General features: G+C 41.0%; 2 protein-coding genes across 2 annotated transcripts; one reads left to right on the top strand and one right to left on the bottom strand.

The window, feature by feature from the left end:
• Nucleotides 1–26323: 26323 nt before the first annotated feature.
• LTK (leukocyte receptor tyrosine kinase) lies at nt 26324–76831 on the top strand. The gene is made up of 29 exons (XM_053980688.1): nt 26324–26339; nt 26454–26567; nt 30483–30638; nt 31275–31497; nt 38312–38451; nt 40217–40354; nt 41210–41362; nt 42261–42361; nt 43962–44128; nt 49179–49273; nt 54016–54117; nt 55679–55856; nt 56375–56525; nt 58675–58806; nt 59344–59500; nt 60371–60553; nt 61078–61176; nt 61680–61832; nt 62568–62678; nt 63307–63493; nt 64200–64290; nt 65542–65606; nt 67574–67703; nt 68924–69021; nt 71324–71416; nt 72033–72134; nt 74084–74218; nt 74563–74653; nt 75522–76831. Exons 1-29 carry the CDS (start codon nt 26324–26326, stop codon nt 76293–76295), a joined length of 4335 nt encoding a protein of 1444 aa, XP_053836663.1. The 3' UTR covers nt 76296–76831.
• A 7509-nt stretch (nt 76832–84340) lies between these two features.
• ITPKA (inositol-trisphosphate 3-kinase A) lies at nt 84341–121152 on the bottom strand. Its single transcript, XM_053979508.1, has 7 exons — nt 120649–121152; nt 97169–97265; nt 94799–95012; nt 93041–93245; nt 87934–88035; nt 86784–86855; nt 84341–85897 (listed from the first exon to the last, which is right to left on the bottom strand). Exons 1-7 carry the CDS (start codon nt 121150–121152, stop codon nt 85694–85696), a joined length of 1398 nt encoding a protein of 465 aa, XP_053835483.1. The 3' UTR covers nt 84341–85693.
• Nucleotides 121153–123597: the final 2445 nt, after the last annotated feature.

Consider the following 123597-nt stretch of genomic DNA (forward strand, 5'->3'; position numbering starts at 1 on the left):
GGATCTCAATGTCTTTCTTGTAGTGAGATGCTTCAGTGTGCTTCCAAAAGAATGTATTATCTACTATTGACTGTGCAGTTCCCTCAGAGTGCATATGTTGTGCTCTGTCACACCTTCTCATTACTGTAAATAAAGTGAGGTTCATACTCTGCTTGCAAAGAAGCAGTAGCTTTTATTGCAATAGCAGGTTGTTGTGGCAACAGGGATTCTTGGAAGTTCTTGGGACACTTCTGGTATTTACATTGTCATTTACAACTTCCTGACCCAGAGATGTTGAGGGGAACCAGAGATGTTTTTCAGGAGAAGCTGGTACAGAAAGGATGTTTTTAAATGTGTGATTCTGTGAGAAATCTGGAAGAAGTTCTGTTGACCACTCTCTCCTCTGTTGGGATGATATCTAGTTGAGTACTGAGTGGGCAATGAGAACACTTGACAAACATACACAGAAAAAAAGAGTACTACTCAAATATGTATTTGGACTTTTTCTATGGATGATAATCTGCCAATTACAGCTACAATTTCAGGCTGTTTAGAACAGAAAAGGTAAAATGATATGCTTGATGAGTAGTCCACACATGGTCTAAATGCACCGAAACTGACAGGTGTGCTGCATTTGGTGGGCATGACAAGTCAAGAAACCCATCCTTGATCTGGTAGTGCCTTTCTGGATATCAGAAGAGTGTGCACTGCAAAAATGTAGGAATTGTGTGGAATTAAAGAGCCTTTCAGGCAGCGTCTGTGTTAACTGTTATAAACTACATGCCGCTGTGAGTAAAGGACTTAGGACTTTTATTAAGCACTTCATGTTGATATAGTGCACTGGAGGCAGATTAGCTTTAGGATTTGTGATTCAGGCTTTTAATGAGGATGAACAGAGAAGAAAACTGCACAAACTCTTGACCTCATGTTGTTTGTTTTCCTCATTGTGCTGGCTGGTGTCCTGGGAGCAAAGAACGAAGGCTGTCTGCTGTTTGTATGTTGTTCATTTGAGGACTGAAGAACAGAAATCTCATTTTTCTCCCTTGTGTGGTCAGGTCTGGACTGACCCTTTGCCAGTGAAGAAACTATAGCCCTAGGCCAGCAGCAGTCAGACATTGATCTTTAGGGACACTCTACTGGAATATGTAATATCCTTCATAATTCTCTGATAAAAGCCTGGCTAAAGCTGAAAGGAGCTGATAATCTCCTACCATTTCCTCTCCCATCACCTCCAGAGACTGAGTGCTCTTCTTGTGATTCCAAAAGAACTTAGTACATCACAAGGTAAGTGGTGGTGAAAGAGGTCTGGCCTCCAGCAGCCGCAGTGTTTCATGGATTCACTCTAACAGAATATAGTTTTATTTTCTCTTGCACAAACCTAAGAGCTTGATATGAGATATCCAGAGAATTCAATATTTACGTGTTCTGTTTGTATCTCGTGGGTTTTATGTGCTTGTTTCTCATGCAAATAAGCACCTTCCAGATATATCCAGAAATGCATCCAATTATGTTTCCTTACTGCCTGTAAATTAAATAGCTCAGGACTGTCCCCAGTCATTTTCTTTGAGACATTACTTTTTTCATTACTGTTTAATCAAATTACCTATGGTTTGAAAGGAAGTTAGAAATTTTTCCAAGAATCTTCATTTCTTTGCAGACACCCATTCTGGTTTCTCTTGTTTTGCTCTTCTTGCACTGATTGCTCATTGGGGTGGTGGGTTTTTTTGTGACATTCTCATCTCCATCATGAAGCTTGAGATAGACTAAAACTTCTTTGAAAGGAATGAATGACAGAGACCCCTTTGTCTCAGATCAGATTGGTGCTGGTGTGGACTATGACCTATCAGCCGTTTGGATTTTCTACTACTCATTCCCTTCCATGAAGCCATCTGAATGTAAGAACTGGAGGATATTTTCAAAGCAGTTCATGGGTGTTAAAAGTATCAGAATAGGCACAATATCGTTGGCTGTGCCACCCTTTTGAATAATTCATAAAGTTGTCAAACCCTTATGCTCACCCTTGCAGTAATGAGAGACAGTAATCTGAGGCCCTCTTCGTTGGCAGTGTAGGCATTCCCAACTTCACTGTTTCTGTTTTGGGACTGATTCTGAAGGGATCATTTAAAGCAAAGGAGGAGCTCATTATATTCAAGGACTTTGTGTCAGAAGTAAAATAAAAGCCTTTATAGGAAATATCCCCACTTAGCTGCATTCCAGTCAGAAGTGTGATATTGTAGCCCAAAGATTTCATCTCTAAACCACCCTTCACTCTCTAAATCACACCTTACTCTCTTGGAACCCAAAAATGAAATAAAATGAAATGTAAAGATAAGGATCCTTTCAGTCCTAGTTATTCTTTAGAAAACAACTGTCTGTCTTCTGTTTTATATGTTCTGAGAGCAGTGGAAACATCTGACTTATCATGGCCACTGCCTTCTACATTTCTTTACTAGGGGAAAACAAATGATAAAACTGAAACACAGGTGATTGCTTTTCTGTTTGCAAAGTCAGTTTTCTACCAAGAAACAGTGGTGCAATCCATGCATCTTGGTTGTTTTGTTTTAGGCCATGAGGAAAAGCTGTCTTATTTTTTCAACACACGGGTGATTTTTTTGGATCAAAAAATAAAGTTCAGGTCTTGGCACAAATTACAGAAGTGTGTTTAAAAGTAAGGAAACAGTTTGCCAAAAAACAATAAGGTAGTCATCCCTGACTTTCAGTCCTTTCAGGAAGTTCCAAATTCCAGGTCTGTCCACCCACTTGAATTCTGTTACACAAAGTTCATTGCTCACAGCAGTAATTCCAACTGCAGTTTAAAAAAAGATTCTGCACCTCTTTCATTGTACTGGCTGTGAGTGAAGATAGTCATACAGGAGACGGTAAATGCTTTGAATGGTGTGAATGAGCTTAGTCCTAATATTTTCCATAAGAGAACTGCGCAGATCTTAGGAGACTGCCCAGACTCACCTTCCTCAGGCTTGGCTCTCATGCTACTCTGAAGCAGTGGACAATGAAACCATCACTCTTTTTTATGTTCAGCATACCATCAGGACTCCATGCTTATTAAACTGTCTCACCATTAAGAAGACTGTTTATATTGGTGCTGAGACTCACGTTAACACCCCAGCCCTGTCTGCACAGATTGATTTCCTGATGACTACTCCAAGTCATACCTTTTTTTCTCCAAGTCTCTGCTAATTCACAGTTTTTCTTTCCAACAGAGGTTTCACCAACCTCATATATGCAACACCCTAAAAAATAGCTTTCTAGCCATGCCACTATGGCCTGCCAGGCCTCCCATTGACAAAGGACATCTAATCCATTTCTGTACTTCTTGTCCTGTTGCTGTTGAGGAGGGCCTTCTTGGTCTCTGATGTCTTTCTTGATGTATTCGTCCTTCCTTTCCTTTACCTTCTTAGCTTTTTGACCTCCTTGGACTGGAACTGGTGTCTGCCTGCCCCAACATGTCACTGTCCTCAGCTTTTCCTGCACTGCTGAGTCTGAGGTTACCTGTGACTTGGTGTTCCTGTAGTTGCCGCCTTGTGCTGCTGATTTCTGTAGCTGTGCATGGGCCTGCTCCTCTGCATTCAGTGCACTTGTTTCCGAGGCCACAGCAGCGTGACCTCGGGCAGCTTGTGTACCCTGGCACTTCCCTTTGTTACACTCTGCTCACTCATCTTTTTCCCCTCAGAGCTGTAGCACACCATGACCATGTGGAGCTGTCTAAATATTTGGGTGCGCTAATTTCTGCTCTCTACTTCTGAAAGCGTATATTGTGATGATACAAAACTGCCAACTAGTAGTTCATCCTCAGATCTCTTTTTGCCTTACAGTCATTGCTTTCTGGTATTTTTAGTTATTTGTTGCCTTTCAAGTATCTTTTTCTAGCTCTCCCTTGCAGTTAAGTCTGTGGCACTTAAGACTAATGTGACATGGTCTATAATTTATCCATGGTGCTTTTTTTCATTACTTATGCTAGACTATGCAAAATATCCCTCAAATTTCTTAATTATAATTCATGCAAACATGTGCACTTCTGGAGAATGGCTGAAATAGCAGGCTATGGTGCTAAGATAATTTATGTCATTAAAAGTAAAAAATATTCATTCTTACTTTGCCAAATATTGAGTTGGGATTTAAAAAATTGTGAACTGTCCCCTTGTTTGACAGGTATATTATTTACATGTCTTGCATAGTTTCATTTGCAACTCTAATTAAATACAAGCTTTTATGTTCAAATAAAATTGGAAAATTAGTAATTCTTATTGAACTTCAAACAGCTCCTCTCACTCTTCTTTCATCGTGTCTTTACACCCTTCTTCTGAATTCACATATTCTGGTTTAGTCATAGCCTAATTTCAGAAATCAATAGACGTCTGATGCATGTAGTCTTTATTCTGACTCTATTCTGATTTTCAGCTTATCCACATGTGCTTAACATTTGCTTCTTTATGTCTCTTTATTAATTGTCATAACTGGGTCTCATGGTACAGGTTTGTCTCCTCCTTGACATGATTTCTGTCCACATATCTGCATTCAATAAGCAGGAATGTCCTCGGCATTAGGTGGTTAGGGGTCAGTGCAGATTAAGTGGAAACACTTTTCACTGCAGTTACCCTAGTCACAGTTGAGTGGACATTATGAGAGCTCTTTTTCTTCCACATTTGCTAATTCCTTTGCTGGGGACTGTGCCAGTGCTGATAAAACTCTGCATTTTCCCTTGTCTGCATGTAGAAATCTTTTTTTAACTTCAAATTACTCCCTAGAGACTCCCATTTCTTTGTAAACCATTCTTTTTATGCTATGTGACTGCTGGACAGGGTCTGGTCCTTCATCTGTATCTTTCATCTTCAGGATTATTCTTCAAAGTTACTAGTTGATGCCGAAGTTCTTCATAGTATAATATAAACATCCTCTCCCTTTTTGACGTCCTGACTCTTTTTGTGGGGGAGGAGAATGCATGGAGTAAAAGAATAGGATGTGACCCTGAAGAACTTAAAGGAGACGCCAAAGGATGAGCAGGATTAAAAGTTCTTCTGCCCTCTTCTTACAGATGGTAGTCTGGGCACTAGTAGAAAAAACCTCAGGTAAGAACGAGTGTTGAGGAATTTAATCTGGGGTCTTGATCATGAAGAATGCAAAGGATATTGACAGAAGATTCAGTTTTTAGTCTTGTACTTTCCTGCAACCTAGTTTAGCCACCAAGGGGCTGTTTCAGACATCAGTCTTTTACTGTCATGTCAGAGGTTCTTAACACGTGTGAAGAAGTGCGCGGTGAATGTGTGACAAATCCATTTACTGCATGGCACTGACAATAGAGGCCCTTTGGGCCAAGCTGAGCCATTCAGAAGTGAGTAAGCTAGTCTTCTCTGTGAACTAGCTTAGAGTTAACACCCAAGTACTGGATGCCTGAAGTTATAAATCCCACTCATATATTTGTTGGACAATTTATGGTAAGACATAGTTTAATCTCTTACCAGTATTCTTGTGCATCCTACCTTTTAACAACTTATGCCTATGAAAACTAAGTTTTGGCATGGAGCAGTTGGAGCCTCTCCCTCTGGAAAGGAATTTGGCAGATACTGAGAGGAGGCTTGTGGCAGTGCTTCCATATTTTCCTGGCGGTATTGCAGAGAAATTATAGAGGATGGAATCTTCCATGCTGCTCCATATAGCTGCTGCCAGGGTGCTGATGGTAGGCATACTGGTAGATTAAGTTTAGCAAAAAAATCCTGTATTCATAGTCTCATATAAAAATATAATTTGAGAAATATGGTGCTTTCTGATGAAGGAAAACCACAAGACTACAAGCTCTTATACAGCTGCATAAATCAGATATGTTAAATGGAAAGTTAAGCTGAAAGTTGAAATACTTGTGTTGTAAGGGAAAAGTAGAATGAAGCAAGTTACTGGGGAAAATATATTGGGCACCAGTAGGAAATTAGTTGTTTGTAAGGTTATATGAGCAGCATTTCCCTGGTATTAGAATCAATTGCACACCTATTAGGAACCTGTGTCTGGCACAGATTGTAAACACGAGTACATAAATGTCAGTGATCAGATCAAATTGTTTCTAATATGATGACAAAGAATTCCCTTATAAAAATAGGAAACAGAAAATGCAAAGTCTGTATGCTTCTGAAACCCACTGTCCATGAACAGAGGTTGAAGATCCCTATCAAAGGACATCAGTTTATTATTTGTTTCTATTACATGAAAAGCTTCTGAATATCATTGTGAAAGGCAGAAGCTTGCTACCTTAACACTTCCTGGTCTATTCCTTGGAGATCTAACATGTTCTTTAATATCTGTACCAGAGAGTGGATCATAAAGAATGCAATACCAACAAGTGAACTAATAAATGCTGTTAAAAAGAAAAATCATGATGTAATCAAGAATGTGTTTTCATATAGGTTTAGCCCAAAAAAATCTCAGAAGTAATTTCTTCACCTTATTTTGGAAAGCTGGTGGAGTATGTCCCTGAAATTACCAACTGCAGGTGTGGTTTTAAATTGGTGGGTTTGTTGCAAATTTAGGGAATGGGAAGACCACAAAGAGTCTAGGATCTGTAGGAAATGTTCATGTGGACAACACCATTATAGTCTCCAAAGATTAAGGTGGGTTTAAAACAAATTTTTATTCCATGAAACATTGTGTTTTTATCTGTATTTCTATTGTTGATCAGCAAACACAATACAATATTCCCATCATTTTGTTCAAGTTTGTGATCAGGATCTGGCATATCATTTGGCTCTCCTTTTACCCTTTTTTAAATGTTTAAATGTTCCCTTTCTTTGCATACTGAGGTACTTTCAGGATTTCGAGACTTTCTAAAATGAGCGTTACGGCAGAAGCACCACCAGCCAGTTTGTTAAGAACTTTTGAGTTCAAGCTCTGGATTTTTAAGCTGTTTATGCCTGAGGAAGTAGTGCTCTTACATTCTTATATGGAATTTATGCACTGTGCATTTTTTATCCCCTTGTAAATACAGAATCTCCTGTTAATGGAACAATTTGCCTTTTCAGCATGATTATTGGGAATTTTATGATTTCTGTTTAGTAAATATTCATGCCTTTACTTCCTCTTGTGCTCTGTGCTACCTAATACTAAGCCAAGTGCATTCAAATCTCCCAGATCTGAGGCACCAGTGATGTTACATAGTGTGTCGCTGATTCATCTTTTCTCTAATATAACCTTTCCTTCCTATGCAGGTTTATAATCTCACAGCAGCTTCCCTAATATCTCAAGGGTTCTGGAAAGATGTGTACCCCGGAGCTAATTACAGAGATAGATACACCAGTTGCTGGTTCACTGGATATCTGTTAATAATTTGATACTTCTAACCTTGTTGAATGACCTCAGATTATCTTTCTCCACTGCATTAGAGAACATGTATTCACTTCCTTTATTTCTGTACTGTAGTTATTATATTGCTCATCTATATCCTTGTGGTTATCTGATATATATCACTGTCATATGAGAATAAAAGCATTAACCATGACTTCTTAAAATCAGTCAAGGAAGTTTTATGCGTGCATCAGCAAAGGGAATAGAGAAAATGTTAGTAGGTTTGTCAGATAGCACTTACAGCTGTTGTATATGTGATCACACAGATATTGGAGTTGTGTCAGTCACTAAGGTGCATAAAACACCATGTCTCTGATCACTACAAACTGTGCCACACAGAAATGAATGTTAATTTTTGACTGGGAAGAATGATGGGAAGTGGATGAATGTTGAATTCTGTGCTGCAACATGCCACGAAAAAAGCTTGGAAGTGACCAGGAATGGTTAGACAGCATCTGCTAGACTTTGTGGCAGAAATATTGCAAAAATACACAGTTTACATGGAAGTAGGTGAATCAGCAGTAACACCTTAAATGGAAAAGACAACAATACAGAACACGTTAACATCTAAGCATATTCAATTTTAGGTTACCACAATCAAAATTATATAAAAAGAAGTTCTGGTAGTACAACAGGGCTTTGATGTGCCCGATGAAAGAATAAATTAAGCAAGGTTTTAAATTATTTTTCACAAAACCTGTGGAATTGGGGTAATTTTGAAATGAATGGAAAGCATTGAGTGGAACATAGAGTATTAACTGCTGACTTCATGAGAATAGATTCATTAACATTGAGGGTAGCAAAATAGAATTGTGACCAAACTGAGGAAAGAAAACTTTAGAGACTAAGTGATACGTGTTTGTTTATGGGTAGAAATCACTGAATACTTAAAGCCTGTGTTACAGATACTGTAACAGCATCTATGTTTCAGGAAACAAACATAATGTACAAAAGTACTTGCTGAGAATAGAGATCACAGGCTGTCTTAGGAGCATGCTTGGAAACAGACAAGCTGTTACATAATGCAAGGGTTAACATGAATTTAAATTTGAGTTTGATTAGGCTGATGTCTAGTTCCAGGAACATCACGTAATGAGGAGTGACCCATCCTGTCCTTCTCAACCCTTAGGCCCGCCTCTCCCTCCCAAAATAAACCTGTGTCTGAATGATGGGAACATGTTTAAAGAGTAGACTTGAAAAGAAGACTATTTCCAGCAGTACCCATTTCTGGAGAAAATGGCAGCATTAGGAAAACCAAATGATCTAATATATACATTTAAGAGAGTATTTTATGCAACTGGCCATACTTCCAATCATAAAAATGTACTGTGCATAACAGTATAAATTTGCTGAATATTTAATGACAGTATACAAATGATTGTATGAAAACATAATATAGCATACAGAGATTTCATGTCTTAGCTTCAGCATGCGAGTTACTACTGAGAAAAAGACAGAAACTTCTAAATTTCATCAGTGTCAGTTCTGTTGATGTTACAAGTAAATATCAAGGTTAAGAAATATGTAGCCAATTCAGGAAGCTACATTAAATTCCTAGCAGTGTTAATCCATGGCTTCTGTTAGTCTACTCAAAAGAAACAGGAAAGGTTTCCTTTTATTAGCTGTTACTCTAGTTTATTTGCAACTGAGTTGGAATAATTCCTATCCAAATGCATCTGGATAAACTCTAATTTACATAAATTAAATGACATACTGAAAAAGTTGAGAGCAAAATTTATTCTCTCTTAATTCAGAGGAGGCTTTCTCTACTTTCCTCATTTTCTCAGGTGCAGTAACAGGGTGGTGGTTAAGAGGTGTGTGAACATGCATATGAGATTCTGGGAAGGTTGTTTTATTTATTTTCAGAGCTGTTGGTAGGCTGTATGAATTTGGGTAAGGAATGAAAAGCAATGGTTCAGCTGTGAGTTATAGTGATGAACATTCTGGGATCCTTTTAAATCAAGTTCATGCTGTCTGTACTGTCCAACTGTTACTCCAAAGAAAGAGGAAAAGGACCATCCTTTACATAGTTTTCTGTTCACCCCAGCTGAATAATGCTTTTGTCACATTCATGGCACTCTTTTGACAGTGTCATTGGAGTTCTCTGTGGAGAGACAGGCCAAGCTTTGACAGGCAAGTGCCAAGGTACCATGGGTTTGTTTGTTTTAGATGGGTTTAAAACTATGGCTAATGTAGCCAAAAGCAGGCATCTTACAAGGAAATTAGATCACACCAGCTATTTCTAGCATGCAGCAGTCACTTAGCTGTCCCTGGATTTGATATAACAAGGTTCGTAAAACCCTTAGCAAGTGGAAGCCCATCCCAGTACTGATAATTTTAATTTATTTTTATTCTTCAAAGAAAACTTATGCTTATTGGGGAGAGGGGCTCTTCCTCATGATTTACCACTTGTATCAGCAGAAAAATATCTCCAGTTCACTTTTGGCTGGGAGGTTAAGATGCTTGTCCTTGGCTATATCAGTGAAACATTTCAGTCCTGAACCACTGAGATTCATCCAACCTAGTCTGTCCAGAGAGGATTCAATTCCGTCACTAACCCACAGCTGGCAGACATGCAATGAACTGCTTTTTAGAGGGACTGTTCCCTGCCCAGTGTGTGTACAGGGAGCCTCTAGACAGACCAGGTGATTTGGACACTTTTCTGTCTATAGAAAAGAAATCCCATTTTACTTCTAGGTTTTTTCATCACAAGCTGCTGTACTGTTTGGTACCAGTAACTGCAGTCACCTGCATCAAAACTTTCTAGATGGCAAATAAAAACCCTTCAAACCTAAGTCTCATTCTCCCTTTCTTTAACCTTGAAGGATAGAAACTTCCTTGTTCATTACCCTAGAGAAATATGTGGAGTGTCAGGATGGTTGAAGTGCTGGGAAACAATGCTGTTAATAGTTCCCTGCATGTAAATGAGAACTGGATAGGACCTTTGAAAACCCATGAAGAGCTGAAGAATTGTTATTCAGAGCTAGTTCTGTGAGCTAAGGCCTGTTTCAATAATGACTTCCATTAAATGTTCAGGGTTTTGTATACAACATCAGAAGTAAGACTAGAGGAGTAAGAGTCTGTGTACCAACAATGTGATACAAGAAGGAAGCTTGATGTTCTCTGATCTCTCTTAAAACTTGTTTAACAGTTTAAATTCATCCTGGAATGTTGTGCTCCACAGCAGCTACCCATGACCACTGTGCTAGAACACAACCAAGGTGCAGCTTCAGATCAAAGGAAAACAGCCATCGCTTTCAATCTCCTGGTGGAGGATTGATGAAAAGCAATTCTGTGTGTGTTAACTTTGTGATTTGATTTGATTTGTTGATGCATTCATTCGGCGATTTTAGAATTTGATTATCTAAGACACCACCATTAACCTATTTGATTTATTGATCCATATTCTTTGTGACATGGCTATAGTTAGATTTTAATTTAGAAAATTTAAACTAGTTTTGGCCTAGTAATATCTTGGTTTGTTCTTAATATTTCCTTACTAATTTTTAGAGAGAAAATCTCTGCAGAGTGCATAGATCTATGTTTTGTGTATTATTTGTTCTTTAAAACCCAGAAGCCTTCAGGGAAAAAATGTAATTTAGTTCTGGTGTTTGAAAGATATGGCTCTCTTTAAATTAAATCCTTTGTTCCCAGATATTGCACAATATTTCAAGCAGCAGGGAAGTAATACCCTGTAAGTTGCAGTTTGCTCATTATAAAATCCAAAATTAACTAATAGCAGGTAATTATCCACAATTCATATCCACAACTGTCAGTCACTCATTTCAGTAAATCTCTTAAATACTTCAGTTCATATGCATAAACCCCCATCCTTACTGTACTGTGAACTGAGTTAGCAGAAATATAATTAGCTAAAGAAAATAGCATCTAAAATCCCAGCATTTAGTTCCACTGAAATATCATAATGATGCTCAAAATGAATCATCAAATTCACTTATTTGGAGACCTGGTTGGAGGTCAAAAGCTTTTATATTTAACAGGCTTCTTCAGTGAAAGTCAATTAATCCTAAAATGGTTGTGAGTGAATGCAGTGTGCAAAGGAGCCAGAACAGGGAGAGAAAGCTACAAAAATGTCATCTGTGGGTGGGAATTGAGACTGGATTTCAGTGGAGAGGTGAAAGGCTCCTACAGATGAGGACTGGCTTTGTAGGGAGTGGGACTATGTTCTATGTCTATGAGGGCACCTTGACTGTCTGTTGCTTGAGAATTTGCAGAACATTGCAAAGTGTTGCTGTGTCACTAATGCTGAAGCAACCTTACAGCCTGCCTTCTTCATGGCTCTGTCTGGTTTGGTGCTCTCACCAGACTACATGGACTTATGTAATGGTGGTGTAGCCTGCCAAGGCAAGGAGTCCTCAAGTGTGTGACTTACTGTCAGCAGATTTACTTGAGCAGTCAAGCCTGCTGCAAAAAAAACCAGAGGACTACAGGACCCACTGAGTCCCTTGGGTTACTGAGTACAAAGTGCCACAGATTCAAACAGCCCTGTCATGAGAATTTAGATAAGAAAGGACCACAAAACATTCAACCTATGCCAGGAGTGCTGGAAATGCAAGAAAAAAAAGGACAAAGCTGGCTGAGATGCTAAACTCAAATCTGAGGCAATGGAGCAGAGATGCCTGATGGGTTTTCTGACTCAGGCCAAGTGTCAGAGCCAGAGATTAAATCTGATTTCATTTTCATGCGCCAATTGCAGCCTTCCACCTGAAAAAGATAGTTGCTTCATTAAATAGTGATTTGAATTGTGTCACAAAGACTGCTGTAGTATTCCAGCAGTGTCAAATTGGGTAACAGTACATGCTCTGATTGTGGGAGTAACAAAAAGTAATTATAATAGTACGAGTTCTTTTCACTAACTTGATTTTTCTAGACATCTGAAAACAATTTTGGGCAGCTTAAGTAAGAGTATCCCACAAGCTAAGATTCTTCCTGTTAAATGGAATATGCTGAAAGGAGATTACTTTGCTTAATTTCTAAAATGCTGGTTTAAAACTGCCCAAGCAAATTGTTCTATATGCCAGTTCTACCAGGAAGGAAACAAAGTACTAACTGTGCAGCATGCCTGCTGCCCTGGTTTTTAAGATAATAAAGAAATTAGGGTCATACTTCTTTGTTTCTCTGTAACTCAGTTATTAGACTGATTTCTAAAGAAAGAGCAGGCTTAGGATCTAATACCAATATTTTCCATGAATGTCTCTGCTAATGGCATAATACAATGAAAAAGATGTGCTTTTTTTGCTGATCCTCATCTTTTAAGCTGCAAGTTCAATTGGATGTTCACTGATCTGTCTCTTTCCTTCCCAGTGTCAAATAGCCATATTACAGGAAATGGCAGAAGCAGCATGGGCAGAAGAACATTTATTCAATCTTGGTTTATGTATTGAATGCAAAAGCCAGCAAGAAAACTGCCTAACTACATATTAGCCATCTGCCTTACTACATATTTTCATTGCTTTCTCTTTTGCAAAAGTGATAGGATCTCAGTCACTAGTATATGCAGACACACACACAAGCATATTTACATGTGTGCTCAGTGATACCTCTAGGTGAAGGCTAGGTAATGTGTGAACTGCAAGTAACAATACATACTCAGATACTGCCTTCTTGTGTGGAAGCCCACCATAATTACAGTGTGGTGTATTTTTCCCTCATCAGTGGGTTTAATAAAGAGTGGTGGGTGGGGCTTCTGAGACAAAGAATTCTGAGGAAGTCAGTATGGCAAAAAGCAGATGCTGCTGTTCAAAAAGATAGAGGTCTTGGACTCCTTTACGTGGTTCCCAAGGTCTAGCAGCCTTCGGCTGCCTGAAAATGAGAACCTGATGAGTGACTGCTTGTGAATGAGAATGCAGCTTTGCTACCATATAGCAGTCAGTTTTACTAGGTACACTTTGCCACTAACACTCCTGGTATATTCTGTAATTTCCAGCAGGTACCATATCTTCTGCTTGGTAAAACAGGATAGCACAGCTTGTGACAGCTGGACACTATTCACTTTGTTCACAATTCACTCCAGTGATGTATTCTTAAAACAATGGGCATTACCTGAGGCTCATTTCTCCAGGTTCTTAAAATCAAAACAAAACAACGCCAAACAAACAAAACAACCCACAAAAACAAAACAAAACCAACCCAACTCCCCCACCAAAAACGAAAAGACAAATTTTTTTTACATTTGAGTGCAATTCAGTTTTGTATGCCTCTTTTCTCATGTTAGTTTATTCTTCTTCTCTCCATGCAACTTTATTTGCAGTGCTATTTCTTCGTTCTTATTTATCTGAGAATATGAAGTTTGAGCTGGGAATTTGGCTTTCTCTACATTAGATAGAGCCTGATTCTAATTATCTGTGTTATCTCTGTGGAATGTATTATTGATTAGAGCTTCTACCTATGCCTAGACTGTTAATAATCCTTGGAAGAGCTGAGGATGGGACCCAGTTCTTCAGGTCTTAAGGGTTTCTCTTCCCATCCTGAATTTCATAACAGATGTTTCATACAGCTCTAAGAAACCACAGTCTCATATAGCTTAAAAAGAGGTGGCCAGCAGCCAACTTTCAAATAAACAACCTCTGCTCTTTCATTAAAAGAAAACATTATCATAATATTAAATTACATGTCAAATGGTGAAGGTATCTTTCCTTGTGTACAAGATATTATCCTTTGAAGTCACAGAGCCCAGAGTGATTTTCACATGAGGGTGACCAAATAGGAAAGAGGGAAAAAGTAAATAAAACAGTAACACTGGTTGCTTTTCACATTCCTTCCCTGGTTATAGAAACACATGTGTTTGGATAACAAGGTTCTTATTACCCACATCTTCTTCTTCCCCTGAATTTTAATGCCCTATATTCTTTATTTGTTATCTAGGATATGTTACCTTTCTGGTATGCTTCTCCATATTGACAAAAAAGGTTAACATTGCAGCTACACCTTGGTGAAATATTTTGAAGTCAGGTATTCTATCCAAACTCTAGTAGATGCTGTTGTGGGAACAAGTAGGAAGCTTGCCAATGAATCTAGCTGAGATAAAGGAGAAATTTTGTGAAAGAGCTGATGAAAGGCCAATTTTTATCCTGGTGCTAGGTAGCAAGCTTTTAGATGAAAGAGATTACTAACAGCTAATCCTACTGACTATTGATATTTTTCTTTATTTTCAAACAATGCAAACAAAACTTCTCACTCATAACACACAAGTACTTTGTAGATTACAGGACAGTGACCTGGCAAAGCAGTGTGAGAATCTGCCGCATTCTCCATATGCACTAATAACTGATTTGGACTTTGGTTTCACACAGTTTCTTGTCCCCTGACCCCTTCCAGCTCAGTTGGGGGTTATTTCTGGGGCTGACAAGTGTTTTTGTTGGCAGCTACTGATTGACAGTCTGGATCACGAAGTATCACAATGTATTTAGCATTCTAGATGCTACAGGAAAAATTAATCTGGTTGTCCTTGAGTTTATTTTGTCTTTTTTGGTGCTGAATGATCTCTTTAAAATTCTGAACTCCTGCTTTTAATCTGAATTGTACAGTTGCTACACTTTAAAATTTGCTATTGACTATGTCTTGAGAATTCTGATATTCACTTCTGCTAACTGGGGACTGAGTGACATTCTTACCAAAGTCTTGCTATTCTGGTTTCCCAGCATGTTAGTATTTTAACTGCCTCCCAGTTCATTTTTCTTTAGGGGAAAACACATGAAGTATAGGCATTAAAATCTGCATTCTCCTTGCTTTTGTGAGTCTGAATTGGTAAGTCATGAATGATACATTGCAATAACTATCATGTCGAAATACTTGTTATTTGTTCAACTAACCTTGGTACATTTGAGATTCTTGTTCAAATTAATTAACCAAAATGAGACTGTAGATATAACTATAGAAATCAAAATGCAGTTTACAGTGTTTTACTCTCTTAATAATGTGAAAATTCACTACAGAAAAAAAATTAATAGTAATAATAGGTACCATTTCTAAACAGATCTCTATTTGAATCAGACCAAAGACAACCAATAATGTCATGGTTCTAGCATGTCTCTCATTCTACACCCCATGGTCTGTACCTACTGCTGACTCCTCCTGTGGATGTTTTTTTTTTCATCAAGAGTATTTGTGTCATGTTATGATAAGAGTTTTGAGCCTCATCGTTACACTTTCATACTCAGATCAGTACTTTAAATCACACATCGTGCTTCTGATACCAGACTGTATTTCAAATATAGTAGCTGGAAGCTTTTCCTGTTGCAAGATTTTCTATGTCCTTTACGGAAGTTCTTCGTGTACCAGCACAACATCAGGTGTAACTATATGTGTCCTTATAGAATTGATAGTTTAACAGCAGTTTCCACAGTCTCCTGGGAAAAAAATCAAATATCTGGTACCTCTGTATCTCCTCCCTATTTGTTAATCACCCTGCTCAAGTTGTACGTGGATGGGTGGGTTGTTGGCTTCTTTTTGTTTTAAAGTTGCTTTTGGGGAGGGAGGGGGTTTCTTGGGTTTGATTAATTAATTTATTTAATGATTAATTGCAATACCTATGAGTTATATTTTTGCTAGGCTTATTTAGATCCTTCCTAATCACTTGCTCCTCCTTGTACTGAGATGAGCATCTCTGGGGCAGCCTCTGGAGTGATTAAATAAAGATGAGTAGAAGTAACTAATTAGCAGGCTCATTCAATCTTTGGTCTTTCTATAGGGGTGGTATAACTCTTCTTCTTCTTCCCTCTTTGTTTCTCATTAAAAGAAGCTGAGAGGAGAGACATTTTAAAAATAAGAGGTAAAGGCAACGATAACCTAGTCTTTTTAATAAAGCAGTCAGTCATTAATAAGGATGCTGAAAGAAAAGGAGATAGAGAAAGTTAAGTGTTATATGATTACTACTGATTCCATAGGGAGGATTTTGTAATTTAAAAGAGAAAATACAGTATGCCAAATAGCAGGAAAGTACCAAACAATATTCTTAAAGATTGCTGTAGTCAAATGAAATGCATACTTAGTATTTACAAATATCATCATAGGTATTAATCTGACTTTTTTTGGTTTTGCTTAAAAATGCCTTTTTTCAGCTTAAAACATATCATTTGATACTTTCCCAAAGGGGCTGCATTTGTCACTACCACATTTTGGAAACAACTGTGTATGTTGAGCTTGTTGGTTTATATATCATGTATCCTGTATTTAATTTAATATCTCAGTGTATTCTCATTGTTAAAAACAGTTGTAGTGAATCATTTTTCTTGTTTCACTGCTGGGCTGACTTGTCCAAATGAATTTGTGCATATGAATATTACATTTGTGTGCGAAAGCAGAGTGCACATCTGTGCATGACTTCTTCAAGGTAAAACAATTGAGAAGCACTTGGCATGCAGTTTCTGCATGGGGTCTTGAGTATTAACATGGGAACCAGCCAGGAGCATGCACGTTTTTAGGCATTTCTCTTCTGTTACCAGTACCCTCTCAGTATTGCAGACTTCACTGGTAGCCATGTGCTCTTCAGCAGTGAGTGGATTTTATTAAGTTTTAATGAAGCTAGGAGCTGATGTTGTTTCTGATACAAAATGGATTATCTGTTATGTACAAATTAGTTTCTGATCCTTCAATAATCTCCAAACAGATGAATCAGAAGTTGAATGTAGGGGAAAATCTTGTAGGTTTTATTGACCAAAACACCTGGAGAAGGAAATTAATGTTGGCTGTGCTAGTTCTTCCTTGTCCAGGTGAGCCAGGAGAGCTGATAAGACAACAATAACCAAGTCTTTGCACCACATTTTTACTTTGTTTTCCTAAAAGCACCTTCCTCAAGAGCTTGATCCCATCATCTGTATTATTACACACAGTGGCTCAGAGCATTAATACCAGGATGGGAATGGGGACCCTTCTCTTGAGTAGTGTCTGTTTGACAATGCTGTACCTTGTGAGCCTCTGTTCCTGTCTGGGAAGAGTTACCAGACAAGGGAGTGTATAAAAAAAATCTGCTTTTAATGATATATGGGCATCCTTGTAGCTGTCCTGCACTGCTGTGCAAGGGTTAAGTACTCAAAGGGGAATCCTTAGATGATGAAGAGTTGTTGACAGTCATCCTTGTGTCAAAAGTAGATCAAGGAAAAAGTGCAGGAAATGTGCCTTTGTGTTTGGATAACTGCTTTGTGGGCAAAGCAGCCCCTGAGCAATTCTTAAAGCAGTGCATACATTTCGAGCATTCCTAAGGTTCTTGCTAGTAAAACAAGGATGGAAAGGGACATTTAGTAACCTCAGAGATCAATGGGGCTCAAGGACAGATTAAAGTCACTTTTGTCCTCTCCACTTATGTTGTGTGAAATCAAGTAATTGAAAATAATTTTATTTTTACTAAAATTAATTCTGCAGGATCAATTTCATATTCATTGTAATAATTTAATCAAGACCTGGATCTGAAAATTATATTTCTTTCCCTTACTTACTAGCACACAATTCCTCTTTTTCTGTGAAATGTTGCAGTGCTGTTACATGGAAGGTGAAGGGTGGGGAGACAGAGCTCCTGCCACAGGCTATGAAGTGCAGAGGCATCCTGAAGCTGGCAGCTGAGTATCTCCTGAAGGATAGATGTCTAGCAATTAGGTATCCTGTTTCTCTCTCACCTAATTTTGCTGGTTGCTCTGGGCAACTTGCAGATTTTTTTTTTTTCATCTTAGCATACAAGGTTGTTAAAAACTAGATACTCTCTTTCGCAGGAAACTGATTTTAGAAATCTTTTTTAATTTCTAATGGTGATGAAGACTCAAAATCATAACATTTTTCACAAAAAAAATTGTTCCAAATCGATGCTTTGACTTTATCAAAAGTAGTCATTCAGTATTGCAAACAGTCTATTTTGAGAACATTATTTTCCTTTAGCTAGGTATTACATCATTTCACTGTATTAGTGTTAGCTCTAAACTCAGACCAGATTACAGAGTGAAGATGACATGTTTCAACCTTAACAAAATTATGTAATATTTTCCACTTGATTATTTGGAAGATAGTAGTATTTCCTATTAAGTAATGGAACTGTCATTTCCATACAAAAACATACCACGAGAAAATGGTCACTCAGCAGAGAGTGAGGTTTCAGGTAACTTTTTGAGGGATCACATCCCTTCTGCTTTTGTCTCTGCATCCACAAGCTTCCTATCTTCCTTCACCTTCCCTTGTGACTATGCCTATCACCCCTGCATGTGTGAATTCACACATACCTCCATCCATTTAAGCTGCAATTGAAAAACCCTGTAAGTGCTGTTCTAAAGGAATAAACCAATTCTATTTCTTCCTCTACATTTATGTGCAAGACCACATCAGTTTGGAAGTGCTGTTCCCTTGGAAGGAAAAAAGTATTTCAATCATGTACTCATGGTTCTTTGTAGCTGCTTGAAATTCTTCATTAAGAACTGGACACATTCCCCTCAATTTTATTCATTTCAGAGTAATACATCTAATGTAAGTCAGTTATCTAAGTTGCATTCCCTCTGGGAGGATGGGTCTTTGGCAATTTGCTGTAAAACAGGTGTCTTAGGGTGCAATTTCTTATCTCTTTTCTCAAATGACAAAGCCAGATTGAAAGGCTTGAGTCCTTCCTTTGTCCCCATCTTGTCGTCCTTCTGATTTTGGCAACAGCCAGTGTGGCCCGATGTGAGCAAGACTGAAAATATTGAAAGTTAATCTAAAACATTTAAGCAATGTGAAAGGAAAACTTTCCTTAAGAGTGGATAGTATTTTTATTGCAGAAAAATGAAAAAGTATTTTGAGGTTCGAAAAGGAAAGAAAGTTTCTTGAAGAATCAAAGAATTAAACTTTTTTGTTTCATTTAACACTTCTGATTTTTTTTCTTTTTACTTTTTTTCTTTTTCCCACTTCTGTTTTTGGTCAGTTTTCAAGAACCCAAGATGACCCATATTCCTTACAGGGAAAACACAGTTATGCATCTCTTAAATTAATTTTTTTTCCTCAGTAATGTGAGTGGAGGAGGAAGGGAGGAAAAGGTACCAGAGTTCAGGATGTGAAATTCTGCTGTCTCTGACACATGTGTGCTTTTACATGATGTCATCCCAGCAATGTCCAACTTTCAGACCCAAGTCTGTAGTCATACCAATGGAATCCTACCAAGTAGAACAGAAGTTGATTGCCAGTGAAGCTTTTGGTCATATGGACAAATCCCTCTTTTTCAGAACTGACATTGATACAACTTGTGATAACTGTCAGGAGCAAGTCTGTACACAGGTAGCAGGGGGGCAGTAGGTGCCTCTTCTACCACTCACCCCAGCCTGAACAGAGGAGAGAAAATAAGAAGTGGAGCAGTATGGAGTTCTTTCAAACACTGCATCTCAAACGGCCTTGGAAAGCCTTTGTGCTGTTGTGCAGCATATGATTGACTCTGGGTAGCCTAAAAAGAGGTGAGACACAGTGCAAAACCCAGCCCTCATTACCTGTGAGTAATGAACAGTTAGTGTTATAAAAATAGACATATGAGTATTGAGCAGCTTAGCTATAAAACGAGAAATCTTTCCAAGTTAATGTGGCAATATGTGCACACATAAGTATATGCATGTGTACAACACACAACCGGCAGGATGAAGTAGATGCTGTATTTTTGGATTTCAAGAAGTGGTTTTGGCATCCTGTTTCTCAGTAGTAATTAAAATAGTAATTCAGATGTATTTCAGTAGGTGTAGATGTACACTGAAAACTGAGTAAGAAATCATAAGTAGCAAGTTGCTATTCAAAGGCAATATGCCAAGATAGGAAAGTAGTATCAAGAGGAGGACCCAGAAATTTCACCTTGCATCCTATTCAATAGATTAGGTTTGTGAGAAAAATACAGATGGTATGGGCAAAACCTTTTCTGGGTGAGTTCTGTCTAGTAGCTGTGGCACAGGGGTGGAAAACTGCAATGTACTACGCTTAGTGCCAGAGCTTCACAAGTCTTTGCTTTTGAAGGGAGATGCAGTGATTTTGTTAGAAACAAGTATTTGATGCATGAAGGGATGAGGATGCACTCTACAAAGCGCTGGGGAGAATAAAAAGTGGTTGCACAAAATGATTCAGGAAACACCACTATCCAGGGAAGGAACTGGCCACTGAGTGACCGAATAAAGAAAGCGAGGAAATGTGAGACAAAGCAGCATTTTGTGTATCTAGGGGCAGCCAGGAAGCAGCTTGCTGTGAGCAGCAGGAGAGGGGACTGTAGGAATTTCGTACAACCATAAATGTCTAGTCATTCAGTATGTCACAGAAACTGCAGATGATCTTTGGCAATCCAAGTGAAAATTATAACAGGGACTTGCTGGTTGTGAAAATCCCTTTGGATTGATCCACTTGCCACCCCTCAAGGAAGATTCTTGTCAGCAGGTGGGCAAGGAGGTGGCATTCTGTCTCTTGGGATTGCAACATCTGAGAAGGTTCTCTGAAGTAAATACCTACCAAGACAGCTACCAAGTATAGTCCAAAGCATAAATGACTGTGTTTAGTTTTGCAAAATGTAACTAACTTTTAGAAATTTTGTAATGGTGCCAAAGAAGGATGAACAAGGTATGGTCTTAGATACCATTCATGTTCTGCATATAAAGCAGGAAGGAAGTTAAAAACCAACCAAACAAATAAAAGTTTTTAAGTATTCTTCTGCCAGATAAGTTGAATAAGACTCAGGTCAATGAAATGCACATCTATATTCTCCAGTGAGAAGAGACTCTGCAGTTTGACTGGCCTCCAGCTCACTGGAGAGGAAGCAAACTTCCAGACTTGTTAGGACAGACTTTTTCACATGGTGTTAAATTAGCAGCCAAGGGAAATGATAGAAAAGCAAGAAATAAAACTACTTGCTTAGCAGAGAGGCAAGATATTGAGAATAAAATTAAACAAGACCCCAAGGACTAAAAGAGGAGTTCTCCAACTGCTTGTGACTGCTTGATGAGGCTGGCTAGTAAGTAAGTGGCAGTGAAATGTAATTTATAAATTCTAAACCTACAGTGCTGATAAACTGGATTTTCTCAGACTAGGAGGAAGAATTCCTGTTATTCAAAGGACAGAAGTAACTTTGGAACAGCATTGTACGCCTAAAATGACACTGCCTCTTTCCCCAGCCATTGAACAAAATGAACTTGAAGGTCAAATAATACGTAAAATAAATGTCAGTGGGATTGCTGATGATTGCTATACACTGTCAAACCCAACTAAAGATCTGGATGAGATAATGACTAGCCTGTTGTGTGTAAGAGGAGGGAAAAAAGTCTTTTTTTTCCTTGTATGCGTACGTGTATGTGAAGCTGTCAACGAAAGTGGCATATTGGTGGTTTCATTCTGCTAGCATGGGAGCAGATTTGCAGATATTGAATAGATGACAGTATCAGAATGAAAATTCCCCTGTCACTTGTTAGGATAATATCTTGCATCCATTCTCAGCAGATAAAGAATTGAGTTCAGAACTAAACTCAGATGTTCAACAAGTGGAAGCGGTTGTGGCTTGAGTACGCCTTTCTTGGAAATAGAATAAAAATCTTAAGTGGTCTGATATGTACTTCAGCTGAGATACTCAAATAAACGGGCTTTTGTGCCTAAATAACTAATGGAAATAACTTTTGTGCCTAAATATCTGAAAGTGGCATATCTTGATAGTTCCAGAAGAGGTAAATCTCTCAGAATTTAAAACAGTGCCAAAGGAGCTCAGTTGAAAGTAAGTTCGTGGACAGAAAGATTCAGATAATAATTGAGTTGCTTGTTGAAAAAGCTAGAAAGCTACAAGCCTATAGCTGACAGGGGAGGCTATGCTGTTATAAAAAATAGGGAAAATACTACATTGTTTGCACTAAAAGTAAGTTGAAAAGTTGAAAGTTTAGTTATAGATGAAAAAAGGAAAAGAAATTAAGAAGAAATCAGCAGGAAGTCTAAGGAAAATTTCCAAGTGCACTAGTAGCAAAAATATTTTAGCAATTATATGGATCTGTCATAAATGTGTGTGGTAGGTTTGTCAATAACAGAGACAAAAAGAAAAATTATTCAGTAAATATTAGTATTCTAGGAAAAAAATAAAATAATAGTTTTTTCATTGTCACATAGAAATTATGCAATGGCTTTCTGAATAACCAAAAAATATTGTGAAAAACCTGTTATTAAAATGCCTACTTTGAAAAAAAAATAGTTGAGACAGCTTGTGTTCAAGAATTTTGAAAGAACTAGTTAAGGAACTTTGAAACACATCCGTGTGTTGATATTTTCAGTAAGTGTGTCAGGATACTGGCATAATTCTGCAGAACTGGAAGAAAGTTAATGCTGCATTAGTATTTTAAAAGAGTAGGTGGAGTAAGCTGGGTGACAATACTTAATTACATCTTCTCTAGTCCTGCAAAGTAGGACTACTTGATAATATGAAGATTGCTGCCTTAACATCAGTCTGAGTAAAAATACTAGAATATTATGTATAGGATCAAAGAGCTAAAAAGGGTTTATGATTACTTGTCAATCTAAAGAGTTTATTTGAAAAGACATCTTGTTGCAGTGTCAGTTTGTCAAATGAATTTACCAGTGTGACAAAAGTCCTGTAGGACATTCTACCTTCAGGCACGTTCTTAAATTGATAACTCACATGTGTACTTGAGTGCCTGGTGCAAATTGCTGTGTCACGTTTTGGTTTAAAACACAAGTATAAACTAGAATCATTGTCAATTAACTCCACCTAACAAGTAAGTTCTGGGTAATATTCTGGCTAAGTTCTGGGTTATATTCTATGTAGAAGTTTAGGAATAAGTCAAAAGACAACATTGAAACTGATGATTTGCTGATAACTTACAGATTAAGGTAGGGGAAAAAAAGGCAGAATTCAACTCACCAATGGAACTAAGTATCTCAAAGGGAACTAATGCAGTGGAGGGTGAGAATACACGTCCTGGAAGGAAATATGTCACAGAAACAATTAATGTCATGGTAGACAATCGACTAAAATAATTTATTTTGGCCAAAATGTGTGATGAGATTGGTTCATGGATTAACAGGGAGATCTCAGGAGAGAGAGAATGGCCATTCTGTATAGCATAAAATTAGTGTGCACTGATGTCTGCCTTTCTGCCTTTATCCCTGAAAAACTGGAGAGGGCTCTAGAAGACCCTGAAGTAGCATCTTGTAAGCCTTGGGAAAACTGTACTTTATAGTGTTGCTCCCTTTTGACCATTACTTGCAATCTGTCTCGACAGAGTACAAGAGTGATGAAGAAACCAAGGGACTTGGGGGTTAACCAACTAGTGAGCAAAGAATAAGAGAGTTTAATAGCAAGCAGCAGGAGATCCCAGTGATATTTTCAAAGAGCAAGGTTAATAACTTTAGGCTATAAATACTTATGAACAAGAGAGACTATTTAGTGAAAGTAGAAGTTTTAGGATCATTGAAAAATACTTGAACAGGTAGCAAACAAAGAGTCTTCTTCAGGTTTAGTGTGACTTCCTGACAGCTATTAGTCTGTACATTAGTTTATCTTCTCAGAGGAATAGTGAGAAATATTGAGTTGCTATTTTGATATTAGATGGAAAATACAACTAGAAAGTGCTCTAAAGGAAATTCCTGTTTTGTCAGAAAGATGTCTTTGCTGATCTAGAATTGATTTCCCATCAGGAGTTCTGTAAGTATTTTCTGTAATTTTCTTCTCTTCTGCAAGGTAACAGCGGGATGCAGGAGAAAAATCACCCCTGCAGGGATCTTATTGTTTTTTTTTTCTGTAAGATAGTGAAATAAATGGAATTACCTTCTCAGTACTGGAGGTTTCTTATTTTACTGAAAAAGAGATGGATTTGTTCTGTGCTGTTAAAAGATCCCATCTTTTGCCTGTGACAGTTGAATATGTTACACTGTTTCTTCATGATCACTTTGCGTTCCTTAATTACAGACTTTGCTTAAAATCACAAATCTCCTTCCTCTCCATCTTATATTTCTCTTCACTTAAACAATTTCCTTTTGCTGATCAAGATAGAGAAATCATGGATGTGAAAAGTAATTGTCATTATTATTTTTTTCATGCTGAAATTTATGTCATACAAAAATTACATGCAAATATGTGTGAGAGGACATGATGTGGGATTATCAGAAGCATCTTAGTGACTATGTATGCTAGATTTTTCAATTTAATTGAAGAAATTGAAAAAATGAGAAAGAAAAATAATTGAGAGGTAAAGAAAGAGCATAAGTTTGACTAGAGGCTGCTAAACTGCCACTGTGAGTCTTCTGCTCAGCCATAGCCAGAAATTCTTTGCTCTGATGAAATGAATGAATGGGGATCTATTTTTGTGGGTGCATATGAATGAATTCCTTGTCTATCACTGAGTCTAGGGTCTTCTGTCCAAGTATACCTTATCAGTGAACTTGGCTGTAATACCGCCCTTCCTTCCTCTCAGATATCCAGTTAGGTAAGTGGCATCTCCCCAGGACAGGTGAATATGGTTGTTACACACATTAGAATGAACTCTTGCAGTTTTTTGCCAAATTGAGTAGGGTGCTACCCTTGTTTTGTGTCTTATCTGTCTCAGCCATCACCAAAGGCAATGGAGGTATTTTCCACACTGAGGGAATAAATTCATGTTTCAAGTAGCTTAGAGCTCCGTTGCTGGTAATATGACACTGGACCTTGTGCTTGTTAATGAAAAACAAGAGGAACATCCCAAAGGTGTTTGTAGGGGAGGGGGGTGGGGTGTGACTGCGCCAAATATTTTGTTTTAGTTGTATCAGGAAAAATGTCTCTAGCAGAACTTCTGCTATGACTGTACTATGTTTGTGGGTCCCATGATACTCAGGCTATTTCCAAAGAATACAAGCAGCTTGGAGCGTGTGAGGAGACGAGTGGGTGGAACAGACTTTACAGAAAACCCTAAAGGAAGTAAACACTGAAACTATAGCAGTGCTGAGTGAAGATTGGGAGATAGAGAACTGAGCAATATCTCAAAAGACACAACATAAGTTGGGAGGAGCAGGCTTCAGTTGTCAAAAGCCCTTTACATAGCAGAATTTCTTTTAATATAATGAAATAGTTTTGTTTGCAATATATGATTGTTTGTTAGCATGGATTTTTCATAAGACAACACTTCCATAAGGCTGGCTAAACTCTGGTGACATAATTCCCATTTTTTTTTGAGGATTTCATCCTGTTGTTGAAGATACCTTGCTTATCAGGGCAGTGCCTGTGTCTTACATGCAGTGCAAAATCAACTTTTTCAATATTAATGTCCCTAAATATTTGGAAACAGAGGCAGGAAAAAAATATAGTGTTTGACAATTGATCTGTGGAGACCCCAAATCTGTCATCAGTACAGCATGTGTCTCCTGCAGCATAATGCTGTTCTGCTCTAAAATTACTCTTCCTTGGAACCCCTTGAATTACTGTCTTTAGTAACATAGTAAAAGATGAAGATGTTTCATGCTATGGAACATTTCACAGTATTTTACTCACTGTGTGATGCACTGTCATATATACTAACATTAAAACTGTTACAGCAATTCAAAATCAGACCAGGTATTGCTGAAAAATTATATGCAATCATGAGTGCATATGAAGATATGTTCAAATTTGAGGGGTTTTCCTTTCTATAGATACTGATGTAAGTTTTCATAGTATTATTGTTCAAATTACCTCTGCTGAAAAGATGTTATCAATGGCATGTCTGTACATCCTTGTCTCAACTGCAATTAATGTGAATACAATTCCTGTCCCCTCTGACATGATTTGACATTTTTATATTGCTGAACCCATAACCCAAATGGCCGAGGTTTGAAAGCAATTCATTTTGCATCTTGCTGCCTCTGAACACCTTTTGACAACAAATGTGTTTGCTTTTGCCAACTTTTTTATGACTTCTAGAAAAGACCAGGGACAATCTTAGATACAAAGTACTTCATGCTTAGTTCCGGACCTGTGTATTTTCACATGCACAGGTTAAATAAATAAAATAGCTGTTGTTGGTATGAATTGTTCTGGAGACATCAGGATGGTACTGCACCAATGCATCGCAACAAAGGTGAGAGTGATGTAGCAGGGCTTTGTTATATATATGCTCCTGCTTTGTGATATGGGAGCAGAGTTTTGTAAAGCAACATCAAACACATCCCTTCCTCTTTTTATTTTGTTATAGCTGTTGTCTTCTGCTCTGGATCACATGAAGAAAATTCTTCTTCACTAAATCCAACTCAGAAGCTCTCCCTGATAAAAAATAAGATGGTTTCATTGCATCAGCCTTCTACACCAGGTACCACAAGTCCTCTTCCTTACATCCTCCTTATTTCTCCTTCAGAATGTAGGTGTAAGAGGTGCTGGCAGCTACAAGCACCTCTTACCAGGAAGTTATGGCATTGTATTTCTGACTGGAACTAGAGCAATGACTCAGAAAGGCCAGTGTAAACTGGAGGGTGTTCCTTATTTCTGTATTAAACAAAACAAAACAAAAAAATCCCAGACCCAAAACATAGCAAGAAAACCAAACCACAAATAACCCCAAACAACCCTCCACAGAAGAAATTTACTGCCTCCCCCATCAATAAACAAAACAAAACAAAACAAAACAAAACAAAACAAAACAAAAAAATCCTCAACAGGAAGCAGGAAGAGGGAAAAGAAAGAAAAAGGAAGGAAAAATAAAATAATTTCCATCAGCACACTGAAATCCACCAGATTTGGGATTGGGAGTTCTTGAAATAAAAGCTAATTAGTGAAGCTGCTTTCACACTACTATAGAACAAACTATCTATTTTGATACTGAATGAAGCTTTTTTCCAAATGGACTTTTATTTTCAAGGCATTGTGAAAACCAAGTGAGCTATGAGGTTTATTAACTTGTGTTCACTGCCTCTTGTCCTGTCAGTGGACACTACTAAGAATGCCTAGCTTCCACTTTGTTCCCTGTCATCAAAGTGTTCATAGACATTGATAAAATCCCCCTGACTGTACTCTTCTACAGACCTAACAATCCCAGCTGTGCCAACCTCTCCTCTTATACAAGGTGCTCCAGCCCCTCAGTCAGGACCTGTGCTGGACTTGTTCCTGTAGGTCAGTATGTCTCTCGCATTAAGGAGCCCAGAGCTGAGCACAGTACTCCAGCTGTGGTATCACCAGTGCTGAATAGAGAGGAAGAATCACCTCTCTGATCTACTGGCAATGCTCTTCCTAATGCTGCCCAGAAAGCTGTTGGATGCCTCTGTTGCAAGGGTGCATTGCTTGCTCACAGAGATCTTGTTGCTCACCGCGCTCCCAAAACCCTTCTCTTCAGCTGCTTTCCAGCCAGTCAGCCCCCAGCACGTGCTGGTGCACGGGGTTATACCCCCGAGGTGCAGGACTTGGCTTTTCCTTCAAGGGGTTCCTATCTCAGCCTGTTGAGGCTGCTCTGCATGGCAGCCCAGCCCTGTGGTGTGTCAGCTGCTTCTCTCTTTTGTAACCTCTGTGAACTTGCTGAGGGTGCTCTCTGTCTCCTTGTTCAAGTTGTTAATGAAGATGCTAAACAATGAAGAAAGGCCCCTGGGTGTTAGAAAAGCCACGCATTCTTCCCAGGGAGTGGCAAGGTGACCTAGCCTTGCCAGAGGAATGTTCCTTACAGTAATATTTTCCAGAGGGTATCTAATTCTTTAAAGTCCTTTCTGACATACCCTGGACTGTCCCTGAGCTTTTTTTCAATCCAATCTTCTTTGGAGCATTTTTGTAATATCTTAAAATATGTTCTTTGCTGATTGTAATAATACAGATCTATTTCTCTATTATATGTTTTTTTTTTTTATTTTGTCATCTTCTTCCTTTTTGCTGACTTGTATTTGAGGTTCTCCAAGTTCATAAGCAAAGCTGGATATGAAACACCTGTAAGGTGATACATAGTAGTGTTAGAGGTTTCAGTTTTCACTGTTCTCTTTCACTGTAACCACAAATGTACCCAGTTCTCTTTCTCTGTGATTTGTGCTAAAAACCAGATTATTGTTGACCCAGCACAATGCAATGCATATAATCTCTTCCCAGAGAAAACAGTCTTTTTTTCTACTGGATGTCAAAAACTTTCCTGATCAGTTTCAGACTCTTGCAGGTATTCAGATTTCTTTGGCCTCAGGTTGTGGCAGACAGGCATTATAAAGCCCAGAGAGTTGGGAATTAGGTGCTTTTCAAGAGAAAAGTTGTGTTCACCTATCTCAGCTGTGAGCCACCTTGTCACGTGAGACACACTCAAAGGGCTAAGTCTACATTGGTACAGTCCTTGCCACTGCAAGCTGAGGTATTAGTAAGGTTTGATGAAATGATTTTGTCATAAACAATAGTTTTAAGTAACTGTCTACTTGAAAAAGGAAAATTTTCTTTCCTGGGCTTTCACTTTGGTCTCTTTCACTGTTATCCTCTTGTGAGAGAACTTGCTTTCTGGGTTTTACCACCAACTGAAAAAAAATTATCTGATAAAAATATTATTTCTACTAACAGTAACTCTGTAGGTACTGAGTTAACCTCTCAAACCTCAATAAATTTGAAACAGCACAGCAGGTTTGGGTCAGGATTCTGCTTTGTCTCACATATCTATGGAATTTCTGAGCTATTGAGATCCCTAAAGTTTTTTTTATTGGATCATCAAACCATAGCCCAGAACTGTGCACAGTCATTTTTCCTTAGATCCAACAGAGCCAGGAGAGTGGCTGGAGTCCTCATTCCAGTGCGCTGCTGGTATCTAGCATTGCACACACACACACATACACAATTTGCCAGTTCATCTACTTGTGGCTTCCATGTAAAAATGATGGGCTGAACACTGCCCAGGCCTTTCCTGAGCCGTATGCATTTGATGAAGGTGTTTGGATGGCTGGCCCAGGTGTCAGTTTGAGCAAGGCAGCAAACCCAGTATAAGCAGGCCAGAAAGAGTTGGGGACTGTCCAAAGCAAGGGAGGAGAAGTGTTTGGGTGGGAGACCACAGTCTATGCCAACCCAAAGTTATGTGCAGCTCTGTAACATCTGTGTTTATTCTTCCCCTGCTCACTGGATGTTGTTTTATAAAAATGAAGTTAGAATTAACTTCAATAATTAGGAGAAAGTTAGTCTGCTTTTGCTGTCACATTCAAAAGATGCTTCCTTTTCTCCTTTGTCTGAAAGTTTAGTTGAAATATAGGCAATCTTCTGGAGGATCTTATGTTTTTATTTTTGCCATACCATTTTTTGCCATATTTTTGTTTGATATAACACTTCCTTGTTATATCCCTGACCTTAATTCTGTCCTTCCCACCTGCCTGTTCTCCTCCACAGGAATAGGACTACAAAAGGGCTAACTTTGTGTCATTCATGTTTGCAAGGTTTGAATACCCTCTGAACATCAGGATCCTAAATATGAATGTTTAGTCTCTTAATATTTCTTACTTGGCTTGGGGACACTCCAGTTATTACTGTAATATTATTATTACTACTGAAAATAAAATATCATGCAAATTAATATCAGCTCTATTCAGCTCCACTCTGTGTGGGAGAGCTTTGTGCAGCTAACATCCCTTCAGGGAGTTTATATTAGATTGATGAGAGAACAGTGAATTACTTCTTGTCTGGTTTATAATATGCTGATTATGAAAAATTCTGGCCAAGATGATCTAGTGTTTTTAGTACTGTGAGCAAACTCTGGAGTTTGTTAAGAAGGTATTCTTATCTATCCTGCTAGAGGAAAGTAAAACTGTTACAAAAGACAAAAATAAAAAATTGTGTAAAGCTTGCATTGCTCATCTATTTTGCTTGAGACCCTCTCAAGTTCTTTCTATTGCTAGGAGAGGGTTGCCCTTAGAGTATCAGTTCTTTCTTTCTGCCAAAATGCTAAATCCATATAGTTTCAGTATCCTTGTTGATATTATTGGTATTATTCTCATTTGGGACTTTGAGCACTTGTGGTCTAGACCTTCAACTGATATAAGTTCATTGTTGATACCAGAGGGAGGAATTTGACTTACATTCTGCCAAGAATTTTCAGGTTATTTTTTAATTCTTACATGTTCCTTGACCTGCTCTGGGAGAGATTCTGTTGCTATAGCCCAAGACAAAATTTCCTTTTTCTCTTAAATTCTTCTATTTCTTGGGAGATATAGCCCCCATACACTGTACATTTGGTCACTCATGTGCCCCTTGAGCTGGGATAGGACTCACTGAAACCTTTGGTTCCTCACAACAGAAATCTCTTGTGTCATCGGCTCAAGCTGTTCATGGGTGACGTCCACAGACAGTTTTGGAAAACCAGACTGGGTGTTATCTTCCATTGGTGTCCTGGCATCCCAGGAGAGGCAGCAGATGCTCCTGGAAAACAGCTCCTCCAAGGGAGATGTTGAAGGTAGGCAGAGCTACAGGTCCCCTCGAATGGACGCCTGCTTTCACCCCGCTCTGGCTGCAGCAGGAGTCAGCAGGCTGATGCCTCAGGCCCATGTCACTATAAGTGCCACCATGTGCTGGTTCTGCTGCAGGGCTCCCAAAGGCACAGTCAGTGCCCAAGAGTCAATAAGAAATGACCATGTAATGCATGTGTGCTGCCTTGGTTGTGTATGGATGTATCCTCTAAACAGCTGGCCCCTTTATATACTCAGTTTCTATCTCCCCATTTTGGGATAAGCTGCTTTTACTTGCAGAGACTGCATCTTTCTTTGGAAATTCAATCCTATACAAGCCAGAGCTGGCTCCACTTGTCTGCTGTCTGACTGGCAAAGTCCTTGGCTTTTGTTCTGTTGGACATGTCTTCATGTCTTTTTTCGTTTCTTCTCTTCTCATTTCTTCTATAATTTCTTTATTTAAACCCTTAATTTTTACTTTATCCTCTCTTTTTTTTTTTTTTTTTTTTTTTTTTTTGTGCATAGCTCTTCCTTTATTCTCATGACTCTTTTCTTCAAACTCCTTCTCCATTTTCTTCTTATTATATCTCTTCCATCCATGCTGTGTGTCTCTTGTTTTCTTGTGGTTTCTTTTCTCTTCACAGGGTACATATTCCTCCTGAACACCAGTAGACTCCCAGATAGATGTGAGTTCAGCCTGCAAAGCCCCATCCTGCCTGGGAGCTTGGATTCTTGCGTGCTGGAGCTGGCCATATGTTCACAGGACGCTGTTCCTCTTCTCCAGAGATTCACAGTTGAAATCAGATATGCTGAGACAAACAAAAATACAGTAACTTCTCTGAGAGCTGGCCATGAGGAGAATGCCAGGTAAGACAATCAGTTTTCAACTGCTGAGCCTTTGAATTGCAAGGTAGAGTGGAGTTCCTCCAGGCTGCTGTTTATCAATGTCTTTTGCCTTCATTGCTGCTATTACAGCAGAAAATAAAGGTATGACTTTCAGGACTGAAGCACATAGCCTCCTGACAGGATGCCTGCAATAGACACAGGTTTTGTGTGTCCCCTTTGCAAAGAACACACTAGCTTAGATATTACTCTTCTTCCCTCACATTTAGAAGGGTGAAGAATTATTAATTTTTTCACTGATTCTAGGACTGCAGCTGTAAAATGCATTCAGTCCAAAAACTGCCTTGGTAACATGACTGGTATCTCTATGGATTCAGTGGGTCCTATCGATGCTAAATGGGTCCCAATTCTTATTTTGAGGTGGGGTTAATTTTACCTCTTTAATAATGTTCTCCCTTCTGGTAGGTTCAGGAGCATCCACTTCTGCTACATTTGTAGAGTTCAGGGAGGGAGAAAACTGAGGTAAGAAGAGGTGAAGGAAAACAAAAGAAGGTGTAACAACCCCAGATCTTGTCCTATATTCCCTTTGATTTTGCCAGCATTTTACTTCTTTATTCCTGTGTGTAGCAGAATGCAGTAAGGAAGAGAAATGGGTAAAGGGAACAAATCACAACAGGAAAAGAAAGAGAAAAGTCCATGTGTCTTCTAATTTTTCCATTTTCCATGTGCTTGTTTTTCCTTTGCTGCAGTCCAACTTGTAAGAACCTGGGTCAGACACATAACAGAGTTTTTTATTTCCATCACCTGACCTAAAAATCCCAGGGAGAACTTAAGCAATAGATCCCAGTTCTTGTTTTCTTTGAATTCTTTGGCAGTCTCCAGGCTGCCATGGAGATCTGTAGCAAAGAGTCCCTGTCGGCCAAAGATAGCAGAGTTTGACTAAAAAACCTTTTTTTTTTTTTTTTTTTAAGATCTCTCTCTCCCTCTTTCTCTCTCATTTTCAGCTATTGCTCAGTTCCTTCCTGACTATTTCTTCCCCATTTTCTTGCCAATTTCACTAGGAATCTGTTGCACTTTCTGGGATTAATTTCTAATATCCTTTTTTTACCTACTCTAAGCTGGCCTTGCTGCTTTTTGAATATTTGACAGGCCTCTGCAGCTGCAGCTCCATTCCACAATGTAAACTCATAAAATACCCTTACTGGTCAGACCAGGCTTTGCTGGTAATCACTGCAGCGTCTCTGGAACGAATCATAGATGTTGTTTAGCAGCTCATTTGAGCACTGCAAAACAATTCTATGTGAAGGCAAGATTATAATCTCTCTAAAAGTGATGGCATTTAGATTAATTAGAATGAAGTTAGCTTTATTTTAAGTTGGCACAGATACTGGTATTACTTTTTCTTACTGAATGAAATGAAGCACTGGTAAGCTCAGAGAATTTACTCTTAAGATTTTAAACAGGGGAGGAGACCAAGTCCTGTTTGAAATCAAGATAGAAATGAGGATAGAAAAGAGATAAAACAAAGTTAGGAACTATCAAATACCCTTCCTTTCCTCCCTCATTACAGGGGAACTTTAAAATCTTGGTACAATTAAAAAAACTTGACCATGCAGGCAGAACAGAATTTATTTCTAACACAGTGATTGACCTGTTTCTTGCTAGGCAGGTAGCCTGAAATGAGTATTCACTCCCTGATTAAGATTTTAACAACATGGGTTGTTAAGGAGAGACTACCCTGAAGTGTTCCCTCTTTACGGGGACTTTCTACAGGGAGTAGGAGTTCTACAAGCTTTTCTGTCTTGACCAAACACGGCTGCACAATTTAGAGCAGACCACGGGGGACAAGAAGCAGATGACCTTGAGACAGATGCCTATGTGTAATACCTCGTGTAACCACTGAAAATTGTCTTCAGATCAAAGTGGAAACTTGGACATAAAAAAAGGCTAGGTGGCACTTTTTTCAGATAATCAGACACTCCAGGAAATCCTGCTTGGGTCCCTCTCAATTCCATGACCAAGCTATACTTCATCATAAACTCCAGCTGCACCAGACTACTTCAGTGAACTCTCCTCTTTGTGGACCTAGAAGTATTCTCCTGATAGTGTTCTCTCCTTCAGGATTCATCAGCTCCTCAGTTCCCAAAAGCTTATATATATGTCATATGTAAAAAAAAAAGTTTCTCTCCTGCTCACCTCACCAACTAGTAGGACTTACCATTAAATTGGTACTATTGAAGCTGCCACTACTTTTTCACACAAAAGCCTTAATGAAAGAAAAAGAAACAGATGGACTTTTGGTACCATGTTCTCTGAACAAGCAGGGCAAAGTCACAAAGTTACGATGTTTATTTTTAAATACCACACCTATAGATCATGGTTGTTCTGAGATATTACCATTAGAAGGAGAACTGCTCAGGGATTGAGGTGTTTGAGATTCTATGTATTTACAAAAAATATATATAAAATTTCATTTCTCATTATGTCAGTAAAGCTCAAACATCAGGAGCCTGTAGCCTTGCTTGCAAGGCCAAGCCTTCTTTGTCTGGCACTTAACTCAGAAAACCGTTTTCACTTCCTCAGGATTATGGTTATGGTGCTTATTCAGGTCACATCTAATATATGTTTTTTACTTTACTTTTTTAAAATTTTTTATCTTATTTTTTTTTACTATTTTGCTTGTCCCGCCTTTTCATCTTTACCACAGAGACCCAGAATCAACCACAGTTGAAAATTCTTGAGTCCTATGTGGTTTTGAGTGTTTTCACATGCTTGTGTTTGTTGTGGACCGCAATTATTTCAGTGTTCTTAGCCAAAACTGTTTCAGTAAGAAGCTAGTTTCTTCCAACTCTATGTACTCACACTTCATTGAAAATAAAAAAGCATAATTTGGGGCAGGGATAATATTTTCACTTTCTGTAGTCAATAAGCCTAGCTGATTTTGTTCTGTTTTCATTCTGGAATGGACACATTACTCTCAGTAGATCAGAAAACAAAAAGTTCATGGCCATGTGCACACATGGGTTCTCAGTTAGCCAACCTCACAAAACTGTTTATTGCTTAGTTTTTTGTGTCTTCCCCCTTTTTTATGGAGGGGTGGTGGCAATAAAATGCTCCCCCATCTTCTGAGACACTTTAAAAAACTTGCCGTCTTTGACACTTCTATTAACGTGGTTGTTTTTATCCACAAAAGTTATTTAACTTCTCCTACTGTTCACAAGGGAGTAGCCTGGTAAGTGTTCTCAGATAATGTCTAAATGCATGCTGACAACAATGAGCAGAGCCATTTTGATTAAAAAATGTATCTAGAAAGGGTGAGGCTGTCCAGCTGCTATATAAGACTATGAATCTTGAACACTAAGCTGAGAGTATGATTCATTTAGTGCTTCTTGTGCCTCTCTTGAACTTGCATCCAAAATGATACTATGTCAAAGAATAACCCTCTAAGAGTTTGGTGAAGGCTGGAGTGGTAGACATGTGTTTTGTGCTCTCCATTTCCTTTTAAGTCCAGTGGTTAGCACTGGATGTATGTGAGGACTTGCAGATAACAGCTTCCTGTGTGTATAAAAGTAAAGTAAGACTTCTAATCTTTATGTTCACTGATTGAGTCTAGAAGCATCTAGCATACACAGCTTTGTGCAAAAACCCATGCAGTGGGACCCCCTAATTTAGAAAATATTTCAGTTTTCATGTTCTGCTTTATTGCATTTTTCAGTCCTAATGAAGAAATGGTTAATCTTTACATAAAATATTCCCTAAAATTAACAATCAGTTACCTTTGTTGGCTATGAAAATCACATCATAGAAAGGATTGGTAAGAAGAGGTTGGAAAGCATCTGTTCAGCAGAGGAGATAGAGAGGCTAATGAAAACCCAAAGTAAACCCTACAGAAGAAGATTTAGAATTAAAAGTTTTCAGGGTGAATCTTGAATTTTCTTGCCTTAAGCATTAGATAGCTTGCAGCACCAAACTTTCTATCCATGCAAATTTCTCAAAATTATGTCAGACCCTGATAATTCTTCCATGCATACAGATGAATTTTAACATCTCTTTTTAGAAGAAGAGTAATATTGCCTCGATACTTAAGATCTGGTTTGACATAAAATCAATAGTAAAGTTATTTCCAAGCTTGGTTTATCTGGAAGCCTGCTGCAATGATCCATCTTCTGCTGGATCAACACTGGGCTTCATTCCTGATTCCATTAAGAAAATTACATTGGCTCTGACTGGCTTCCGTTTCAATGGTGGGACCAAGCAAAGGCAGTGTAATTATTTACAGCATTAGAATTCTTGCTGCAGTTGGATCGAGGGGGCAAGGCTTTCTCTGAAGGGGAATACCTTGATGATGAAGAGACTTCATACAAAAAAACACTCTACGTGATGCAAAGCCATTTGTCATTTTTGCAGCCTTTGGATGCTAGACAGCTTTTTCTGCCATATTATAAATGGAGAAAAATTCAGTAGCAGAGGTATTTCAGTGCAGAACTGGGATGTTTCGTGGGACCTTAATGCTCTGGCTCACAAGAGCTGCCAATTCACAGAAGTAGTGGCTTAAGATGGTGGTCTTGTTCTTCCACCAGATACCACAGCTCTCCCAGCAGAGATGGCAGAATGGACAGTCTGTCTTCCTAAGTCATGGCATTTCAGAACTTGGTTTATTGACTTAGATGACTAGTAGTTTTACTTTGATGTACCAGTCTATCAACAGCAAGTTCCAAAGTGGCTGGCTCATAAAGCGTATAGGATTAAGGTGCAGCAGTTGAACTAGTCATTGTTTTCAGCTGTGGGGCTTTTCAGTTGCTACTGCTAAATGTACCAGCTGTGAATCAAAGGCTGTGTGCCACAGGTTCCTGCACTCAGTGTTGTGTTAACACTGGCAATACTGTGATGCCTCAGTTGTAGTGTGGGTTGTAACTTGGTGGAGGTACTAGAACTATGCCTAATAGCTAAATTAGAAAGATTTAAAGATTGTCCTTGCCCTTATTGGCTCATTGAACCAATTTGATTATGGCTCATTCATTCTTGTTGTCAACAGGATGCAATGGAGTGATGAACAAAGTTGTGTCATGTAGCAGAAGTGACTCAGTTCTGGGTCAGTGCTGGATGCTCTTGGATGTTGTCCCACAGTGTGGCGAGGGGATATATTTATAAGAATATTTATGAGATATATTTATAGGTGCTGGATATTCCTGAAGCTGCACTGTAATACAAATTGAAAGCAAAGCAGCTATTCTCCCATGCTGGGAAGTAGAGATGGTGCTGTTGCAATTCAGGGCTGTACCTTTCTGAAGATGAATTAAATTATAATGAACTATTGAATATATTATGATGGGACAAGAAATAGAGGAAATAGGGTCATCTTTGTAAGAAGAGCTCGGTTTCATATGAGTTCAGAATGTCTGTGGGTATTTATGTGTGTGTACAATTGTGAAAGTGAAAGGTGTGTGGATGCCATAGAAGGGATAGTAAAAAATTACACAAAGTTATGTAATTGATTTGTGGAGGGAAGACTGCAAGAGAGGGTGATAAAAAAATTAAAGTTGTTTGGATTTTTTGCAAGTTGCAAATACGGTTCTGTGATTTTTATATTGAGTCCAGAAGAGATGTGTTTGTAATCTGGGTGTTGCCTTCTAAGGTGTTCCTGGTGTAGAACAAAGGGTACATGACCACTTAATTGCAGCTAAAGGCATTTCCTAAATGAAAAAGTAATACTAGGGGCAGAGCTGATCAACATGTCTTAACACTGTGGCCTGGCCTTCTTATTACTCCACTGGCAACCGCTTAGGTCACTTGTCCAGAGTGGCCTCAGTAACATCAGGAGTGTGTAGAATGCAGGTTAAGTTATCTCTGTCTGATACTATTTTCAGAAAAGAGCTTAGAGCAAGGATTCCTTTCTCACTAGCCTTGCTCCAATCCATTTACAAAATAATAACACATATATTTAACTGTATTTTGCTGTCTTGTTAACATAAGATATAAGAACAGTTTATGGAAGCAAAAATAAAGTAGAAATATTATAAAGAATTTTGCTGTAGTTTTCAAATGATATCTGGATACCTTGACTTCCATCAGACTTAATTTGAGTGAGGTACTTCAAAAATTCCCTTTTGGTATCTTTCTCTAGCTTTTGATGTCTGACAACCATCTTTAAAATTAGGGTGAAGGGGACCATTTGTCTTTCTCCAAACTGCCACAATGCTGCACAATTGAGAAACCTTTGCAGTCTAGATTTGCAGGTTATGGCATTTGTTCTGTAGTGAAATGTAAATGGCACAAGTAATCTGCATTTCCTGGAACAGCACTTCTCTTCTATCCCTTGCTTTGCGGGTGCACTGTGGTTTGCTAAGATAAAGGATTTTATTCTTGACACAGCCAAGAAGCATTCAGGGTCAGACATTTACTTCCAGAACAGACAATGTCAGTGCTGGCTTGAGGAGTACCAGAGTGCAGGTGCTTGGTTAATCTGTACTTTCAAGAGCAAACAGAACACAATCATGTATGTGGAAAGCACATATTGGGGTAGTTTGTCCAAAATTGGTGATAATTTAAGACCTATTTAAGACTCATTGGGAATAGTTGGATCTCTTTGTCATTAACAATACGCTCTGCAGCAAAGATAACCTTACATGAGCTTGCTAGGCTGAACATCACTTGTTTTATATTAACACCCATTTGTTATCTTGCTATTTGTATTCATTGATCCATTTCCCACATGAATACAATTACTTCTCTTTGTAATCTCTTTGGATTTTTAAAAAGAGCAAGAATCTTTATGCTAGAGACTCCATGGAATCCAATGTGCTATGTGTATGTCTGATAACATTCTCTTGTCCTCTAGGATGAAATGGAAACACCTGGTGGCCCAGATTGGACGAATAGAAAGACCTTTCAAAATCACCCTGGTGTATTCAAACTGTGGAGCACAGGAGGTTGGAGTACTGGCAGTGGGCTCCTTGCAACTCAGGAACTGCTTTCATGGTATGCTGCAACACAGACAGGTTTGGAATAACCAAATGCATCCTCACCAAAATGGATGAAGGTGATGAGGTAGGATAGGACTTAGAAGAAAGATGAGTAACTCAGAATTATAGAACTAATTCTAGTGATCCTCTCTGCTTTCGAGCTTTGCTTTGTTTGATCTTTATACGGGAAAAAAAAAACCAAAAAAACAACTGGACTTATGCTGAATCCAACAACAAGGATGGGAAAAGTCTTTACCTAGATTATTTTAGCATTTAGTATTTTTCTCAAATAATCGAGGACAACAGTCTACCCTGTGTAACCAAAGCCTTTTCCATACTTGGGCTTTAGCTAACAAATCTATGAAGAAAAGAAAAATTTATCTGCCCCCGATGGGGTCTGTTTGTTACTGCTAGGCTGAGAATTTCTATCTTAAATGAAAATAATCAGAATCTAATTATTTTCTCTAAAGTACTGAGTGCTCAGCTAAGACCTCAGTTTTACCTGGAGCTTACAGTTTTGTTCTGACTGTCATGCAAATGATCCTCAGAGCTCAGAGGCAGTGCAGAACCATGCTAATATAATCTAGGCTTCTTGGAATTGCAGGAGTCTCTCAGTACAGGCAGTCTTCATGTTGAGGACATAATCATCTTCAGTTCCTAAATTTCATGACTTAATATAATGATATTTTTTCCATTTTGCAGACTCTGTAGAAATAACCTAGAATGTAATGTAAAAAGAAAACACTGTTGTGAGCATGTTTTTGATCACATTACAGATTTAATTCTAGTCATTATTCTTTTAATTTAACATGCTATATTTTAATGTAATTTTTTTTACAGTCCTAGAGTTTTGAGGGGATGCATACAGCCTGAAGCACTGTGCTGTCAGTCTCTAAATAACCTGGTGCATGTATCTGGCACAAAAAATATCATGAAAAAATATTATTTCAGAGTGTGTACCTGGATTGCTGCAGAGGTGTTCTTTTCTCTTTCTCCTGCAATTGGTTCCCTAACTTTTGTGTTTTTTTCAGAGTAGTAGTGATGCCAATGTAACTTCTGTGCTGAGCTCTGCTAAAGGGCAGCAGGTCCATAATACGCCTGGGCACATATGCATCCACAGGACAGGCTGAGTGCATTGAGAGCTATGCTTTTGGGAAATATCAGACTTAAAAATCATGTTCAGCCTGGCTGATGGGTACCTGTGAAGTCAGTCAAATACTCCCAGACTAGAGCTGACTAGACTAGTTAGGGTGCATGAATAAAATTTGCATATAGCAAGCCAGCTTGCTGTGGAAGCAGCTACCTCATGGGCTGGATGCCACAGCTGGAAGCTGGCACAGAAATGAGTCAGCAGCCCAAGTGCTGGTTAAACTTGAGCCTCAACAAAGCATAGCAATGTGTCTATCAGGGCTGGAGATAAGTGGGTGTCCCTGCCTCCAGGAGCAGGGTGCCATGCAGCGTGTCACAGCTGCCTGGCAAGTGCACAGTCATGTCTGCAGAACTGAGGAACACATCACAGTGGGAAACTGCAAGGCCCTTCATTAAAAAAACCCCAAAATGATCTAAAGATAGAACAAACACAGCAAAAGCAGTACATCAGAAAGAGAAGGGCAAGAAATTTGGTCCAAGAATCTCATTCTGGATAGAAATCTGCATGAAAATAGCAAAGATATATCATACAAAGGACAAGGTCCTACATGTGAGAATTAATACACATGAAGGGTCATACACATTCTGTCAACTCATCTCTGCATTTAGTTATCTTTTTTTTTCCCCATTAGATAAAGAAAATCAAGACCTTTTTGTATATGACAAAGGCTCAACCTTCCCCTGCTTTCATGGAGGGTGTGTCAGCCACCTAAAAATCTGTGAGTTCAGCAGTGATTGCCCTACCAAAGAAGAGGAAGGAGTGAGGTGTGGTGAGTATGTGGCATGACACTTCATGGGAACCTTCATTCTATTAGAAGAAATAATTTAGAATACAAAATAAGTTAAATTGATTCCATCTTTAGATTTATTCAGTATTTCACCTCCTGAATTAATTTGTCACATTTACATTAATTGGATACCAAGATTCTCTTTGAAAATTCAACCTATATAGAACAAAATGGATTTTTAAAAATTGATTTGGTTTCTTAAGTATTGCAGTAAGGAGCTCAATGACCTTCCCTTCACAGTTATTGCTACTTCAGAGAAAGGCAAAAACATTATTTACATGCCTGCAGCTGGGTGAGAATTCCCTTCTGGACCCAAGATTTAACCTTCCCTTCAGGGAAAGGTATTAATCATCAAGAGTCCTTCCAAGATCCCAGTTCAGGAGTTCATGCACATCAGGACAGAAAAATCCCCTAACAGTATATGTGGTGCTGAGAAGCAATTTTAGCTTTGTTCCAAGTACAGTGGTGATTTAAAATAATCTGTTGATTTGCCTTCCTTTAAATGGACACAAAACTTTGTGATGTCTGCAATTTCATATGTAGCAAGACCTTTACAAATATGTGGCAGTGATTTGCCATTCCTGAGATTATGGGGGCCGCAGTTTTGCCCAGTATTTAGAGTAGGACAGCACAAAGAAAGTCTCAAATGTTTCCAGAAGCAAAGTGTTGGCTTTCTAATGGTGACTCTGGAAATAAACAAATGAGACCTATTTTGACAGCGTAGCATAGGCTGGATAACTTGGACAACCCAAATGGATTTTCACTTTTGTTATTGTTTGTGTTCTTCCATAATCAAGTTGCTCCTATTTTCCTACTTTTTCATGTTTTCAATTGTAGACAGTCTCCCAGAGGGTTCACACTGCTCTTTTGAAGAAGGTCTGTGTGGCTGGACACTGAACGGAACTGCAGCATCTCCTTGGTCTATTCGGGGCTTTTCTGAAATGATTCAAGAGGACTCATTTGTAGGGTCTACTTTGCAAGCCACTGGTGGTAGGTTCTTCATTGTTCTCTCTCCCACTCTCTGTGCATGCATGCAAACAATAGCCTTGAACTTAAGTTTATTTAAATTGGTTTAAAAATTTTGGCATCATTGCCAAATGAACTTCAGCATCAGTATTATCTATAACAACTTGAAATGTAACAACTTCAAATTAACTTTGAACGTGACTCAAAACTTTATATTAAAGTTCTGCAAAAAAGTTAACAGAAAACTCTCAGATACAAGGATTCCCCTTCACCTTTAAAAAATTGTATAATGAATACTTCTTCCCTCCTCCTTCCTCTTATGAGCTGTGCAGTTGCAGAGTAGTTCAGCAGCAATATGATAACTGCTGCATCACGAGGCAAAAATTGCCCAACAGACCTGCAGAACTGTTAACTTGCTAAATAAGAAGGGGGAGGCCAGACCCTCACCTGTTCAGGCTGAAAGTCAGAAGTTTTAGCACACATGAGTCTTGCCTCAGAGTTCCCTGCCAAAATGAAGGGTTTCCATACAAGAGTCCTGTTTGTCTCTTGAGAGCTTATGTAAGCTCTCTCTGGAAAAAAAGACTGCAAATAAACTCTTCCAGCCCAGTATTTTACTCAGTAAGAGTCATTGATGTTAACAGTGTAGGAATTAGGTGTAGATTGGTGTGCACCTCTGTATGGGAAGATATTGAGTGGTATCTGAGGTTTATCCACTCACATTCCAATAAGGGATGTTGACTTTTGTACTGCTGAAATCTACCAGAGTGTTTACTATAACCTCACCAACAGACTTGCTCTCAAGCCCTGCTTACGCCTACATGTGCTTACATACCTGCACTAACATTAATGATGTTAAATTGTTTCAAGTGATTACACAAAACAGCGAGAGTTCATTTTGTCTTTTTCACTCTTGTGTTCACAGGACACTTCCTCTATGTGCGAGCAGACAGCACTCAGACAAGTGGAATGGCTAAGGCTTACAGTACCAGCTTGCCAGCCAGTCTTGCCACTGAAGACTACCAGGTGTGTCACTGTGTTTTAGCACCTTGGTGGAGTAAATCATCAGGCTGTAGGCACAATTGGTACAATTAGCCTGTTCTCCTGTCCCTCTGCACACTCTACACAACACTGGAAAGCAGAAGAGCTGGCTATAATGCCTAGCTGGCCACTTGTTCAGAACTGGAAAGGAGACGAGAGGTACATCCCCAGTAAGTGAAAGCAGAAGCCCCAATCAGTTACTCATTGTGGAAAACTCCCCAGCCTAGCTGTACCAGTTAGGAAGAGTTACTGAGAGGTAACTCAGAGAGGTGCCAACAGCTAAACTGTATGGGGCAGCCAGTGTTTGTAGAAAAGGGAGCTGGCTGGCTGGGCCATTGAGTCTTTGAGTATATCTGCTGCTGAGATTCTTCTTCATAAATTCTGCAGTACTTGGGCAGGAGTTAATAAACTTGATAGTTTCACTGAGAACAGGACTGTGAAGTTAGAATACATTAGATTTTCCAGAAATAGAGAAAAATGAATATAATAAACTTCTGATGACATTCTTCAGGAATTTCATAAGGTTAATGCAACCTGGCCTTGATAAATCACACAACTTGCCCTGCAGCTCTGAGAAGCTGGAATCAAAAATATTAAATAATATTATAGTCATAACACTTAGGAAAATTAAGCTGCAAGTTTGAGCTGGAGTCCAGTCTTGCTAGGGGAAAAAGAGAAAGCTTTGATGTCTCCTAATTAGAGCTGGGAAAATAAATACAGTGCAGGTGCCAGAAATGTAACTTTGGCATTTATATTTATTTATAAATCCAGGTAAAATATGCTGGGTACAACATAAACAACAAAATAATATGTGATTTGAGATAAGTTTACAAAACCAGGAGAGGAGAAGCAGTAGCTGTTGGTTATTGTGCAGAGGCCACAGGAGATCTGGATCCATTCTCTCCTCTGCTGGCAAGGATTTGAGGCCACATGGCAGGACCAAGGAACTTCTGTTGTTGCTCTTTGCAGAACCCATGTGTGCTCCCTTTCCTGCCAGTACTGGAGCTCTCTGTAACATTAAGGGCAGCTGAGTATTTGCAGCAGTGGTAGAAATAACAACTTTCTCTTGCTCTGTGGCAAACTGGAAGTGGTTGCTGCAAATAAAGTCCTGCTTCAAGACATTCTTTGGCCTGCTGATTTTGTTGTTCACTTGTCTTAGGGGTGCTACAATTCAGGTGGTGCCTAGGAGTTGGGGCAGGTAGATGGACTGAGGTTTCTTGCCTCTAGAGACAGTCCTTGTTTCAAAGGTATTTGGGGCAGGACAGCTCTCTCCTCAGAAAAGGCAATAACAAGAAAACCAGTCCTCTTACCCAGATGGTGTCAGAGGCTGTGGATATTGTCATCAGTGGTTGAAGAACAGCTGCCCAACAGGAGTGCCAGTTCAGGTCTTCCCTGAGAAAATTCTGTGCTAGTAATGGTGCTGAGTCAAATACAATCAGTGAGTGGGGCTTAGTGATTCCTGTCATTAAAGAGTTTGACCCTGACTTGGAGGTTTGGTGTCCCAAATTCCCAGGGAGGGGAGAAGTGACTACCTTTCCTTTTTGTCACATATCACCATTCTTTTCCTCTTCTTCCTCTGTTACAGATTCAATTTTCGGTGCATGTTTTCGGTAGCTACAATGGTACAGTCTCCTTCTTTCTCAGGGAAGAGATAAATGGAGCTCCAATCACCTTGCCAATGTGGGAAAGGGCAGGGAGCTGGAGTGACCACTGGTTTCTCATCACCTTACCAATGCCAGTGCTTCAGAACCGGTAAGAGCTCCACTCTCAGCAGCCAGGGTTATCCCTATAGATTTAGGAAATTGTTACTATCTTTATTGTGAAGTGTCACTTTCATTCCTGCCTTTTTTCAGGGCTGTTTTTAAGCAACTCTGCTTGCTCAGGAAGTATTCTGCCATAAGTGCATATCTTTGTGCACATGCATAGCTCAGCTCAACACAAGCCCACACCATGTGACTGCACTTCTGTGCAGCCTCAAACAGTACTTATGTTTTGGGAACAGCAAGCATCTGTACTAAAATCCTTTTAGCAATCTGAGCAAGCCAGTATACTCACAGGGGCAAAGTGCTCCCGGCAGGGAAACAGCTGCATTAGCATAGCTGCACTTCATACTCCCACTGTAAAAAACACTCATGTAAATCAAAGGGATGGTAATCCCACAGTTTAGCCAATAGAGCTGTCCAGTTTAGGATCTATATCAGTGCAGCCTGGGCAGCTGGAGATCCTTCATTACCACATTACTGATGCAATGATTTCAGAAAAAGACTGTTGCCCAAATGAGCTTTACACTAAGGTTTTCATGGATTTAGATGTAGAAATACAGTGCAATATTGATTTTCAAATGAAGTGAAATATTGAAGATTTAAAGAATTTCAATGCAATCAAATTTTATTCAGGCATTTCTCCTCCCTCATCTAGTGTCAAGCCATGTAGATGGTGTTGATAGCTGGTTATTTTGCACAACATAAGGGTTTTTTTTTTTCAGTTTCTCCAATCTGGGTTCTTTTTTTTTGCATATTCCTGACGAAGGCCTGTTTCACATGAAACTTAAGGAGAAAAAAAAAACCCCTCCAAGTCTATACAGTGAATATTATAAATGTTGCTCTACCCTCTTTCCATTTTAATTTCCTGATTACCTTTGGTGTCAGTATTATCACGTGTTCACCATACGCATCGTTGCCATGAATGATTCCTTTAGGGTAGGATTGGTCTGCCTGCTAGCACTGTATTTAATAATTTTGTCTGACACCATCTGAAGCTCTATGGATTAGTCTCTCTTTAGTTATGAATATGTAAAGTATGGCCAGTGAATTAGTGCAGAATAGCTCTTTTCTCTGGGCACTCTACTGTGGACCTGTCTGCAGCACAGACCAAGGGGTTCTTCAGAGATATTTGAGACCTTCTGCCTCCTCTGATATACAGTTCCTTATGCTTGTTCCCTGACGCCTCTAATTTCTGTATTTGCCCTTAATTCTGAAGCAAAATGGATCTTACATGGCAGAAGGGAATGGAAAGCAAGATACTTTTTTTGAGCACTAGCCAGAATAGCATCAAAACCCAATTGATATTCAAATGTTCACATACTGTAATGTTTGAAAAAGTTGAGCACTTAGGCAAAGTGAAAGATGTAGTTAGGTCATGCATGCATTAATTATTACAGTCTGGTTCAAGTAGTTCTATCTTGTTTTACTTCATATAACCTTTCTGTATGACATTTTCAAATTTAAAACTGAGTGGCAGAACAGAACAGTGACGATCACTGTGAGTAAGGATGGGACTGTTCAGTCTAGAAGGCAAATCTGTACCACCTGTGATATCCAGGTGACTGACAGAAGTAATAAGTTGCCATTTGCTACACTGATCTATAACAGACACAGAACAAGCACACACTTTGCTAGAAGGTGCTGAAGCTATTTCCCCAAGGGAGGAATCCCTGGTCTTTGTGCTCCCAGGACACTGGCTCCATCTCAGTCTTCTTGTCTTGCTGTTTCCAGGTTCTACTCCTTCTGTCCTGTCTTACCTGCTATTGTAGGCACTCGGTGTCTTTCTTCCTTGTTTTCATATACTTGGTCTCTCTTTCTTTTGCTTCAGCCTCCCATTTGGGAAGCCATTTTATCTGTCTCATGCCTCTGGTTGTAATTTCCTTTCTGAACTCCTCTCTGCTTCTTGTTTCCATCTCTCTTCTAGTAGCTGCTGTGTCTGTGTGTTGTTTAGTTTTGTTTTTTTTATTATGAAGTCCGAATCCCTTCCTTGCACTTCCCTTCTCCTCCTAGCTATCTCTTGTGTGCTTTCATTTCAGTGATCCCAGACCTACAGTAAAGGTTTATTCCCAGTACTCCTGTTTGACTGGCTATTTAATTCTCTCTGCAGATCTTGGGCCCAAATCCCCTGCACACCAAGTCCAAGCCCCTCTGCTGTAAAATTCCCAGTGAGCTCCCAGCCTCTCTCCAGGATAACACCTTGTTAACTCTGGATTCAGTTCAGGCACCATTTTTTCCCTCCTGTTTGGCCAGAATCAGCAACAGAAAGAAAGGCTGGGGAAGAAAATATTTATCCATTAATTTGGAAGGGTAGTTCCCACCTCATGCAGCTGAAGCAGGACCTGACATGGTTCATAATAGCACTGCTTGGAAAGTACCAGTTTGCCTGAGACTTTCAGATATCCAGAGAAGAGGAAACTGCAAGATTAAAAAAAATACCTGGCATGGAAATGTCAGGGATTAAAAATTTTCAAAGATATTTTCTTAAAAATGTAATTGATTCACATTCACGTGAAAAAAAACCACCTCATGTCTGCCATGTGACTCTCTTCTTCCCAAATTTCAGATCCCACTTCCAATACCTAGTAGCAGAGAGTGCTTAAAAAGTTACCAGCATTTTTGAGCATGGTCAGAATCACATATTCCTGCATTGCCTCATCCTCAGCACTCACAAAATGTTTTGACTGTTAGAAAAGCCATACCAAATCACCCAAAATAGAAAAGTTCAGGCTAAATTGCTTTAATGTTATTGAAGTTGAAAACAATTGTAAACAGAGGTGTGTGATGAACATTGCTGAACAATTTTACTACAATTTGGTATAAAACTTCATGAACGACTATTCTGTGTCTTTATGGGTGCTGTCAGCTTTCCTTGGTAAGCAATGCTAGGTTAATTTTTAGTGCAGATTTTGAGCTGGCATGCTGTTTTTCTGGATCCCAAATCTTCAGGAAACTCCTGTCTTTCTCTTGCTATAGGAAACTGCTGTTCCTTAAGGGGATGGTAGTCAGTAGTAAAGTGGGTAGTGATAGACCACACAGGGAGAAGAGTAGGCCTGAATTTAAACATAACAAGTTGCAGGCCATGAACTGCTTTATGGGGCCAGAAGTAGAGAAACCTTAGCAAAAAGAACAAGGAGGATATGAAGGCTCTATTTAGGCAGTTCTTAGCAACACCTTCATCCAATGAATTTATTTCTTAGGAGAGAAGGAAGACACAGTTTGCTTATCAGCCTCCCAGTTGGGCATCTAGCTACTTTGAAAAACTGCTTCTGGTGAATGGCTGGCAAATTCACTTACTTGGTTCACACACACAAGGAAAAAGAATGCTATCAGGACAAAACCAAGCAAGCAGAAGACCAGACAACAGAGAGCTGGAGAACATAATTTGTTGGAGTCAGCAAAATGAGATCAATGAACAGGAACACTGGAAACCCCTCTGGCTAGGACAGCACTGAGTTCAAAAGACAAATTCCTCCCCTTTTTCTGAAGCTAAGAGGAAGGGGAGGCAGACAGAGGCTAGAGGTTATGAAATGTCAGTTCTCACCCACTGGGGACGGGGGGTGTCATTCCTCAAGGTCCCCCCTTGTACTCAGCTGGAACAGAAACCTACCTTGCAGTGCAGTGCCAGGGACCCTTGTCTGCTCTGTCTCCATGGTCCAGACACAGCAGATTGACCTGACCAAGGGTATAATGCCATGTGAGTGCCTTAAGTAAGGGGTAGGATGTGGTGCTGTGTCTATGCCTGTGGGTCCTATAAGTGCCCTGGTTCTGGGCTCAGGGTGCTCTGACTCTCTTCCATCAGATAGATGGGGGAATTATTGTCATTTGTTAGTGGACTCATATGCGAGGTTTGAAAATGCTCTTGCTAAGCCTGCTGTTGAAGAGGAGGGTATCTGTAGGAAGAGGATCTAATGAAAAATTCCCCCACTAACACCACAGCTAAGAGATCATTCAAGGGACCCTTAATTTGCATTTGCTGCACTTACTTCCAGAGTGCTCAGATCCTGAAGGTGTGAATGCTTTCATTTAAGCACAAGGGGTCATTCTTGAGTTGGAGTAAAAGCAGTTTATCCCTAAAGATTTTTATGTAGCCATGCAACTAACTGTGGATATCAACCAACATTTGGTTGGTGGGTGGAATGCACACACATATTTTATTGCCACTAATTTGGGACAAGTGTGTTTCTAGGCTGAATGATTAATGTGTTAGGCAGGTCAGTGTTTGATCTCTCATAAATCATCATGGAGCTTTACCAGAGACAGCAATAGAGGTCCTGCCCATATGCTTTTAATAAGCTCTAAATGGACTGGACATCAGACAACTGTTTCTTTCTGAAATGTAATGAAAAACAATTCAGTCCTATCATTAGAAGGAGATCCTTCAGCTTATTTTCTTTCTTCCTTGTGAATTCAGTAGGTAGCAACAGACATGGACGTGACAGAGCTCCTAGATAAGGAACACTTGGTCATAGTGGAAAAAGATGAGACAGCCCAGGGAGTTAACTCTTCAAGGAATTATGGCTGTAACTGATAATGTCCTACCCTTCTGAAATAAACTCATGACACCTTCTGAGTTACACTGGCTGAGGATCAGGCCCAAGACTTTTGGATAATCTGCTCAGTTTTTACTCTATCTCTTTGGGGGTGGAAAGGAGGAGATATTTTTTCCCCCAGTCTAATTCCCTGACTATTTCTACATCCATAGATGGTTGTTTGAGTATAAAAATTAGTGGGGGACAGTTGCTTGTATGTATGTGCAGATAGCAGGGGAAGTAGGGCTCTCATTCTTGTTCCCCATGAAATGTGAAATTGTATGAATGTTGTGGTGCTTACAAGGGGTTGATATGTGTCTAAGACTTAGAGCAAGCCCTTTTGGCTGCTCAGTTGGATTTGTCTGGAGGAAAAATTCTAAATAGTGGTGATGTTTTTTCCATGATGAGGGAACATTGTATTTTTAGGAAGGTTGTTTGTTTGTTTGTTTTGTTTTCCCCTCTCCTTAGTCCTTTGTCGGTCTGCTCTAAAACATCTGTCTTATTGCAAAGGTTTCAACTGGAACTCCTGGCAACCTGGGGCTGGAATTCCCAAGCTGACATTGCTATCGACAACATTACATTTGGCCTGGACTGCTTCACTGATGGTGAGACACAAATGTTGCAGAATCCCCTAAAAATTTGGGTAGTGTAATCAGCATCCCAGAGGTCCAGGATGCACAATCTGTTCTCCTCACAGAATGTGCACGGATAATTTGTGTCAACTTTTTCAGCACAATGCCATTTTATCTCAAACTTACTGAAGATTGCAAGTAGATGCACTTTTACTCTGTGTCAGAGTCTCCCAGTCCTCTTTTTTTTCCTCTAAACTGGGATATTCTGTATCACATAGTTGAGACCTGTCTGTGTATCTTGGCAAGAAACACTAAACTTATTCCTTAATCCTAAATGGAAGGATTACATCACACTATTTTTCCAGTCAGTCCCTGCTGATCTATGCACCCTGGTAATTGATACCTCAAACAAATTTGTTGAAGTCAAAGGCAAAAGTCACCATATTTTTGTGGAGAAAAGGAAGAAAATGAAGGAGTAAATCGACTCTCTGACAATAAAATTTAGATTACTCCAACAAGTTTGTTTTAGTCTGTAAGGAGGTACATTAGCTATCACTGCCAGACATAAAACAGCTTTCCTTTGTTTCATTACTGTGAACGTGACTGACAACTATTCCAGAGCAAAATGGAGCCAGTGCTACCCTTTGAAACATGTTAGCAGGAGTTGTAGTGGATGTTCTTAGCAGACAAAGGGAAAGAATTTAGGTACTTGAACTACTTGCAAATATTAGAAACTGCCTTCTTTTGTCCCTGGGGAAAAAAAATGCTCGGTTGCAAAGGAACTGGAAGATATGTAACACTTGAATGGTAAATTCTGTTGCAGACAAAATGTGGGTTGGTGATACTGTGCCACTCTACGTGTCACCACACTCAATATGTCAGCATTTAGGATCATAGCATGTCCCTGCAGTGGCTAGCTATAGCCTAACATAACATATGGAAAGGCTTATGTCAAAATAGATGTGGTAAAAGCTCATCAATTAGAAGCCACTATTCCTTCCCATCCTTTTCTGGTTCAGTGTCCTGTTCACTGACCCTTCGTTCTGTGGGCACTGAAACCCTCTCCTATAAAATGCTGAGTATGCACAGTTTCACTTGAAATTAAGAGGAAAAGCTGATCCTTTATGGTAATTTCATTTTTTCACTCTAGCTCCTTTACAGTCCTCTCTCCAACCTCCATGGTAGCAGTTTGTTTTGGAATTTTGAGGAAGCTGAAGGGAGTGACTCCAGATGCACTTGGGCCAGGTGATGTGCATCCAGCTGCTGGAGTTTACAGCTCTCAGATAGATCCTCCAGTTTATCCACAGACCTTTTGCTGGGAGTGGTGTAGGTACACACCCTTTGGCAAACAGGTGGGGTGTAAATGCCCCTGCAGCAATGTTATCAGAGCTTGTCCATTAGACCACCCAGGCTACTCCTTATTTTCAATTGGGATGAATTGCACTGATGTCCAGGAGCAACTGGACTTACCCCATGTGAAGGCATCACCCAGAGATGTGTGAGTCATGCAGAAGAAACATATCACGAAGGAAACATTTCTCGGAAGCCTTGCACTTGCCACTGTTCCTTGAATCCTCTTTGCAAATTGGCGTTTTCTCACCTCTAAGAGCAGCCCCCTTGTATTTGTCTTCTCATTACTTTAATTCAGTTATGTTACAGAGAAGCCCAGCAGCTCTGCTGTGTTTTCAGTAATGAAATTACTTATCCCTGGCAAGGACAGGTTTCAGATGTCAGAGACAGAGCCAATTAAAATCCAAGCAGTGAATTCTTTTCATGAGGGCAGCAGGAAGGATGGATGGCAGGAAGGAAAGATTTGCTGCTTGCTAGGATGTAAATATTATTTTCTCCATCTATTTCAATCTTGTAGTTCAACTCTCTACAAAACCCAGTGCTGAATGAAAACACTGGTTTTGTATGCAAGATGGGAAAGAAGGTGAGGTTTTCCACAGACCTTAAAATTGAGAAGAAGGTTCAGTAAGATTTAAGTGAACAACTGAGTAGTGCAGGCAGCTCAAGAGACATCAATGAAGACAAAACCCAAACAGACCATTCTTTGGATGGCAGCTCCTGGGCATGGACAGATGTTTTTCCCTGTGAAAAGGGTGAGGCGAAACCACATTTTGACTTATACAGTCACCTTGTGTAAGATAGTGTCACAGACTGGATGGCATGTCTGGTTCATTGTGAGGACTTCAGGCAGACAGGCATAAAGATACTTCATAGTTTCAGTGAAATAGTGTTTATATAGGAAAAGGTCTGAATTTTGATTGTTTTAACATGAAAATCTGGACTAGCACAGCAAATAGAATGCTGATAGTTGAGTTGCCCTTCTCATTGCCTTTACTATTATCTTTTGGTGCTCTCAGCATTGTATTGCTTCAATTAAGATCACAGGTCTGTGGTCTATCAAACTTTACTGCCCTGGCCTAGAAATTTCAGACTGTGCATCATTTTCAATTTCCCAGAAGATTGCTTTATAAATGGCAAGACTGTCCAAAGAGACCTTTTGTATAGATTACCTCTACTTCTTGATTTTAGAGTCCCTGACCCAGCAAAGTCTGATATTCAGGTGTACTGAAATCAGCATTAGTGAGGTGGAATCTCTGAGGAGACCATTTGCACCTTGAGGATCCTGTGAGGCATCTTACTCTGATTAATCTCAGCCACCAGATCTCTATCTCCTTTTTCATTACAGTCACAGAGATATTGAAGCAGTGAATGAGTGAATTACTTTAGCTCTCTGCCTGCAGAAGATGTCCCCTCTTTCTCCTTTACATTTCCCTGTGTCTCATTTCAATGGGGGAATCAGTGTTAGCTAAAACGTGGAGAAAGGAAGTCTGTGCTCTTTGTATTTTTTTGATATAGATGCACCTTAATATGAATTAATTCTTGTTCCCTTCCATTCACTTTACAGTCAACATGTTGGCTGTTAGAAGAGGAAGTGGAAACTAAAATAGATTGAAGGACCAGCCCCTGGGTCCCAGGGCTACACTATGTTTGTAAAAAATGCCCCTTTACAAGTTTGTGTCTGACAGTGCATAAAACATCAGCCTTTAAAGCGTTAACAGCTCATGTGGACAGGGTATGCTCAGCCTGTGGTGCAGCTGATCTACTGCTTAGTATGGAGGAGACAGAAAGTTTCTTTTGGAGAGCAAGGGTTTGAGACTATTTGGAGAAGGAGGAAAGACTGGAAATGAGACATTGCCTTAGAATACTCATTGGGATGCCACAAAAAAATCCACGCAGACACAAAGATCAGCTCTCTGTTTCAGAGAGTGATTTACATTCCTTTGCTCTGGCAAGCATAACCAGACTTCTGGTACATCTGTTGTGACCTTTGGAATTTGTAATTCAGTGCAGGCCTTGGGGTGCATCTTTTCTGGCCATGCATTGTATTTGTCATTCTGTTTTCCTTCTTGCATTTGATTAATTTCATTTGTTTTGAGTTAATTTCATTTTTCACTGGCTTGACAACTTCATCCATTGAAGTTCTCCATCTCAGTAGGAGCAGAGTGTGTCAGTACAAAGCTTTCTTTTATTTGTGTGCATCAATGTGCTTTCAGTCAGACCTGGAGGGAATATTCTCAGGAGTAAAAGCTCAGCAAGGTCTCCATGCTTCAGTTAGTTATTTGGCCTTTCTGACACAGCTAACAAGGGTGTTAATTATTGCTATTTAGAGAAGTGGCTTTGTGGCGGAGATAATTGTCCATCTGGAACTGAGTGAGTCTCTTTTCAGTAGAGCATCAGACAGCTGTTAGATTCTCACAACTGGAACAAATTGAAATATTTGTAATGTTTTTCCACTGATGAAAAATGTTCAGTATTAAATTAATTGAGGGCTCACAAAATGGAAAGAAGCCTGTCCTTTTTCTTAGAGATTTTCCAATCAAAAATCTGCATAAAAATGGGTAACTTAACTGTTGAAACAGGATGCTTGCATATTATGAGGCAAGGGTTCATTATTACTTTTTCCTGTGGTAAGGCAGCATTGGTATTGTAGTGTTCTCAATGAATTCAGACGATTTGGATCAGCAATTGATTTGAAATTCCTCCTCTCTGAGAAAGGTCTGGTTTTCAAAGGCCTATCTCAGCGGTCAGAAATGTATGGTTTTGCTCTGTGATTTTCAAAAAGTTTGTCCAACAAATCTGTGTCAAGATTTTTCCAAAGCTTGTGTCAAGGGTATGTTTCTGTTACTTAACTGTGTATGTTAGTGAGGCATGTAATTTTATTTAGTTATTTATTCTCTAAGAGAGCTCTCAGGTGCTAAAAGTTGGTTGCTGAGGTGGAAGTGATCTGTTAAGCTGGGTTACTTGCCATGACATTACTCAGAACCAAAGACAATGATTTTTGTCACCATTCTCCTTTACACCTCCAGTCATTTGACTGTCCAGAATTGTCACCTGCCTGTTTGACCAGCAGAACATCAATACCTGGTATCTGTTCTCCCACACTACATTTTCCCTAAAATCTCCTGTAATCACAGCTAGAGGAAATTGCAGACCAAGGAGCTTATCCTGCATGGGATAACATAGAGAGTCTGTGTTCCTGTGAAGACCCACTGCCTTCAGCACAGATACAAGTAGCTTACCTAAGACATGGGCTCAAAAGAGTAATACAAAATTATGATTGTTCAATACACCTTTTCTACCCAAGGTAATATTTACTTATCTTAACCATACGGTTGTATTTAATTAATTCATGTGCTCTTTAAATTTTCCATCACTCTTTTCTACCATCCTCCCACCTCTTTCCTCTATTCTACAAACTATTACAGGAAGACAACTGAATCATTTTGGTGGGAAACGCCACTACCCACGTGAAATTAATATCCTGGATGAACATCTTCTGAACCCCCTGGAAGAGCCCTCCCTCCCAGGTACATGATTCAGTACTGAAAACCTGGCTCTTGGCTATAAAAGATGGCTCCCTTTCTGTCTCCTGTGTGATCTGCGTGCCTACAGGAGTGAAGCAGCTGTAGATAATCCAAAGGTGTGGAGACTATGTCAGGTAGTCTCTCCAGGTTTGGCAAGCAGTTTGCTGGAGCCCAGCTCACCAGCCCTGAGATGGCAGATCCTCTTTAAAGAAAAGCAGAATCTCTTCAAGTGAAAACAGAAGCTGCATGACTCAGATTCGGAGTGCATGGAAAGGCAGCTTAGGGAACAAAAGGTATAGACTGGTACAGAAAGTTAGGAATAGAAAGAGTGCTGAGCACTGAAGCTGAATAAAATGAGTGTAGAATAGTGGTGTAAAGATGAAAATCCAGGGAGAAGTAAGTAAGGATGAGGAAATCCACTGAAGGGAAAAATTGGATGAAAAAGTAGGAGAACAAGGGAACACTGGGGACTAATTTGCTGGTAGTGGTAGAGATTGCCACTCTGGAGGACAGATAAGAATCGTGTGGGTGAGAAGAGCTGTCTAAAGGAGAAGGTGAGGAGGAGAGGTTTTCTTGAGGCTGTTTTGTGGCCAACAAATACCAATGCGTGACTGTCCCAACTCCTGAAGGCTGTGACACCTGGAATGTGACAATCTGTACTGCTGTCTGTTCCCATTAGCTATGGGGAATGCTGTAATGCAGCTGAAACTCATACTGCATTGATTCATCTGCATGTTCACAGGATGATGTCTGTCGGGGGTAGTTTGCTTGCTTTTTCCTTTAAACAAGATTGAAATTTTTCTTTTAAAAGTCTGTAATTTTTACCTCTATTTTAATCATTCAGCTCTTAAACAGTTCTACTTTCAACCCTGGTTTTTGTCTACAAACTGCATCACACAATTTTTTGATACATTACTGAAAAGTTTTATTCTTAGGTCTTACCTAATTCAGTGGAGAAGATGGATTTGTTTGGGTCTTAGAAATGGTTGTGAAATAGAAAGCATACTTATATGCTGAACTGTTGTAGAAACAAAAAAATAATGCTGAATAAGAACCAGGAAAGAAATTGCTTGGGGAAGAAGGGTCCCTACAGATGGTAGCAAGAGGCACTTTCTGCTGCCACAGGCTTCTTGTGCAAGCCTGAGACAAGTCCCTTCAAACTTTCACTGGGTTTCATAAATGGTCACTAGCTGTAATGACAGATGTTTTCAACCTTTGTCTCTGTGTACATGGTTTAGTTCTCATTTGGAAAGTTGAACATCATCTTGCTTCAGACTGGCACTGAGAAGAGGAATTTGATCATATCTGTGAGACACTTGGATAAACCCCTTAGAAGTTCAGTCCCTCTTCCCTTTTCCTTGCCCCTCCCACACCCAACTGATAAAGTTTAATTTCAGCCCATGATTTATCAAATAGTGTGCAAGAAATAAGGGGAGAAAGGAGAAAAGCAAACAGTGACCATAACAAAGCAGTAGTTGTGCTACGACTAGAAGAAAGTGGGTATAAGTACTGAGAAATGCAGGGAAGCTGACATCTGACTCAACTCTTGCTGTTTTGGTCACAGGGGACACAACTGTTGTTCTGTGGTGGTTCTCAACATGTGGTGCCAGTGGTCCCCATGGGCCAACCCAAGCTCAGTGTGACAGTGCCTACAAGAACAGCAATGTGTCAGTGACTGTGGAGAAGGAGGGCAGGCTCCGGGGAGTGCAAGTCTGGAGAGTGCCAGCCACAAACAGATACAGGTGAGGATCAGTGTGTGCTGGGGGGCAGCCACCTCTAACTGCTTTTTGTTTGTGGAGATTCAACAAGAACAACTGTGGGACCACTTGTACTGAGTGGGTACAGGGGACAGTGAAGAAATAGGAGCAGTAGCTATTAGGATACATATCTGAGCTACTGTGAAGCATGGAAGGGTGAGCAGAGATGTAGAAGAGATCAGAAGAGGAGTGAGAGTGGGCATGCAGTCAAGGAGTGCTGCCATCATCTCAGTCCTGTAGCCTTAGACTTCTGGAGTGGGCTATACCAGCTCATGCTATTTGTTCCTGCAGTTTCTGTTTCCAGTACTCGGGTAAGGGTTGGTCTTGTGCTACCTACCTACATGGGTGTCAGACAAGGAATAGTCACGAGCTGTTACAGCAGGGGAGCCTGCTCTGGAGAAATGTCTGTTTGGAAGTGAAGACTGGGAGACCTTGCAGATGGATTTTCTTTGGGGATGAGAAGTGTGAGAGCTGTTTCTTCATTTATTTACTTTGTCTTGCAGGATTTCTGCCTATGGAGCAGCCGGGGGGAAGGGAGCCAAAAACCACAATAAGAGGTCCCATGGGGTCTTCATCTCAGCCACCTTCCACCTGGAGAAAGATGAGCTGCTGTACATCTTAGTGGGGCAGCAGGGGGAGGATGCCTGCCCTGGGGTGAGGGCCACAAAGCACACGTGGGCAGGGACCTTGCAGATACTATTCAGTGGGTGGCTTGGGATTTGGTGATAAAAGTTAGAAATCCCAGAATCCAGACAGGAGACAGGAAAGACCCAATAAAAGAAGTTAGAAAAAAATCTCAAAACAGATATAAAGAACACTGAAAAGAAAAACAATCCCAAAATGCACAAACAAATATGAAGCCCACAGAAACTTAGCTTTAAGCTCCTGGTGTTTGAAATAAGTTCTTCATCAGCTCTCTTGTGCTTATTTTAAGCAGGAAGCTCATAAGCAAGTGATGTGCTCCCTCTCTTGTTTTTCCACAGTCCAGAGTTTTTGCTGTCTGCCAGGATTTTCAGAAAATTTACTATTATTTATGGGAGCATCCAGCAGTTTTGTGGCTGCACAGTGTTACATACTCTCTAGGCTTAGACTAAAGTCTGAATCCAAAGACTACCAAAACCAGCGAGAATCTTCCCACTAACTTCAGTGGCCCCTGGATTAGGTTTCTGTGATGACAAAAAAAACTCAAGAGAAATGTAAATTGGTGATATGAATGCTTATGTGTGTATCCTCTAAATGCTATACCAAATTATCTGAAAGTCCTTTTGTCACTTAAGCTCAAAAACTACCTCTTTTCAGCATCAGTTTTTGATACTGCCTTGATCCAGAGATGCTGTTAACCTCTGCTCAGGAACAAAGCTGTTTTTCCCTCACAGACTGGTGTGTTTGGGGATGCATAAACTATGCCTGTAGGCATTTGAAGTTACTGTTTACTTTCCCACAGGAGATGATGTCTTACCCAGACAATTGACTCTAAACCCACCCTTTCTTCACTTTATATAGTACAAAAATTGCATCTATTTAAATAAAAGATACATTTGTGTCTCTGCAGGTCCCTTTTCAGTGCACTCTCTAGTCTTAGGTCATAATCTGAAAAGTTGTCCATTAATCCCTTGCATTTCATCATTTGTTCTGCAAATTGCAAATTACAACCCAGCATTATCTCCCTTTGGCAGGTGCTACTGGAAAAAGTTGTAGTTAATTTTTCCCACTTCCAAAGCCCAACTTTCTTTGGCCTGGAAATTCATGATGAATCTGTATATTGGGTGACTAATGTTTGTTTTTCTTTCTCTGGAGAAGTTCTGCAGCTCCAAACCTTGATTATCTCTCCTCAGATTTACCCCAGTTGTTTTTCCTTGGTCTTCATCTGTCTTGCCATCTTTTATTCTCATGTTTAAATTAACCAGGCAAATTGCTCCACCAACTAAGAAAGGCCATGCACCATCACTAACAGAATTGAGAAAGAGCTCTCCCTCTGTCAATTTTCAATCAATCTCAGTCTCAGTCTTGGGATGAGATGCAATGGGCAGAAAATGGAACATGTTCCACCTGAATGTGATGAAGAACTTCTTTTCTATGAAGGTGACTGAGAACTGGAACAGGTTTCCCAGAGGGATTGTAGAGTCTCCTTCTCTGGAGATAGTCAAAAACAATCTGGACACAATCCTAAGTTACGTGCCCCAGAGAAGTCTGTTTGAGTAGGGAGGTTGGACTGACTAGATGACCTCCAGTGGCCACTTCCAGCCTTCCCCATTCTGTGATTCTGCATGAATGAGAGGACACAGGCAGTAAGACTGGTGTAGGAATAGGAAACTGGGTCTCCAAATTACTCTTCTAAGATGTATCAATAGACTATTCTCAATTTTGTGTGGGTCACCTTTCCTTTATGCATTTATCTCCTTGAGAAATAAACAGCAAATCCTTACTGGAGTCAGTAAGAAAGTTTTCAGAATTAATCCATAATCCAAAATACTTAAATGTTTTTGGTTATAAGAAGTTCTAAATGTGCAAAATATTAATTATATGAAATTAACAATGAGTTATTACATTTTTTCCTGTATGCATCTCTATTTTCATTTGCATGTGTAATGTGAGTTTGCAAATCAGAAGTTACAGACAGATCTATCCCTCAGCTGCCAGTCCTAGTAGAAAAGGTCACTTTCTACAAAGATAATCTACATACTGATTTATAGATGTCTATTATGCATGACAAGCATTATCACATTATTATACTGAAATACACAGACAAGTCTCAAGAGTTGGACTTTGCTGATGTCTGACTCCATTTCTTGTCTCCTTTCAGGGCAATCCAGAAACCCAGAAGATCTGCTTAGGGGAGTCATCTCTCATTGAAGAAGATTACAAAAAAAAAAGGGACCTGAAGGAATGGGCTGGAGGAGGTGGGGGTGGAGGAGGAGCAACCTACATCTTCAGAGTAAGTATTTCCTCTTTGCATCCTGCCTGAGCAATGTCCAGCAGAGCAATTAGCTCTCACTGTCAGTCATTGCATATGATAAACAGTTCTTTTAAAAAAGATTATAAAAAATTAATCTTCCTCTTCTGCCTCTTTCTCCCTCTCCTCTTTCTGTCTCCCTTTGGTTTTTGTCTTTTTAGTTGTTTATCTCTTTTTATATCCTTATTCGTATTTATCACCATCATTAGGCTAGCTGAACTGGTTCCTCAGTCCTTAACAGCTCAGATGTGGGAATTACACCAGGATCTCACTTTAATACTGGCAGCAGTCCTTAAAAAATGAATCACAAAACCTTGATGTTCAGTTAAACAGCTACTTTTGTACTCAGGAACATGATGTGAAATATTTTTGTAATGATTCTATGAGACAAGCAGTAGCATTGCCCTGGCCTTAGGCCATTCTTCTTTGGGATGCTTTCATCATCTTTGATAAGTTTGTGTGAGTTGGCATATCCAAGGGATGTGAAGTTTTTCTGATGTTTGATGGGGGGTTTTCCAGCAGAAGGATGGAATTTTCGAACCTTTGCTCATCGCAGCAGGAGGAGGAGGAAAAGCCTACCTGAAGGCTCAGGACAATTCCCTGGATGATGTACCCCTGGAGCAATTTGAGAACAACACTGCAGTACCTGGAGTCAGTGGGAGGACTGGGGCAGCAGGTGAGACACTCAAAGCACACAAGATCTGAGTCAGGTGGCTGAATACACTCATTGTCCTGTAGGCATGAAGTCAAGGGCTTCTTTTTCAGTCTTTTGGAATTTTTCTTGGCAGTAGTTTTTAGAAATATGCTGGCAGTCTGTAAGGGATATCTTCTTATATGTTGTGTCACCAGATAAAAAAAGAATGCACAGGACAGGTGATGAGTGCTCCAGCAGTGGCAATTCCATAGGATGACTCCTCTCTTCTATGAGCTGAACCAGGGAAAATGATGTTTGGGGGATGGAGCCTGCTCCTTCACACTGTAACAGTGGTCTTGAAGAGAAGACATTTTCTCCTTACTCCCCTTAAACCTCAACAACAACAATTCTATTATGGGAATTATACCAGAAATGGAAGCTTATTTATAATCTTGTGATGGCCGTGCCAAGAATCCATTCCTAAGAGATAAAAAAAATCTGGTGGTTGTCCATCTCCTGCTATAGTAGGCTTACAGAGAGGCCACTAAAGTGAGATGTAGAAATCCAATTTATTTTTATTTCCCTGAGGAACTCAGCATATTACATGGCTGACTGCCCTAACCAGTTATCCTGAAAGGGAGTGATAGGCTCCTCATTTTCTTAACACCACAAGAAATTGGTGCTGAGGTTTTGGTTTATGCTACACATTATGGTGGGCATTGGATTTCCTGTTTGTTATTGCCCATGGCAGCAAGGAGCTTGTCTGTATATTCTTTTAAACTTAAAGAAAGGTTTACCTTGAACTAGGCACTTAAGAAATTAATAAGGACTCAACTCTGCCTCTCTACAAAGCATCTCTGCTTGTGCTTCTCTCACCTGTTCTTGTTTTCTTTTCTCACTCTCTGACTGAAGGTGGAGGTGGTGGCTGGCAAGATGAGAGTCTGCTTCCTCAGTCTGGGAAGTCCCTTCTGGAAGGTGGAGAAGGAGGTCAAGCTTGTCCCCAAGCTCTAGCCAAGCTCCAGTGGACCACCTCTGGTGGTTTTGGTGGAGGAGGAGGAGCTTGTACTTCTGGGGGAGGAGGCGGAGGGTACAGAGGTAAGCCTGCTGAGGACAATAGTCATGGTGACTAATTTGGTGCCCTTCAGAGAACCTGCAGGTCAGGGAGAGTGCTCTTAGTGCAGAGGTGCACGACTGCAGGAGTGAGGCACAGATACTTCAAGCTGAACAGTATGAGACCCACCCTGCTCTCCACCATCTCTCTATAACGGGGAAATCAAGGTTACAAAAGTGTTCCTATGTGATTTAATATTTGGAAAGTGTGATGAATCACACCTTCACCCATTCCCAAGTTATGCATGGGAAATGTTCCATTTCTTTTTTCTGTTTGAAACAAATACATTTTTACCTTGCTGAACTGAGAAACCTGCATTAGATAAAGTCACTTCACTAACCTTGGTACTGGCTGGGTCAAGTGAGGGTTTGACATTATACTATCCAATATCACTGGAAGTTTGCAGTGTCACCCCAGGTGGTGATGAGAATGAATGCAACCTGTCAGAGACATCATATTTTTTGCAGCATGCAGCACTGATCAGCTAGCCATACTCTTCTCTCCCCAGGGGGACATGCCTCTGATAGTGATGATATCACAGCTGGTGGTCAGGATGGCATCTCTTTTGTAAACCCCATAGGAGAGATCTTCTTGCATCCCCTGGCAGGTACAATATGGTTCTTACTCTCATTTCTTTACTTCCTCCTTTTTCCTTCTTCCTCTCTATTTCCTCTTTCCTCCTTCGTCTTCTCCTGTCTTTGTTTTCTATTCATTTCATTAAAGCTTAATTCATGCTGCAGGTCAGATCTTTAGCTGTGGTCATTTCTTTAAGTATTTCCATAGTGCTCTGGCACCTTTTTTCTCTGAATCTCTAAACCAGGAGAGACACCAGTCATCAGGTTCAACTGCCCATCCTCAGTCCCCGACTTTTCCAGGTCAATTCACTTCAAGGCCTCTCTGTTTGTTTAAGGAACCAAATGTCTTCTTCCCTACTGATCCCCATCAGGCTTCTGACATGTCCACACTGTGTTGGACTATCTGCTCTCCTGCAGAGAAGGAGAGAAGTTGTAGGTACCTGCTGGGTTTTGTTCTGTTGGCTTTTTTACCTTACTGGAACAAGATAGGAAAAACTGAACTAAGCCCAACTGTTGTGTCTGATTTCTTGTTCAGCCATGGAGAGTCATGGTGAGGTGGAGGTTCAGATCTATCTTAACTGCAGCCACTGCCACTCAGACAACTGCAAGCGGGACCCTGACACCAACCTGCCAGTGTGCCAGTGTGAGATGGGGGCTGTGCTGGCCAATGACAATGTCACCTGCACTGGTAAGTTAAGAAGCTTTAGCCTCATTGGATAGCATCTCTGTTCTTTATATTGTATCTCCTTCTGGCTTTTTTGATGTTCAATTCCCGAGTTACAGCTAGTGGATTCAGTGGACAAGGTGTTGTCAGTCAAACATAGGACTGAAAATTCCTGCTGACCTTTGCTTACAAGCTGAGCTGCATCTCTGCCACTATCTCCAACATTCACATTTGGATTAGGCCGGAGGTAAAAGATCTGTAAAGAGACATGGCGTGAATTTCCTGAATGGGCTCAGTGTATCAGATATTTAAGCATAAATACCTCTCCAGGATAACGTACCACCTACTGCTGAGTTATTTAAGCCACAAATTGCTTCCTTCCACAGCAGTTTCCCACTGTGCCTGTCAGCTGATGCCTTGTACTCACAGTTACTTCCTTCCACAGTCTCTTGGAGCTCCAAAACATCAAGACTGTAGACATTTTCAACTTATGAGTAGTGATGTTACCCATTTATAGAAAACTGAAGAATGGATAAGAAATCTGTGTTTTATCAGTTTGTTCTATCTTCACAATGATTTTAAAATTATTTAGGTACTTTTTCAACCTTCAGGGCTATAGAGGGATTTGCTGTAATTTTTATAAGATGCTCTGACCATGATCTCCGTACTGTTTTCTGGAATATAAGCAGCAATCAGAGGGATGCTTTACCATAGCTCTTGTTGTTTTCTGATTAATGAGCTCTGTTTTTATTCTTCCAGTGCCCCCGGGTCCTATACCAGAGGGACAGCTGCCTCTCCCCCTCCTCTTAGCTGTGGTGTCTGTGATTGTGGTGCTTGGAATGATCCTCACCTGTGGCAGCCTGTCCATCAGTAAGATACACTTACTTCTTATCACCCTTTGACCTGACTTTTTCCAGCTAAATTAGACAAAAGGAGACCACCTGGATTGTGCCACTGCTTTCAATACTTGGAGCCAAAGTGTTGCAGTCTCCCAAGTGGATTGGAGGAACAGGGAAAAAGAAGTGATAGGCAACATCACCACCCACAGTTAGGCACAAGCATAGTCCCAAAGGGCAAGGACTGCTCTTCCCTGGTATTTGCCACAGAACAAAAGAGCTAGGGAAGCCTTCTTAGCAGGTGTTTCTGTAGCAGCCACTGCAATACCAGATGAAATCACAATCTGTAATTAAATATATAATTCATTCAGGGAGATGGTTTGCTTTTTGGGACTGTCTTGTGGAACACTCTTCCTCAGCCAATGCACAAAGCAACATAGGAAACCTAGATGATTAGGTGCCTGCAGGAATGAGACTGTTTCAATATCCAGTACTAAATCACTGGAGCCTGTGAAGAAGAGCGTGATACGGTAAGCCAGAGATGTTTCTGGACCATTTATAATTATGGGATTGGTGTCATTCTGTTCTGTATGGCCAGCATAATCTTTTCTGCCCAATTGTAGATCTAGTTTGTGCATTTTTATTCGTCTCTCCACCTGCAGTTTATCACCTGAAGAAGCAGCAGCTGGAAGGATCCAGAGCACGACTGCAGAGCCCAGAATATAAACTGAGCAAAATCCGCACATCTGTCATCATGACCGATTACAACCCCAACTACTGCTTTGCAGGGAAGGCTGCCACTCTGAGTGAGCTGAAGGAGATCCCACGGAAGAACATCTCTCTGCTTCGGTGAGAAAACAAGGCCCACCTCTCTGGCTAACTGCAAAGCACCCAGTCCAAGTCAGCCAAAATACAACAAATACTTGATATGATACTTGTTATGTTCTCTAAGATAATTTGATTCCATAAAGTTCTCAAGCAGAAGTGTAAGATCATGAGTCTCCTGTTCCATGTTCCCACATGTAGGTATTTCACATCTACTGTGATTGTGTTTTTATTGCACTTGCCTCCTGGCAGTAGCTCCCTTCAAAATCTATAGCAGTATGTCTATTTCAGCATTTCCTGTCACAAGGAAATTTCCTGTCACAAAGAGATACATGCTAAGTTGCTCTTCATCATCCAGATTATATTGATCAAAGTTATATAAACTTTAGAAGGAACAATTTGATCATTCTTATATCTTATACAGTCTCCTGAAGACATCAGTCTGCAGCCATCTTATTCCATTGTTCTCTATTTTTCTTGTCTTTCTTTTTCCATACTTGGTGATAGGACCCTAGGATTGAGCAGGCCTATTTTTGGTTCAGAACCATCAAGAATCCAATCTCCCTTTTTAGTGATAATGACAGAAAATACTGATAAGCTGTTTTCAGAAGTTTTGAGTTGAAATCAAAACTCTGTTTTTGATTTGTATTGGACTGTATGAAAAGAAGAGCTCGGCCAGCTCTGGATATAAGGGCATATAACATCTGTTCCCCCTCTTCTTTTCTTGCAGGGCACTAGGACATGGTGCATTTGGTGAGGTTTATGAGGGAACTGTGGTAGGCATTGCAGGGGACCCCAACCCTCTACAAGTGGCTATCAAGGTCAGTACCCACAAATTTCTTCTACAGCAATAATTACCCATAAGAGCCATGTTATCTTATCCCTGTTCCAGCTGGAAATACATGTGTATCACATGTATAATGGCATATTATGTGTGATGCAGGTTTGGACACGTTGCTGCATTCAGGCATTATCAGCCTTGATTTGAGTGCTTTCTCACAAGTTTTTCCACATGATCTATTTAAAAATCTGTGTTGATCCTCAGTTACCTCCCTTTGTACTGAGAGTAGTGCTTTTCTACTGTATGTGAATTTTCAGGTAGTCTTTTGATATTACACAGTGTTAAGGATGCTGTTGTGAATATATATTGCAATTTCACACTAATATCTCTATCATTGGTGGCAAGAGACAATAGGCTGGTTTTCTCTGAAATGACTGCTGTTGCATCAGGATTTGTCAATTACTCAGCCCTGAAGTTAAGGATGCTCATAATCTGCTTCTGTTATTTTATAAGCTTGTGACTCAGAGAACCAAATCTACTTCTATGAGTTCAGCTCAAGAACATAGCCTTAATTAATTAGAAAAAATTCTACTGTTATTCATCCGGTCTTTCATGTCATGAACATTGTGCCGCTGAAAAAATGTGGGTGAAAACCCAGGACACTAATAAGCGGTTGGAACTGTCCAACTCAGTTTCACTATCCAGACTGGAAGAAGCATCAGAGCACAGTGGCAAACAGAAGGAGATCAGCATGTCATTCATTTGTGGTAATCCAGTTCTTCTGTATCAGCAGAAAATGTTGTCCAAATCTGCTGGCAGGAAAGAAAGCTACAGGGGCATGTGACACAAGTATTTAAATCAAGTGGCTGTGTGTGTCGTATGACATGCAAGCCTGTGCTGCAGTGTGGACACAAAGAAAGGGGAGAGTAAATAACAACTGTAATCTTAAAAACCTTTCTAGGTCTATAAGTCCCCATCTAATATTTTTCTTGAAGTGTACCTGAAGATATTTTTGTTCCAGAATTGTGCATAGAGTTCAATTCACACAAGAAAAAACCTTCAAGTAGATCCTGTTTCCTATCCTGACTTTAACTAGCAAATGGGTCACATGCAGTGCAATAAACTGGGCACTGAAAGGATGAGCCCCTGTTCTTAGGTTCCTGAGGTGATTTACATGTTACGTGCTCATTTTTTTATTTTCTTTTTTTTTTTTTCCTTTTTTCTCTGGTTGTCACGCAAATATTCTCAATTCTTTGGTGGGATGGCCCTCACTGCCTTTACCTCTGAACAGACCCTGCCAGAAGTCTGCTCTGAGCAGGATGAGATGGATTTCCTGATGGAAGCATTGATTATCAGGTATAGTTTAAGGGGCTTTTTTACTAATAGTGGGCAGGGGAAAAAAGAGTAATGCAGGTAATCGCAGAATCCTTTATTCCCTTGCCGGTGTTCAGAAAATAAGTTCAGTCTTATTTTTCACCAAATGGCATTTTAGTAGCATATAAGGTACTACTTGTTTATCTCAAACATGACACCTGAGGTTCTTTTTTTGCTGTCTCTGGTGCTTTAACACCAGTAGGCAACTTGGCTGCATACAGCAGAGGGATGGAGAAGAGAATCAGAAGGACAAGAAGGCTCTCAAGTGGTTGTGATAAAAACAGTTTAATAGGTAAAGCAAAATCTGTGTGAGCAAGCCAAGCAGCGTTGAAGAATTCATTCCCTACTTCCTGTGAGCAGGCAGGTATTCAGCCATCCCAGGAAAGCAGGGATCATCATGCACAGCAGCTACTTAGGAAGACAAATGCCAAACTCTGATTGACCCTTTCCCCTCCTCCTCCTCCTTTCCCCAGCTTTTATGGCTGAGCATGACACCATACAGTATGGGATGTCCCTTTGGTCAGTTGGAGCCAGCTGTCCGGGCTGTGTCCTCTCGCAACCTCTTGTCCTCACCGCCTTCTCGCTGCGGGGGAGGTGTGTGTGTGTGTGAAAAACCTTAATGCTGTGTAAGCACTGCTCAGCAGTAGCTAAAATATCCAACTGTTATCAGCACTGTTTTGATCACAAATATAAAATATAGCACCATATGAGCTACTGTGAGGAAAATTAACTCTATCCCACCCAAAAATCATTACAATTTAACAAAAACTTTGGTTGATTGGTTCTGCTAATCCTGTTCAAATGAGTAAGAAGGTACAACATTTTTGTACAAACATGTTCTGCATTTGATTTGATGTCTTTGCAAGCTTGGCAGAACCTTTATAAGGTCCTATGTGCATGACCCTCTGACAATTAATTATAAAATCTATGAAATCTTCTCAGAAAAGATAACAGACAGCCACTCCTATTACCACCTGTACTTTAGGTATTCCAGCTTAGAATTTACTTCGTTAACAGAAATTCATAATCTGAAAGCAATAGTAAGATCAAGGATGACTTTAAAATAGTAGCATAGTCAAGGTTAATTGTAAGTATTGGGAATTTATGTATTTTGAATTTGTGCAATGTGAAATTCTTCTTCTCATTGTCTGGCCCAGCTCGTACTTAGATGCTGATTCTCTGCTATTAAAGCATGAATCTCATGACATAGTGCCACTCCCTACAGTCTCAAGAAATTTGATAGCTGAACAGGAGGTAACACTGATGTATGTTTTTTTAAAGAGCAATTTTAATCAATTAAGGAGTGCCTTGATTCACTTAGTAGCACGACTCTTTCTCTTCCCCAACTTCCTTTCTATTTTTAGTTCCTTTATTATCCAGGTAATCATTATCTGGATGCTGCTGTCTAATGACTGAGTCTTACTGTGCTTCGTGACAACTTCAGCTTCCTTTTATAAAAAGCAGAATCACATAAGCAGCTGCTGCAGTAGGTATTAGCTGAGTCCCTCTGGCAGACTAAACACTGAACTGAGTCCCCCAAACTAGACAGCACTATGTCTAAAATAACCAATGCTGAATTAAAATTCCTACCAGCCAGGACTTTGTATCACAAATGCCAATGAAATTGTCATGCTTAACTTTCTTATCCTTCCCATGTCACTCTCATCTTTCAGTCAGTGTGCCCATTAAATTCTGTCTTCACAGACAGAAGACTGCTTTGCTTTCAGCTTTTCATACCTTCTGTTGAAGGGTTTTTATGGGCATAGCCCTGTTCTTGAGACTCTCATAACCAGAGAGGCTTTTTGATATGGCTGAATATTTTCTGGTAACTGCATCAGGATTTGCTTCAATCCAGATTGTCAAATCTCAAGGCACAATGAGAATGGATGGATGTTGGCCAGGTACTAATGCTGTGTTTCTCTTCCATGTGCTGTGACCTTGGCTTTCAGTAAGTTCAATCACCAAAATATCGTGCAGTGCATCGGTGTCAGCCTACAGACACTGCCTCGCTTCATTCTGCTGGAGCTCATGGCTGGAGGAGACATGAAGAGCTTCCTTCGGCAGAACCGACCCAGGATGGTGAGAGAACTTCCTTGCAAGGCTTGTGGTTGATTTTAGGATGACTGCTTTTATGTTGTTATCAACTGGATAAAGGCACTGAAGCCAAGCTAGACTTGGCTTGGTGTGTCCCAGCTCCCACAGACTTCTGCATACCTGTGTCTGTTTGCTTGATGCAAGGAGGTGTCAGTGAGACAAAATCAAAGCAGGGCAAGAAACTCCAGTAACTGATGAGGTAAAATCCTGTCCTACCATTCTAGACTTCTCTGTCAATTAGACTATAAATAATTGGCCTTTCTTTTTTCAATACCTGCTTTGTTTTCCGTGTACTGTGATGGCACATGAGGAGCTAAAATTATAATCAGAATTCATTGCACTAAGTCCTCAGCAGGTGTGCATTGGCACCATATGGAGAAGTACAAATTTATACCAGTTGAAGAGCTGAGCCTAATTTATTTGATATATCTCAGACTTTTATTAGCAGTGTGGTAAGTTCTGTTCACCCTTCCTGAAAGCAATAAAGGAGTTCCTAGAGAAAAACTGACAAAAATTTCCATATGGAGAACTATGTAAAGGGGGTGAAAATAAACAGGGCTTCTGGAAAAAGTTTTCTTTATTGTTCTTAGGGAAGTGCAGATGGTGAAGGGTTAGTGCTAGTCCTGGAGTCTGTAGTAAAGCATCCCTTTTTTGCATACTGCTCCTGAGGGTAATCACTGCTCTTCTACCAGGACAGATAAGCTGATGAATGCTGATGTTGGTGTAAATGTGCACTTCTGCATTTTTACTCTCTCTCTCTCTCTCTCTCCCTTGTTCATGCACTAATATCTGTTGATAATTTATTGACTCACTCTTTAAAAGTGGGTGCTTTTTTATTCTCTTCTATCTCACCTTTTAAACCTGCTTGTCTTTTGACTTCACATAACACAGTAGGAAATAGTTCTCTCCCACCCCCTTTAACAGGCTATTCACACCAGGCCATAAATCTCTTGCCAGATTGCACTCATGTATGGTGCTCAAGAGAGGTGAAAGTTTTTGGGATTAAACAAGAGTTTAGTAATTTTCTAATTCTTTGCTTTGATCTACTTTATGTTCCTCTTTGCTCCTGACTCATTTAACCCTTCCCCCATCCTGTATGTATGTCTCTCCCTTTCCCTTCTTCTGTCCTTCTCCGACTATACCCTGCCTGAATTATATTATTCTACTTCACTATCCTTCCCTTACCATTTAATGTCCTTTTCCAGAATCAACCATCCACACTAACAATGCAGGACCTGCTGAATATAGCTAGGGATATTGCCTGCGGCTGTAAATATCTGGAAGAGAATCATTTCATCCACAGGTGAGGAGAAAGAGTCTCTTCTGATGTGTCTCAGGGTGCATGAGGCTCATACACTTTCTATTTGCAGAGGATTAGACAGGACTAATCTCCACAGAGGAGACAGATTATTTCCTCTACCAATGCAGGCTTGTGCTTAGATGACCAAGTGGATTTCCCTGGGGCTTTTTAGGAGTTAGGTTCCACACTGTTCTTTGCAATCCTGGAGGGAGAGCAATGTTCTGTTCCAAGTGACAGGGCTTAAGTACTAATTTTTGGGTGCCTGCAATGTTAAGACAGTTGAGATTAGCCCTATAGTCCACTAGATGGTAGTGTCACTCTGTGTTGGCTGATAAGACAATAAGGTATTTATTTCCTTTTTCATCTCCCTATCTTGATTTAAATGCTTTCCCTATCCCACCAGCACAGGATAATCCATAATATTTGAGCCAAAGACTAGAGAAGGGTAGAGCAAGTATGACAGGAGATAAAAACACATCTCAGGCTTCCTTCCCAGCTCAGTGTCTGAACTGCTTACATGGTCTTAGGAAGCCCATATTTGTTTCTTCAAATTAATTTTTGTTCATTTGTTGGGCAAGAAATGTTGATATTGCATGCTTCAAATAAGACCAAATTATTATAGAAGGGATAAAGGTTGTAGTTACCCTTTTAAAAAATTTTGGTTTGGTATTGAAATCCTTCATTTTTGATTTAGAACTGTTTCAGCTCATAATGTTCCTAGGCATAGTGGGCAGCTGGATTCCTTACTGTGAAGTGCATGCTGTGTTCAGTGCTTGTGTGTAAAGGAAAGGAGAGCCCTTGCACACCAGAGGGTCACACAGGCTCTAACCAAACCAAGCTGCAGCCTGGAGATGTGCAGGCAGGCAATTGACTCAGCCACATGTGCAGCACGTGTACCAGCGTTTGGGGCTGCACAGCACAGAGATGGGAAACTGTGCACAGGGGCTGGAGAAATACAGGGAAACAATGGCAAGCAGCCGTTGGAGCAAAGAGCCAGGAAGTTGAGATATGGGAATATGTTATATGGCTTTATGATTAGAACATCTGAAACAGATTTCTACTGTTTATATTGCAACAATAAGGAAGTTCCAGTGGAAAAGCATTAGAGATTTCTGTCATTAAAAAAGAGCAGTAAGAACGTGCAACAGGTTGTGGCTCTTGGATCTCTTAATAACTACATGAGAGGATCAGTATTCTAATTGGAAACTTCTGAGTTAATCACTACAGCATTATATTTTAGAATCCTTACTGTAGTAGTAACAGCAGCATGTGACTTAAAAAAAAAACCTCTGGGTCAATCTTTGCACTGTTAGATCTCTAATACAAGCAACATGGGAATGGATTCATTTTGTCTTAGCCAACAATTCAATAAATCTGAACACAAGGAATTTCCCTCAGGTTTTGTATTAGTATTTGTTAGTGACGTCAGAATTGTTTAGAGTGGGTTGGGAAATGAAGAAGGCTTTCATTGCAGATAACAGGAATCCTAGGGGTAAAAGGTAGTGTAGTGGGGTTGTAGAGAGGCTTCTACAGGGCAGGAATTGTCATCTAGGAGTCACAAGTGATAATAGAAGAGAAAGTTGATTTCCAAATTCTCAGAGACTTTTCAAGGTTAGCAATGGAAAGAAACACATAAGTTTTTCAAGGAGCTTATTTGTCTTGGCAGTCAACAGGACCCCCACAGTGCTATGATTCTAGTGACTTTCTTTTCAGAATGCATATTTAAAATGAACAGAAATATTTTAGCCTTGGCCATGAAGGCATCACCTCCATTTCTCACAAGCTAAACTTGCACCTAGCTAACAGCTGCTTCCATATGGAGCTTTGACTGATTCCATGGGAGATATCCAGAAGTAACAAAGCAACAGATTATCAAAGCTGGTTCTACGTAACTTTTCAAGCAGTTTTCTAAGACTTTCCAACAGCATCACATCTGTAATGATGAGGACACTACTGAGATGTCACTCTTTAAAAAAAAAAAAATAGAGCAAGAAAGAAATCTGTCGTAATGTGGTTGAAGCAAAAGAGGTTGGGTCTGTTCCTCTTCTGATACAGATGCTGTTTTCTGCCTTTGTGAAAGGAAGTGTGAATGGGGAAAGCTTGGAAGATGCTGGGTAGAAGATATAATTCAAATACACTTTAAGATTTGTGGTTAACAAAAGTGATAATGTAACTGGAATTCTTTCTTATTTTAAGATTATTCAAGTAAGATTTGCAGGACTGGGTCTAATACTTTTTCTTTATTCCTTTAACTACGTAAGAGTTTAGAATTAGAACTAATTTTAATTTTTTTTTTTTTTTTAAGAGATATAGCTGCAAGGAATTGCCTTTTGACCTGTACTGGAGCAGGACGAATAGCCAAAATTGGTGACTTTGGAATGGCCAGGGATATTTACAGGTAAGTGAAGGGCAGTTTCAGTTCTGTTAGTAACTCAGTAATCTGTATAGGTTTGACAGGTTTGAACTGTTTCATGATATGTGAAGCAGTGGATTAATCAATTAGGGGTCTGAATTTGATGAGTAGTTAACCAGCTTGTGCTAACAGACTGTAAATTGACAGATCTATGCTTATGAACCAATCCGCTTCCACTGTGGTCCCAGGAAACTACAAACATTTGTGGACACTAAACCAAGCATAAGCAAATTTATTAGCTATTTAATAATAAATAATCTTAAATTGAAATTAAAGTTAAAACCCCCCAGCAACCATAATTATCACTTCATGATGTGGAGAAGAAGACTTGCTGCATCAACACCCTGTGCAAAGCATTGGCAAGTTTGATGTCTTTAGCTGTGCACAAGAACATCCTTGGTTTCCATCTCAGTTGCAAGGAGGATATAAAATCCTGCTTCAATGCACTGTTTGTGTTGATAACTTTTCCTTTTTCTCACTTGGCCCCCTACTGGTACTTGCAATTCCCAGCTGCTGTTACTGTGGTGATAAGATTTTCTTCGATCTGTATCGAAGCCCTTTCAGGCTGTGTGACAGTCTCTGTGTGTTTCATCTTTCCCAGAGCAAGTTACTACCGCAAGGGTGGAAGAGCCATGCTTCCTGTCAAGTGGATGCCACCAGAAGCTTTTCTAGAGGGCATTTTCACCTCCAAGACTGATACCTGGTAATAAATGTCTTTTAATTAATTCTGCTCCTCACTGAAAAGCATCAAGAACTGTACTGCTCAAAATAAAAAAAAAAAAAAAAAAAAAAAAAAAAAAAAAAAAAAGTGTGCTCAGCAGTAACCTTAAAAAAGTCAGAATTTCCCAGGAAAATATGAGAAGTCTTCCCACTGCATTCAGTAGAAGTATGGCTAAAGAATCCAGAATAAGAGTTTAAATGTCGAATGTAAATAGAGGTAATAAAAATTTGCAATTCATAAATGTAGAGTATCACAAAAAGCCAATCAAGAAGTAAAAGGCAAAAGCAGATTAGATTCTCAGCAAGTCTCAGTTTAAAATCCAGACAAATATCATCAAATACTTCCTCAGCCTTCAGAAACTTCCAGTTTCCATCAGTGACAGAGGCTGCTTATATCCCTTGTAAATTACTCTCTCTATACGACCCAGGATTACTCTTTTGTATATTTTTTTTTTTGTTGCATATAAAATGACAGCAGATTTAATCAGAAGTCCTTGCTGGTTGCTGAGGAAACAATATTTATATACTGATTTCTCATGCAACTTGAGCTTTCTTTAAAATAAGCACCCCCTCAACAGTAGCACATTCATGCACAGGTGCTGGGGTATGGAAGCTTTCCAGTTGCTTAAGAACGCTTCTTTCTCTGTACAGCAGATCCTTCAATATGCTGTACTGAGGCATTCCCTCAAATGCCACACTGACCCAGTTTCCTGAAGTTGCTAGCGATGCCGGAAGACAAGAATTGCTTATCAGCGCCTAACTGTGAGCAGCCAGCACTAAATATTTTAAAGAAAGTGCCACAGTTCCTGTGATAGGCTATTATAAGTAACGTGCATATGCTGGAAATTACTTTGAACTTTGTAGCAAAAAATGACTGAAAATTCTGACCCTGCTGACGTCCTGGCAGAGTTTTCTTCACTTCCTTGTTTCTAAGACATACATAATTCCTAGTGGCACTGACTGTCTGACCTGCAGATGTAAAAAAAGCACAACCATATCAGAAATGCTGCTGCCTTTCAGTTTCACTGGATGTCTCTTCCTTGATTTTATACTTTAACATCTTGTTCTGAAGCACTGATTCAAATATTAAGGAAACATTTGAAGGCCCCTGTGTGACCATCTAAGAGCCACTCCAGAAGTCACACTTGCACCACTTGAGCTGGGTAGAGGCCCCTTCACAGCTACACCCCCCACACTCACAGTCAGACTAGGTTTCCTTACCAGCTTGGCCCCAGGTTTCCCATAGCAGGACCTCAGAGGTCGGGATACTTAAAAATTTAATCAAGATGCAATAACAAAATAACAACTTGAGCTCCTTCCTCTGAGGAGGGGCCCCAAACAAAGGAAGCCCTGGGCTTATATACCCTCACAGTCTAACTGTGCCAAAGTCTGGAGTCATTGGCTTCTGCTGTGTCTCTGAGTGTCCGGTCACCTAGCAATGCCACAGGTCTTCATCCCTTGTTTTGCAGAGGGTCAGTGCCAGGTCACAGCCTCTTGCCTTGGGTTTCTGCCACCCAGAGCTCAACCTGCAGCCAAATTACCAGCACCAAATGTATTCCTCAAAACAAACACCTCGAGTTTTCCCAGCTAAGGCAAGATCTAACAGTTCTTTTTAGTTAGACCATACACAGCCAAGGGTGCTTCAGCATTTCCTGCTCTACTAATAACGAATGCAGCAGAAAGAACACCTTCAGAGGTACTAAATATTTTGAAACATCTGCAAAACTTGTTTTAGGGCTTGAGCAAAAGTTTTGATTGATCGGGGTGTCTTCTTATGTAAACATTGATTCTTAATCACACTAATTGCATATTACAGTCATTGGACTGCAGCTTTGAAAGGTCATTGCTGTGGTGTTGCGTACACAGCTACAAGCTAGGTTTGTGGAGCACAAATGAAACCTGATTGGTATTGTTGGCTGGTTTCTGACACAGGTCCTTTGGAGTGCTGCTTTGGGAGATTTTCTCTCTAGGCTACATGCCCTACCCTTGCAAAACCAATCAGGAAGTGCTGGAATTTGTCACCAGTGGCGGAAGAATGGATCCACCAAAAAACTGTCCGGGGCCAGTGTAAGTATTTCCTTACTCTCACAGGCCAAGGTGTAGCACGTGTCAAAGATGTGGACAAAGACACTTCTACTCAGGGAATGGTGATTGCCCTCTGTGTTAGGTGGGTATTGTTAAATATGTTTTGAGCTACTGCCTCTTGCATACAGCTTAGAGCACTACAGGATTTGCTTTAAATAGCAGCTCCCCAGTCAGTCAGGATCCGGGGATATAGAAATGATAGATCCACTTTCGCACTCCTCCTTTGAGCCATGTACCAAGTGTGGTCCCTTGGACCCCGGATCACTTCATACTGAAACACTTTCTACAAAATAATCTTGATTTTTTTTTTTTTTTTTAACTTTAAGGTACCGGATCATGACACAATGCTGGCAGCACAGTCCAGAGTATCGGCCAAATTTCTCTACCATCCTGGAAAGGATCAAGTATTGCACCCAGGTACTGGTCTTTGGCATCCAGGTGGATGATAATCCATTGAATGGATTATCAACTATCCAAAGACATTAGCTTTAGTGCCTAAAGCAAGTGAAGGGTCCTGGCAGACTGATATAATTACTCTTACCACAGAGAGAGTGCAAGGAGTACTTAAAAGAGAGGGAAACAAATATCCACCATTAGTGTCTCTTTATTTTGTGTTGCAAATATAGAAGTATACACTTGTCTAGCTTTAAATTGCATAGAAGCAGGTGTGTCATCTACTTACGTACAGTAGTCACCAGAAAGGTAAGTTGGCAGAAGTGCTGCCTTGGTCAGAGGTAATGACAAATCAGAACTAGTTACACAGTTACTAGTGTGGTGGTGCTGTTGGCTCTTTTCCAGCGTCCATCCTCACTCTCCCATCTTCCGCCCAGCCATAACGAGCATACACTGTGCAAATGGATGCTTTTAGCTCTCAGCTTGTTCAACTGCAAAATGTCCTTCATTTTGTGATGGAAAGGTATTTAGATCTCTCTCAAGGTCCATATTCTGACCTTGCCTAATGTTGCTCAAAAGCCACAGCTGAGTGTGGCTCACACAGTTATGGAATGGAGAGGGGGAATGAAATGGCACAGTGAGTTCTCCATCCAGTCACATTTAACAGCTACAAGTCTGGATCCAACCTCTCAAAGAGAAATTTTATTCTACAGACTCCCAGCTTAGTCACTGATTTCAGTGAAGCACAGTCTCTTCTCAAAGGAAGCATTTAAGTCTCAACAGCATGTGATGTCCACATGGAACACAGCACCTTGTGTGATATGCAGGAGTATTGCCCAAACCTGTGACAGTCACCCTGAAGGTGTAACAGATTCTTGTCTCTCTTTTTCAGGACCCTGATGTGATCAACACTGAGCTGCCCATGGAGTGTAGCCCTGCACCAGAGGATGAAGGGAGTATGGTCATGCGCCCAAACATTTCCAGTGGGGTAGTGCCACTGCTGGTAAGCCCTTCTCTCACCCCTCAGACAACACCTAAGACACTAGAATCCCACCACGCTGAGCACAAGCTTGTACAATGTCCACAAGAGCTACTGGTGGAGAACCTGAGCAACCGGACTGCCCGAGGGCCCAGCCTGCCATGCCTCAGTGATTTCAACAGTGGGTTATGGTTCCAGCAGACCTCAAACCAGAAGCTGGAGCTCAGCAACCCATCCGCCCACAGACTTAAAAACAAAACAAAAAATCTTTGGAACCCAACATATGGATCATGGGTGCTAGAGAATATCGGTCACTTCAGCCCCAGCTCCAAGCTCAAAGCAAATCCAGAGCGGGAAGATTCAGGCTTTGATGGGAATTGCAGTTCTCCTAGCTCTCGGGCATCTCCAGCATCTCCAAGTCAAAGTAACTGCCCTCAGCTGGATATCAGTGGGATTGAACTGGTGAAACTCCAGACATTCCCCTGTGGCAATGTAAATTATGCTTATGATGACCTGTGCTATAGTGCTGAGCACCAGCCATCAGCCTTGGCAGAGGTCACAGCAGCTGTGCTAAGGAGCTCCAGTCTGCACAGAGATGAAAAGCCTTTTTGTAAAAAAGAGAAATCATCAAGAGAGAGAGACTCTGGCCTGTCTTTGTCAGATGACCTGAGTGTTACTCCAGTATAGTAGAAATGGTTCTTCCAAAGATCAGGGAATGTGTGTGTCTGGAAGGACTGCTTCCTGTTTCACTAACTTCGTCCACTTTAGTTCCATCAGATGGGTGAAGTTTCAACATCAGCAATGTTCTGCTTCCTCTGTCTACCTGCTAGACCCCAGATTGTTAAAGACCCTTGCATTTCTATCTCTGTCCCTCAAATGTGTTCCACTGAACCAGTTCAGAAGTGGAGAACAACGGCATTGTTTGTCTGATTCAGAATACAGTTCCTAAGGGAAGAACTCCTTTTCAATCTGCTCAGGTGAAAATAAACGGACCTACCATCCAGCTGCAGTATTTGGATAGAAATAATGACCAACACAGGTTGGGCTTCTTTCTGAACCAAGAATCCAAAAATGTGTGCTGTACCAGCAGCAACCAACTTGCAAAGGCTGCTACATTCCTGAGAGCTTTTTACAGTCCTGGTGAATTACTTATGCACTATAAGGGAAGTAAAAAAAAAAATAGCAGCCACATTTGCATCTGTTTTATTAGTAGACGTTGTGGAAGCTATTGCTCAAATTGGAAGCAGTAGGAAGAATGAAAAAAAAAAAACAAACAGGCTCCTCTGAGCATGTGCTTTGTAAACAAGCAATGAAGAGGAAAACATTTACCATTAAAAAAGCAGTAGCTGGTAGAGCTGATAATACTCCTTTGAGTAGTTAAGGAAATGTGCTGCTTGCCTCATGGTGTTGCTTTCCTTACAGCTCCTGGCATTAAAGAGGCAGGTGTTTTTTCAAGGAAGGGTGAGCTGTGTGATGAGAAATTGACTGCCTTTGTCTTTAAATGGATTTTACTTAAAATGAACTTCATTTTTGCAAGTTCTTTGATATTCAGCTTTAATTCTCTGTGCTGTGTTGGTAAGAACTTAGCTGAGGTTCTTGGGTAACTATCTAGCATTTGGTATGCTGGAGTTCTTGGTTTTAATATTCTGAGGTAGGAAGTAATGCAAAGGAGAGGAATAGTGAAGGGAAATCTAATGCAAACCCCACTTAGGGTGTTCTTTTTACAGGAAAGTAGAATAGCTCAACCATTTGAGAAAGCTAAAGCCATGACTTGGCTTCATGCAGCTGAACAGGTAGTAATTGTTCCTTGCCTTGCAAGTGCAGACTTGCTTATAAAGGTAGTAATTTGTTTCCAAGACAGCTCATTTCTAAAGCTTTCTTCAGTTGTTTAGGATTTAAATTCATGCTTACAGATTAAAGCTGCAAAATAAGGAGACTGAAAAGGCAAATAGTCTGGGTTAAGTCTGAACAGTGTTGGAAGCATTCTGTTCTTGTACCACTCCGGAATGTTCCACCTACAGTGTGACCTACAGTGGCAAATTACATGCTGTCTTTGTGTGTAATCAAGTTGTGTAGTGAGATGCCAGTTGCAGACTTCTCCAGTTCCTTTTGAGGCAAGAGGTTCTCTGGTATATGCTTTATGCTTAATTATCAGCTGCATGTACAGTCTGAAGGTGTGGGCTAGCAGGCGAGGGCTTGCTTTGACCACACAGACTTCCCGTCCTTTACAGCAGTCAGGGTGGACACTACTGAGCTGTGGTAAAGAAAATCACAGTGTGAAGAGTCTGAATCCATCCTCGGTGAAAGGCATCTTCAGCACAGGTTTGTACTTTATTGGTCTTTCTATATTTGTTCCACACTTTGTATAGTTTTAGGCCTTTGACTTTAGAATGGACAATTTTATACAATGTCAATTCAGAGCATACAAATATCTTGAGAGCAGGTGTCAAGAGGATGGGAGCAGACTCATTTCAGTGGTACCCAGCAACAGGACAAGGGACAACAGGCACAAAATGAAACATAGGACATTCTACCTGTGAGAAAAAAAACTTGTTTACTTTGAGGGTGACAGGGCACTGAAACAGGTAGCCCACAGAGGCCGTGTTGTCTCCTGCTCCAGAGACACTCAAAACCCACCCAGACATGATCCTGTGCAACCCACTGTAGGTAAACCTACTTGAGCAGGGAGGTTTGACTAGATCATCTTTGGAGGTCCCTTTTCACACCAATCCTTCTATGATTTCCAGACATAAAGGGTGATGATGGTCACCTTTCAGCAATGACCCATATGGTGTGGAAATAATTCTAAATCTATGGTGCTGTAAAATGACAGATGGTCAGAAGAGAGGGGTCCCTCTGTGTGGGCCAAATTTCAGTAGAAGTGTGCGGACTGATGGGTTTAGTGACCAAGGGAGATGAATGACTTTGCCTGATGCCCTTCTTCCCATTTCACCTTTGCTTTAGCTCTCTGCTTCTCTCACATTTAGCTCATTGCCTGTCCTGTCTTATATCCAGGAGTTGCTACAGCCCAGTTAGATGAGGCAGAAGAGCCCATTTAGTAGGAAATTTTCTCATTCTTTCCTCTTGCAAAGGCTAACATTTTTGGTCATATTTCATACTGGCCACCTCTGGATTATGCTAGTCAAAAATAAATGCATTTACTTTTAACTAATTGGAATTTCATCAGTTTGTCCTTACCTTTCAGATTGTATTACTTTTATGGTTCATACATTAGTAGGTTTTTTTCCCCCAGAAGATGACCTCTCAAACTTTCCAGCAGCTGTGACTTCATGCCAGCAACTTGGCCCCTTCCTCCCTGAGTTTGATAAGGCCACAGCAGAGTGGTTCATCTGCAGTGGACGTGATGCCAGCTCACTCTTCAGCCCTTGCCTGTCCTGAGCAGAGCACTGGTAGTCATGGCCATGCTTTTGCAGGCCCATTATGACTCTGCTTTCAATTCTCCTTAGCCATTAGCAGGGGCTGGAAACTGGTGGCAAGAGGAATGAAATATTGGCTTGTTCAGAAGGCATGGGAAGTTAACTATGCTACCTTCTCTTCCCAGAGACTTTTAATGAAGTAGCAGACAAGAGCAGACAAGTCAAGACAAGTAGCAGTCAAGAGCAGAGAACAGACAAGTTCTTCATTTTTTAAATTACTATAAAATACCCCAAGACTGCAGTGAGAAGCAGGCATGATCTCTACTGTCCAGATAGTTACCCAGCTTGAGCTAGCACTGCTTTCCCCATGAAGCACTTGCCTCAACATAACTCACAAATCTAGAAAGGCCAGTAGTGATAAAACCAGGGAAGCTATTGAAAAGTGAAGTGAGAGGAGAGTACAGGTCTATTACCAGTGCCATGGGCAGTCTTGGCTACAGCTATGCCTCCACTTTAGAAATAAAGTGCACATCCAGCACATTAGACAAATACCTGTTTTTATTGAAAAGCTGCATCAAGGTACTCATTTACAGGAAGCACATAGACAAAGCTGCACTGAGACTAAACAGACTTCTATCCTGACCAGGATCTTATCCCTAAGAGCGATCAAGAGTGGGGTGTTGAACAGCCACTGTGAGATTAGAGTAAGCATATATTGATTATTTATTTCCAAGGCAGACTCTGATGGTTTATAACAGCATTTAGCTCAGGGCTGCACTGAGCCAGATGAAGTCTCTTCTAAAAAGACAAGACATGGAGATGCAGGTACCAAATGTGCACTAAAAGAAAGAGCTAGGAATTTTAAGGTAATCTGCATTAGCAACCTCAATGCTCTTAGCTCTCCCAAATGGAATGATCTTCTGTTAGCATATTGCCGTGAATCTTTGACCTGTAACAAACTTTTTTTAGATGCTGTTTAAAAACCCTCACAGATAATGAATTTTTAATTAAAATCTTGGAGGAAATAATGTTAATATTGGTCCTGTTGTGAAGTTGAATGCTACATGCTGTACAAACCATTTTATCTCAAAAGAAAAAATAACAATTGCAGTGATACACACTACAATCTTCAGTCCTTCAATACTGAGACTGAAACTTACTGTTTGCACAATCAGAGATTTCATAGTGCTCAACTGCTAGCATTGCAAATCATAACTTGCATGAAAATGCTTTTTATTAAGGAGACATTTTTAGTGCATCACCAATGAGTTAAACCCATAGTGTCAAAATTAGATTAATTTGGAAACTGGGAGCCAAACCCCAATTTTGTTTCCTAGAGGAATGACATGAGCTGGAGATCTGGGATTAATTCAGTCCTATAATCCATGAGAAGTCTTCCACTCACTACTTCCCTACTGCAGAATCAGGGTTGTTATAAATTGTTCTTCCTGATAGGTGTCTGTCTTTTAACATTACCAAATTGGTTTTGTAATTGTATGTATATAGTTGTTTTTTGACTGTGTTTAGCATTAATACTTTATGTTGCTTCACACAATCTCATACTTACATTTTAAAGAAGGGACTGATTAACAGAAAATGAAACAATAATGGATATTTCAATTTGTCTTTCTCTGCTTTTTCACATTTGTTGATAGTCCTGCATCTCATTTCTTTGTAATCCTTGCTCTCCTCAATATAAATGCTTTGCATCTTCATTTTTTCCTTTAAACAAACAGAATTTTTAAGTGCACAGATTTAAGGTGTCCCCCCTCATATCAACCCTTTTCCTGAGCTAAGTTCTCAGTTAATTTGCCCATGGGCTGGTGTGCACTAAGAAAGCTTCCCAAGGGTGATGAAATAGTTATCAGCTTTTGCAAGTGTAACTTCACCTTCAAAACTCTCTCCCTGCTTTCCTGAAAGAGAAGAAAATGCTGCTGCTGGGAATATTTTTTCCCCACTGTATTTGCATCTCCACAGCTGTGTCAGAAAGGGACCAGACTTCCTTAGACCCTTGAGCTACATGAGACAGTTTCTCCTGTAGGCATGGCTATGCTCTCTCCTCCTGGCTGTCCATCCTTCTCAATCCCATGCAGAGACCTTAATGATACCATGGCTAACATCTTCCCATCACAGCACACAAATGGAAAAGTCACATGAAAGGTTCTGATTTGTCATTACCTCTGACCAAGGCAGCACTTCTGCCAACTTACCTTTCTGGTGACTACTGTACGTAAGTAGATGACACACCTGCTTCTATGCAATTTAAAGCTAGACAAGTGTATACTTCTATATTTGCAACACAAAATAAAGAGACGCTAATGGTGGACATTTGTTTCCCTCTCTTTTAAGTACTCCTTGCACTCTCTCTGTGGTAAGAGTACACTCTCTCCTGCTGAGAAGTGCTGCCAGTCCTAGAGAGTTAAGTGCTTCTTCCCCGTGTCCACACAAAACTGCCCAGGGGAACAGTTTAGTGCTCTGAGTCTGACAAGTGCCTCTTGGTGCACTTTTTTTTTAATACGCTGCAGCTATTCACTGAGATTTCTGAGACAGAGCTTAGCTTGAAGGAAGCTGACAAGCTTTGTGTGAATCAGGTTCTAAAGGTAACAATAAGTTTTGGAACCAAGCTCCACCATTTGGCTTCTGGTTTTGCTTTAGGAAGTAGCAGATGGTAAAGACTAAAAGCAGTGAAACATACTGTTTTTCTCATTTCCCTAAGGAAATTCTTGAAGAAAATATATTATTCTCACATGACCAAATCACAGTAGATGTCTTTTTTTCCTTCAGTCTGATTTATTTAGTAGCATACACACTTCAGAGTAACAAACACTCATCCAATACAGTCAATGTCAGCATTGCATTGTAGTGTTCAGAACGGATGCAAGTGGATGATACAGGCCGTTTGATCTCAGTACCTTAAGAATAACAAATAATAACAACAGCAATAAAAAAAGTAGCAAAAGCCCTCTGAGATACATTGAAATCTTTCCCTTTAAAAGGAACTGGATCAGACATTAAGTGATTACCTCCCTGTACAAAATTTAGAGGGATTTAAGTTTTAACAGTTTGATTAAATTTCAGCCAAATTTACATCTCTGTGGGGCCTCAACATCCATAATTTTTAAACTTATCCAATCTATCTCTGTGTTTTTTTTCTATATTGCACCTTCCTCCAAAGAATCTCACAGCAGCTTACAGGCACTAATGAAGGACAGCCTCACACCATTCCCACGAGGGAAGTAGGTCTATTCCCATCTGCAAAACTGGAACAAAACAATGCCTAGGAGATGCCTTTTCCAAGGCCAAAAAGAACAAGTCAATGATGAAGCTGAGGGAGAGAAGTCCTAGTCCTACTTCTTGATTCACACAGGAATGCAGCAGCTACAGCACTGCTGCATCAAACTAGTGAGTTAAGGACCTTGGAGGCTAAGTCAGAGGTCATCTGTTCGGCACTGAAGTGCCTCTAGGCCAGCATCTCTGACCCTGCTGTGGAACCACACGTTCCCAATGTCTCCAGAGTGAGGCACTATCTCAGCAGAAGCATTAATGAACAACATTCTGGACTTGCATGTGAACAAATTCCTTGGTTACCATGCATCAGCTCCCCCTGTGTTACATGCCTGTGCATGTGCACCATGTTGACCCTCTGGTAAATATAAGCTTATTCAACACAACTTACCCCATAGTGAAAGAAGGCCATTGCTGCTTCCTCACACTAGCAAGTACGTGTCCATAGACAGGTGTTCTGGGCCATCTGATGAAAAACAAGGAATCTAAAACTTACCCTGGGGCAGTTTGCTCCTGAGCTCACTGCCTCAGCTCCTTAGAGCTCCAGTGCTCAGCTGAAGTCCTACACTTGCAGTTTGCTATGAAAAGCTGCCTCCTTCTCCCCATCCCCATAATAGCAACAGATAACTGTGATTTCTTTCTTTCTAATCTCTTAGCAAGACAAAGAACCATTTCAAAACTAACTTCCTGGAATTTATACCATCTAGAATGAGTTTCCAGATCAGTGTCTGCTGTAGCAGAGATTTTCCTTTTTCCCTTACCTTTCCAGCTACTGCAGTGGAATGAACCTTCTCCATGTTTTCTCCCAGGATCATGTACTGCAAAGCCAGCCAGGTGCTACCAGCAGTTGTTTTCTTTGAAGCTATTGGAACACATTGTTGCCGTTCTCCTTTAGAACTGGACAGTCATTCTAAAAGTTTGTCTTAACTGACATTTGAGCACCAATCTCCACTGTTTAGATCTCCTCTCCAGAAAATAGGTTACATTGGTGCAAAAGATCCACATATGTGGTAACAGAAGAAAGAAATTTAACTCTGAAGATTAACTAGGCAAACCAGTAGTTGAATTCTGTCTTTACCTTATTTCCAACTTTTATAATTCTTTTTAGTTATGGTAGGATAGCTTCCAATTGCAGTCTCATAAAACAGGCAATGTCATTGAAGTCCTGCCTGTGAGACCTATTTACATGCTATTGTCCTTAGGCATTGCTATTCTCCTTAGGCACTGCTATCCATGGCTTACCTGCTGCCTGCAGAAAAGGAGAAATACTTTTCTTTTAAACTATGGAATTCACTATGGATTCATTTGTCATCTCACAGCGGTTCAAAAGTTAGGAGGCATCTGTAATGATATAATCTGTGCTGTCACTTCAGAAAAACCTAATGTAAACACTCTGAAACTTCTAAGTGAAAAATTCACTAACATGCTACCATAAATATAAAACAGAGAAACTCTGGAAGGCCACAGAAGTTGTCTGAATTTGCAGTGAACAGCAGAAATAATTACCAGTTTCAGACAACTTCTGGTTTAAGAGGAAATATTTCCACATCATTACTTCCTACAGAATACCTACTCTATGTCATCTAACTTTTACATCACAACTGAGCTTCAATTTCAATATTCCTGTTTTATTTAGAATTGATGAAAAAGTAATTAAATCAGACTGATCTTTTAGTATGCAAAACACTCTAATGTGTTACCCAAAGTAACTCCTCTTCGAAATTACATAAGCTCTAATTACAAATATTGCAGATTTCATTCCAGATCTGGACTCTAAAACTCTAGGGGTTTGTTTTGCTTATTATATCAACTATTATTGAAACAGCCGTTTCCCAAAAGTGGAGTCACCTTCATATATCCGAAGTTCTCAGACTCTTTACTGAGCACAGGACACCAGCAAAAGACAGGAATTTCTGATCAACGTGCATTACTACCTCTAGATATTGAAAGGGCTTTAACCATCAACTGGTAATGTAACTCTTACCTGCATTGTGAAAACTACAACACCACATAATTGACATTAAAACCTGGCATGTGAGTCAACATGGACTAATGATAGTATTTATACTGCCAGTATATAAAAAATTGTTCCAGTGACTAGAGGCAACCAACAGAGAAGGTATGTGAAGCCATTGCAAGAAAACAATTCAATCTTTCTTGATTTTAACCTAGAAACTGAATTTTCTGTGGCTGTGCCTGGATTACAGCAAAATAATGAAGTACAGATCACCCTGTGATTCCAGATGGGGACTATAGGATGTAATATATTGACATTCCTTCACCCAAACTGCCTGGAGTTAACAGTTGATACCTTGGAGGAATGATGCCTGGGAATTATCTCATCATTGTGTAATGCTGTGAATGCAGAAACACGACCTCCTTGATTGCTGTGCCACTTTATATGTGTAAGTGGCAGCCTCCTATTTGAGAACAGAGACATGGCCAAGAAGTCACGTGCATTTACAGACAGTCAAATCATGATCTTAAGAGATCACACTGGCTGCTGACTACTAGTGTGCGCATGTATATAGGGGTTTTATCTTCAAAAATAAACAAGCCTTGGAAAAAAAAACTTAGTTCCCTGACTAGTTTGTGAAAGATCATTAGTGATTTTCAGAGCTGCAGTTCAGTTGCAAGAGGCCTAACTCTCCAACTTAGTAACATATCCAAGAGCCCACTCAGATGGGAAGTCAAAGTTATGGGAGACAATAGGCCACTATTCTCTCCCTAGAGTATTTGTGGCTACAGAAAAAGCCAAGGCCTTTCTTGAGATAGAGGCAAGGCTAGGGTAGGGAAAGGGAGAAATGGCCAACAACAGCTAGCCACGTCAAGCCACTACAAACTGCTGTCTCTCTTTGCTCCCAGTTTCTCATGATTATCACCCATCTGCACCTTGCTCACTCTGTAACATAATGCAGCAGAAGTTGTTGGTCCTACCCATAGTGTACACAGAAGCAAGAGCACTTGGAATTAGAGAGGAAAAAAAACACAATCTGCTTTCAAAACTATGCAGTTCCCTGAAAAATAATTTTTCCTGCCCTGAGTTCCCAAGTATTTGCCCTGGTTCTCTAAGAAGTAATTTGGAGTCCCATTTTGCCAGAAATCATAATCATTCTGGCTTACCACACAGACCTCTTGACTCATGCTGATGTGATTCCCGAGTATGGAGATCTTCATTCTCTGAGGATCAGTCTCAAGTTCATCTGGCGCAATACAGATCAATCTGGAGTGATTCATTTAGGTTCATAGAGGGCTGATGCAAAGTAACTTTGATCACTGACTGCTGGGTTCTGGATGCAGCTCCCTCTGCACCGACAACCTCAGGAGTTTGGAGTTAAAGGTTTCCTTCTAACTGAGTTTCCTTCTACTTCAGTAAAGCAGAAAGTTACAGAGAAGCCCTGCAAGTTTTGTGCCTTTCTCAACTCATCTTTCAGTGATGCTTTCCAAGATGCCAATCAAATTGTCCAATCCCAACAAGTACCCATCCTCCCTGTTGCCTTCTTGCCAGGGGATCCTGTGATCCAGTGTCTGCCCATCAGGAAGAAGGGTGGTCTTTCCAAAATCGATCAGCCACACATTGGCATTCCCACTGCCATCATGTACAAAAAGTAGTGAACTTCCTACGACCTGGAAGACAGATTGAGACAATGTAGTTAGAAATACATCTTCAGCCCTCCCCCACCAATTAACACTTCCTGCTAAGATGATGTCCTCATCTCACCTGTGACCCAACAGACTTTTGGGCTGCACTTACAAATTGATGATTTAGATGCCTCATTTGCATAACTGTATCAATCGGTAAGGTACAAATGGGAGGGTAGATAAGAAATGGGACTCAGTAGAAAACAGGAAGAAAATCGATTCTTCATCTTACTTAGCATCAGGTCTCAATTTGAGCAATTCAGCAAAGGCCAATAACTCCTTTCAAAGACAGATCATGACTCATGATTAACAAAAATATCTCTAATGATAAGAGAGCATCAACAAGGTAAAATAAAATGTCTAATCTCAAAATTTTTGAGCTGTTAACTAGTAGAAAATACAATGCTCATGATGCCTTCTGCACAGCAAAGCACACAGAGAACACAGACAGCAGAATTAAATGGTATTTCAACATAAATCCATTATAAGTAATACAGCCTTCCTTGTCAAACTGCAATTGAATGCTCCTGTACCAAATGCAAACTTCCATGATGCCATTCCCCTGTCAATTCCCACTGGAGCACATCCAAGTTAGAGAAACCATATGAACCTGGTACTAACAAACTATCCCATGCAGTGGCTCAGAGCTGAAAGTGCTGTGATGTCATAAAGACAGGAGGATTTATTATTCCTCAACTAGTTTAATCTCCTGTATCATCACGGTGGAGGCTGTGTGATATCTGTGTTGTCAACATGCATTAGCTTTCTTCTACAAAACCCCTTCTATTCATGCAGCAGGCTGTTCCGAAGTACATCTCAATGACCAAACAAAGGAGCAATGCACCTCCACAGCTTTACATTCACTGCTCACCTCATGCCGCTTGAAGAAGTCTGAGGATTCCAGAATGACATTAATTTCCTGCAGACGTTTGAGGTATTTTTTCTGGAGGAAGAAGAGAAAAAAAACCCAAAACCACCCATAAACATTTCATTGAAAACTGAATAAAGATAATCTGTTTAAAAGAGTCAATATAATTAAGAGATCATATTCATTTTAGGCTCGAGGTCCTTCAAAACAACAGGTTCATAATTTGAAAGTCAATCTGAAAATACATTTCAGGCTTTCATAGTGAATTAACAGACTGGACTTCATCTGCTGAATGCGTTACACCAAGCATATTTATCTGTCTCTATTTGGATGTCATGAGGCTTTCTGCAACTGGGTTTTTTTCTTTTTCATAAAGAGAAAAAGTTTTCAGCGAATTAAAAATCTTCCAGTTTCCCAAAGTGAAAAGAAAAAAATTGTGTTAGAGAAACAAGGAGCTCCAACCATGGTGGGGGCAGAGGGGGGATAAAAAGAATCAAGGCCTAAGGTACAAAGCTCTAGTGCAGATTTTTAAGGCTGCCCTGAGCTACCAAGCACACTCCTTCTGAAGGGCTAATCTGCTTTCATAATGGCTTCCACACTGCAGCAAAACATTACAGCATCCTTTGAAGTTCCAAAGACAAGAGATGTGTTATGTCATCTACCACATGCCTGTTGTGCTACCCATGAATTAGCACACAGGAATTCCTCTTTGAGATGAGTTTCACACATGGGAAAACAGCTAGTCACCAATCTCACTTCCTGCCTCCACACTCTGGTTTTATCTTCTCCAGACTGAATTCCCAAATCACAAGTTTTCCTGCCAACACAATCCTTGCTTAGATATCACCCATCTAATGCATCTAACACCCATGACTGAAGCTGATGGCAAGCCATAAGTTAGATAGTTTGAATGACATTTTGATAGCATGAGGCATTTGGGGTCAACTCATGGCAAGAGCTGATAAAACTGGTCTCAGTCAACTTCTCACAACCCACCAAATGCCCATGTCCACCCCATCTCCTGAGAGCTACTGGAAGTCAAAACCACTCACCCCCTTGGTATTCTAATTCCTGTTTCCTGTACCAAAGAAAGCATGGCCCTGAAGCAAGAGCATTGGTCCAAGATCAGTGCATCTGAAAAGCTCAGACTCACCAGAATAGTTGTGTTGCCCTCAATGAATTCCGCAAAAACCTGTAGAACTTGCTCCTGTGTCTTCGTCGTTTTGAAGTTTGTGTTACATGTTCCATCCGCCTTCTGCACAGAACCGAACACAGAGAGAGATTATTTATACTGCACTCATATCATTCCCCTCATCACTCAATCCTCTTGAACCAGCAACAGCTCAGCCCTTGCTAACCAGATGAAAGTAAGCAGCTGAACAGGAAGAGAAACCAAGCAAGAAGAAGAGAAGAGATACAAAAGCTGATTGGATAGCTTTAAATGGCACTGGCAGTTCATTTCCTGTTGAGTACAAGCAAAAAAAAAAAAAGAAACAATTCATGATATTACCAGCTTGCAGGAGGGTTTTCTTACATCAGTGCTAGCAGTGCAAAGTTCAGTGGGGCAAACCACAGAGATCTCTTTGGTTGTACTCTTGTCTGGCTAGTGAAACCTTGGCTGAGGGTGTGAGGAAACATTTCCAAAACCAATTTTACTAGTCCTTTTAATCTGGAGGTTTCTTTTGGGTTTTGGTGTGGATTTTTTTGTTGTTATTTGGGTTTTCTGTTGGTGGTGGTGGTGGTTTTTGTTGATGTTTCTGTTTTCCAATGGGAAATCAAAGAATCTCAGTTAAGATTCAGTTCCAAATATACCTTTGAACATATAATATGACCCAGAAGTCAAAGAACAGAAATCTGTTGCAGACAGGAACAACCTGGGATTCACAATGCTAGCAGTGACAAAGCAGGTGAGTGAATTTTGGCAAAGGACAGTGCAGGCGTGCTTGTTCCAAGTGTGTCCTGGAGAAATACAGAGTATTTTTGTGCTAGCAATAAGATTCAGTACAGAAGTATTCTGCTACTGAAAAAAAACCTGCGTATTTTTATGTTCTTCTGGAGCTACAAGCAAATAAGAGCAGTGCATTAATTGGAGGTATTTGTAAACACAGAATATATGAATATGCATGTCTCCAAGAGCACCCCTGTTGCTTCAAGAGACACGAATAGGATATTTTAGGATTTGCATGTAAAATACAGCAATTATTACAACTGGTAACAAAAATCCACTAAAAGCCTGCAGGATTATCAAACAATTTTCCTCTCCATTGTTTAAGTCCGATCCCTCATTTTCATTGTGAGTAAATCAGCAGGTCAATAAAATATGTTGTCTCCTACATGTTAAGTCACTGTACCAAAACACAACTTCAAGTCCAGTCTCAGCAGGTGAACACTCCACAGCTGAACTTCGTTTCTAATGTATACATGAAAAAAAATCAATAATGCTAAAACTCCAGATCACTCATGCAAGAGAATTTTATTCCAAGGCTGTTGGACAGATACAAGTGCCGCATGTCAGCCTGATGAAATGTGCAAGTTATGCCAGAGCAGTTCAGCAGGTAGGCAGTGAAAGTTAGAAGCCATCTGATCTGATGTGTGATAGTACTCAACAGCACATAGAAATTTGAAACTTCATCTCATACCTCTTCACTGGAGCAAGGTTGTTTTAAAAATAATTTCTCCCTTTGCTGCAGATTGTAGAGCAATGCCTAGAATAGCTGCTTGGTGTTTGTTCCCTTTCTAACCTTTCATATCGGGACAAACTAGTTGCTTGTTTCCCTTTTTAACACTTTTAGGATTTTTGTTCTTTCCAGTGGTTGTCAGGAAACATAATTTCTGCCTGTCTTTACTTGCTGTAAACAACATCCAGAGTTTGAATGGCACCACCCCAGTATTATGTACTTGATCCTCGGGAGGCACTTGCCTGACTCACTCCTTGAAGTCTTTGCTTAGGACTCCACATACACTCCTGCACAGCAGAGTAGTCTGCCACACAGAGCAGCTTGTGAGCCAGTTGTAAAACTTCTTATTAGATGTGATAGTGACATGGCTTAGCAGGGTAGGTGTCACAGTTCCATAAAATAGTGCTATCCATCTTGAACCATGGGGTCTTGCTCAGAGCCCTCTGCAGACTTCCCTCAAAGGGCTTTGGGTTAACTTAATGGATTCACAAAGATTTATGAATCAAATCCAATATCCTCCTGGGAAATGGCTATCCCTGATCTACAGCTAAAGGAATGGTACCAGAGGAAGAGGTAACTTTCCAAACTGCACAGATATTCACAGACAGAATGGGAAGACAGAAATCCCAACTCTCAGCCCCAGGCATTAGCTTAGTATTATAGGGAAAATGTTTGCAATGCCTGGCCATCAGACATCCTCTGCCAGAGAGGAAATGTGCATTTGGAATCAGGCAGGCACAAGGTACTGAGCAACAGGTTCCAACTGTAGGGAAACCAAATGGTTCAGAATATTTTTGATAGGAGGAAAAGTGACAAATCCCATAAATGAACTTGACTTGATTTCAGAGATCCAGAAGCAGGGCAAGGATAAGAAATGCATCAACTCAAAGATAAAAGATACCCCACTACTGCAGGAGTGCATATGGTGAATCAGATCTCATTTATCAGCAGCCAGTTCACAGAAGGGCTTATGATTTCACTTTCTTTGCTTTCACTTCTTATTCAAGCATCCACAGGGTAGGAATGAGCAAACCCAACATACCTCATCAGCTAATTCCAGGAGTTATCAATCCAGTCAGGGAGAACATCCCCTTGTTCCCATCAACCACTAGCTGGCACCACTGACTCTTACAGGCTTTCTTACCAAAATGGGGATCCCTGCAGAACGGCTTTGCTTTTCTGCAAAAATACAGAACTGGATGTACAGTTCAGCTTCAGTGGAACAGTGTAGGGAATACTGACTACCTGTACTGCCTGAACAATTCAGTTTCTGCCACCTTCTCTCCATCTAAAAAAAATCTTAAAATGATACCTACATTCCTCATAACAGCACAGGAAGATAGAGAGAAAGGGAATGTGCTCCGAAGTACTTCCTGTACTTAGTCAAGGATTAAGTATTCATTCTGTGCACAGTTACAGCACAGTGTCTCCACAGAAGGAAACACTACAAAGTCTGTGTGTCATACTGCTCCTACCTCTGACATCCAATAAATCCACAAAGAACAAGTTTGGAGGTTTTTCTGAAGCTCCTATGTTCTCCCTTAGCTCAGTCACTTTCTGGGACTGTACATCTTTACTCACCAACTATCTTTCCAAGAACACCCATGAAAGGCCTCAAGATCATCTCGATTTCTGATTCCATTACACAAAGGAGCATACAAAGATATAAGTTGTACAGGAATAAAACAGGTATCTTGATAACATCATTAGCTGGCTAAAGTGCAAGACAGGATCCTATATTTTGGCTGGACTGGAGTCAGATCGTCTACTCATCTACCACTCAGACAGTTCCTGCATGAGGATGCCTGTGTCTAACAGCCAGAAGTGGGTGGCACAGCACACAAGGGGCCAGGACCACATGAGCTTGGAGCCCCAGTTCCAGTATCACAGCAGGAGCATCTGTGAATAAGGAAGGGAGAAAGCGAAGGAGAGAAGAAAGAGGTATTTAAAGAGCCTCTGTTCATCAGCATCACCATCTTTTATACCTTATTTCTATGTGCTTGAATTGTGAAATGGAAACAAAACTAATCCAGGCTCTGAGTGGTGCAGTTGACACACCTGAAGGATGGGATGCCATCCAGAGGGACATAGGCAGGCTCAAAGGTGGGCCCATGGGAACCCCATGCCGTTCAAGTACAAGGTGCTGCACATGGGTCAGGGCAGCCCCCAGTATCTATCCAAGCTGGGGGATGAACGGATCAAGAGTAGCCCTGCTGAGAAGGACCTGGGAGTGCTGTGAATAGGAGGCTGGACGTGACCCAGCAATGTGCGCTCACGGCCCAGAAAGCCAACTGTGTCCTGGGCTGTATCCAGAGCAGCATGGCCAGCAGAGCAAGAGAGGGGATTCTACCCATCTCTTCCTCTCTCATGGGACCCCACCAGCAGTGCTGCATTCAGCTCTGGGGTCCCCAGCTCAGGACAGACATGGAGCAAGTCCAGAAGCAAGGATCTGTTGGAGCAAGTCCAGAAGAGGCCACCAAATTGATTAAAGGGATGGAAAACCTCTCCTATGAGGAAAGACTGAGCAAACTGGGGTTTTTCAGCCTGGAAAAGGCTTTGGGGTGACCTAACTGGTTTTCCAGTACCTGAAGGGAGCCTACAAGAAAAATGGAGAGGGGTTTTTTACAAGAGCAGGCAGTAACAGGACAAGAGATCCTTTAAAAGTGGGAGTAGGTTTAGAAAAGGTATTACAAAAAGATTCTTCACTGCAAGTGGGGTGAAGCACTGGAACAGGTTACCCACAGAAGTCATGGGTGCCCCATCCCTGGAATTGTTCAAGACCAAGTTGGACAGAGCTCTGAGCAACCTGATCTAGTGGAAGGTGTCCCTACCTTGGGGGTAGGAACTACATGATCTTTACGGTCCATTCCAACCCAGGCCATTCTATGATTCTATAAAAGATAAGTAAGTAACGGGTAGGAAAGAAAATTGCCAAGGCTCTACTGTGGCTATAAGGTAGTATCCTAGGAATGGTACAGGGACACAAACTTATCCATCAAGAACAGCATATGGACTTGGCTGATGGAGAAATTTCATTTTGGATTGTTCTGGCTTTATTCCACCTCCATCTATACTGGCTCTCATAATGTATTTAAAAGGAATAGTGGTTTCCTTGATCCCAAGAGTATCTAAGCAAATGCTTTTAACATGCCTTGCCAATAAACATAACTGCAACAAAACCACTTTACTGTGATTCACTTGGAATAAATATGTATAGTTCCTGGATAAAAAAAGTAATTGCATGCAGAGAGGGAGTTAATACTTCTGTTCTGAATTCCTCCTTACAACAGTCTCATTTTCATTCTATCTGCACTGCATACCTCCTTGAGTCCTTCCTGTAAGGTCTCTGTAGTTGATTCAAATATGGCTGATGTGTATTTGAAGCTTAAATTCATTGACACTCTCTGTTACAATTAGAATGAATGCTTTAGAACTGCAATAGAGTGAACTCTGTGGTTTCAGTTAGTACATTTTCACATAATCATTTGGAAAAGCTGGCTACTGATGTGCACAAGCTTTTTGATTAATCAACACATCAAACAAAGTTCATTCTCCAGGAAAAGGCAGAGGTGAAACAATTACCTTAATTCCTTCAATCCTGAAGCCCAGGTTGGCACTAGAGCTGATGGTTTCTCTCCACTGCATGTACCGGGGTTTGGTGACAGCATGCTGGGCGTTCTCTTCAGCCGTGGGAGCAAGAGGATCCACTTCAATCATTTTCTTGTACATGTCCTTACGCAGCTTTGGTTTCTCTCGTGCCTTAGTCAACTCTTCCTCCAGGTATGTCCTGCAAACATCACATCCCAACGCATCCTTAAGGACTTCCTCAACATTTCTTTTTACAGCTCACAAACTGGCCTCAAGAAACAACAACCAGGAAAATACGCCTTATCATTGCCCCAGTTTTGCATACGGGGAAACCAAAGTACACAGAGCAATAACTGTGAAGGCATATTTAGTGAAACAGCCCCAGGAATCACAAATTCTAATTCACTTCTTGTTCTAACTTTACCTTTACTTACAAGTTATGATTATTTCCTGGTTACAGAACAGGAGGAAGCTGAATTCCCACTATACCATAAAATAGAACCACATTTTCAGAGGACAGGTAAGAGAGATCACTTATAATGAAATAAAAAAACAAATAGGGCTATTGAAGACTTACTACATTCTCTCTCCTCAAAAAACTTTAAACAGTCATGGGCAATTTTTTTAGGCCTCAGAAAGTTAAGTTTTACTTAATGTATTTCAGTGAAAGACAGAATCACTCTTCATATAGAAAAAACTAGAGTAAAGCAGATTATCAGAGTAGTTCCAAACCATAAGAGGTAACTAAGAACAGGAAGGTGAAGGGGCACAAAACTTCCACATTTTGCTCTTATCACTCAATCTGTTAATCTGGTAGCCATTAGAAAGGCACTATCCCTGTTTTCTAAATTCCACTGGATTCCTAAAGCTTGTACTTTGTCAAGTGCCTGAAGTTTACTTTCTTCATCACAGCATAACAAACCAGGATGGCACTCAGGAGATGATGTCACTCACTGCCAGAATGTCACCTACTTTCAACAAAATGTGTACCAATCCTTTTCCTCTTTCTTCTGAACATACCACTGCTACATCTTGCTAATAAATTTTAAATTTTGCATCTATTTGAAAAGGCGTATCTGTACTCCTGTAAGTAGAGTAATTAATTTATGACAATAACTCTTGAGCAGCTGAGCTGACACCTGAAAGATTACTATGACAGCTCATACTTCTCTGTACTGTTACCTTACTCCAGGATCTCAATAAATCTCTGTCTCTTTGTTATGCTTAGATAGTATTTTTGATGTTTTCATCTTAATCACAGACAACGAATGGACAAGAAAGTGAGAACCTGGAGAACAAAGAGGTGGCAATGCCTCAAGATGTCAGAGCAGGGAAAAACACAGGTCCTGAGCAAATGGTCGACTCTTTAAAGAAAAGATCAATACCAGCAAAGACTCGTTCAAGCATTGGAAATGGGCTTTCACACAGTTATTCAGTCATTTGCATTCGGAGATGGAAATTTTACTTTGTGAGGTTTTCTGAATCACCACATACACAAGGATTCAATGAAATGGCAGTGAATAAGATTTTTTCCCATGTATTATCAGGCCACTGCAGAGAAACTTTGTTCTTAAATCACCCCTGAACATTTCTTGATGTGGATAGTTTTTGAGGCTATAGATCAGTTAGTTTCTAGAATCCATGTACAAACTGGCAATAATGGAACATGTTGTCCAAGGTGACTGTGAACATGACCATGCCTCCCCCTTCCTTCAAATGCAGAGAAAGCACATTCTCTTTCATTCACCCCACCTGATGCCCATCTTGCAGTCCATCACACTTGGCCCTTCAAAATCAGTAAGCAAGTCATCCAGCTGGATGTAGCTCTCGCCATCTCTCTCCACCACACCATGGAAGCAAGGGACGCAGGAGCGTAGTGGATCTTTCATCAATCGCTCAAAACACTCCTTTTCATTCTCTGAGAAGCGTTTGAGAATCTTCCCACTATCAGCTGCCTTGAAATTCCCTAAAAAAAGAAAATGAAACACTTGCTGACAAGATTGAAAAGCAAAAAAGAAAAACCCCTTCCCCCACCATTCCAGTTTCATCTGTCTCAGTCTCATGACAGCAGTTAAAAGATTTCCCCTGAAGAGAAGAGATAAGATGTTTTCCATAAAAAATAAAACACACAGGACAAACAGTTGTTAGCAGTGAAAGTCCATTTGGATACATTCCCATGTCAGAATTTACGGCTTTAAGGAGTGCAGTTGCTTCAGGCCATTGGGCTGTTTGGATTTTTTCCATGCTAGTCTTTTAAACAGTACTATACTTACTAAAAAGCACAGGAAGAAGCCATGTGCCAGAATTCATTAATCCTCTGACAGGCTATTTTAAAGCTGCATAACACTGCCAGCACTGGCTTTGTCCTTAATCCTCACACAGGGTATATACACCTGCTGAGCGTGGCCGGACAGAGGCAGCACAGTCAGTCAGTGATAGTTAAACAGCCAGAACCAGCCAGAAGCCAAGCACTGCCCTTTCCACACAGACACACACGCACACTGTGACTGCGCCTGCGTCTGCCTGCAGGTATTGCCTCTCCTCTGGAAACCTGCTTATCTGCTAATGCCCTGCAGGTACAGTCTGGAGGGCGACAGTGCTTTTTACAGCCCTGTGTCTGAATGGTATCCAGGACAAATGACATCTGCAGAGGCCACAATTAGCAGTATTCAGCCTCCACCTGTCTGGAGTTTCCAAACGCTCTCCTATCCTTGCAACCTGCCAACAGCATCTGAGGAAAGTGCACATTTCATTCAGAGGCACCCCTTCATTTAGACAAAATAAATTGGGAACCAAATTAGGAGCCTCATTAACCCTGGGGATAACACTCAGCCTTTACCACAGCGGGATCCTTCAGTCATTGCAAACTGGTTCTTCTCTGACAAATCCTAGAACAGGCACTGCCTCGGCAAAAGGGCAAGGCTGGTAACAGCCCAGGTTCTAGTTCAGAAAAAAACTGTCATATCAGAGAAGAACAGCTGCAGAAAGGATGGAGTAAACCCAACCACAGAACACTGCTAAAAGGAAACTGGAACAGTATCTCTCCTAATCAGCTTCTATTAAACTCTTAACTCTCCTCTTCCACCCTAATATATGAGTCTCCAGAAGGGTTATGATTACATGACCAGTGCCTCACTCCACACAGATGAAGCCAACTCCACACATCTGTGACAAAAACTGCATTAAGACTGGGTATCTTGGCACTTTGTGTGATACAAATCAGACCCAACATTGTGCAACATTGTGCAAAATGCAGCTACTCGGTTTCTAGGGCTCAGTAAATTTCTCAGCACAGCTTTGAAGTGCACCATATTAGGGCATCAGCATACACAGAGGTGGTTCACGTACTGCATTACAGCACGATGCAGCGTGGGTGCCTGCCCACATGTGTACTAATAAACCCCCACTAGCACTGCGCAGGAATTATATGAAGCATCAGACACACAAACCTGATGACTTCTCTTTGTTGTTTTTTTGCCTTACAAATGAAACTAAGCCTACATCAGGAGCACACCTACCAAGTTTTACAGACACAAAACTAGAACCAACCAAGTGAGCTGCTCCTTGCACTCTTAGAGTGAACAATGGAAGACTCACAATGCAAACACATGGTCAGCAAGGCAATTTTCCCATTTGCTTTTCACCCAAGGACCTACATTCAGATGAGGGGTTTGGAGTGTATTAGAAACATTGTCCTTTCCAGGGCTGAAGAACATACAGGCATGGACAGCAATCTTTCCCCCTAGAGAACTAACTACTGGCTACTCAGTCAGGAAAAATGATCCCATACTGCAACCAACAGCACCAGACAGATTAGGGCTTTAGCTCCCCAACCTCTTGTTTCCCTCTAACAAGTATTTTACACATATCATACCACCTTACAAGCCTGGCCCTTCTCCAGAGTCTGACCATAGTTTCCTTGCTGATCTCAATATTATTCAGGTATATCACTCCCACTTTCCCTATCCACACCACAACTGAAATATGTTTTAGGTCGCAGATTTGTGTGATATTGCCTGCTTCCTTTTTACCTGAAGTAAGGAAAGAAACAGAGAAAGACTGTTCTCTATGGTGCAGTCATCCTCACTCCAGAGATAAACACACTGAAGATACCCCTCTCACCTGTATGCCCAGCCAGCTGCACCCATGAGTAGCGTTTCTTGAAGGGGCTGATGACTGGTAAGTTAACCATGGTTTTAATTGTATGCCATGCCTTTTTCTGGAAAAGAAAATAAATCTTAAGTTGGGCAAAAGCTGAAATCCTGACATGCCACAAATGTCTTACACAGCTTCATGCACATTGAATTGTTCCTCACTAATGTGTAAGTGCTCAAAGGTGGAACCACAAAACAAACACTATCATTGTTGGAAAAATATACACACAAACCCAAGAATGAATAAAGATAACGCCCTGCCATGCACAAGAAAGCTGCCTGTAAGGAGGAAAAAAAAAAAGTCATACTGCACGTCACAGGCCTGTTCTTAGCCACACCTCGCCCTCTGTGTGTGAGTCACACAGTATGTGGACAGCAGATGCTGAACGAACACACACATGCACACATACGCACATTTAAGTTTCCATGAGACATGCACATAAGCTGCTTGTCACTGTCAGCAACACTTCCTTTCCCAGAGAACTTCAGCACCACCTCATGATTAGCAGCTTTCCCCGAGTCAGCAGGGAAATACTCTGTGACACTTGCATAGAAAGCACATCTCTAGTTGGACACGGAGCTCACACAGGTCCCTCAGCACCCATTGACAGCGTGCTGTAGAACCTACTCCAGGTCATGAATTTTCCTACTCCCTCCTCTCTTTCCCAATCCTGTTACTTTTTAACAAAGCTGGGCATTGCTCTGGCAACATTTGGCTGCAGCTGTCTGGGTACCGCTGCAGGCAGACAGGGAAACAGAACAGCTGTTCACAAAGAGCAGCTGAATGCCCTGTCACAAAGGCAGGAGAAAAAAAAAAAAAAAAAAAAAAAAAAAGTAGAAAGTGAAAAAGTCTCATGCTCTGGAACTGAAACCCAGATGGGAGAGAACTACAGCCCACCAACGTTCATGTTACACTTGGAGGGATCCCAAAGTGCTTTACAAACAAAGAGAGCAGGCTCAGTTCTTCTATCACTAGAACACAACACCCTGCTGGAGAAGAAAAACTGAGTTGCATTATACTTATGGCATGAGAGTTTAGTGCTGAGAGAGTTTTGTTGAGATCAGGTGTAGCTGGGGATTAGGCTGCATTTACAGAAGTGTTTATCAATGGCCCAATTGGAAATCACCAAAATCAATGGGAAGTATTAATGTCACTGAATACAAGTTTAGGTCTTGCTCATCAACTGGAAAATACACATTCAAAACAACTGTGTCTTCTCTAGCATGGATATTGATCTGAAGATTTAGGTGCTTAGGATACCTAATTTTTATTGTCTTCTACATTCTAAGTGAAAAACAGAAAATGTGAAACTGCAGGCAATAATACACAGGCAAAATGTTGCTCTCCAGATCACCCTCTGACCTGGCCACACTTCCCCAAACTTATTAACTTACACAACATTTCTTATAAGGTACCCTCCAGCAACACTGGTCACCATGTGAGGGCAAAAACCTGCAGTTATCTTAGAATGTATCAGGAATGTATATGAACCCCCAGACACAAATTATTTTTTTTAAGGATTTGCCTTCACAAGAAAGTTTTAAGTAATGCTTCGCATTAAACTGACATAACAACATAATTGCCATATGAGCATACTTACTCTGAAATGAGATTGCTTCTACCTATTAAACTTTGGGTTTTAATGGAGTTCAAGCTGAAATTAAGTCACTCTTAGTCAGATATGTGCCCCGTGCAGCAATGATACTTTTGAAAACATACTATGCCAGCGAAAGGAAGCATCCAGAGAAAATCCTGGATGTTTGAGAATTATGAAGACTCAGTTGCACTTACTAAAACTCCACAGATGTTTAGCTCTAGCTGAACTCCAACTTCATAACTAACCTATGCAGGTTCATTTGCTATATTATTTGGATTTCATATTTCTTAAAATTTGCCTTAAGCTGCTCCAAACTGCAGCCTTCAATGTTGAACAGTGACTCATGTCTATTGCAGATCCAGCTGCTGATCTGTGAGGATGAGAGATACTCTTGTACACCACTTAAACATGTCCATAGCCTCCTTCTGGAGGAAAGTGCAATGTAAATACCATTTTTCAAGTAGCAAAGAAATTATTTTTATGTAGTTCATTTGTGAGATTTCACTGATAGCAGAAGCTCTTCAGGCTACTGTGCTGTTTCTACTTCAGAAGGACAGAGCCCCAAGTTATTTAAACAATAGTTGAAAAAAAAAAACATTGTTATGAAATAAAATGACCTCTTTGAATGTAGCTCCTGCCAAAGATTTAGTTTTTTAAGATTCCATGCCAGTTTTCAGGGCAACACTGTTTTTTCCCCATCCCTTAATCAGAAGTCAACATTGCTCCATAACTCTGCCATGAAGACCTCATACACATCATGATGTTCCACTCCTAACAAATTGCATCCTGTTTCCCAGTGACTTGTCATACTGCTACACACATCAGTAATGAGAAGCACAGATCCTCAACGAATGCACATCAACTGTCAATGCAACATCACACTCCAGTGGCTCTCCTGCCTCCTCCCTCCCACCAGATGCTAAGAAGCTGAAGCTTTCATTTGTACTGTGGGCATGAAGGAGAGACAATGGGCCAAATTCAGCCCTAGCTCAAGTGGACTTTGGCTGCTTAGGTTACGGCTGCCTTGGATAAGGATGTTTAAGCTACTCATCCAATACATAAACACTAACAATTTTTATTTACCTTTTTTAATTTTAAATAATCTCTTCACAAATCTCTCCTCCCCCTCAGGATAGGGAAAGCAGAAGACTCAAGCTAGGAGGGAAAGGATTGCCTTCAGAGCCGTCCTGTGGGGAGTGCTGCTATCAGCAGGGGTTCAGTAGTTTCACTTTCCTCTACCTCAATTTCTAGTCTCCCAGCTCACTCAACCCAGGGTACAAATTGCCAGGATGCAAGCAGGGCTGCATGCTGGTAGAGCAGTGGTGTGAGTGGGAAGATGAAAACTTTGTGTGCTTGCTGTAGGAGGAATCATTCTCACTTCTATTTCTAAAGCAAGATCTCTTCTTCTTTGTTAGCAATGGCATTATGTGCTTTTCAAATCACTGCTTTATGCTGCAATGGCAAAGAGGGCTTCTACCACTGCCCACTACCACTGTCTGTATTTGCAGCCTTATCTCCCTCTGTCCCTGTTTCTTCAGATTCCTGCTCAGTCTTCCTTGACTTTTTGCTCTACCTGGGTTTCTCCAAAACCTCACTTCTTCTAGATTCCCAGGAGAAACTCAGGTATCTCTGTATTGTATCTGCATTCAGGATTGTTTGAATTGACATCACTGATGCTGCTTTATATGCCTCAATATGCTCAAGAATTTTCCAACAGTAAGAAGAAAGGCATTCCAAAAGAGTCAAGAAGAAAATCTGAAAAATATTAACATTCTTAGACTCAGCATGTAAGTTACTCAATGTGAACTTTAACTGACACATTATATAAACCCCCTTGAGCAATAAAAGATGTGGGGCACTAAAGAGGGAAAAGCAAGTTTTCTGCCAATGGGGCAGACCATGTGACAGTCTGTGCCATGGCAAGTGTGCCCCTGACAGTAAACGGACAAAATTTCAGGGAGGAGAATGGGAGAAGCAATTCATGCAATGCAGCCACAGTGCATGCAAAGGAACTATGATTTGGTGTCTGATCTGCTCCCTGGATTACTCTCTTGACTCACTTTCCTAAATTTGAAGCATAGCTCTGAAGAGAAGCACACATCCATGCAGCAGATGTGGAGACCTGCTCAGTGCATATGCAGACAAGATGCTGGCTAGGTGAGGTATTCCCAACCTATTCTACCCTGGATAAAGCTGACTGCTGCCATGGTGTCTATCCATTAAGGAAGAGCAAAGAGCAGCAGTAACCAAACAGCACTGGTTTGTGTGAGCACACCTTTCTCCAGGCCTTTTCTCATGATAAGCAGGCAACTTTGCACATGACCAGTGTGCAGAGGCACAGCCATGATGAGCCTGCACAAGTACACCAGAGGATGTGCCTGATGAAAATCCACTGAACTCTCTGGGAGGTATTTCATCCATTTGAAGGCATTTGGCCTCAGACCCCACTGTCCCCAAGAATAAATCTCCAGGAACTACCAGGCTTTCCTGAAACCCTCCCATCACTGCTGGACAAGAGCTGTAACATCCTAACAAACAAGCTCACTGAAGAGATTAGTGTAAACTCCCTGAATTGGATGGGGCTTTTTTAGTTGCTATTGTTGTTTTACAGGCAGTACAGAACAACGAGCATCTCTCTGAGCATATGCTGAATTCCTCAGGAACAGGAGAGCCACTCTAATTCCTAAAGGCAACAGTGGATAGGGACCTGAACATTCCTCTGCTGTTCTATGGAAAAATAAATAAAATCTCTCACTTATTTAAGGACAAAAATAAAATATTAATATCTCAGTTCTGTGAATGTCTGAAACACATGTAATTACCCTCAGGCAAGAAATGACAAACAGGTAACATACATAAGAATTTGTTTCACTTAGGACTTTTCAGCAATTATAGTAATTAAAAACATCAGTCACATCTAAATTAGGAAGCGTTGGGGGAATAAGAAAAACCTTTTCTTCAGAAAAATGAAGTAATTCAGCTTTCATAATTCTTGCATATTACTTGAAACTCTAATGAGTTAAAGAACAAAAGAACACTAAAATTCAATATAAATCAACAGGGTCTTTAAAAATATCCATGATTCCATCAGCAGCAAAGTGGAGGTGTAGTTTCTTGCCTGAGCTGGTAAATCATCATGGAAATTCTGCTAGGCTATTATAAACAATGACCCTTGAATCATTTTACCAGGTAAATTTCAGCCATTTCTTTACCCAAGATCCTGTGTTTGTTTTTTTTTTTTTTCTTTTTGTTTTTGTGCACTAATACAAAGCCTACATAAGAAAGCTATTATGACAGCAAGAAACAAAAGGATAATGAGAAATTTTTTTGGTAATCCTTTTTTTTTTCCTAGAAGGCTTTAAGAAAGAGTACTTAATTGTCAGTCATCATTACCTACTGTTCTCTTAAAGTCTTTACATCATTTAGGCTAAATTCTGCCACTCTGGGACATGGGGGCTGAAATCTAATCTGTACTGCTAGTTGCCACTGCCTACTCAGTGTCTCACCAACTCCTAGAAGGAACAAAGTTCCTCCACAGGGACTTGTAAGGAGTACAGAAAACTATAATTATCAAAAAGTTACTATGTGTTTTTCAGAACAATCCTGTAAGAGCCATGTGCCCAAAATACAGGAGCACTGAGCAACCCCTTGCCCAGGGATCTTGGCCAACACAGTGAGCAGCAGGCACATGAGAAGGTGATGAGCGTTGGCCTCTTTTGGGGCACAGTAACCACAGCAAAAGTGTCTGGAAACTCATCAGACCAGTCAATGGCTGGAACTGCCTTCTATGAGCAGGCCCAAAAATAACACTAAGAATTACTAAACGAGGTATCAGTTATGACTTATCCAGGCACAGTATTAGTCATTCTCCAGTGGCTCACCTTTCTGCTGGGTTGGCTTTTTTGCCCTATATTACTCTCCCTTCCTGGTCACACACTAGCACCCATATTACTCTAAGTGACACAACAAATCCTCAGGAGATCCACACTATTACTCACACAGGTGTCTTAAGTATCAGCATGAGCAGCTGGTCACTTTCTGTTCATAACTGTTTCCTTAAAACTGTATCTTTTACAGTTTCATTATTGCTTCACAGAATGGGTCAGGTTGGAAGGGACCACACTGGGTCATTTGGTCCAACCTCTCTGCTCAAGCAGGGTCATTCTAGAGTACGTGGCACAGGATTGCATCCAGATGGTTCTGGACTGTCTCCAGGGAAGGATATTTTACAGCCTTTCTGGGCAACCTGCTCCAGTGCTTGACCACCTTCAAAAGTTCTGCCTCCTATTCAGGTGGAACTTCCTGTGCATCAGTTTCTGTTCACTGCATCTTGCCCTGTTGCTTGGCACCACTAAGCAGAGCCTGGCTCCATCCTCTGACACCCTCCCTTCAGATACTGATAGACATTGATGAGGTCCCCTCTCATTTTTCCCTTTTTGAGGCTGAACAGGCCCAGCTTCCTCAGCCTTTCCTTATAAGAGTTGCTTCAGTCTCCTAATCCTCTTGAAAGCCCTTCTCTGGACCTGCTCCAGGAGCTCCATGTCCCTCTTGTACTGAGGAGCACAGATGCAGCCTCCCAAGGGCTAAGTAGAAGGGTCGAATCACTTCCCTAGACCTGCTGGCAATGCTCTTCCTAATGCATTCCAGGATACCATTGGCCTTCTTGACCTCTAGTTTTACTTTTTATAGTATATACATGTACTTAAAATGTTTTCTAAATCCTCTGAGTTAATTTTATTTACAAAACCCTTGACTGCTTTATTTACCATAGTTTATTAAAACTGAAATCAGTTTGAAAGCTAATTTGTTTTCCTAATTATTGATGCCATTTTATTCAATTATTTAAATAATTTAGAAAATTAAAATAATATATTTGTTCTCTGCTTTCACTACTGTTTGCCACTTTATTTGAATTGGCTTTGACATGACATATTGGACCTATACAGGTAAAGAACTTAAATGTAGGTCTAAAGCTATTAACCATATTATTTTAATGGACTACACCTAGCCAAAACAAAACTTTCTTCAGTTTCAACACAGTCAATACCTGCCATTACTATAAAAAGCTTCCATGAGAAATAATTTTGAGCAAATCACAACCAAGAAAATTACTGGCCTAATTTAATTACTGTGTAATTAGATCTGCTTCTTTCTCTGTGTGAATGTAGTCAATAACAACAGTACTATGATTACAATGTATTAAAAAATAACCACGTAACACTTAAGCAAAGTATCTACTGCTTTGTCAAAATCACAATACTCTACCAAGACAAGCTGTTATCAGCACAATTTCCCCCAAACCAAAGACTGTTCCATGGGTGCAGCTTCCCAGCAGCCAGCTTCAATGGTTATTAGGGATCTCATTTTCTCAAGGAGTACAGCTCTGGGACAGTTCACCATATGGTTTCATGTCATGGGGAGAACTGAGGATCTGAGTGATGTTATATAAGAAAAAAAAATTTAAAAGATAGTGAGAGTTGCTGAGCAACACAGTATCTTTCCGGTTACAGTCACAAAATTTGCCTATCAAGGGATTCTGGTTTTGAGTTCTTTCAGTTTGAGGCTTAGTGTAGTTGTCTTTGCAGATATGAAACAGGCAGGCAGTCATCTTGGTTAGATCCAGATCCTGAACCAGCTGACATTTTTATGCCAAATGTAAGCAAAACATACTTATCCTTGGTGTTTCTTCTAGTGATATATGCATACACATTCATGAATGCTTTTAAAATACCTAAAGCAGATAGTAAAAGCCTTTGATTGTAGATGATCAAAATTCCATTACTATTTTTTATAATTATCCAGACTATAACAAGTCCTAGGTTTGGAATCATCTGGTATTTGAAGAACTTAGAACACCTTACAAGACACAGAGTAAATGAGGCATACATGACATTTTTACCATATTTGTTGGAAGAAATATAACTGAAATATCCACAAAGGTTCTGTGTAGGGAAGCAAGGTGCAAGATTTTCCCATAGCTAAAACAAAAATGCCCCAAACAACAATGACAGCAAATCCCTGAATTTATCATAGAAGGCACTTTATACTTCAGCAGCCAGTTTCTGTGCTCTTGCCCCTTATCAAAGGTTCCTGGAATCCTCAAGCTCAAGAGATTCTTGCTGCCAAGTCTACTACCCACTTGGCTGAATCAGACATGAATCACAAATTGAGACAAAGATCTCAATGGGTGGGAGGTGAAAGAGCAAGTTAACAAGGAGAATGCTCCCCAAACGTATGTGAGTGAACCTTCACACAAACCTTTATCACTGAGCTTCTGAGAGCAACACTTAATTCAGCTCCCATGGTAGGGTAAGGCTCCTACAGCAACTCAGCCCCTTTATTACCACATTTCACCTTCTCTTGGTCCTGGGCAGGAAACAGATTCCTGAAGCACCAAGCACTAATCCACAGAGGAGTCAGTGTGTTTGTCAGAGACTAGACAAAAAGAGACATTCTGTTTGGGGCCAGAATGTTGCGTTACGATAACTGACGTCTGCACAGCCTGGTCCAGAGTCTGGAGCTGTGAGCATCGGCTTTAGAAAGTCTGTGCCCTGACAGGCATTAGCATCATTCTTCACACTGAGATCTATGCCAATCAATGCCAACTGATAATTTGGCCAAATCACAGCAAATGGCCTATTGCCAGGGAAGCTGTGTTACTTCAAATGCTGTCAGCTGTCCCTCAAGGAATACAGTGTAACCACATCCCTGGTCAAGGATACCCCTGAGCCGTCTCCACCTACTGGATGCCTCAGCAGCCCTGACCATCCCTGCCATCTAAGTTCCAAAGGGAACTTAACACTCCCTGCTTTATCACACAGTTGATCTTCCCGTGATGTAGGAGTGCCAGCTGGAGCTGTAAGACTGATAATCAACAGCAAGGGAGAACATGTACTCCTAAAGAGCAGCAGTTTGCATGCTACACAAGCAGCCTCCTGATCAGCACCCCTCATCAGACTGCCAGGCAAACTGTGAACACACCTTCAACTCTCCCTCCCTCTCTTTCACTCTCCAGCCTCCAACCTTAGAGAAGAAACACTGCTTAGCCTGTTCTTAGCCCTTGATGCTTCTGGGCTTTGCACTCAGCCATGGGTGAGGGCCACAGCTGCTCAACCAGCATTTGGCAGGTGGATCCTCTGACTGCAGGGTTTCCATTTCCTGTTTGTGCTACACTCAGGATGGGCTGGGCTAAATCTTCGGAGTCATGAGAAACACTTAATGCAATAAGCAGAAACAACACTGCAAGTCAGAAGTCTCAGGTTCCTGTGTTTTCTCCCCTGTGGTGCCTCACCATGCAGTGAGATGCACACATAATTTGGTTTGGTACTCTTTAGGATACATGGTAAGCCTGCTGGGTGTTCATTATGTCTGGGCTAAAGGAAGAAGTGACGATAAGAGAAATGAATGGTCAATATCAGACTCAATTACTAGGAGCACAAAATCCCATGTCCCACTCCATGGCTGGATTCTACTTGTACAGTCCAGGAGCAGTTCCCCTCTAAATCAGAGGAAAATTAACTACAAAGAAGCAAAAGCCTTGCTTGCCCTCCTGCAAAGAGCACCAAGAGCCACAATCTGCTGACTATTCTGCAGGGATCTATGTCGGCATTTTGTTTCTGGTTATTACCAGTTGAAGTATCTGCAACCTCTACATTATTCCTGGGCCAAAAGACAAAATAATAAAGTTAGATGGCTTCAAAAGTGCATTGTCACAAGGGTTTCCTTCATTTGTCTCACAGATATGTTGCAAAAGCTGATACTGTTGATTGAAAAACAGATTTTAACTCAACAAGAATAAATGTTTTCTGTTCTAAGGGATACTAAACTGTCTGCCTTCCATAGCAGGCATTAAATATGGCCATTATCCCTACTTTCACAGCTTGTGGTCTGCTCTGAAAGACACTGGTTCTCTAACAGGATGGAACTCTGCCACCTGTCCCTACTGAGCACAGGAAAGCTGAATCAACAACATTCTGTCCCTACCAGGGTTCTGCCAGAACATAAGTCTTGCTGGAAACTGAGATGTTACTATCCAAGAAGTAAATGGAAAGTTCCTCACTATAGGAAAGTTGACTCAGAGCCCAAACATTCAAGATTTATTCAGGTTGTCCATCACCCAGAACAGATATGTGGTAAATCAAACATCACTTTAGCAGATGGTGTGGCAGAAGGAAAGAAATCTTTCTTAACCTCCAAAACAACTGCAGTTTAAATATTCAGAAACAGTCTAGCAATTTGACAGTTCTCTGCCTGTCTTCCACATCTCATGGGTCACTAACTGACGTCTCCAGTCATGAGAAAGGGACATCTAGAAAGACAACACTCTTTACATGATAAAATAAGCCCAACATCCTATCAGGTAGAACACAGAATTATCAGTTCCAAATAGGATGACTATTTGGGAACACTTAAAATCCAAACAGATCCACATTTCTCTGTGCATAGACCAGTAAATAGGTTTAGCCTAAAACACAATCACAACTTGTTAAGGTACAAACTTGTCATTTGTGAACTGTGATGACCTCCAATCCGAATGTACTACAAGTGCCAATCGGTTTAAATCAGGAGTGGTTTCTGTGTAACATCAAGGGAGACTGTGTTCTGGCAAGAAGCCAGGAAATAACTTCAATAAACTAATCTCCCCTGAGTGAACTTGGGAAGGAAGCTGAGCATGTGCTGCATCTCCCTTGCAATGGCGGTGCAGTCTGTTACCTGGAGACACAGCTCTATCCTGCCTGCCCAGCAGCTCAGGGTTAGGCACACCACCACTTTAACATCCCAGTGACTCAGAGGCCACAGCAGAATCTCCAGTCTGAACAGACAAAGAAATAAAGAAAATTTTAATGCTTATCCTTTCTTACACTTTCCTATTTGCCAGAAACCACTACCATCCAACAGGAATTGCAAAACTGTTTTCTACTAGTTGGTCAAAGATCCCTCTATTCCTACCCCCAGTAGTTTGGGTTAGTGGACACATGTTGAAAGCTGACCCTGCTTTCAGCACATCCTCATGTAACAGCCCCAGAAACTGCATCCCACACAACTTTGAGATTCTGCCTGAAAGAAATGTAACAGTGGAAGACTACTGTACTGTAATTAATTTTTTCTATAGGAAAGGATAGGAAGCACAAGGACAGAATTAGGGTTGCTGCATGTCTACCTACATATGTATAGAGAGGTTACTGACAGATACTGATTTTTAAAACGTTTTTACTTAACTTTTCTTTCCTACCAAGATAATTCATCTTCTAACATCCGAAACTGTCAGACACTAACTTGCAAAAGATCTGAGGAAATGTCACTGCTTCAGTATGGAATCTAGGTGCCCTTTCTCTGCTCCAGTTCCCGCAACTGCAGGTTATAACAACTCTACTTCAGAATATCGTTGAATAATTTAAGTAATTAGTGCTTGTAAACTAAATTACAGGCACTCAAATAAGACAGTCAAGTACTTAAATAAGCAGTAATTCAGTGTTAAGTGAAAACTATTATGAGAATGTAAAAATATGTCATGTAAAAAACAGGCCACATATACACTAGTAGCAGTTTGCCAACTGCTCTTCCATCTATCACAAGACAAAGTCCAATACTCCATCTCTCCTGCCTTGTCTCCTCTGAACTGCCTCTTCCATTTTCCTCTAAGGAAGCATAAGGAGTTACTGCTTCACCTGTGGTGCACTGCACTGTTCAAACAGGGCCCACCCCTGGCAATGGAATGCAAGTGTCAACATGCAACAGGCACTGCTACTGAGCAGGGTGTGGTGTTTACCTAGGGGAAAGCCACATCCTTCAACCACTTTAATAACTCCATGCTTCAACACAGTATAACTCTGAGATTATTCCAAACCACTCTGTTGAAAGGATTTTGAAACAAACAAACAAAAAAATAACAACCCCAACCAAACAAAAACCCACACTCCTATTAATGGAATGTGGCAATGATTAAGAAACCTGTAGTTCTATGGAAATGAGGACTCTTCACCTTATCCCATTGGAGTGAGAGGCTGACAAGGTAGTTGTTTGTTTTTGACGCAAACCTAAGATTAGAGAAACTCTTCCTTCCCCAAGTCAGCCCTAAGAACTACATAAGGGATATAGAGAAAAGATGACTTCTCCCTTGAGCAAAATTATAGGATCAAAAGATAGTTTCTGTAAACAGAACAATGTAAGAGAAGCAAGTTGAATTCCTCCTCTGTATCAGTAGCAGCTAGCCCCAGAGACAAGGGGTTATTTAAGATTTTAATTTCCATAATGTAGCCTTAAGAAAGAGAATCAAATTCAAACCTTATATAAGCACGAGTGACTCAACTAAAGACTGAAACTGAAACAAGGCATCTGTCTTCCTGAAGAGTTGTGGGTGTTTGAACAATAGCAAATGTGTTTTATAGAGCATGCTTCCTCTGCCCGGAAGGTAAACGTGTGTTCACCATCAGGATGATGGAGATCCCACCTTCGCAGAAGCATAAATATCAATTGCCAATTATTAAGATGCAAACTCACCTAAAAATAAAGTAAAATAAACAGAGTGTAGTTTATAACAACAATTTAGCTACCAAAATTATTATCTCATGGTAAAAGAGATTTAAAAACCCCCATAAAACTTCAAAGAACTTCATACTGTTGGCTCCTAGCAACAGAACTGCAAGCCACACTCCTGTATCTTGCACAACCACCTACACCAGCCTCCTGATACATGGAGCAAGCAGCAGCTTCTGTGCCACATAGGACATGGGTAGCAAAACCCAAGAGTGACCAATACCAATTTACCAGGGCTCAACAAAGAGAAGACAGACATTTGAAATGTCATCTGCAGATGGGTGATGACCTACACTGGACACAGGGGAACAGGCCACGCAGAGAAATTACTTCACAAGCCAAGACTGATTTTGCTGCCCATCTACTCTTTTTCTTGAAGAATGCAATGTAAAAAGAATATTGGTGATTTGGCTACATTCATCCTATAGTCCCAGACAGGACTGTTTCCTGTAAAATCAGAAGACTGAAAAGGCAGACTAGGATCAAGACACAGAACTACAGCAATGGAAGAGTACATACTTCTAGAGATGATGTGGAAAATCCCAATGGATAAACAGGGACAGAAGACAGACGATTAATTATCTGTCACTCCAGTTTTAATATTGGAATGAGAAATCATAATCAGGACATCAGCCAGTCCTATTACTGGAAAAAGACTTGGAGACTGTTGGCATAGTGATTAACTATCACTGGACTGTTACAGAGCTCAGGACTTGCTCCCTTTCTTGGTGTCTTTGCTGAAAACAAGTAATTTTCTGTGGTCTTGCTATAAATTTTGGGAAAATAACTCATGAAACTCTTACAGGGGCTTGATTAGTGCCTAAACCCAAGCACCTGAAAGTCAGGAGTCTCCACTTTAAAATCCTTTTATAGGTTTTTCCACAGAATGGCAGGATCTGTCCTGAAATTAGTACCTCAGGATTTAATTGCTTACTCCTTCTGGGTTGGTATAAACAAGGCAAAAAAGTTCCTTATTTAAATGCCGCAGAGCAAGACAATACAAACCATATCAAATTATCAGCTCAAAATTCTGATACTCAGCATTTTGCACTATGAAAAGCAAGAGCTGGAGCGTAGGAAGGTTTCTTAGTTTCTTCAGATTATATTTTCCTCTGAACAAAGCTGACTCTTTGTGGGGTCAGTGATGCCGTCCCTACAGACCATACATGGGTGGCAAAGGAGGGAGCCCACACCAAGCAGAGCTTATCATTATTAGAATATTCAGGTCAAGTGCACTTAGCCAACAACCCACTCAAACCCTGCACAAGATAACAGCTGATCTGCATGCAAAAAGACTGCTCACACAGATTTTTATCCTTTCTGCTGCATCACATAAGCATACAACATATGCTTACATAAGCATCCAACAATGGAGAAGAGTACAAAGGCCATATAGACTTCTCTAGCTCTGCCTCTTTCAGAACACCAGGGTCCCAAAACCCAGATTTCCTGCACAACCAGCAAAACACCAATGCACAAGAATTCTTTATATGTGTTTCATTCTCTGGTGATTTGCTCTAAGTTAACCACCTCAAAAAAGAGCTAAAACTCTGTAGTTTGCTTCAGATTGAACAACTCTAACAAAAACTTGAGCTGTTTCCAAGGCTAGAAAGATTCATATTGAGCCCACCACAAAATTGAAAAAAAAAAAAAAAAAGGCTGAAAAGTGAAAAGCTTTTTAACCTTGAATTTTGAGGAAGGAATCTGAAATCTAGGAAGAGGAGTGTTTTCAAAGCAGGACTAAGCAATGTGAGGAGTAGAAGTCAACCTGACAAAGCCTGGCAAATTGTAAGAACCTCAAATTAATTTGCAGTAGACTCTCATTAGTATTCAATTACTTTCTGTGGAGACTGCTCGGCATAGCACACAAAAGGGATCAATGTAGCCCAGCTGTAAGGGATGTGTTCAGCCATACACAGGAGGGGAGCTTGAGGAGGCTCAGCTGTGCACCAGGCAGCTGTGAACTAGGTTTTCCTCACACCAGAGGGCCCCTATCATGGTGCCTGAAGAGCCTCTCCAAGTGCTGCCCTGCTGTGAGTGCCCTCACTAGCATGGGCACCTCACCTGGGCCAGGCAGTGCTGCGTCATTCCACAGCGTATGCTTTGGGAATGGAGGGAGGATGAAACTGCCAGATGTCAGCACCTTCTGCTCCTGGAACACCTTCAGATCCAGAATTACATTTGTGCTGGAACTTTAATAATGCCTTAAATGCAAAACTGAGTACTTGGAAGTTAGAAATTTTCAGAATCGAAGTTTTTGGTACAAACCTAAAGACAACTGTTACAGCAGCAGTACGCTGTTTTCCAAATGTTAGTGAACTTGTTTTCACAGCCTGTTAAATGAAGGGTTTTATTCATATCTTATAGGGAAAATACTGAATGAAAGATAGGTTATTGTGAAAAGTGCACACTAATTTTGTAAGCTTAAACTGAGGTGTCAAATTTTGCTTTCCTAATACCCAGTGTTATACAATACTGTAGAATACTGTTGTAGAACAGCTCCCATTAACTTTGGCTGCATGTACAAATGTTCAGTGTTTCTCCTAGTAAGGCTCACTCTCAAGTTAGTCAAAAGGAGATTGAAAAGAATACAGTTATTGGCCATGGTGAAAGTCTCCATAAATAACTTCCCTAGTCTTTTCCCAGGCAAAGAGGGACTGTGAAACTGTGAAAGGCAGCAGCTCTCCACATCAGCATTCAGCAGCGTTAAATTGGGAAGTCAGCCTTTCCCTTCCTGTGATCTGCTGCAGAGCTGTCTCTGAATAAACAGAGGTTCTGCAATACAAGTCATCAGTCACTGTGGAACTGTAACTTATCCTTTGAGTTGACTGAAAATACAGAACTGTTGAAAGTCATGAATTCTGTGCATCAAGTCTATGCCTGCTTGTAATAAAAGACAGTAGAACATTAACATACCCACACTGCAGGCATGTGAGTTCTTTCACTACATATACTTTCAATGTTTGACTGATAATTCCTTAATATAGTTGTCACATGCTCTCTTGCTTTTTTTGAGAATGTATTTTCCTTGAATTTTAAAGCAATAATCTGCTTGCCTATTAAGTTTTGCTCTTCCCCTCACATTTCCAGTAGCTTTCCCAATCCCTGTCAGTCACTCCCCTTCCGTCTGATGATACATAACCTGAAGCTATTACAACCCTGTTACCTCCCTCGTCTCCAAAGTTTTGCTCTTGAGTAGCCTGCATTAGAACCTTGCAGCTGCCCTTTGCAATGTGCGTGCCCGTAAGACTGGTCATTTGAAAGCACATGACAGTACCACTACCTGTGCCACATGCTCAGAGGATCTTTGAAGATTTTCAGCAGAGGTGGTGATTTCAGAGCACTTGAAGAGGTTCCAGCAGTGGAAGGTCTTGACATATGGCAATAATGCTCCCTCCATTTCCAAAGTACGTGCTGCAGAGTGAGCCAATGCTGGCTGGTGTTGGTGGGAGATGCCTTCTTGTATGGGAAAACCCAATCCACAGCTGCCTCGTGCACAGCTGAACCTCCTCAAGCTCACCTCCTGTGCCTGCAGTGGGATGGCTGAACACATTCCTCACAGCTGAGCTCTATCCATCTCTTGTGTGCCCACAACACACAGACTTCGACTAGCACCAGCACCTCAAAGGTGAGAAGTAGAAGCCTGCATTTGATTCAGCACTCCACCACAGGAAGCAAACAAAGCAGAGCACAGAAAATAGAGCTGTCTTGAGTGAACATCACTAGAAAGAACCACTGCAGTGTTCTCAGTTATATGGAGCTGCTTGAAAAGAGCTAAGACACAAAGAAAGCTGTGTTCTCTGTAGCAGCTCAGAGTAGTGAATGTAGCTGTAACTAAGACTGGATCACTTTATGTTGGGATGTGGCAGAGATCAGGAGACAAAATCAGTTATATTGATAATGAATGATGATTTTCTACCATCACTGAAAACAAAGACCTTCTCTCTCTATGCAATGTTCAATGCAATTTATCAAGAGACATTATTCTTATCACATGAAAGTTGTATGAAGTACACATGAAGTTGTATGAGGCAGTTTCTGCTGCTATATCCCAAGTGAACTGTGCCATTCCCACTAACTCATACAGTTCTGCAACATCCCAGCTTCCTGTTAATCCTCTGGATGAATCAGACACATTTCAGTACCAATGACACCCAGACTAAACATGTTTCTATATATATTCTTTATCACCTGTAACCACACCTCTGTGAGAATGTGGCTCACGTACAGATGAGGTCAGAAGGCTGATTAAGAACGGCAGACTGAAGTTGAATGTGAGTAAAATAAACATAGTAATAGTGGGCTGAGGTAAACAGTTTGAAGTGTTTGCATCACCTTACTTGGATATTTCAGCCTGTAAATATGGAGGGCTCCTGGATTCTGGGTTAATGCCAAGCTCCCACAAAGCAGTGTCTATGTTATGCTTGCTGTAGTCACCAACTGGCTTGGAGAGTCTGTCCCAAGCTCTAAATCTGGATCATGTCACATCTATGATCACTGCTTCAAATGAGCTGTCGATTTGTCTTTGGCTGACTTCTTCCCAAGCTTGCCAAGGAATAGAAGATTTGCTAACAAGCAACAATAGTAGCCAGGCCTGATGGGTTCAGGGTAAGTTTTTATAACATCAGTCTCACACCTACATATTTTGGAATGTAAAAAATTTCATCCCTTGTGAGAAGTTCATCATTCATCAGTACAAAAATCCACTCAAATGCTGCTGGTTATGTGTTATCCCAGAAAGTATTCTCCATTACTGACAGGAATTAATTAGTTAAGCATTGGAAAAAATACACCAATACACCACCATTGGAAACACCACCACCACACTGTTCATCCACTGTCCGGCTATTTGCTAGCCTGACACTGGATGAACAGGCAGCCTCTCCCCATTCCCTACACTTTTATTCAGAAGGAGTTGATGGAGACTAAGACCTGCTCCCTCTCCCCACCTTTTTTTATTATACTTTTCCCCGGGTATGCTATGCTTTGGACAGACAGTGCCATCTTACCTAATTTGTGAGCTTTTGAGATGAAGCTCTATTGGTAGAGAAGAGCACTTAAAAATTCCATTTAAACCTATGCTATGCAAGATCCAAATTAACATGGACTGACAAGCCATTTTCCTCTGCCTCAGCCCCCTTTCATTGCAAGAACTACCCTGACTGTGAAGGAAGAAGAGAGATAGACTCAACTGCTGCTGTACATAAGATCACCTTTTCCTTCCAAGATGTCTAAGGTTAACATTACTTTTTCTACCACCACATTTTACAGATAATCACTGCAAAATGCCATATGATGATCCTTAGTTTTTCTCAGCCACTGCTAAACAAAGCAGCTATTTACCACATAAACAGTGTGCATTCTCAGCTTCCAACATTAAATTGCATCACATTGTGAGCATTTAATCAAACCGATCCACTTTAACACACTCCATTTATAATAAACTTTAGATGTGACTTGAGGTAATTTTTGAATATGTTAACTACCACACTAATTACATGTGGTAATCAAATTAACCAGTTAAAAAATATTCACTCTAATCAAACCAGTCTAACAGGGTAATAGTGTCAGAACCCAAAAATATACAGACATCCAACCACTACCCTTATTCCTTTTAAGAGTGGCATGGATTTTCACAAATAAATCTGCTGAGTCAATGATAACTTGAGAAAAATACACTTAGTTATGACCTCTTTAAATATGCATCACCCAGTTATGAGGAGTAGCTGTTACTTTTTTCTCACCTTTCCAGTTGAAACAAACATTATAAGGAGTTTTGAACTATAAAAGTGGACATACAGAGAAACTTCTACAACACACCCAACACAACAGGTCCATAAGGAAAAAGTTATCACAGAGTTCTTTCAACTTTAGACTTTATGTCCAAATGACATGTCCTTTAACATATGAAAAATGAAAACTATCAGAGCAAAATTGATTCAGAAGAGAAGAATCTTGTAACATCCAAGTCACTATTTCAGATATATCCAGGATTAGAAACTCTGATAAGGCATTTAATTGCCTCTCTCTCACCTGATTTGGGAATAGTTAAGTCATCTCCTTACAGACAAGAATCCACACTACTAATAGAAAGTCACTGTTAGACCTGATACTGCTGATGGTTTGATATAGTCCACTACTGCAATGTACAGTGGTGAAGAATTCATCCTCAAATTGAGAGATGGCTCTCAGTTCAGAGTTTTGTACCAAGTACTGTGCAAACATGGAACATTATGGCTGTTCGCTCAAGTTTGTTCAGTATATAATAGGAAGATTTCAGTATTTGGGACTGTCATTATAAATAAGCATGTTTTTATCAGCATTAAATGTATTCCATCAAAAGCAGCTGTTTTGTGAGCTGAACACTAGAGAAGCTTAGTTTCTACTTGACTGGTATCTGCTGTCCTGCACCCTTATCAGAGTATCTACAGCTTGTCACTGTCCTCTATAAACTTGTTCCAAAAGCCCTCCAATCTCCCTAACATTTCACACCTCCTCATAACCTTCCTCCCTTTCAACCCTGTGCCTCAACTAGCACCTTCCACATTCCCTAACCCCATCAGCCCACAGCAGTGTATGATCCTTCCCACATCTTCTCCTAATTAGCTCAGGAGAGGAGACACTACCTGCTGCAGCTGGATCCAGCATGGAAGCACCTATGGACTAGCCAGTATGCACATGGCAATTTGCCAGTCAACAAGCAAAACAGAAGACAGCTGTTTATCTCCTCTGGCACCTTCTCCCCAGAGAAGAAGTATGCACTTATTTTGGTTTCCTCTTTTCCACCCAGTCTGACCTTTGTGAAACTTTAAAGAGCTCTTGGAGAAACTTTGAGATGTCTATGCCACTGCCAAATTTGGCTGAAACCTACTAAAGCAGTTGAAATTTAATTGATAGAGTGATTACACAAGCTTTCTTTCCTTTGGAGAGTAGGCTAAAATCCCATTAACAGTCTTACTTATGTCATCCCGTCATTCCTATTCTTCATTTAAAAATAACAATTATATTCTACTGCATTAGCTTATGTAACCCACCCCTGAGCCAAAGTAGTTAAAACTTTCATCCTGTATTTATTAATTTATTTAGTTAGTTAGCTATTAAGTGTGTGTGCCTTTCTATACACATGTCCATTTTAAGGTACTTGATGTTATGAAAAATAAAATTAAGATCAGTGAAACCAAACCAAATCACTTCACTAATAAATATCCCCCAAAGTTTCTGGACTGGTATCATTGCAGACAAGAACTGAACTGCTTTTTCTCTAGCAAACTGTCAGCTGTTCTCATGGTTACGGTTCTAAGAATTTGGAATGACAGGTCACAGCTATGAAAATGAGTAGATTTATTTGGCATGTTTCTATCTAGTAAATAACATTCTCCTATAAAGAGGACAAGAGGCTGCTGTACATTATCATGGTGTTTATTCTCTGTGAAAACCATTCTTTAAAGTCTCTGTCCCAACAAAGAAGGTGCTAACCAGACTTCGTACTTCTTAAAACTGCTCAGTCGCAGAATTAAGACAAAAATACATAACTCTTGTATCCTCTCCATTACTATAAAGGCACACTGATGTTTTCACTCCAAGATTCAGCTGTGTATACACACCTCCCAATGGCATGAAGCAAGGCTACAAAAGTATGCTTCCCATTTAAATGCAGAAATGTTAGCTTTTGCCATAGGGTAAAATCTATTCTGTCAACTGGCTATTTAAAAAATAACCAATATGTCTTCTTTTAAGTTACTGCCAAGAGTTACAAAGCTCCAAATATGCCATTATGCAGTTTCCATTAGCACAGCTTTGCACAATTGTTTTTCACTGAACCCCAAGTTGAACAAACAGGACAGCAGCAGAATAGGCTTCTCTCATACTTCCCTCCCTTCACCGTTGGAAGGGTCTTCTTCCAGGAAAGCCAGGACAGCCCAATTTCTAAGCCTCTGCTAATTACTGCAAAATGGCATGAATAACTTATGCAGAGAAACTGGAACACCACCCACTGAGCTGTTCTCAGAGGTGGGCCTGCCCAGATGAGAACTGTCCCAGCGGAGCCAGGCTGGGACTGCACTGTCACCGTCAGCCATCGGCCCCAAGGTATTCACTGCCCCCTCACGGGCTCTAACACTCCAGGGACATGCCCACGTACTGTGCTCAAGAACAAACAAAAAATTAATATCATCATGATGTGTCAATCCATCCAACCCCAAATGCTCTCTGAAATACTTAACTGAATCACTCATCCTCTTGGAAAGTTGTTTGCCAAGTGAACTACCAAGAACTTTCCTCCAAGGAATACAGTCAGACACAGCACTCCCAGGCATACCATCCTGGGATTTAAGGCCTGAGAACTCCAGGGCAGCAAACCCTGGACACAGAGGCTCCTGAGCTTCCCATCTCATACACAGTCCTGCACAGGTAGCTTGAGAGCCCACAATATTTCAGACTCAGCTGGGTCTTGATCTCCAGATCAACAGTAGAGAGGCCTGGGAGGGCCTTCTTCAGCTTAGGTCTCAAGTTCCTGGGTCTCCAGATGGAAGCCTTGAAGCTTTGATAACAGGAGCATTATCAGAATTTCTACTCCCACAGTTGAAGACCTGGGCAAGTTTCCAAGGTCCCTGGTAGGCACTGGAGAGCCTGGTAGGCTTGACAACCCAGCAGTTCTCTGAGCACTGGTCTGAGCTTAATCATAAGGCACCAGGCTCCAAATTAACTTCTAACATTTCCAGAGAAAAGTCTCAGAGAATTTCCTAATACAAGAGAAATTTTAAAATGTCAAAATTTCCCATGAATTAGGAAACAGTAACTTTGGCCCACCTCTGATTCCAGTTTCCTTCAGAAAAGTCTCTATGCTTTGTGTTCCACTCTTAGAACAAGCCTTCACCTATTAAAATACACTGAAAACAATAAATATAAGCAAAATGTTCCAAACTGCCTCTAAATAAAATCTTCAAAATATAAAACCATTCCACAGGTTATCCTAAAATTTGTAGTTATTTTCACTTGCATGTGTGTGCCTTGAACCCAAAGCCTTCCATTCTAAAACAAACATTCATCCTGCCTCAAGATTTACGAGTTGAAAGAAAACATCCTGTAAAGTTGAACCCACAGAGGTTCAAAGCATAGACTCCAGTGAGTATGAGGTCACTGTTTTGCTGAAGAAACAACTGGACAGCATTGTCCAGTAGCAAAAGACATCAATCACAAGAACTGTCCTGGATACCTCCAGGTACTGGTGAGCAGTGAGGCCACCTGAGATGAAGGGCAATGTGCCTGACCACAGGAGAAACAGCAGATCCCTGGAATTCAAGCTCTTGGTAGGTAATGCAGCAAGGAAGGGAGGGATGAACCATGTAAGCAGTCACTGAGCAGGTGAGCCCATTTAATTTATTAGGTAGTGCCATGAAGTTCTGCTGGTTTAGAGTCCTAGGTACCAGTCCCTGCTCTGGTTTGACAACTTGCCACAGAAGGGATAATGAGATAAAGAAAATCAGCCAGAATGCAAGCTCCTGGGCACAGTTTGCCCCATCTTCTCCTACACTGCAGGTATGGAAACATAACTCAGCCTTTTAAAACAGCAAGTATTTCACTTGAGTTGAGGGAATACTTACTTTACCAAGGAGGAATTAAACAGTCCTGCAGCTGCACTAAAATTTGGAAAACTGCAAAAACTTTTTCAAAAACTGAATTATTATAATACTATTGAAGTTCTCATTTTCCCACACACCTAAGTGAACAGGATGGTCTCTCAGAGTTTAAAACATTTATAATATGGATATTTTTAGTTTGTCTATAAATCAACATTAGAGATCTTCTTCTTTTAATATTTTATTTTATTGTCATTAAAAGGTGACTATAAAGACTTCCTAAAAGAAAGTAGCACCACTCACATGATATATGCATGTCAGACTACCACGAAGGATACAGCCCAAATCATTTAGGTCTCAATACTGCATTCAGTACCAATGACTTCAGAGATGCAGAAGCATAAGCTTTGAGGTAGCACAGCTTCTCATCTGAATAATCAGTTTTGCTTCAGTCTATATTCACAGACAGTTTAACCAACTAGCACAATGCCATCTCAGAGTTCTCTTACTGCTGAAGCATCATCACTTAATTCTTGCTGCACACATACTGCCGTAGCAGGGATATTGAGTCAAATTATCCTATGGCCTTTTATTATCTTTAATTTCTGTTCTCCTGCTACTTTCACAAAATCTCATAGCACGTCTTTTAGAAAAGACAGCAAAACAACAGTAATTTTTTCTCATGCATACCAGATTCTATCTCAGAACCAAAAGTACAAACTAAGTATTATTATTACAGGTCTCTTTATACTCAAAATGACAAAGTACAAATCCCTTTTTGTTCCTCTTCCAAAATCAGGCCACAAGTTGATGCAAACAAAACCAATATTGTGCACAGTATTTTAGTTCCTGTACTATGTATCCTCTAAAGTAGTAAACCCACAATTACCATGAGAAAAGTCCAGCTGGGGGTATCACCTACAAGTTGCATTACTTCTTCTTTATACCTTTTTTATCAAAGCATATGTTCTGCTTGAAAAGAATTCAGCACCAATGAGTTGGCAGTAGAACAACAATTTGAGCAGCAGTGTCAATGAAGGTGGGAGGGGGAATTCACTAAAGCTACATTTTTCAGGTACAAAAGCCTGAGAAAAACGCTACATGGAGTCAGGCAAATATACATCAAAGACCATGAAAAGGCAACTAACTATATGCCTTTAAAAGTTCATTTCATGGATGAAAGCTGCCAGATTACAGAGGGGATTTACTGAGAAGAATGTGTTGCTGCCAGAATGGACAAAAGCATGCATTCTATCCATTCCAAGCTCCTCCCCATCTCCTGTCATGCTCACAGCAAGAAGTGGCTCAAAAATTGACAACCATAGACTCCAGGACTGAAAGAGACCAAAAATACCTGCTGGGAAATGCCTGGAAAAATTTTATTTTGAGCATCTGACACAGGAGACTGGAAAAAAGAAAAAAAAAACAACCCACTTATGATCAAAAAACATCTCCCCATATTCTTGGGATGTAAAGTACAACTCCACAGCAGAAAGAAACAGCGCACACCTGGTCGGGTTTTTGAGGAGCCCACGTGCAGAAGCGCTTTTCCAATCGGCGCAGCAGCCTGTGCACTACAGCGCACTGCTGCCAGCCCAGGACAGGAGTTTCCCAGAGCTTTCCTGGAGTTGGGTCACAGAAACCTCACTCCAAGCGGGAGCATCTATTGGCCCCTGAAAAGCCCGGGAGGCGTCCAGCTGCCCGGCCAGGGCGAACCGCTCACCCCGCGCCCCTACCTGGCTGGTGTCCTCGCCGTGCTCCAAGTGCACGATGCCCTGGCTCCTACACTCCGTGTCGCTCAGCACGTCGTCCTCCGAGTCCTCCAGGAGGGACGAGGAGCCGGTGGAGGAGATCGAGGAGTTGGACAGTCTGCGGGACTGCAGGTGCAGCGAGCTGCCCGTCCTCAGCCCGCCGCCCTCCGGCCGCGGCTGCCGCGCCTGGGGGCTGCCCTGCACCTCCTCGCTCTCCTCGGCGGTGACGGTGAGGCGGGGGATGACGGGCGGCAGAACCCCGTTCGGGGGTCGGCAGCCCCTCTTCGGCCGGTCGGGCAGCTGACGAGCGGCTGCGGCGGCGACGGCGGCGCAGCGAGCCTCGAAGAGAGAGCAGAGCTCCCCCACGGTCAGCCGCTTGGCCCGGCTGAGCTCCGGGCTGCTGTGCAGCCCCGCGCGGGGCTCCATGGCGGGGTCGGCGCCGGGCGCCTGCCGAGCAGCGCTCCAGGACCGGCGGCCGGAGGCGTGCATGGGGAAGCGCCGCGCCGCCGCCGCCGCCGCCGGGGAAACTTCTTTGTGGCTCAGTCAGTCTCCCGCGGCTGCCCGGAGCCCGGCGGAGAGGTGCATCTCCAGCCCACCCTGCCCGGGCAGCTCTGAGTCACCCGCGGCGACAGCCGGAGGCTGCTACCGTGCCCGCTGACCCGGCGCCAGGGCCATGGGGGCGCGCTGAGCCCGCCCGATCGCCCGCCCGCCGCCACCGCCCCGCTCCGCCTCGGCGCTGAGGGGAGGAGCGAATCGAATCGCACCGAGCCGAGTCGAGCCGCGCCGCGGGAACCCCTGCCCGCCCCTTCCCGCCGCCGCCACCACCGTCACCATCACCGCCCTTTTGGTTTCGCTTTCCCTGCGGCGGCCCCCGGGGAGCGGCCTGGGGGTGTCCCGGTGCCCGCCCGGGTGTGGCGCCCCGCGCCCGCCTTACCTCCGCGCCGCCGCTCCCGCCCGCCGCCCCTCGCCGGCCGCGGCTCCCCGGGCACGGCGGCTGCGCAGCGCGGCGCGCCCCGGCCGCCCGCGGGCCGGAGGGGCGGCGCGGCCCCGCAGCCCGGCCCCGGCTGGGGACGCGGAGGGGGTGGCCCCTGACCCTCCCGGGGGATTTCGACCCCCTCAGGGCTGCGCGTGGCGGTCTGGGGTCCGTGTGTGACCATCCCCTCGATGCGCGCTGACACCGGGGGCCACCTCCAGGCCTCCGCGGCTGTCGTGGCGGGACCGCGGCATCCTGGGGTGGCTCGGCGCACCCCGCGGGGGCGGGGATGTGACTGGGCTGTCACCAGCCCGCGGGGATCAGTGGTGAGTGAGTGACCGCGCGGTGCCAGTAGCTGAGGGCGCTCCCCCGGCCGTGCTGCGAGTCCCCGCGCCTCGCTGTAGCATCCCCGGCGGGCTGCGAGCGGCGTGGGACAGGGGCTTGGGGCGGCGCCGGCCTCCCGGGAAGCTCGAGTTGTCCGTCAGTCAGCGCGTTACTGCTGAGCAGTGCTCAATCAGGTTCCCTTCAGCCGCCGGTTGCTGCGATACCCAAGCCCCCTTGAAGGAATTTCAGCGTTTGACACCCCCTGCCTTGGTACTTCTTGCCTGCTGAACTCCCACTCTTTACCTAAAATGTAACCCGTGCTGGGCTGCGGCATGTGTTGTAATTGTAGCTATTAAGACCTTTGGAACAGGAAAGGCGTTCTACCGTAGGGTTACATCAGCTGAAACGATTACTAAAATTAATAATTTTGGAATCAAATGCTAAAGTCTTCAGCTGAGTTTTTGCTCATTTATCTCATTGTTTCCTTGTACTCTCCCATCTGTCTCTCACCATCTGCTCTCTCTTGCCTGGTGCTTGGGCTGGGAGCTCCACCACACCCAGCGCAGTCCCAGCCCGGGCCACGGCTGGGACTCCTCCCTCCAGTGATGCTATAAATGATTTGTTAACCTGTCTTGTGATTCGGTCAGATTATTTGGCCACAGTTGATTATTTTACATCCTGATATTTCAGACTGCCTTTGAAAAAGGCTGTTCCAAAAGGCAGCCTTCTCCTGAGGTGGCTGCTCTGCTTCTCACAGGGCCCACACCTTGTGAATGCTCAGGAACAGACAGAAAGACAGCTGGGAAACTTAAAAAAAAAAAAAAAAAATCGGTGATTTTTGGACACTTTTCTGTAACCAGGTGGTGCCTAGAAAGGAATTTGGGAAGTCTGGATTTTCAACTTAAATGGCCAAGCTTTGTGGTAGACTTAGTTTTGTGTAAAAGCCGTGGTGGGAATTCTCCCAAGGTGTATGTGATGGGGGAGGCAAGGCTGACAGCTGCCACCAAATTATGTGAAAACACAACTGGTAAAGTGCACAGTAAAATGGTTGTCAGTGCACTTTCTCTCCAACAGGCAGTGAGAACACCAAAGCACCTGTAGGAGGGTATTCCTTCATGATAGACTGTAATGGATTTACATTCATTCTGAAAGAAGATAGTTAATGCTCTTATTATTAATTTTGCAATCAGTTTCAAATTCCATGTAGCAGAAAGGCAGTCTCAAAACATGAAAATTTATTAGACCCAATATATACCTAAAGTCATAACAGTTTAATCAAATAATGATTTTATAATTGATGTTTTTATAAGAATACTCACAGTAATAAATTTATAGATAGAGTAGAAAATGCAGAGGGCAGTTTTAAATGGGTATTCAAGATTATACACACACACAGGTTGGACCCATGTAACTCCTTTATGTCACTGTGCCAGCTTCTGTCTGTAGATAAGCAAGCTGGAAAAATATATTTATTCACAGGAGAGGGGTTACGTGTGAGCAAACAGGGCAAACAGGAACCCTTCAGGAGAGCCCTGCTGCATGTGGAAGGACATTTCAGTTTCCAGTCTCTTTTAGCCGTTGCTCTGTCTGCTGATTCTGCAATTACAAGATTATGTGTGGTCTATGATTAGGAAACC

Source organism: Vidua macroura, chromosome 6 (genome assembly GCF_024509145.1).
Source record: "Vidua macroura isolate BioBank_ID:100142 chromosome 6, ASM2450914v1, whole genome shotgun sequence".
Taxonomy (NCBI): Eukaryota; Metazoa; Chordata; class Aves; order Passeriformes; family Viduidae; genus Vidua; species Vidua macroura.

Coding starts and splice junctions, on each gene's coding strand:
- LTK (XM_053980688.1), top strand. Junction 40,355..41,209: donor AGAGGAAGGAGTGAGGTGTG/GTGAGTATGTGG, acceptor TTTCAATTGTAG/ACAGTCTCCCAGAGGGTTCA. Junction 44,129..49,178: donor ATGCCAGTGCTTCAGAACCG/GTAAGAGCTCCA, acceptor CTTATTGCAAAG/GTTTCAACTGGAACTCCTGG.
- ITPKA (XM_053979508.1), bottom strand. CDS start 121,152: ATGCACGCCTCCGGCCGCCGGTCCTGGAGCGCTGCTCGGCAGGCGCCC. Junction 95,013..97,168: donor GCAGCTGGCTGGGCATACAG/GTGAGAGGGGTA, acceptor TTCTTTTTTTAG/GGAATTTCAAGGCAGCTGAT. Junction 88,036..93,040: donor TCAGGATTGAAGGAATTAAG/GTAATTGTTTCA, acceptor GGTTCTGTGCAG/AAGGCGGATGGAACATGTAA.